This window comes from Oncorhynchus gorbuscha, linkage group LG05 (genome assembly GCF_021184085.1).
Source record: "Oncorhynchus gorbuscha isolate QuinsamMale2020 ecotype Even-year linkage group LG05, OgorEven_v1.0, whole genome shotgun sequence".
NCBI classification, from domain to species: domain Eukaryota; kingdom Metazoa; phylum Chordata; class Actinopteri; order Salmoniformes; family Salmonidae; genus Oncorhynchus; species Oncorhynchus gorbuscha.
Window position 1 is genome coordinate 64,784,716 of NC_060177.1, and position 144,179 is coordinate 64,928,894.

At 40.8% G+C, this 144,179-nt stretch overlaps 7 protein-coding genes across 19 annotated transcripts; 1 reads left to right on the forward strand and 6 right to left on the reverse strand.

Annotated features, from left to right (window-relative positions):
- Nucleotides 1–297: 297 nt before the first annotated feature.
- Nucleotides 298–8,543, reverse strand: LOC124036303 (DNA-directed RNA polymerase III subunit RPC4-like). 2 transcript variants are annotated; one of them, XM_046350714.1, is made up of 9 exons: nt 8,273–8,543; nt 4,882–5,050; nt 4,736–4,779; nt 4,461–4,618; nt 4,230–4,354; nt 3,965–4,127; nt 3,599–3,849; nt 3,346–3,498; nt 298–1,176 (listed from the first exon to the last, which is right to left on the reverse strand). In XM_046350714.1, the coding sequence occupies exons 2-9, from the start codon at nt 5,047–5,049 to the stop codon at nt 1,057–1,059; spliced, it is 1,182 nt and encodes a 393-aa protein (XP_046206670.1). In that variant the 5' UTR covers nt 5,050; nt 8,273–8,543; the 3' UTR covers nt 298–1,056. The 2 variants fall into 2 exon arrangements, with proteins under 2 accessions (XP_046206670.1, XP_046206669.1); XM_046350713.1 differs by having other exon boundaries at nt 8,218–8,542.
- Nucleotides 8,544–16,321: 7,778 nt separating this feature from the next.
- On the forward strand, nt 16,322–41,434 carry LOC124036304 (phytanoyl-CoA hydroxylase-interacting protein-like). 4 transcript variants are annotated; one of them, XM_046350719.1, is made up of 5 exons: nt 16,322–16,497; nt 29,128–29,304; nt 35,972–36,146; nt 40,147–40,264; nt 40,364–41,434. In XM_046350719.1, exons 2-5 carry the CDS (start codon nt 29,137–29,139, stop codon nt 40,905–40,907), a joined length of 1,005 nt encoding a protein of 334 aa, XP_046206675.1. In that variant the 5' UTR covers nt 16,322–16,497; nt 29,128–29,136; the 3' UTR covers nt 40,908–41,434. The 4 variants fall into 4 exon arrangements, with proteins under 4 accessions (XP_046206675.1, XP_046206671.1, XP_046206672.1 ...); XM_046350715.1 differs by having other exon boundaries at nt 16,354–16,585; nt 29,125–29,304; XM_046350716.1 differs by having other exon boundaries at nt 16,354–16,585.
- LOC124036305 (DNA replication complex GINS protein SLD5-like) lies at nt 35,157–56,814 on the reverse strand. 5 transcript variants are annotated; one of them, XM_046350722.1, is made up of 8 exons: nt 56,507–56,814; nt 56,259–56,345; nt 56,066–56,179; nt 55,864–55,961; nt 55,641–55,729; nt 55,398–55,488; nt 53,328–53,432; nt 35,157–35,204 (listed from the first exon to the last, which is right to left on the reverse strand). In XM_046350722.1, the coding sequence occupies exons 1-7, from the start codon at nt 56,612–56,614 to the stop codon at nt 53,336–53,338; spliced, it is 684 nt and encodes a 227-aa protein (XP_046206678.1). In that variant the 5' UTR covers nt 56,615–56,814; the 3' UTR covers nt 35,157–35,204; nt 53,328–53,335. The 5 variants fall into 5 exon arrangements, with proteins under 5 accessions (XP_046206678.1, XP_046206679.1, XP_046206680.1 ...); XM_046350723.1 differs by lacking the exon at nt 35,157–35,204 and adding an exon at nt 45,614–46,139; XM_046350724.1 differs by lacking the exon at nt 35,157–35,204 and adding an exon at nt 51,104–51,971.
- On the reverse strand, nt 44,357–45,547 carry LOC124036306 (protein phosphatase 1 regulatory subunit 3C-B-like). Its single transcript, XM_046350725.1, has one exon. It carries the CDS (start codon nt 45,019–45,021, stop codon nt 44,668–44,670), a length of 354 nt encoding a protein of 117 aa, XP_046206681.1. The 5' UTR covers nt 45,022–45,547; the 3' UTR covers nt 44,357–44,667.
- Nucleotides 56,815–57,151: 337 nt separating the features above from the next.
- On the reverse strand, nt 57,152–65,073 carry LOC124036307 (AT-rich interactive domain-containing protein 5A-like). Of its 2 annotated transcripts, none has more exons than XM_046350726.1 (7): nt 64,711–65,073; nt 63,147–63,229; nt 60,106–60,261; nt 59,829–59,881; nt 59,156–59,253; nt 58,900–59,059; nt 57,152–58,774 (listed from the first exon to the last, which is right to left on the reverse strand). In XM_046350726.1, the coding sequence occupies exons 3-7, from the start codon at nt 60,257–60,259 to the stop codon at nt 57,509–57,511; spliced, it is 1,731 nt and encodes a 576-aa protein (XP_046206682.1). In that variant the 5' UTR covers nt 60,260–60,261; nt 63,147–63,229; nt 64,711–65,073; the 3' UTR covers nt 57,152–57,508. The 2 variants fall into 2 exon arrangements, with proteins under 2 accessions (XP_046206682.1, XP_046206684.1); XM_046350728.1 differs by lacking the exon at nt 64,711–65,073 and adding an exon at nt 63,393–63,554.
- Nucleotides 65,074–81,052: 15,979 nt separating this feature from the next.
- LOC124036309 (drebrin-like protein B) lies at nt 81,053–96,865 on the reverse strand. 4 transcript variants are annotated; one of them, XM_046350729.1, is made up of 15 exons: nt 96,621–96,865; nt 93,520–93,575; nt 89,593–89,705; nt 89,413–89,487; nt 87,433–87,579; nt 86,826–86,903; nt 85,858–86,009; nt 85,692–85,746; nt 85,005–85,079; nt 84,518–84,653; nt 84,075–84,191; nt 83,545–83,661; nt 83,271–83,350; nt 82,990–83,071; nt 81,053–82,506 (listed from the first exon to the last, which is right to left on the reverse strand). In XM_046350729.1, the coding sequence occupies exons 1-15, from the start codon at nt 96,701–96,703 to the stop codon at nt 82,370–82,372; spliced, it is 1,503 nt and encodes a 500-aa protein (XP_046206685.1). In that variant the 5' UTR covers nt 96,704–96,865; the 3' UTR covers nt 81,053–82,369. The 4 variants fall into 4 exon arrangements, with proteins under 4 accessions (XP_046206685.1, XP_046206686.1, XP_046206687.1 ...); XM_046350730.1 differs by lacking the exon at nt 84,075–84,191; XM_046350731.1 differs by lacking the exons at nt 93,520–93,575; nt 96,621–96,865 and adding an exon at nt 91,983–92,548.
- Nucleotides 96,866–102,851: 5,986 nt separating this feature from the next.
- Nucleotides 102,852–110,914, reverse strand: LOC124036310 (ubiquitin-conjugating enzyme E2 D4). The gene is made up of 7 exons (XM_046350733.1): nt 110,651–110,914; nt 106,928–106,991; nt 106,664–106,695; nt 106,481–106,558; nt 106,277–106,382; nt 105,323–105,416; nt 102,852–104,257 (listed from the first exon to the last, which is right to left on the reverse strand). The coding sequence occupies exons 1-7, from the start codon at nt 110,672–110,674 to the stop codon at nt 104,212–104,214; spliced, it is 444 nt and encodes a 147-aa protein (XP_046206689.1). The 5' UTR covers nt 110,675–110,914; the 3' UTR covers nt 102,852–104,211.
- Nucleotides 110,915–144,179: the final 33,265 nt, after the last annotated feature.

The following is a 144,179-nucleotide window of genomic DNA, read 5'->3' on the forward strand; positions in this document are numbered from 1 at the left end:
AACGAGTACTTTTGGGTGTCAGGGAAAATGTAAGGAGTAAAAAGTATATTATTTTCTTTAGGATTGCAATGGAGTAAAAGTTGTCAGAAATATAAATAGTAAAGTACATATACCCCAAAAAAACACTTAAGTAAAAATACTTACGCAATCCACGCTAGACCCTGATAAATCCTCATCTCACATCATGTAAAGTTGAAAAAATATATATCACTATATCACAATGAAAATGTTTGAAGTATAACAAGTTACCTTAGAGCTTCAGTGCTAATATAAGTATATGAATACATAAAGCACACAGGAAATTTAGTTATTTTTATTCATCTTACATCCAGTCTTTTAGGTATGGGTTTACAGGATACCACATGGGAAATATTACTGCTCTACTTATCCCTCCCAAGCATAGACCTGATAGTGTGATCTGCTTACAAAACTGGAATAGGACCAGTGGTGTAGTGGATGGTAAACACAAGTAAATGCAGTTTACCCACCTTTGTGAGACAGTTTACCTACCTTTCATGTGACAGTTTACCAACCTTTTTTGTATGACAGTAAGAAAATTAAAATGGAAGCATAGATCCCGTTCATTTTTACAGCACGACCGGCAATCAGAGTTTACCCACCTATTTTCTTTATCACTACATCACTAAATAGGACATTTGGAATTTGGCACATTCATGTAGGCTAATCATTTTTAATGAGAGAATACTGTACCATCCCTTTATTAGAGTCATTTAGCACACATCTCAAACAAGGTAATGTTTCCCCATCACTTTCAGCAGAGAAAAATAAATAAAATGTTCTGTAAACAAGCCAGCTTTTCTTACGAACTAGTGGTAGGAAATCTGTTTACAAGACTTTCTATTTCGCATTCTGAAACTATCCAGGGCCAAGTTACAACAATGGAAAAAACATGTATAGGTTTTAGGTGCCATGTTTGCTTGTAGTACTACTGTCCTTATAGACCTTATACAGCGCTGCACGGTCCCCACTGTACTGTAGAAACCCTGGCCTAATGGTGGGTGCTTATATTTGTCCTGTTAGTCCTGTCCTGGTTTGTCATACTCTGTTCTCCAGCAGGGCTTCGAAGTCTGGCGAGCAGACCAATTTGTGTTTGATGTGACCCAGCACTGACAAGTCACCAGTCCGGCCCTCTCCTGTTCCAATTGACACCAGCTCCTAAGGGGGTGGGGGGAAGAGGCATTTATATTGGCACACTTGCACTTTGCTTTAATAATTCCTAATTTGTCTAAAATAAGTTTAATTTGAAAAGGCATCATGAAATCAGCAGAGTGTCAGGTGTTTTGTGGTCCAATGTTCAACCCAGTGTCCAAATATTGAGTCTCCTTTGAAGGTTGTGGGTCTTCCAGCATGACAAGGACCCCAAACACACACCAAGAAGCACACAGGAATTGTTAAGAGGATATGCTGGACTGTTCTTGAGTGGCCAGCGAAGATTCCAGATCTGAATCACATCAAAACCTATGGCGAGCTCTGAATACAGTAGTTGATGGAGGGCACCCATCAAATATTGAAGAATTAGAGCAGTTTGCTGCTGAAAAGTGGGCCAAATTGTCAGTAGAAAGGTGAAGCAAGCTTATTGATGGCTACGATAAGTGTATTTCTGCAGATATTTTGGCCAAAGGCTGTGCAACCAAGTATTAGCTCCGGGATGGCAATCATTTTGTCCATTCCCTTTGTCTTTATATTTTTTTATTCAAATTGTAAACTTAAGTTAAAAAAAATAATTGTTTCTGCAATGTTGAAAATCCGATAACATGTGTGACCAAGTGTTTTTCGATTTCAACTTATTTTAGAATAGGGAATTATTTAAGAAAAGTGCAAAGGAGCCCATATTAATTGGCCACATCTGTATGTTTACATACAACTACAGGGAAGTGAAGATTTGAAGGGAAATTCCACCCTTTTTCCAACATCAAATTCATCACCAACATCAACATACACTACATTACTAAAAGTATGTGGACACCTGCTTATTGAACATATAATTCCAAAATCATGGACATTAATATGGAGTTGGTCCCCACTTTGCTGCTATAACAGCCTCCACTCTTCTGGGAAGAATTTCCAGAAGATGTTGGAATTTTTCTGCGGGGACTTGCTTCTATATCAGCTCACAAGAGCATTAGTGAGGTCGGGCACTGATTAGGCCTGGCTCAGAGTAAGCGTTCCAATTCATCCTAAATGTGTTAGATGGGATTGAGGTCAGGACTCTGTGCAGGCCAGTCAAGTTTACATTTACATTTACATTTAAGTCATTTAGCAGACGCTCTTATCCAGAGCGACTTACAAATTGGTTCTTCCACACCGACCGCGACAAACCATTTCTGTATGGTCCTTGCTTTGTGCACAGGGGCATTGTCATGCTGAAACAGGAAAAGGCCTTACCCAAACTGTTGCCACAACATTGTAAGCACATAATCTAGAATGTCATTGTATGCTTTTGCGTTAAATGGGGCCCAGACCGAACCATGAAAAACAGCCCCAGACCATTATTCCTCCTCCATCAAACTTTACAGTTGGCACTATGCATTGGGGCAGGTAGAATTCTTCTGGCATCCGCCAAACCCTGATTAGTCCGTCGGGCTGCCAGATGGTAAAGCTTGATTCATCACTCCAAAGAACGCGTTTCCACTACTCCAGAGTCCAATGGCGGCGAGCTTTACACCATACCAGCCGACACTTGGCATTCTGCATGGTGATGTTAGGCTTGTGTGTGGCTGCTCTGCCATGGAAACCCATTTCATGAAGCTCCCGATGAACAGTTCTTGTGCTGACATTGCTTCCAGAGGCAGTTTGGAACTAGGTAGTGAGTGTTGCAACCGAGGACAGACGTTGTTTTGTTTTTTACACACTACATGCTTCAGCACTCGGCGGTCCCATTCTGTGAGCTTGTGTGGTACCACTGCGCGGCTGAGCCGTTGCTGCACCTAGACGTTTCCACTTCACAATACCAGCACTGACAGTTGACTGGGGCAGCTCTAGCATGGCAGAAATTTTTAAGAACTGACATGTTGGAAAGGTGGCATCCTATGACGGTGCAACGTTGAAAGTTACTGAGCTGTTAGTAAGGCCATTCTACTGCCAATGTTTGTCTATGGAGATTGCATGGCTGTGTGCTCTATTTTATACACCTGTCAGCAACGGGTGTGGCTGAAATAGCCGAATCCCCTATTTTACTTTTGTATATATAGTGTATATGAAAACATCAGATTTCCATGTTTTGTAGTAAAACAAAATAGAAAAAGATAAGTGTTTCCGGTGACATCATCCGTAGACACTAATTTCAACCAACTACGAGCTGCCAAAGGTTGTGTTTTCTCTGACCTGGAGGAAAGCGCATGAGGTTCCCAGAGCCACATCTAGTGTGACATGCCCCAGTATGAGCTGCACCCGACCAGACTTCCGAACCAACAGTCGTCCCACCAGACCCTCCTGCAGGTCTCTCAGATGACAACTGTTCTCCTCCTGCTGCTCCTCCTATTCCACAGAGGACACATACACAAACAAACTGATCGTATACAGAGTACACAGAAGCCTTGCTCTCTGAACCACATATTTAATACACCTGAATACCTACTTGAGATTCAGTTTTCAATAGCATGGACTGTCCATCCTCTGACTGCATCTCTGTCTTCACTGGCCTGACCTCTCGGGTGGGCGGCTGCCCTGGTAGAGAGTCGGGGAGCTGGATGAAGAACAGCTCCTCCACTTTGCTCTGACTCCAGGTGTCCAGCAGTTCAGGTAAAACTTCAGGCTCAGGGAGTGGAGGTCGTCTAAAAGTGGGTTCCATCTTCTTGACCTCTGGAGCATCTTCTGGCTCCTGCTTCACTGAAAAGAGGGAGGGAGGGAGACAAATTAGACAGTTATAGTAGATTGTTTTGCCATTCTGTTTCATTTGAACTGACATGAACATTGGCAATGTAAGATCTGTGATTATAGTTACCTTTGACTGCATTTGTTCCCTCAATGTCCTCCTCAGACTTGTCTGGTTTGAAGGCTAGATCAGTGACATCACTTTCCTCCTTGAATCCCCACCCTGACACAGCCAGGGGCAGCTGAACAGGGCAGCTCCTTACATCACTCCTTAGGTGAGGGTCATCCAGGAACTGGTGGAAATTAGTTGTAAATTACTCATAAGTGGACAACAAACTAGACAATTATTGTACAGACAGACAGTATGATGAGACATAGGTACATGGAGGACTCACATTGTCTCGTTCCAGATTGCGCAAAATTTCTTTGGTCTCTTCCTCTGTCTCCCTCTTCTCCTTCTTAATGTTGATGATGGGTGAGGGACCCACACTTGGTGCATCTCTCTCACCTTCATAGCCACCTGAATAGAGCACAGGAAGAAAGTTTAAATGAAATGATACATCATTATGGTAATGATAACATATAACAAATGTTATGGAATTACAGCTGAATGACCCTGATTCTACCTCTTTTCTTCATCATAATCTCTGCAGGCCCTTGTTCAAAGATAGAGTGGGACTGGATGACTTCTGGACGTCCCCGGCCCCGACCACCCCTACCACCTCGCTCACGACCCCGATCATTCTCTCTCCTTTCCCTCCTTTGCCCAGCCTCAACCTTCTGCCTATAGTTTAAGAAAGTAAAACTCTGTTAACAACATATGGTCCTTTAGTATGTGCTGGAAAACATTTAAGTATCATGCAATCACATATATTGTCACAGACAGAACAACTGAACTTACTCTTCTTTAGCTTTTCTGCCAATAATGTTAGGGGTGAAGGTTTTCTGAAATATAAAACATTGAAGTCAAGATGGACCTAGTTAAATAAATACACAAGTGCTGGTGATAGACCATTAAAAACACTCCATACAATTCACTGAGCCTACCTTCTTCACCCCTCCTAAGGTGAGGTCTTTGGTGCGCATGGAAGGGAAGCGGCCAGTGGAGAGGGTAGCTGGAAGCCGGCGTCCCATCACCAATCCCCTGCCACTCCCTCCAGGCGTTGCTGGAGTGCTAGAGGGGCCACCAGGGTCGCTTGAGCCTGGCTCCGCCATCCTGGACAAAGCAATTAGGGAGAAAATTGTATAGGAAAGCTAAATGGATAACTATCCACACGGCTTCATTCAATAAGTCTTCACAAGAACACCTACAGTATATATCTGCATGTAGCCCTTATCATGACTACAATTCCATTGGGTCATTCCACATATCTATATGCTGCCTGAGGTAAATGCCCTGATGTGACACTGCCCGATATCATGTAAAAAAGTTCACAGGGTGAAATACCGCGGGGAAAAAATCAGTTAATAAATCGCAGCACCCCGACCCCCGAACTACTTCCCGCGGCTATGGCTCACAATCAATGATTAGCTTTCTTTTTACGCTTGTGATTGGCAGTGATTGTAAAGTCGCAGCATGATAAAGCTCACAGATTGCAAATTCTCACTGGTCCTTTGCTCGTGCCAGATTCTCTTTTAGCCATTGAGGTATTAAAATAACAATCTTTGCGCAAGTGTCCACTAGATAACACAGCCAAAGTCAGATTCCACAGCCACAAGGTCCAAACTGCCTTCAAAAGGTGTATTTATTTATTTGTGTATCTGTGACATTTACTGCATTGTTAGGAGCTAGTAACATAAGCATTTCACTACACCTGCTATAACCGCTGCTAAACTGTGTATGCGAGCAATAAACATAAAGTTCCAAAAGGTTTCCAAAACCGTATCACTTGCAAGAATTAATAACGTTTCTAAACGTTAAAACAGAGCGTCAGGATTGTAGTTCACATGGAGCCAGCTGTGGTCCATACCTTCAGCTGAGAATCCAAGAGGGGGAACCCGCTGGCCTTCAAATCAAGTTGTATTTGTCATATGCGCCGTATACAACTGGTGTAAACTTTACTGTGAAATGCTTGCTTATGAGCCCTTCCCAACGATGCAGCGTTTAAAAATAATAACACAAGAGGAATAAAATACACAAGAATGGAGCTTTATACAGGGAGTATCAGTACCAGATCAATGTGCAGGGGTGCGGGGTATTTGAGGTAAATATGTACATAAAGGCAGGGTAAATTGACTGGTCATCAGGATAGAAAGGAGTAAAATAAAGAACAGAGTAGCAGCAGCTACTAATGAGTAAAAGTGGGAATGTGTGTGCGTCATTTGTATGTTTGTGTTGCATTGGTATATGTGTGTGTATGCGTATTAATGGCACCCAAACTATCTGCGCTGACTATCTTGCACTGACCCTACGCACACTCACTAGACTATATATACACACACTATATTGACACTCCCACACACATTCACATTTCCCACACACTAGGTACCATTAATTGACTATTTAGCAGTCTTATGGCTTGGGGGAGGTCGAAGCTGTTTCTGAGCTCGTAGGTCCGAGAGCCGATGCTCCGGTACTGTTTTCCAGACGGTAGCAGAGTGAATAGTCTATGGTTTGGGTGACTAGAATCATCGGCAATTGTTCAGGCATTCCTCTGACACCACCTGATATAGAGGTCCTGGATGGGAGGGAGCTCGGCCTCAGTGATGTACTGGGCTGTCAGCACCACCTTCTGTAGCACTTTGCAGTTGAAGGCGGTGCATTTGCCATACCACGATACAACGCTCGACAAACTCCACAACAGCCCTGTCGATGTGGTTGGGGGAGAGCTCTCCCTTTTCTCCTATAGTCCAGGATCAGCTCCTTGGTCTTACTGACGATGAGGGAGAGGTTTTTATCCTGGTACCACACGACTAAAATGCTGAGCCATCACGCGCATGTTGATTTTGTCCCCCCACACCAGGCGCAATCAGGACAAGCAGGTTGAAATATCAAACAAACTCTGAACCACCTATATTAATTTGTGGACTTGTCAAAAAGCATTAAACATTTATGGCAATTTAGCTAGCTTGCTTGCTGTTGCTAGCTAATTTGTCCTGGGATACAAACATTGGGTTGTTATTTTACCTGAAATGCACAAGGTTCTCTACTCCGACAATTAATCCACAGATAAAAGGGTAAAAGTTTGTTTTCTAGTAATCTCTCCTCCTTCAGGCTTCTTCTTTGGACTTTATATGGCAGTTGGCAACCAACTTTAAGGTGCATAACCACTACCAACTGGAGCATGCACCTCAGTTCATCTTTCAATCACCCACGTAGGTATAAACTCCTAAAAACCAATGAGGAGTTGGGAAAGGTGGGATTTGCAGAGCGTTAAGAGTCACAAATAGAACCAAGCTCTATTTTAGCACCTGGCTACGCAGACGCTTGCGAGCAATGTGGGTGCAATGACTGAATAACATGTGTATATTTATTTTGCAAAGCTCACCCACGCGACGCGAGCCGGTGTGGTCAGCATGTAAGTCTCTGACATCCTCCCTGTAGTCTCATTGCCAAAGGTGATCAGGCCTACCACGTCAACAAACTTGATGGTGTTGGAATCGTGGGTGACCAGGGAGGGACTAAGCACACACCCTTGAGGGGTCCCCGTGTTAAAAGCCCCCCTTGGGTTCTCAATAACACTCCCCAGTAGGAGCAGTCCTCCATAGGAATTAATGGAATTCTACAGTATTTCTATTAAATATTAAGGCCAAATATAATTTGTATTGTTTTTTTGGTAGTGGGGACAGTATCATTAGTCATTTCTAAAAACTTATACTTTAAGGAAAATTGTATATATTTTTTGTTTAGCTCATTATGTCATTTAAAAAGTATTACATGAAGACAGAGGTGTCAAAACTCATTCCACGGAGGGCCGAGTGTCTGCAGGTTGTTTTTACCTTTCAATTAAGACCTAGAAAACCTGGTGACGGGAGTTCTAATTAGTGACCTTCATTCATCAATCAAGTACAAGGGTGGAGCGAAAACCCGCAGACACTCGACCATCTGTGGAATTAGTTTGATGCATGTACATTATGGTGTCCGCGATAGAATAAACGTTCCAAAAACTATAATGGTAGGGGAGTGCCAAGATGGAGACTTCAACGTAGCGTCATCTATTGTATAACTTATATAAATAATTGGATGGAATGCGCATAGCTTTATATTTGTCTTTGAGACCATTCTTCAAGTTTTATAGAGCCTATGCTATTGGTAGTTAGACAAAGTTATACCTACCACAAATGAGAATCAAGAAGTTGTCAACACATGGCAACAATGCATGCTGGTTACATTAGTTAGCAAGGACTGACTGCGTTTAGATATTGTTGTCTTATTACAATTACCTGATTACTTCTATAGATGTTCACCAAACCAAGATTGCGTTTAAATGTACTGTACCCCTTCTATGAGTAAAACCGTGTCAATTTCTTCAGCCAGTGGTCTACTCAAAAAGTCAACATTGACTGCTGTACAGCGCCATGACAGGTAGACGTGACGTTGCATCTCGTGTATTTTTGCGGATCAAACATGCGCAGGATTTCTTCTATAGTATAAAGGTGCTATACAAACAACCTTTTAATGTGCATGCTGCCTTCTACTGTGCTGGATTGTGCGATCAATCTTCTTTTTTTAACCTTTATTTAACCAGGCAAGTCAGTTAAGAACAAATTCTTATTTTCAATGACGGCCTAGGAACAGTGGGTTAACTGCCCCACAGAACGACAGATTTGTACCTTGTCAGCTCGGGGGTTTGACATTGCAACCTTCCGGTTACTAGTCCAACGCTCTAACCACTAGGCTACCTTGCCGCCCCAATCATGGGTTGCCTAATTCTGTACAACAAAGACAATACACTGAACAAAAGTATATATGCAATATGCAACAATTTCAAAGATTTTACAGTTCAGATAAGGAAATCGTTCAATTGAAATAAATTCATTAGGACATAATCTATTGATTTCACATGACTGGGAATACAGATATGCAACTGTTGGTCACAGATAACAAACAAAAAAAGGTAGGGACGTGGATCAGAAAACCAGTCAGTATCTGATGTGACCACCATTTGCCAGATGCAGCTCTACACATCTTCTTCGCATAGAGTTCATCATGATGTTGATTGTGGAATGTTGTCCCACTCCTCTTCAATGGCTATACAAAGTTGCTGGATATTGGCGGGAACTGGAAGCTTCCAGGAATTGTGTTTGCAACATAGGGCCGTGCATTATCATGCTGAACATGAGGTAATGGCACGACAATGGGCCTCAGGATCTCGTCACGGTAGGTATCTCTGTGCATTCAAATTGCCATCGATAAAATGCAATTGTGTTCATTGTCTGTTGTGTTATGCCAGCCCATGCCATAACCCCACCGCCACCATGGGGCACTCTGTTCACAATGTTTACATCAGCAAGTGCTCGCCCACACAACGCTATACACATTGTCTGCCATCTGCTCCGGTACAGTTGAAACCGGGATTCATCCATGAAGAGCACACTTCTCCAGCATGCCAATGGCCATCAAAGGTGAGCATTTCCCCACTGAAGTCGGTTACGACGCCGACGCCAGGTCAAGACCCTGGTGAGGATGACGAGCCTGCAGATGAGCTTCCCTGAGACAGTTTCTGACAGTTTGTGCAGAAATTATTTGGTTGTGCAAACCAACAGTTTCATTAGCTTTCCAGGTGGCTGGTCTCAGACGATCCCACAGGTGAAGAAACCTGCTGTAGAGGTCTGCTGTTGTGAAGCCAGTTGGACGTGCAGCCAAATTCTCTGAAATTACATTGGAGGTGGCTTATGGTAGATAAATGAACATTAAATTATCTGGCAACAGCTCTGGTGGACCTTCATGCAGTCAGCATGCCAATTGCATGCTCCCTCAAAACTTGCGACATCTGTGGCATTGTGTTGTGTGACAAAACAACGCATTTTAGAGTGGCCTTGTATTGTCCCCAGCACAAGGTGCACCTGTGTAATGATCATGCTGTTTAATTCACTTCTTGATATGCCACACCTGTCAGGTGGCTGGATTATCTTGGCAAAGGAGAGATGCTCACTCACAGGGATGTAAACAAATGTGTGCACAACATTTGAGAGAAATAAGCTTTTTGTACTTATGGAACATTTCTAGGATCTTTTATTTCAGCTCATGAAACATGGGACCAACAATTTACATGTTGCGTTTATTTATTTTTCTTCAGTATAAATAAATAAATACTTAATAACTTCTAACAAACCTTCCCCCTCCACAAAACCCTCCCAACCTCATCAAACATTATCTCTATCATGCTGAGACTCATCCTTAGGATTATTCAGCATTTCAAAAATCATGTCAACCAATGACATCTGTTACCCTAATAACGCCTTTGACATATCTACAATCATCTTTAACCTGGCATTTCTGCTTTCCACAATCCAAGTTGTGTTGATAACCTTTCCAATGAATGCTATTAAGTCAATTTTATTTACAATCAGTGTCCTTTGACACAGCACAAATATGGGAGCAAGATTTCTGAACAGGCCTTAGTAGAAGCATCAGTTCTGACAGAAGGTCCATTTACTAGGAGAGCAGCCATGGTAGCTCCATTGTCCACCTAGTAGTTCCACCAATCGGTCTTACAGCCTCTGCATATGCAACATCATGATTGTTTCTATATCTCTGGGCCTCTCTCTGCACCTGGCATCCACCAAATGTAAATCAAAACTAGTAGTTGAATTGACCTCTGTACCCAGTGGGTTGGCACATTTTTCCCCCCTCAACTTAGCATAAGCTCCAGGGACATGGCTTTTGATCTTCTTCCCATTGAGAGTTTCCATTTGAAGAATCTTCCCTTGTTGAGCATGACTAACACAAAATATTAGCAGTCTACCATTTCCAATGAACCGGGCTAGTTTTACATCACCTCTTTCTTTACGTAAATTGTTAATCGGATAGCGTGAGGATGCGGCCCTGTGGTGACATCAAACACCATCACAACTTTCCACAATACATACATCATTACTCTTGTTCCCTACCATCACTCTCTTCACGCTCTCTGTACTAGAAGCACCAGTACTTTCAATAACATGGTGTAATGAATACTCAGGAAGAAAAAGGTGTAGATTCACACGCAAAGCTCAGCAGGTGTTTATTTTGCCTTCACAGAAGGCAGGAATAGTGGTCACATGCAGGCAATGGTCATACACAGGTAGACAAACAGGCAGGTGAATCAAAACTGGGAATTAAGTCTATAACTGTTTCTTACAAATGGGCTAGGCAAAGGCTTAGCAGAGTCAAAATGAACAATACCTCACAAAGCTACAAACAGAATGAACTGAACTAAATAAGGAGCTGATGAGACCAGGTGAGTAACTAACACAGGTGAAATCAATGAATAAAAATGAAAGACAGGGCTACGTTCAAGAACACAACGAAACACAACACAAAGTTGACTAAGAAAATAAATACATAACCTTACACATGGTCTCTCTTTTTGTGCGCAGGATTTGAGTTTGGTAAGACTATTTGAATACAGAAAACATATGTACATTTACAAAGCCATAGATCAACATACTATTTATAAACAAACAATTTGTTTGTTTTTGGGTGTTATTTTTATATAGTTCAGGAATTGCATGATGTAATAGTTTTTCTCCTCTTCGTCTGAAGAGGAGAGGCGAGAAGGATTGGAGGACCAATTTACGGCGTGGTAAGTGTCCATAGTTGTTTATTTAAACACATAAACTGAACACTCCATACAAAAACAATAAACGTAACGTGAATAACCGAAACCGAAAACAGTACCGTGTGGTGTAAAACACAGACACGGAAACAATCACCCACAAAACAACAGTGAAGCCCAGGCTACCTAAGTATGATTCTCAATCAGAGACAACTAACGACACCTGCCTCTGATTGAGAACCATACTAGGCCGAACACAGAAAAACAACCTAAACACACAAAACATAGAATGCCCACCCAACTCACGTCCTGACCAACTAAAACAAACAATTAACAAAATAACTAGGGTCAGAACGTGACAGTACCCCCCTCCCAAGGTGCGGACTCCGGCCGCAAAACATGAACCTATAGGGGAGGGTCTGGGTGGGCATCTGTCCGCGGTGGCGGCTCTGGCGCTGGACGTGGACCCCACTCCACCATAGTCTTAGTCCGCCTCTGGTCTCCTAGGAACGGCGACCCTTGCCGCCGACCCTGACCTGGGAACCCTAAACAACAGGCCCGCCGGACTGAGGGGTAACTCAGGACTGAGGGTAATTCAGGACTGAGAGGTAGCTCGGGTCTGAGGGGTAGTTTGGGCTGGGTGACGGCTCTGGCGGCTCCTGGCTGACTGGCGGCTCTGGACAGACGGGAGACTCTGGCAGCTCTGGACAGACGGGAGACTGGCGGTTCTGGACAGACGGGAGACTGGCGGCACTGGACAGACGGGAGACTCTGGCGGCTCTGGACAGACGGGAGAATCTGGCGGCTCTGGACAGACGGGAGGCTCTGTCGGCTCTGGACAGATGGGAGGCTCTGGTGCCTCTGGACTGAGGGGCTCTGGCGCCTCTGGACTGAGGGGCGGAAACTCTGGCAGCGCCGGACAGGCGGGAGACTCCGGCAGCGCTGGAAAGGAGGAAGGTTTTGGCAGCGCTGGACAGAGGGGCTCTGGCGCCTCTGGACTGAGAACGGAAACTCTGGCAGCACCGGACAGGCGGGAGACTCCGGCAGCACTGGAGAGGAGGAAGGCTCTGGCAGCGCTGGACAGAGGGGCTCTGGCGCCTCTGGACTGAGGGGCTCTCGCGGCTCTGGACTTGCGGGCAGAAGCTCTGGCAGCGCCGGACAAGCGGGAGACTCTGGCAGCGCCGGAGAGGAGGAAGGCTCTGGCAGCGCTGGACAGAGGAGCTCTGGCGCCTCTGGACTGAGGGGCTCTGGCGGCTCTGGACAGACGGGAGACTGGCGGCTCTGGACAGACGGGAGACTCTGGCGGCTCTGGACAGACAGGAGGCTCTGGCGGCTCTGGACAGACGGGAGGCTCTGGCGCCTCTGGACTGAGGGGCTCTGGCGCCTCTGGACTGAGGGGCTCTGGCGCCTCTGGCAGCGCAGGACAGGCGGGAGACTCCGGCAGCGCTGGAAAGGAGGAAGGCTCTGGCAGCGCTGGACAGAGGGGCTCTGGCACCTCTAGACTGAGGGGCTCTGGCGGCTCTGGACTTGCGGCCGGAAGCTCTGGCAGTGCCGGACAAGCGGGAGACTCTGGCAGCGCCGGAGAGGAGGAAGGCTCTGGCAGCGCTGGACAGAGGAGCTCTGGCGCCTCTGGACTGAGGGGCTCTGGCGCCTCTGGACTAAGGGGCGCTGGCGCCTCTGGACTTAGGGCCTCTGGCACCTCTGGACTGAGGGGCTCTGGCGCATCTGGACTGAGGGGCTCTGGCGCTTCTGGACTGAGGGGCGGAAACTCTGGTAGCGCCGGATAGGCGGGAGCACCTGTATTGATGGGACGGAGAGTCAGCCTGGTGCGGGGTGCCGGCACTGGTGGTACCGGGCTGGGGACACGCACCTCAGGGCGAATGCCTTGCATACTACGCCAAATCAACAGCTCTCTCTCTTCACTCTCCTCCAATTCTATTAACAACTCCTCGAGTGTCTCCTCATCTCCCATCCGTTCACTCTCCTCCAATCTGTCCAATAACTCCTCAACCCTTTCAGACTCAGCCCTCAGCTTCGCCGACAGCTCCAAGTGCCCCCCCAAGAAATTTTTGGTGCTGCCTCTCGGACTTCCTTGCCAGTCGCGTTCCCTCGTATCGATGGCTCCTCTCTCCGGCTGCCTCTGCTCTCCTCAATGCCTCCACCCTTTGCTGGTTATGCTGCTGCTGCTGCTTCTGCTGCTTCTGTTGCTTCTCCTGCTGCTGCTTTTGCTGCTGCTGCCGCTTCCTCTGCTGCTTCTGTTGCTTCTCCTGCTGCTGCTTTTGCTGTAGCTGCTGTTGCTCCTGCCGCTGCTGCTTCTCCTGCTGCACCTTGGGATGGCGACACTCCCCTGGAGTATATGCACAAACTCCCCCTCCTCCCACGTCCAGGAGTCTTGTGTCTTCGGCCGCTGTTGTTGCTCATTACCACACCGCTTGGTCCTTGTTTGGTGGGTGATTCTGTAATGGTTTTCCTCCTCTTCGTCTGAACAGGAGAGGCGAGAAGGATTGGAGGACCAATATGCGGCGTGGTAAGTGTCCATCGTTGTTTATTTAAACACATAAACTGAACACTCCATACAATACAATAAACGTAAGGTGAATAACCAAAAACGAAAACAGTACCGTGTGGTGTAAACCACAGACACGGAAACAATCACCCACAAAACAACAGTGAAGCCCAGGCTACCTAAGTATGATTCTCAATCAGAGACAACTAACGACACCTGTCTCTGATTGAGAACCATACTAGGCCGAACACAGAAAAACAACCTAGACACACAAAACATAGAATGCCCACCCAACTCACGTCCTGACCAACTAAAACAAACAATTAACACAATAACTAGGGTCAGAACGTGACACATGAAAACATAATAATAGTCTAACAAGCCTGCAACATTTGCAGTAGATGTCACGCCCTGACCATAGAGAGCCCTTGGGGTTCTCTATGGTGTAATAGGTCAGAGCGTGACTAGTGGGGGGTTTCTAGTCATTTTAGTCCTATGTTGGTGTGTGATTATGGTTCCCAATTGGAGGCAGCGGAATATCTTTGCCTCTAGTTGGGGATCATACTTAGGTTGTCATTTTTCCCACCTGTGATGTGGGATATTGTTTTTTTTTATCTATGTGAGCTACGTACTGCATGTTCGTGAAGTCTTTGTGGTAAAGATTCACTGTAATAAATATGTGGAACACTACTCACACTGGGCCTTGGTCCGATTATTTATATAATGATCGTGACAGTAGGCCTATGCCTCAACATGCTTCAGTTCTGTGAACCGAACAAGTGTGCTTACATACTCCCTTAAAACCTTTGCTTAGTAAAACTATAAAGAAGTGCAAAAGTAGGCCTACTGTTTGTCCATTTTGAGAAGCCGTAGCCTGTATACACGTCCTCAAAGGAGTCAGAATTAAGCTAAAATAACTCAAGAAACTGTATTCATTTTGACGTGCAAAATGTGCATGAAAATTAGTCAACAAAGACTTAATTGAAGAATCCCTAAGGTTGACCAATGACAGTCTTTGGCTCCTTTCTGCTAGCCTCAGAAGAAATGTGTGTCCGATCAGCCGGAAAAAAACTTTACCAAAGTCCAAACCAACAAACGTTACATGTCGTTACAATATATGCACAAACTCTTACAGTTTTGTCTGGGAAGCGTTTAAACGCCTTAATGCTGTGTCCATGTCCTTTTGGAATCTAGGAAACTCCAACTTGCTAACTGGTTGTAGTATACGTGCTGTGTTATGTTCAAGCAGTTAGCAAGTTGAATGTCAGTTTCCTAGTTCCGACTAGCATGTAAATGAGGCATATGTTGTGTTGTGACCCTGCTCCCTCCCCCTGCTGCTCCAGCCCCCTCCATCTTGCCCTTGCATGGCTGGAATGTCTAATGATGAATGATTGCATTTTGGTGGAATCAGTAAGTTGTGGCTGGCAAGCCTTATAAAAGAGCCTGGGTGCTGGGTGATAACTCACACAGCCCAGTCCTGGGAAATCACAGAGTGTATCTTTAAATGAAGACAATGCTGCAGCAAACAGAGTATTTAGTCAACAATGCCCTAGAGAGAATGAACAGCTTTTATGAATGTCCAATATGCACTTATTCACCTCACCGAAGGCTGTCTACACATATTTGTCCAGATTCCATTTAGTCCTACGCTGTCTTTATGATTCAATGATTATATGTGTTATTTCAGCCTCAAACGGCCACATAATATAGGCCTGTGGCAATATCAGCCTTTTCATTTGATTTCTTCAAAGGGTTAGGTTGCTCTTTCCACTTACAGCCGGACCAACAATTTTTTTTAAATATGCAAGCACATCTCTATTTTCAATAATATTTTTCTTTGCAAGCATCCAGTGCCAGTCTCTTCCTGTCCTATGGATTACCATGGGTGGAGGTACTGTGGAGGATGCCCATATGGTGTAACTCTGTGAGCTTAAGCACTGGACTACATGCATCCTCAGAACCCCCTCCATCCCCTCCTGGCATCATCGGATATACAGTATGAGTCTGTGTAGTCAGATGTAGGATGATTTCTCTGTCAGCTACTGTCAGCTATGTACAGCTGCTGTCCCTGTCCCATTAGAGGCATGCTCGTCAGTGATGTGTAATTGCGTTGCCATTTGTCAGCAAGTTGGTGCTGATGTCGGTGAATGGCTTATCCCAATTGCTCACGCACCTCAGTTGCAAATCTCTTGTTTGTGTTCTCAGCATCAGCAGTTGTTTCGCATTAGGCGATGCAGCTGTACAGCAGTCCAGTAAATATCCTTATCAGAGCCCAGCTAGAGGAGGAGAGAGTGGGAGGGAGTGTGTGTGATAGAGAGAGAGAATGAGAGGGAACGAGAGAGGGAGAGTAGAGGAAGATCAAGTGAGAATAAGAGTAAGAGAAAAGGAGTGTTCATTTTACTTCCTAGTCGGTTTTCCTGGGGGAATCTATCAACGACTGCAGAAGAAAATAAAGGGGTAAAATAGAATAGATTTCTGCAGTCATATTCTCTGGTTAAGGACCTATTGCATTTTGTTTGCATAGACACTCACCTACCGCACAGAGGTAAGGCTATATTTCCATCTGATTTCTCTTCAAGTCAGTCTCTTAATGCATCAAGTATTCAGAAGGTAAACAAAACCTATTGTAGAGCCACAGTAAATAGGATGACAGTTTGTTCATTTATATGCTGGAAATTGCATGCTCTTTTTTCCATGCTTATTACCAGGGCATTCTCCTTTTACTGTTCGACACTATGTACTGTAGATACATTGATCCACTGGTAATGTGAGTGTGCTTAGTGTTAGAATGCCTGTTTACATTTCTTATTATTGAGGTAGAAAGAATTCTTATATTATGCTATCGGACAGTCGGTGTTTTTGCAGTTAGTGCATTATGTCAAGCCAATTATCTTGTAATAAACTGTTTTGAGTCTCAGCTGTGGTACAGGCATTTAGAATTTGCCCCAATGCAGGTGTGATTATCATCAGCCCATGTGTAGAGATCTGTCTATGACTGACAGTCATTAATAACCTGGCTGAAATATGTATTAAACAGTCACAATCACAAACGAGCTTTGAGAGATTACAAGAACCACTGTGCAAATAGGATCCTTTTTGTTGACAGCATAATGATTACCACAATTATCACACAATGATTGCCACACAGTGATTACCACACAATGATTACCACACAGTGATTACCACACAATGATTACCACACAATGATTACCACACAGTGTTTACCACACAATGATTACCACATAATGATTACCACACAGTGATTACCACATGATGATTACCACACCGTGATTACCACACCGTGATTACCACACAATGATTACCACACTGTGATTACCACACAATGATTACCACACAGTAATTACCACACAATGATTACCACACAGTGTTTACCACACAATGATTACCACACAGTGATTACCACACAGTGATTACCACACTGTGATTACCACACAATGATTACCACACAGTAATTACCACACAATGATTACCACACAGTGTTTACCACACAATGATTACCACACAGTGATTACCACACAGTGATTCAGTGTAGAGCACACCATATGGTGTAGACAGAGGATACAGTTAATTGGAGATCACACAGTCCCTCTACCATGACCTGATGTGGAGCAGAAGGCACGCTAAACTTGCCTCTCTGTCGCTTCATTTCCTCAACCTCAGTCAACTGACTGTCACATATGTATGACCCTCCACCTTATAGGACACATCCCATGACTTGTATCTTATATGCACCTGATACCCACTATTCTAGTAGAAAAATGTCAAAGGCTGTGTTTACACAGGCAGACCAATTCTGATATTTTTTCCACTAACTGATCTTTTCCCCAATCCCGTCAGATCTTTTCACAGCAGATCTTTTTCAGAGCTGATCTGATTGGTCAAAAGACCAATTAGTGAAAAAATATCAGAATTGGTCTGCCTGTATGTATGCAGCCTTTGAGGCATGGAGCTGCTTACTGTGCGTACACTATTCATTTTTGGTGTATGCAGCAGCATTCATCACCACACTGTCACAGCACAGTGATAATGTATGCATCAGGGTTCTAGATCACTGGAGAATGAGAATGAGTAATATGCCCTTCACAGTTCCCACTGTGAACACATCACATATTTACATAACAAACAAATCTATGAGTCAAACTGTAAAAGTGTGTTACTATCAAAGACCAGAGGCAAGAAGAATAATAATAATAATTATTATATTCAATTGCTTTACCCAAGAGTGGAATTGATCTATGTAGTTCAATAGTCTGTTTTCTTGCAGATCTAATTAGCTGATTATGGACAATTAGATAGGGGAAAGACAGTGGAATGAAATATCTCTCTATTTAGCATACTGATATATAATTAAGAGCTTAGGGAGGACTATTTAAATGATGTGGGGGACTTGCGTTTGAACTGTGTTCAGACATATTCAGTCAGAAAGTGGAGCAAGCACAACTGGAAATTAGGAGGCTTTGATGGTTTTCTCTATGAGAATCTGCTCTTGCCCTAAATTCTGTGTGTGTGAAAAGAGGGAGAGGAGCAGACAGGCAGGCAGCAGCTGGGTAACACAGGAGACCCAGGGAGGGAATGTGTGTGGTGCCACAGCCAGCTCCCTCATCCCTGGTGTGAACAAGCTAGCTCACACATTTCACAGCTCTGTGGCTTTAATGAGCTGCCGCCATCATGAGGTGGACCAGAACACAATGGCTCTTCAGGCCACATACAGTGCATAGTAGAGGGGGCTGGTAGGAGGACAGGCACATTGTAAATAAGGGAATGGAATAAAAGGAACGGTATCAAACATATGGAAATCACATTTGACTCAGTTCTATTTATTCCATTCCAGCCATAACATTGAGTCCGTCCTCTTATAGCTCCTCCCACCAGCTCCCTCTGGTACACATAGGGCTGTTGCGGTGACCATATTACCGCCACACCGGCAGTCATGAGTCATAGGGTTCTATGTGACCATTTAGTCATGATAATCTCTTTGCACTCTGGACATGTGTAAGTAGTACCCAACTCACCAATGATAGTCAGGGTGCTAATGGTCTGGTACTAAGGGCTCTATTGTCCCTCTAACCACTCTGACATCAATACAAATACAATCTAAAATCACATTAAACACATCAAAATAGTAGGTGCTTTTAAAACATACCTCACCGTGATTGATCAATTTAAAAAAAGGTTGAAACTGAGTGGAAAACATGGAACTTGTGGATGTTGTTTCAAAGCCTAACACAACTAAATGGACAGTGCTTTCTAACCTGATGATTAATTAAAAACAACTATATGCATATTAGAGCTTATGCAAATACATAGGCCAAACAGTTGAAGCCGGAGGTTTACATGCACTTAGGTTGGAGTCATTAAAACTCGTTTTACAACCACTCCACAAATTTCTTGCGAACAAACTACAGTCTATTTAGTGCATGACAAGTAATTTTTCCAACAATTGTTTACAGACAGATTATTACACTTATAATTCACTGTATCACAATTCCAGTGGGTCAAAAGTTTATAGACACTAAGTTGACTGTGCCTTTACACAGCTTAGAAAATTCCAGAAAATGATGTCATGGCTTTAGACGCATCTCATAGGCTAATTGACGTAATTTGAGTCAATTGGAGGTGGATATATTTCAAGACCTACCTTCCAACTCAGTGCCTTTTTGCTTGACATCATGGGAAAATCAAAAGAACTCAGCCAAGACCCCAGGAAAAAATTGTAGACCTCCACAAGTCTGGTTCATCCTTGGGAGCAATTTCCAAATGCCTGAAGGTACCACGTTCATCTGTACAAACAATAGTACTCAAGTATAAACACTATGGGACCACACAGCCATCATACCGCTCAGGAAGGAGACGCGGTCTGTCTCCTAGAGATGAACGTACTTTGGTGCGAAAAGTGCAAATTAATCACAGAACAACAGCAAAGGACCTTGTGAAGATGGAGGAAACAGGTACAAAAGTATCTATATCCACAGTATAATGAGTCCTATATTGACATAACCTGAAAGGCCGCTCAGCAAGGAACTGGCCTTCATGGTCGGATTGCTGCAAAGAAACCACTACTAAAGGACACTAATAATAAGAAGGGACTTGCTTGGGCCAAGAAACATGAGCAATGGACATTAGTGTTATGCAGGTGAATGAGGACCCAAAAGCGACTTGGCGAAAACAGAGTCTTTATTCCAGTAAAGGAAATAGGCAATACTCCTGGACAATCAGAGCAGAAAACAAAACATAAAAAACTTAATTCCACTCGTAGTGACGAGGACAGACTGGAGACTCGACCATTAACTGTAGGTTGCCTCGGGAAGGCACCGACCGTAGCAGACTCAGACACCTGCTCACACGCAGCATCTGACACCTGCTCACATGCAGCATCTGAGGGAAACAAGACACGACAGGGCGAGACAAAGACACAGCACGGCGAACATAATACAAGGATCCGACAGGACAGAAACGGAAAACAAGGGGAGAAATAGGGACTCTAATCAGAGGGCAAGATAGGGAACAGGTGTGAAAAGACTAGATGATTGAGTAGGAGAATAGGAACAGCTGGGAGCAGGAACGGAACGATAGAGAGAGGAGAGAGAGGGAGGGAGAGAGAAAAAAGGGAACGAACCTAATAAGACCAGCAGGGGGAAACGAACAGAAGGGAAAGCAAAATGACAAGACAATATAAGACAAAACATGACAATTAGACCTGTGGAAATCTGTCCTTTGGTCTGATGAGTCCAAATTTGAGATTTTTGGTTCTAACCGCTCCTGAGTAGGCCACCAAAACCGCTGGCGAATAGAAGCAAGCGTACCTTACGCCGGGGTGGCCAGTTAACTTGGCAGAGTGCGCCCACTGAAGAACAGCCAGACGAGTAGAGACAGGAACGAAAAGAAGGTTACTAGGACAAGCGCGCGGCGACGGAGTGTGAGTGAGTGCTTGCTTAACCTGTCTCTCAATTCCCCAGACAGTCAACCCGACAACACGCCCAACAGGAAGGATCCCCTCGGGATCGGTAGAAGCCACAGAAGAACTAAAGAGACGGGATAAAGCATGAGGCTTGGTGTTCTTAGTACCCGGGCAATAAGAAATAACGAACTCGAAACGAGCGAAAAACAACGCCCAACGAGCATGACGCGCATTCAGTCGTTTGGCAGAACGGATGTACTCAAGGTTCCTTTGGTCAGTCCAAACGACAAAAGGAACGGTCGCCCCTCCAACCACTGTCGCCATTTGCCTAGGGCTAAACGGATGGCGAGCAGTTCACGGTTAGCCACATCATAGTTACGTTCCGACGGTGACAGGCGATGAGAAAAATACGCGCAAGGGTGGACCCCATCGTCAGTATCGGAGCGCTGGGACAGAATGGCTCCCACGCCCACCCCCGACGCGTCAACCTCGACAATAAACTGTTTAGTGACGTCAGGTGCAACAAGGATAGGAGCGGATGCAAAACGCTTCTTGAGGAGATCAGAACAACAATCATACGACCGGTGAGGAGGAAGGGAGTTGGTTCTGGACCGACTGAAGACCGTGCGCAGACCATGATATTCCTCCGGCACTCCTGTCAAATCACCAGGTTCCTCCTGTGAAGAGGGAGCAGAACAAACAGGAGGAATAGCAGACATTAAACACTTCACATGACAAGAAACGTTCCAGGAAAGGATAGAATTACTAGACCAATCAAAAGAAGGATTATGACACACTAGCCAGGGATGACCCAAAACAACAGGTGTAAAAGGTGAACAAAAAATCAAAAAGAAATGGTCTCACTATGGTTACCAGATACAGTGAGGGTTAAAGGTAGGGTTTCACATAATATACTGGGGAGAGGACTACCATCCAAGGCGAACATGACCGTGGGCTCCCCTAACTGTCTGAGAGGAATGTCATGTTCCCGAGCCCAGGCTTCGTCCATAAAACAGCCCTCCGCCCCAGAGTCTATTAATGCACTGCAGGAAGCTGCCGATCCGGTCCAGCATAGATGGACCGGTAAGGTAGTACAGGTACTTGACGGAGAGGACCGTCTAGTAGCGCTTATCAGTCGCCCTCCGCTTACTGATGAGCTCTGGCCTTTAACTGGACATGAAATGACAAAATGACCAGCGGAACCGCAATAGAGACAGAGGCGGTTGGTGATTCTCCGTTCCCTCTCCTTAGTCGAAATGCGAATACCCCCCAGCTGCATGGGCTCAACACCTGAGTCAGTGGGGAAAGATGGTAGTGTCGGAGAGAGGGGAGACACAGTTAACGCGAGCTCTCTTCTATGAGCTCGGTGACGAAGATCTACCCGTCGTTCAATGAGAATAGCGAGTTCAATCAAAGAATCCACGCTGGATGGAACCTCCCGAGAGAGAATCTCATCCTTAACCTTAGCGTGGAGTCCCTCCAGAAAACAAGCGAGCAACGCCTGCTCGTTCCAGTTACTGGAGGCAGCAAGAGTGCGAAACTCTATAGAGTAATCCGTTATGGATCGATTACCTTGACATAGGGAAGACAGGGACCAGGAAGCTTCTTTCCCAAAAACTGAACGATCAAAAACCCTTATCATCTCCTCTTTAAAGTTCAGATAATCGTTAGTACACTCAGCGCTTGCCTCCCAGATAGCTGTGCCCCACTGCCGAGCCCGACCAGTAAGGAGTGATATGACGTAGGCAATCCGAGCTCTCTCTCTTGAGTATGTGTTGGGTTGGAGAGAGAACACTATATCACACTGGGTGAGAAAGGAGCGGCACTCAGTGGGCTGCCCAGAGTAACATGGTGGGTTATTAACCCTAGGTTCCGGAGACTCGGAAGACCAGGAAGTAGCTGGTGGCACGAGACGAAGACTCTGATACTGTCCTGAGAGGTCGGAGACCTGAGCGGCCAGGGTCTCAACGGCATGCCGAGCAGCAGACAATTCCTGCTCGTGTCTGCCGAGCATCGCTCCCTGGAACTCGAGAGTAGAGTAGAGAGAATCCATAGTCGCTGGGTCCATTCTTGGTCGGATCCTTCTGTTATGCAGGTGAATGAGGACCCAAAAGCGATGGAGGAAACAGGTGGAGGAAACAGGTACAGATGGAGGAAACAGGTACAAAAGTATCTATATCCACAGTATAATGAGTCCTATATTGACATAACCTGAAAGGCCGCTCAGCAAGGAACTGGCCTTCATGGTCGGATTGCTGCAAAGAAACCACTACTAAAGGACACTAATAATAAGAAGGGACTTGCTTGGGCCAAGAAACATGAGCAATGGACATTAGTGTTATGCAGGTGAATGAGGACCCAAAAGCGACTTGGCGAAAACAGAGTCTTTATTCCAGTAAAGGAAATAGGCAATACTCCTGGACAATCAGAGCAGAAAACAAAACATAAAAAACTTAATTCCACTCGTAGTGACGAGGACAGACTGGAGACTCGACCATTAACTGTAGGTTGCCTCGGGAAGGCACCGACCGTAGCAGACTCAGACACCTGCTCACACGCAGCATCTGAGGGAAACAAGACACGACAGGGCGAGACAAAGACACAGCACGGCGAACATAATACAAGGATCCGACAGGACAGAAACGGAAAACAAGGGGAGAAATAGGGACTCTAATCAGAGGGCAAGATAGGGAACAGGTGTGAAAAGACTAGATGATTGAGTAGGAGAATAGGAACAGCTGGGAGCAGGAACGGAATGATAGAGAGAGGAGAGAGAGGGAGGGAGAGAGAAAAAAGGGAACGAACCTAATAAGACCAGCAGGGGGAAACGAACAGAAGGGAAAGCAAAATGACAAGACAATATAAGACAAAACATGACAATTAGACCTGTGGAAATCTGTCCTTTGGTCTGATGAGTCCAAATTTGAGATTTTTGGTTCTAACCGCAGTGTCTTTGTGAGACACAGAATAGGTGAACGGATGATCTCCGCATGTGTGGTTCCCACTGTGAAGCATGGCTGATGAGGTGTGATGATGTGGGAGTGGCTGGTGACACTTGTCAGTGATTTATTTAGAATTCAAGGCACACTTAACCAGCATGACTACCACAGCATTCTGCAGTGATACGCCATCCCTTCTGATTTGTGCTTAGGGGGGCTATCATTTTTTTTCAACAGGACAATGACCCAACAGACCTCCAGTCTGTGTAAGGGCTATTTGACCTAGAAGAAGAGTGATAGAGTGCTGCATCAGATGACCTGGCCTCCATAATCACCCGACCTCAACCCAATTGAAATGGTTTGGGATGAGTTAGACCGCAGAGTGAAGGAAAAGCAGCCAACACGTGCTCAGCATATGTGGGAACTCCTTCAAGACTGTTGGAAAAGCATTCCAGGTGAAGCTGGTTGAGAGAATGCCAAGAGTGTGCAAAGCTGTCATCAAGGCAAAATGTGGCTACTTTGAAGAATCTCAAATATAAAACGCACTTTTTTGGTTACTACATGTTTCCATATGTGTTATTTCATAGTTTTGATGTCTTCAATATTATTCGACAATGTAGAAAATTGTAAAATTAAAGAAAAACCCTTGAATGAGTAAGTGTGTCCAAACTTTTGACTTGTACTGTATTAGTAAAGACAAGATTAAATTGACAATAGTCTGATGGGTGAAAATATCATCACTTGAGAATAGTATGTGCACCCTGAGGCAAGGAACAGATGACAAGCTTTTTTTGCGACTTTCTCAAATCATCAATAGCCTAGTAGCTTCATGCAGGCCATTTATTTTTTGATTTCTAAAGCTTTCTATTGTATCATTCACAACTAAAGTTACCAAATAACTCTAAATCTAGTTTTTTGGTCCTGTTTCAAATGATCAGGTTTATTCTCACCATAGCGGCTTCATATGAGCACTCGCTCCAGAATGGGAAAAATATCCTTTCTATTTTATTCAGCTAAGTTCAACTAGATTCTTCTTCCTATAAAATCATATAATATACAGTATAATAATGGTACAGGACGTATAATTATATATTGTATGCTAAATGAACAAGCCTACGGCCTATGGCATGGCAGAATAACATGCAGTAGTCCAACTCATATTCTGTTCTTCTGAAATAGATTTATTGTGATGGTGTATATTCAATTGATTTATTAGACTATTTTCAAATGTAGATTTTTCAAAGGCGCACGACAGAGGCTTGTATGCGTGGAGGCCTGGAGACGCTATAGGTGTTTATGTTAATTACAGTAAATTACCGTGAAACCAGCAGTCTTTTGCATGACAATCACCGGCTGACAATATTTAATGACCGCCTCAGCCCTAGGTAAGCAGATGCACTACAGGACCAGGCAGTATGTACACCCATGTGTGACACAGTGAACCTCACATACTATAAACCACACACGCAGTCTCTCCACCATCCACTCACTGTAACATCCACTCTCACTAATAAACAAATATCACACAATATAACAGAGATGCTGTCTGTACTACTACTGTTTATTGCTAGCCGCATACTGCTGAGCATCAAACTGTTACAGCACATGTTACATGTGTCTGTTCTTATAATCAGGGAAATGGGCCATATGTCGTGTTGTACCAAGCTATTGGCATTATGAGACGGGAGAAAAATAGGACAAAGAAGGTAAAGAAGGATGACAGAGATACAAAAAAGATACATTATATTCTAAGTGTAAGGCATGGATATAAAGATGAGCCGAACAACTTCTCATTTCGATGATTAATATTTAATCCAACTGCTAAGTCTGCATACAACTTAATTACATCAAAGGCTAGTTCAAAGACAACTCGGGAACATACATGAAACCCAATAACCTTTCCCCAGGTCAAGGATCCTGGTGAGGAGACATTAACATTTATATAATTATATAATGATAAATCCTCTCAGAAATTACTGAGGGTGAAAACATGCAACTGAAAAGAAGCCAGTAAAGTGGAGTTCACAAGTTGATGCCTTCCCTGCCTGTCTTTCATACTCACAGCAGCCAGGACCGGAGAGGGAGATAATTGTTTTTACCCTGGAAGGCACACCAATGGCATCATCAATTCAGGAGAGGGAATGTGACAGCTAATCAAAAACAATAGGCTAACCCACAGATTAAACACACTCCAGTCTTCAAGGCTATGTTCACCAGCCTGAATCCCCTGGCTGTTATGGGCAAATAAATAAGACCATACATAGATAACCTTATCCTGTCAATTCACAGTTTTTCTATTTCTTCCAACACGTCACATGCCATATCCCCTGAGTTGCACTCGTTCTGCTTGCTCAGCTTTCATAGTGCTCTGAGCACCATAGGAAATACATTCAATCAGAGATGACATCCAACATAGAAAATACAAGTTTGATTCAATTTTACTCAGAAGTTCTGTTAAAGGCCCAGTGCAGTCAAAAACGTGATTTTCTTGTTTTATGCCGTGCATTCGGAAAGTATTCACACCCCTTGCCTTTATCCACATTTTGTTACATTACAGCCTTATTCTAAAATTGATTTTTTTTAAAGAAATGTCATCATGAACCTACACACAATACCCCATAGTCACAAAGCGAAAACAGGTTTATAGAAATGTTTGCAAATTTATGAAAATAAATAACAAAAATACCTTATTTACGTAAGTATACAGAGCCTTTGGTATAAGACTCGAAATTAAGCTCAGGTGCATCCTGTTTCCATTGATCATCCTTCAGATGTTTCTACAACTTGGAGTCCACCTGTAGTAAATTCAATTGATTGGACATGATTTAGAAAGGCACACACCTGTTTATATAAGGTCCCACAGTTGACAGGGCATGTCCGAGCAAAAACCAAGCCATGAGGTCTAAGAAATTGTCCGTAAAGCTCCGAGAGAGGATTGTGTCAGGGCAGAGATAGGGGGAAGGGTAACAACACATTTCTGCAGCACTGAACGTCCCCAAGAATACAGTGGCATCCATCATTCTTAAGTGGAAGAAGTTTGGAACGCCAAGACTCTTCCCCAGAGCTGCCTGAGCAATCGGGGGAGAAGGGCCTTGGTCAGGGAGGAGAACAAGAACCCGATGGTCACTTCCAGAAGGACAACCATCTCTGCAGCCCTCCACCAATCAGGCCTTTATAGTAGAGTGGCCAGATGGAAGCCATTCCTCAGTAAAAGGCACATGACAGCTCACTTGGAGATTGACAAAAGGCACCTAAAGAACTCTCAGACCATGATAAACAAGATTCTCTGGTCTGATGAAACCAAGATGGAACTCTTTGGCATGAATGCCAACCGTCACGTCAGGAAGAAACCTGGCACCATCCCTACGCTGGAGCATGGTGGTGGCAGCATCATGCTGTAGGGATGTTTTTCAGCGGCAGGGACTAGGAGACTAGTCAGGATGAGTGGAGCAAAGTACAGAGAGATCCTTGATGAAAATCTGTTCCAGAGTGCTCAGGACCTCAGTGTGGTGAAGGTTCACCTTCCAACAGGACAACGACCCTAAGCACACAGCCAAGTTAATGCAGGAGTGGCTTCGGGACAAGTCTCTGAATGTCCTTCAGTGGCCCAGCCAGAGCCCGGACTTGAACCAGATCGAACATCACTGGAGAGACCTGAAAATAGCTGTGCAGCAACGCTCCCATCCAACCTGACAGAGCTCGAGAGGATCTGTAGGGAAGAATGGGAGAAACTCCCTAAATACAGGTGTCAAGCTTGTAGCGTCATACCCAAGACCACTCAAGGCTATAATTGCTGCCAAAGGTGCTTCAACAAAGTATTGAGTAAAGGGTCTGAATGCTTATGTAAATGTGATATTTCCATTTTTTATTTTGAATAAATTAGCAAAACAATTAAATAAAAGTAACTGTTTTTGCTTTGTCATTATGGGGTATTGTGTGTAGATTGACTAGAGGAAAAATCTATTTGATCCATTTTAGAATAAAGCTGTAACCTAACAAAATGTGAAAGTCAAGGGGTCTGAATAATTTCGGAATGCACAGTATATATTTCCACACTATGAGGTTGGAATAAAATTGTGAAATTGTGAAAATTATGATAATGTCCTATTAGTGTAAGAGCTGTTGGAAAAGACCACCTGAAATGTCAGCCTGTTTTGATGGGATGGAGTTTTGGGCTGCCTGGTGACATCACCAGGAGGTAAATTAGTTAAATAGATCAATAAGAAAGAGAGTTTCAAACCTTTCTGCCAATAACAGCTAGTTTTCAGTTTTCCCCTCCCCACACCACTCCCAGACAGTCCTTGCAAAATCCTTGCTTGAGAAATTGCTCTTTACTAAGATGTTTTTTTTTTTACCATTTTGATTGAAAACAATCACAGGAGGGTACTTAATTGTTACCCAGAAATTACATTACATTACATTTAAATCATTTAGCAGACGCTCTTATCCAGAGCGACTTACAAATTGGTGCATTCACCTTATGACATCCAGTGGAACAGTCACTTTACAATAGTGCATCTAAATCTTTTGATATTGGACCTTTAAGCTCTGACTGTAGGACCATTTCCTTAGACTTGCAGATGAGGTAAATAAGGTAATGTAAAACTAGAGGGTTGAACATGGTGGCCGATGCTGCCTGGTTGCCAGGCGACTGCTGTTGGTGGATTATGAAATAAGGAGAACCTGCAGAGACCAGTCAATTGGCTGTGGGCGTAATATAGGGTTGTATATTGTGATGAAGGAAAAGCCAGTGGAGGGTGAAAGAGGGTGGGAGGAGAGAGAGAGAAGGGCAGCAAATACAGCAGAGGAGAGGAGATGTGGCCACAGACAGGTCCCCTAACTAAAGGGTCATTGAATTTGGTCTGAGGCATGTTCTGTAGCTGGCAGTGTCATTGTTGTCTAATCTTTCCATCTTGGTGTTTTAGCACAGTATTTGTCCCAGCCCTCTATGCATGATGAGGAAGTTGAGAAAGTGAAACTAATCTAACAGTCAATACATCCAATCGTGATTCATTGATTAGTATTACAAGTCACAATGGATTTAGAATGATCAAAAATAGCTTGAAAGGAAGGAATTAAAATTTGACAAAATTGGAAAATATTGCAACGTAGCTATTCCACTGGAGGTTTTTTTATTCTATAAAATGTTCTCAGTCCTGCACCTATAAGTCTTTATCACAGTGTTACAATCTGATCCCATCTGATCTCCTTTTTCTTCTTGTTCAGCAGCTAACAACCATGGAGACAGTCCTTTCCACCCCCCATAATATCCAGATCTGTGAGGTGACCTGCGACTCCTTCCGCATCGGCTGGGACATGACCCCTGAGGATACTGCCAAGGCCACACACTTCTTCATTGACCTCAGCCGCAAGGAGGGCGGGGATCCCAACCGCTTCAAGCACAGGGTCTGTCTGACAGACTGTCACTGCTTTTCTCCCTCATAAAACCTTCCCCGGCCCCCCCATCCTTCCCCCTTAACTTAATGACCATTACCATCATGACTCTGACTCCCACTGTCTAGAGCCATGTTTTTTACGTCATTCCATCCTGTTCTCCAATAAAAGACATTTCACTACAACATGGGATGTGATATATTTTGATATAACCAGAGATGGCCTTGCATGAGAGAGTGTCTGTGCAGTGTCTATTGTGTGCTGCAAAACAGCTTCGGGCAAGCAGCTCATTGTCACATTTCTTTCCTCTTCAATGGCTAAAAACTGACAAAGCCTAAAAACTGCAGCTCTGTTCACTTCGCTATGAACTGTGATTTTATTCCAGACCGATCGCTGAACTGAGCTACTCTACACTACCCATAATTTCCTTTTATTTTCTTAACAACATGTTGGGGGTAAAACATATTTAGGCTTAGCTAATTGCAATCATTATATAAAATAAAAGAATGTTTGAAATAGAAAATGAAGTGACTGTTATTTACAATGGGATCCTTCCTAACAGACAGAAATTATGCATTTGCAGCAGATTCAATTGCCTTACTGTTGGAAGGACCTTATGGCTATTATTTGAGGTAATCTCTTATCTTGTGACAGAGGGAGAATTTGAATGATTGAAATAAAAGATGTCATGCTCAGTCAACCCTAAATGGGTGCTTCTGAGCTTTACTTATCTCTACACCTACTCTATCCACACGTTAGATACTTGATTACCTACTTTGGTAAGGTTCTCTATTTATTGTCATTTCTATCTCATAAGGCCTTTCCGTATTTCACACATTTGAGTCAGCAATGCAAGGTATTCATTTTTCTTCATTTCTGATCAGTTAGTGTCCTGGATTTGTTCTTGTTATGCAGGTGAATGAGGACCCAAAAGCGACTTAGCGAAAACAGAGTCTTTAATCCAGTAAAGTTACTTTACAAACAAAAGGCATAATACTACTCGTAATGACGAGAACAGACTGGAGACTTGATCAAGAACTGCAGGTTGCCTCGGGAAGGCACTTGAACGTAGCAGACTCAGACACCTGCTCACCACGCAGCATCTGAGGGAAACACGACACGACAGGGCAATACATAGACACAGCACGGTGAATAATAGACAAGGATCCGACAGGGCAGGAACAGAAAACAAGGAGAGAAATAGGGACTCTAATCAGGGAAAAGGATCCGGAACAGGTGTGGGAAGACTAAATGATTGATTAGGGGAATAGGAACAGCTGGGAGCAGGAACGGAACGATAGAGAGAAGAGAGAGCGAGAGAGTGAGAGAGGGAGGGGGAGAGAGAGGGATAGAAAGAGGGAAAGAACCTAATAAGACCAGCAGAGGGAAACGAATAGAAGGGGAAGCACAGGGACAAGACATGATAATCAATGACAAAACATGACAGTACCCCCCACTCACCGAGCGCCTCCTGGCGCACTCGAGGAGGAACCCTGGCGGCAACGGAGGAAATCATCAATAAGCGAACGGTCCAGCACGTCCCGAGACGGAACCCAACTCCTCTCCTCAGGACCGTAACCCTCCCAATCCACTAAGTATTGGTGACCCCGTCCCCGAGAACGCATGTCCATGATCTTACGTACCTTGTAAATAGGTGCGCTCTCGACAAGGACGGGAGGGGGGAGGGAAGACGAACGGGGTGCGAAGAAAGGGCTTGACACAGAAGACATGGAAGACAGGATGGACGCGACGAAGATGTCGCGGAAGAAGCAGTCGCACAGCGACAGGATTGACGACCTGGGAGACACGGAACGGACCAATGAACCGCGGAGTCAACTTACGAGAAGCTGTCGTAAGAGGAAGGTTGCGAGTGGAAAGCCACACTCTCTGGCCGCAACAATACCTTGGACTCTTAATCCTGCGTTTATTGGCGGCTCTCACAGTCTGTGCCCTGTAACGGCAAAGTGCAGACCTCACCCTCCTCCAGGTGCGCTCACAACGTTGGACAAACGCTTGAGCGGAGGGAACGCTGGACTCGGCAAGCTGGGATGAGAACAGAGGAGGCTGGTAACCCAGACTACTCTGAAACGGAGATAACCCGGTAGCAGACGAAGGAAGCGAGTTGTGAGCGTATTCTGCCCAGGGGAGCTGTTCTGCCCAAGACGCAGGGTTTCTGAAAGAAAGGCTGCGTAGTATGCGACCAATCGTCTGATTGGCCCTCTCTGCTTGACCGTTAGACTGGGGATGAAACCCGGAAGAGAGACTGACGGACGCACCAATCAAACGACAGAACTCCCTCCAAAACTGTGACGTGAATTGCGGGCCTCTGTCTGAAACGGCGTCTAACGGGAGGCCATGAATTCTGAACACATTCTCGATGATGATTTGTGCCGTCTCCTTAGCGGAAGGAAGTTTAGCGAGGGGAATGAAATGTGCCGCCTTAGAGAACCTATCGACAACCGTAAGAATCACAGTCTTCCCCGCAGACAAAGGCAGACCGGTAATGAAGTCTAGGGCGATGTGAGACCATGGTCGAGAAGGAATGGGAGCGGTCTGAGACGACCGGCAGGAGGAGAGAGTTACCCGACTTAGTCTGCGCGCAGTCCGAACAAGCAGCCACGAAACGGCGCGTGTCACGCTCCTGAGTCGGCCACCAAAAGCGCTGGCGAATAGACGCAAGAGTGCCTCGAACACCGGGATGACCAGCTAACTTGGCAGAGTGAGCCCACTGAAGAACAGCCAGACGAGTGGAAACAGGAACGAAAAGGAGGTTACTAGGACAAGCGCGCGGCGACGCAGTGTGCGTGAGTGCTTGCTTAACCTGTCTTTCAATTCCCCAGACTGTCAACCCGACAACACGCCCATAAGGAAGAATCCCTCGGGATCAGTAGAAGCCACAGAAGAACTAAACAGACGGGATAAGGCATCAGGCTTGGTGTTTTTGCTACCCGGACGGTAAGAAATCACAAACTCGAAACGAGCGAAAAACAACGCCCAACGAGCTTGACGGGCATTAAGTCGTTTGGCAGAACGGATGTACTCAAGGTTCTTATGGTCTGTCCAAACGACAAAAGGAACGGTCGCCCCCTCCAACCACTGTCGCCATTCGCCTAGGGCTAAGCGGATGGCGAGCAGTTCACGGTTACCCACATCATAGTTGCGCTCAGATGGCGACAGGCGATGAGAAAAATAAGCGCAAGGATGAACCTTATCGTCAGACTGGAAGCGCTGGGATAGAATGGCTCCCACGCCTACCTCTGAAGCGTCAACCTCGACAATGAATTGTCTAGTGACGTCAGGAGTAACGAGGATAGGAGCGGACGTAAAACGTTCTTTTAGAAGATCAAAAGCTCCCTGGGCGGAACCGGACCACTTAAAACACGTCTTGACAGAAGTAAGAGCTGTGAGAGGGGCAGCAACTTGACCGAAATTACGAATGAAACGCCGATAGAAATTAGCGAAACCTAAAAAGCGCTGCAACTCGACACGTGACCTTGGAACGGGCCAATCACTGACAGCTTGGACCTTAGCGGAATCCATCTGAATGCCTTCAGCGGAAATAACGGAACCGAGAAAAGTAACGGAGGAGACATGAAAAGAGCACTTCTCAGCCTTTACGTAGAGACAATTCTCTAAAAGGCGCTGTAGAACACGTCGAACGTGCTGAACATGAATCTCGAGTGACGGTGAAAAAATCAGGATATCGTCAAGATAGACAAAAACAAAGATGTTCAGCATGTCTCTCAGAACATCATTAACTAATGCCTGAAAAACAGCTGGCGCATTGGCGAGACCAAACGGCAGAACCCGGTACTCAAAATGCCCTAACGGAGTGTTAAACGCCGTTTTCCACTCGTCCCCCTCTCTGATGCGCACGAGATGGTAAGCGTTACGAAGGTCCAACTTAGTAAAGCACCTGGCTCCCTGCAGAATCTCGAAGGCTGATGACATAAGGGGAAGCGGATAACGATTCTTAACCGTTATGTCATTCAGCCCTCGATAATCCACGCAGGGGCGCAGAGTACCGTCCTTCTTCTTAACAAAAAAGAACCCCGCCCCGGCCGGAGAGGAAGAAGGCACTATGGTACCGGCGTCAAGAGACACAGATAAATAATCCTCGAGAGCCTTACGTTCGGGAGCCGGCAGAGAGTATAGTCTACCCCGAGGAGGAGTGGTCCCCGGAAGGAGATCAATACTACAATCATACGACCGGTGAGGAGGAAGGGAGTTGGCTCGGGACCGACTGAAGACCGTGCGCAGATCATGATATTCCTCCGGCACTCCTGTCAAATCGCCAGGTTCCTCCTGAGAAGTGGGGACAGAAGAAATGGGAGGGATGGCAGACATTAAACACTTCACATGACAAGAAACGTTCCAGGATAGGATAGAATTACTAGACCAATTAATAGAAGGATTATGACATACTAGCCAGGGATGACCCAAAACAACAGGTGTAAAAGGTGAACGAAAAATCAAAAAAGAAATAGTCTCACTGTGGTTACCAGATACTGTGAGAGTTAAAGGTAGTGTCTCAAATCTGATACTGGGAAGATGACTACCATCTAAGGCAAACATGGGCGTAGGCTTGTCTAACTGTCTGAAAGGAATGTCATGTTTCCGAGCCCATGCTTCGTCCATGAAACAACCCTCAGCCCCAGAGTCAATCAAGGCACTGCATGTAGCACCCGAACCGGTCCAGCGTAGATGGACCGACATAGTAGTACAGGATCTAGATGAAGAGACCTGAGTAGTAGCGCTCACCAGTAGCCCTCCGCTTACTGATGAGCTCTGGCCTTTACTGGACATGAATTGACAAAATGTCCATCAAATCCGCAATAGAGGCACAGGCGGTTGGTGATCCTCCGTTCCCTCTCCTTGGTCGAGATGCGAATACCTCCCAGCTGCATGGGCTCAGTCTCTGAGCCAGAGGAGGGAGATGGTTGCGATGCGGAGCAGGGAAACACCGTTGACGCGAGCTCTCTTCCACGAGCTTGGTGACGAAGATCTACCCGTCGTTCTATGCGGATGGCGAGAGCAATCAAAGAGTCCACACTGGAAGGAACCTCCCGAGAGAGAATCTCATCTTTGACCACTGCGTGGAGTCCCTCCAGAAAACGAGCGAGCAGCGCCGGCTCGTTCCAGTCACTAGAGGCAGCAAGAGTGCGAAACTCTATAGAGTAATCCGTTATGGATCGATCACCTTGGCATAGGGAAGCCAGGGCCCTAGAAGCCTCCCTACCAAAAACTGAACGGTCAAAAACCCGAATCATCTCCTCTTTAAAGTTCTGGTAATTGTTAGAACAATCAGCCCTTGCCTCCCAGATAGCTGTGCCCCACTCTCGAGCCCGGCCAGTAAGGAGTGAAATGACGTAAGCAACCCGAGCTCTCTCGCTAGAGTATGTGTTGGGTTGGAGAGAGAACACAATATCACACTGGGTGAGAAAGGAGCGGCACTCCGTGGGCTGCCCGGAGTAGCAAGGTGGGTTATTAACCCTAGGTTCCGGAGACTCGGCAGGCCAGGAAGTAACAGGTGGCACGAGACGAAGACTCTGGAACTGTCCAGAGAGGTCGGAAACCTGAGCGGCCAGGTTCTCCACGGCATGGCGAGCAGCAGACAATTCCTGCTCGTGTCTGCCGAGCATGGCTCCTTGGATCTCGACGGCAGTGTTACGAGCATCTGTAGTCGCTGGGTCCATTCCTTGGTCGGATCCTTCTGTTATGCAGGTGAATGAGGACCCAAAAGCGACTTAGCGAAAACAGAGTCTTTAATCCAGTAAAGTTACTTTACAAACAAAAGGCATAATACTACTCGTAATGACGAGAACAGACTGGAGACTTGATCAAGAACTGCAGGTTGCCTCGGGAAGGCACTTGAACGTAGCAGACTCAGACACCTGCTCACCACGCAGCATCTGAGGGAAACACGACACGACAGGGCAATACATAGACACAGCACGGTGAATAATAGACAAGGATCCGACAGGGCAGGAACGGAAAACAAGGAGAGAAATAGGGACTCTAATCAGGGAAAAGGATCGGGAACAGGTGTGGGAAGACTAAATGATTGATTAGGGGAATAGGAACAGCTGGGAGCAGGAACGGAACGATAGAGAGAAGAGAGAGCGAGAGAGTGAGAGAGGGAGGGGGAGAGAGAGGGATAGAAAGAGGGAAAGAACCTAATAAGACCAGCAGAGGGAAACGAATAGAAGGGGAAGCACAGGGACAAGACATGATAATCAATGACAAAACATGACAGTTCTGTGCTGAATATACTCAGCCTTTACAAAAGCTCCTGACTTCCGTTGTTCAGAGCTGTGCCGAGTACTTGATTGGAAGCGTGTTTCTATCACTCAGGAATCAAAGTGACACAAACAAATTTGCACCAGGGTGGTTGCCATGGATATGTGGCCCCTCTGAGCTTGTTGCAATTAGTTCTGAGCTTGTTGCGTCTTAGAGCCCCTGGCCAAAACAAAGCCACTAAATTGGTTAGATATACAGCAGCTTAGCTAGACCAGTTTGTACCACAATATGTGGCAGAGATGTCAAATTCACGAGTATGATTACATAATAAGCATTTAGAAACTACCGAAAATGGCATTTGTATCAATGAATTGCTGTACTCTTGTAATTCAACTAGTGAGTCACTTGAATTAACATGTATCCTTGTTTCACCCATAAGGATGTTCCCACCAAATTGGTGGCCAAGGCGGTGCCCTTACCCATGGCAGTGAGAGGCCATTGGTTCCTGAGCCCGCGGACAGAGTACTGTGTTGCTGTGCAGACAGCAGTAAGACAGGCAGATGGAGAGTACCTGGTGTCTGACTGGAGCCAGGTGGTCGAGTTCTGCACAGGGGGTATGGCTGCCAGATCCCTACATTTGTTTAAGTTACGTTTCTTTGTTTTTAAAGTGGCTTTGAGATTGTACTTGGTATGAAAAGCACTATATAAAATAAATCTATTATTGTTTTTATAGCAGCACAAAGGCCCGGCTCTAGCCTATAAGCAAGATTTAGTTGGGGGGCACCTCACCTCGCGGCAAAACATTTTAGTGGCACCCCTCTTGACGGTGAAGAGAAAAAACTCTGTTTTATAAGTACATTTCCTGCAATTCTACACATTTTGCCAAGGGGCGTAGAGAAAATGTTGCAGATTTACAGAACGTTTTCTGCAATTCCACACATTTTGCCATGGAACGGAGAGAGAACTTTTGCCATTTTAAAGTAATGACTTTTGCCATGTTTATCCAGCAGCACACCACCATACGTCCCACTGCTGGTTTGCTTCTGAAGCTAAGCAGGGTTGGTCCTGGTTGGGAGACCAGATACTGCTGGAATTGATGTTCGAGGGCCAGTAGGAGGCACTCTAGCTCAATGATTGGGGACATTGCTCTGTGTAGGGTGCCGTCTTTTCAATAAGACGTTAAACAGGTGTTCTGACTCTCTGTGGTCAATAAAGATCCAATGGCACTTATTGTAGACTAGGGGTGTTAACCCCGGTGTCCTGGCTAAATTCCCAATGTCAATCATACCATCATGGTCAACTAATCATCCACAGCATCCAATTGGCTCATTAATCTCCCCTCCTCTGCCCTGTAACTATTCCCCAAGTTGTTTCTGTAAATGAGAATGTGTTCTCAGTCAAGTTACCTGGTAAAATAAGGGTTAAACAAATAAAAATATGATCCGAGTGAGAATGACTAACAAAATCAATGGGGGCCCCATGGAGGTCAGGGCCCGTGGACCCATGCCCTGCGTGACTAGTCAATATTTGACCATGATTACTACAAGTTTATTACTACAAGTCAAAACATTGTTAGCTGACATGGCTAATTAAGTGACTGTCAGTGACTGACTTAACAAGAGAAAAACTGCTGATCCACAACCAAATTTAGAAAATGCACATGGTGTATTCTACTATTCTTACTCTCAATAATAAGTTGAGACCCAGACTGGGGTCCATATACACTACCATTCAAAAGTTTGGAGTCACTTAGATATGTCCTTGTTTTTTGAAAGAAAAGCTCTTTTTTTTGTCCATTAAAATAATTTCAAAATGATCAGAAATACAATGTAGACATTGTAAATGTTGTAAATGGCTATTGTAGCTAGAAACAGCTGATATTTAATGGAATATCTACATAGGCATACAGAGGCCCATTATCAGCAACCATCACTCCTGTGTTCCAATGACACGTTGTGTTAGCTAATCCATGTTTAAAAGGCTAATTGGTCATTAGAAAACCCTTTTGCAATTATGTTAGCACAGCTGAAACTGCTGTTCTAACTAAAGAAGCAATAAAACTGACCTTCTTTAGACTAGTTGAGTATTCAGAGCATCAGCATTTGTTGGTTCGATTACAGGCTCAAAATGGCCAGAAACAAATAACTTTCTTCTGAAACTGGTCAGTCTATTCTTGTTCTGAGAAATGAAGGCTATTCCATGCAAGAAATTACCAACAAACTGAAGATCTTGTACAACGCTGTGTAGTACACCCTTCACAGAACAGCACTAACTGGCGCCAAACAGAATGGAAAGAGTGGGAGAATCTGAAGATCTGGTACGACTCTGTGTACTACTCCCTTCTCAGAACAGCGCACACTGGCTCTAACCAGAATAGAAAGAGGAGTGGAAGGCCCCGGTGCACAACTGAGCAACAGTGGAGTCGCCTCTTCACTGTTGACGTTGAGACTGGTGTTTTGTGGGTACTATTTAATGAAGCTGCCAGTTGAGGACTTGTGAGCCGTCTGTGCATATATATACCAGTTGAAGCTGGTTGAGAGAATGCCAAGAGTGTACAAAGCTTTCATCAAGGCAAAGGGTGGCTACTTTGAAGAATCTCAAATATAAAATATATTTTGTTTGTTTAACACTTTTTTGGTTACTACATGATTCCATATGTGTTATTTCATAGTTTTGATGTCTTCACTATTATTCTACAATGTAGAAAAACCCTTGAATGAGTAGGTGTGTCCAAACTTTTGACTGGTACTGTGTATATACACAATTGAAGCCGGAGGTTTACATACACCTTAGCCAAATACATATAAACTTAGTTTTTCACAATTCCTGACATTTAATCCCAGTAAAAATTCCCTGTTTTAGGTCAGCTAGGATCATCACCTTATTATAAGAATGTGAAATGTCAGAATAATAGTTGAGAGAATTATTTATTTCAGCTTTAATTTATTTCATTCTTACATCCACTCAATTAGTATTTGGTAGCATTGCCATTCAATTGTTAAACTTGGGTCAAATGTTTTGGGTAGCCTTCCACAAGCTTCCCACAATAAGTTGGGTGAATTTTGTCCCATTCCTCCTGACAAAGCTGGTGTAACTGAGTCAGGTTTGTTAGCCTCCTTGCTCACACACGCTTTTTCAGTTCTGCCCCCCAAATTTGCTATGGGATGGAGGTCAGTGCTTTGTGATGGCCACTCCATTATGTTGACTTTGTTGTCCTTAAGCCATTTTGCCACAACTTTGGAAGTATGCTTGGGGTCATTGTCCATTTGGAAGACCCATTTGCGACCAAGCTTTAACTTCCTGACTGATGTCTTGAGATGTTGCTTCAATATATCCACATTATTTTCATTCCTTATGAAGCCATCTATTTTGTGAAGTGCACCAGTCCCTCCTGCAGCAAAGCACCCCCACAACATGATGCTGCCAAACCCGTGCTTCACGGTTGGGATGGTGTTCTTCGGCTTGCAAGCCTCCCCCTTTTCTTTCCAAACATAATGATGGTCATTATGGGAAATAGTTCTATTTTTGTTTCATCAGACCAGAGGACATTTCTCTAAAAAGTACGATCTTTGTCCCCATGTGCAGTTGCAAACCATAGTCTGGCTTTTTTATGGCGGGTTTGGAGCAGTGGCTTCTTCCTTGCTGAGCGGCCTTTCAGGTTATGTCGATATAAGACTCGTTTTACTGTGGATATAGATACATTTGTATCTGTTTCCTCCAGCATCTTCACAAGGTTCTTTGCTGTTGTTCTGGGATTGATTTGCACTTTTCGCTCCAAAGTATGTTCATCTCTAGGAGACAGAACGCTTCTCCTTCCTGAGCGGTATGATGGCTGCATGGTCCCATGGTGTTTATACTTGCATACTATTGTTTGTACAGACGAACGTGGTACATTCAGGTGTGGAAATTGCTCCCAAAATTATGTATTGAAGCAACATCTCAAAACATCAGTCAGGAAGCTAAAGCTTGGTCGCAAATGGGTTTTCCAAATGGACAATGACCCCAAGCATACTTCCAAAGTTGTGGGAAAATGACTTAAGGACAACAAAGTCAACGTATTGGAGTGGCCATCACAAAGCCCTGACCTCAATCCCATAGAGAATTTGTGGGCAGAACTGAAAAAGCGTGTGTGAGCAAGGAGGCCTACAAAACTGACCAAAAATGTGCCAAAATTCACCCAACTTATTGTGGGAAGCTTGTGGAAGGCTACCTGAAACGTTTGACCCAAACGTTTGACCCAAGTTAAACAATTTAAAGGCAATGCTACCAAATACTGAGTGTATGTAAACTTCTGACCCACTGAGAATGTGATGAGAGAAACCAAATCTGAAATCAATTTCTCTCTCTACTGTTATTCTGACATTTCACATTCTTAAAATGAAGTGGTGATCCAAACTGACCTAAGACGGGGCATTATTACTAGGATTAAATGTCAGGAATTGTAAAAACTGAGTTTATATGTATTTGGCTAACGTATATGTAAACTTCCGACTTCAACTGTATATACAGTATTACATACAGTATAACCAGCTTTAGAGTATAGATTCAATTGAATTTGCCCAAAAAAGGATTTGAAGCAGGAACTTCATAACTGACAGTTGTTGTTTGACACAGATTATGCCATGGACCACCTCAAACAGCTCCTTGGCAAGGCGAAGGGTTCTGCTGGAAGATTGCTAAGGTTCTCTGTATTTTATCGCAACCAGCACCCTGATTATTTTCAATATGTCAGGTCAGTTCCACACAATTCTCTGTAAATACACACAGGTATATATGGATGTGCTGTGAAGTTCAATAACAAAACTTACAAATGTTTCTCCTTTTCTGTTAGAACTGAGTGTGGGGGGCTGATGCGCCCAGCCATGAAAGACAATAGTGGAAGCCATGGCTCTCCTATCAACAGCAAACTGCAGGGAGTCTTCCTCAGCTGCAACACTGAGTTTGACACAGGTCTTCCTCCAAACGACTCCCCCTACGGCCCCCTGCGTTTCCAGATCCCGGCCGGGAACCTGCTGAATCGCAACACTAATCTTTACTTTGCTGACTTCTACTGTATGTACACAGCCTATCACTATGTGGTGTTGGTACTGGCCCCTGCTGGCTCAGAGGGGGATAACTTCTGCCGTAGTAGTCTCCCACTGCTGGACTTGACTGCCAACCCCTTCCTGACATACATCCCCTCTCAGAGGCAAGAGGAAGAGTCCTTGTTCTGCCACGCCAGTGATGTCATCCTGGAGGTGCTGTACACAGAGCCGATACATCTGGAGCAGGGCAGTGTGGTGAAGATCAGTGGCCACCACCAGATGAGCCAGACGACGGCCAACGCCAAGAAGGACCCCAGCTGCAAGGTGTGCAACATCAGTGTGGGCCGCTGAGAGAACGGGCTGGACTGACAGGCTTTAGAGAACACTGAGGATTTGTGTAGGCATAGCTGCAGATGTAGAGAAATGTGCAGAGCGATTTCATCTATCTCATAGTGTAAGGTAAAGTAACACAACTGGGACAGCCCATCTCTTGGGGTATGTGCATGCTGGCTGCCCCATCCCTCTCCGTCGCTACTAGTATTCAAAATCTCCAAAATGATCAATCATCATGTGGACCCAAAGAAAGGCACAATAGATTCTGGGCTTAGGGTTTGATACAGAGGACCATATGTTTGAGATCCTCCATTGCTAGAGGAAGCTGTGATGTACACATTGTGTAACACTGTATTTGTCAAATAACATTTCGTATGATATGTATGATATTTCAATTTTTTCCTTACAGTACCTGTTGGTCTTAGATGATTCCAATATTTCTTGTACGTTAAAACACACTGTCAACTGAATTACTATTTGAAAATGTTCAAACATTGTTATTGAGTCACTGCTTATGATAAGTGAATAATAAAGATTTGAATTGACTGTAGGATGTCATTTGGTCAAAAAGAAAATGCCCCAAACCAATGCCCACAACAGAGGTGTCATGGGTCCTGTGATCAGACATTACTAAACCATTTTCAGAGTGACACAATAGCTGTGAATCATGTACAGTGGTGCAAAAAGTACTCAATACTCATAGTTGAGTAAAAGTAAAGATACTTCAATAGAAAATGACTTAAGTGAAAGTCCCCCAGTAAAATAATACTTGAGTAAAAGTCTTAAAGTATTTTGTTGAAACATATAGTGGGGCAAAAAAGTATTTAGTCAGCCACCAATTGTGCAAGTTCTCCCACTTAAAATGATGAGAGAGGCCTGTAATTTTCATCATAGGTACACTTCAACGATGACAGACAAAATGAGAAAAGAAATCTAGAAAGTCACATAGTAGGATTTTTAATTTATTTATTTGCAAATTATGGTGGAAAATAAGTATTTGGTCACCTACAAACAAGCAAGATTTCTGTCTCGCACAGACCTGTAACTTCTTCTTTAAGAGGCTCCTCTGTCCTCCACTCGTTACCTGTATTAATGGCACCTGTTTGAACTTGTTATCAGTATGAAAGACACCTGTCCACAACCTCAAACAGTCACACTCCAAACTCCACTATGGCCAAGACCAAAGAGCTGTCAAAGGACACCAGAAACAAAATTGTAGACCTGCACCAGGCTGGGAAGACTGAATCTGCAATAGGTAAGCAGCTTGGTTTGAAGAAATAAACTGTGGGAGCAATTATTAGGAAAATGAAGACATACAAGACCACTGATAATCTCCCTCGATCTGGGGCTCCACGCAAGATCTCACCCCGTGGGGCCAAAATGATCACAAGAACGGTGAGCAAAAATCCCAGAACCACAAGGGGGACCTAGTGAATGACCTGCAGAGAGCTGGGACCAAAGTAACAAAGCCTACCATCAGTAACACACTACGCCGCCAGGGACTCAAATCCTGCAGTGCCAGATGTGTCCCCCTGCTTAAACCAGTACATGTCCAGGCCCATCTGAAGTTTGCTAGAGAGCATTTGGATGATCCAGAAGAAGATTGGGAGAATGTCATATGGTCAGATGAAACCAAAATATAACTTTTTGGTAAAAACTCAACTCGTCGTGTTTGGAGGACAAAGAATGCTGAGTTGCATCCAAAGAACACCATACCTACTGTGAAGCATGGGGGTGGAAACATCATGCTTTGGGGCAGTTTGTCTGCAAAGGGACCAGGACGACTGATCCGTGTAAAGGAAAGAATGAATGGGGCCATGTATCGTGAGATTTTGAGTGAAAACCTCCTTCCATCAGCAAGGGCATTGAAGATGAAACGAGGCTGGGTCTTTCAGCATGACAATGATCCCAAACACACCGCCCGGGCAACGAAGGAGTGGCTTCGTAAGAAGCATTTCAAGGTCCTTGAGTGGCCTAGCCAGTCTCCAGATCTCAACCCCATAGAAAATCTTTGGAGGGAGTTGAAAGTCGTGTTGCCCAGCAACAGCCGCAAAACATCACTGCTCTAGAGAAGCTCTGCATGGAGGAATGGGCCAAAATACCAGCAACAGTGTGTGAAAACCTTGTGAAGACTTACAGAAAACGTTTGACCTCTGTCATTGCCAACAAAGGGTATATAACAAAGTATTGAGATAGACTTTTGTCATTGACCAAATACTTATTTTCCACCATAATTTGCAAATAAATTCATTAAAAATCCTACAATGTGATTTGCACAATTGGTGGCTGTACTGTACTTAAGTACCAAAAGTAAATGTAGTTGTTAAAATATACTTAAGTATAAAAAGTAATAGTAAGAATAATTAAAAATTCCTTATATTAAGCAAACCAGACGGCACAATTTTCTTTATTTTTTACGGATAGCCAGGGTCACACCAACACTCAGACATCATTTAAAAACAAAGCATTTGTGTTTAGTGAGTCCGCCAGATCAGAGGCAGTAGGGATGACTTGGGATATTCACTTGACAAGTGTGCAAATTGGACCATTTTCTGTCCTGCTAAGCATTCAAAATGTAACGAGTACTTTGGATGTCAGGGAGAATGTATGGAGTAAAAATTATATAATTTTCTTTAGGATTGTACTGAAATAAAAGTGAAAGTTGTCAAAAATATAAAAATTTAAGTAAAGTGCCGTTTACCTCAAAAAATGACTTAAGTAGTTCTTTAAAGTATTTTTTACTTAAGTACTTTAGAACACTGGTCATCATGTACACAGGGATCCATTCTGAGTGGGCAGCATGACCAGTCACAGCTTGCCTCTGCCATCATTCCTTTTGTCTTTTAGTCGATAAGTAACGATATTGTGTATCTGGCTGTCTAGATCTATGGAAGGATAATACCACAGGAACAATACCGGATCCCTATAGCGTATGATACCAGGCTTTGGTCATGTGGGCATTAGAGAGTACAATACTGGGATAAGATTATCTCACTCTCTCCTGAGAGGGATCAAATTGTTCCAAGTTTAAAGTTTTATTAGTAGTATGTACACATGGTATACACCGTCCAACTAAATGCTTACTTGCTGGTTCCTTGTCGACAATGCAATAATAAGAAATAATAAAATATAAGAATACAAACATAAAGTACATGGCTCAGTAGAATAGAATAAACATTTGAGCTTAAGTATAATACAGGAACGCACAATTTATATATAGTCCAATATTCACAAGTGTTTTGGGGAAGGGGGGATTGAATTGCATTGCACACTGACAGAAGTATAGAAGACTAGAAAATAGCAGGCTTTCCCCCCAGCCATGTTGGAAATATTGCAAATAAAAAAGTTTTCAATGATTGTTTAAAACGGAATAAGCAGAGAGCCATCTCCAATACTATTCTATTCAAATTACTTTTATTCCAGAAAACAAGCAGCACACCCTGTGAAAAATATGAAAATCCACATAATTCAAACATAAATAGTTTATTTAATAAGCTGATAAGATGTAGTGCAGTAGCCAGGTCTTTTTCACATTTTAGCATATTAAAGTTCACCTTGGGGTCTAAACAGAAATATTACTGTGAGGTTCAGAGTAATCTAGTGCAGTCTTTCTGTTGTCCAGATTATGCCCCAGTGTGCCTTAGACTTGTCAGAGACAAAGATGCTGTAATTCTGTCCATTGTTATTTTCCCAGAATGGGGTGCTGTACCTATCAGGTAGATAAGACACACATCATTCTATATTTTCATCTAGGAGCTTGGGCAGGGTGATGTCAAATTCAAATGTCTGTGTCAGGTACACCATAGCTTTCCTTCAGGAAATCACAGGGCACTTCTTGGTGGCTGTGCCAAGAGTCAAAGGTGATTGGGATGCACACAGCACTCTGAAAGCTCAGGTTCTTCATACGGACTGTTCCGTGTAGGGCCAGTGCAATCACACTGCAGTTCTCCAGGAGAACCATGCCCTCCTTCAGCCTGGCACGGAAACACAGGAAGTCTGCAGAGGGCTGTGGGAAGCCCATATGCAGCCTGCTCTCTTCACTGAAATTCCTGACGGTGCAGTTCGAACCACCCTCTGTCGTTTCCTGGTCCCTTTCTGGACGTGATGGCTGTGGGTACATCCAGTGCTCCATCTCAGAGAAGACATTGACTGCTGTTAGGGACAACCCTTTTGAGTCTTAGCCTTGACTTCATCCTCACCAGTCTCCTGTGTGTGTAGGGCTTAGGCTGCTCTGGGAGAGTTGCTCTGGCACAGGGGCTCTGATGCAGGGTCTCAGGTGGTTCAGAGAGGATGCACAAAAGAGCTGACACAGGGGTGAACACTGGCTCCAGCACAGCCTTACGGCAATGTCCAGAGGTCCCACAGCCTTTCAGCAATGTCCTGAGGTCCCCCAGCCTTACGGCAATGTCCGTAGTGTCAGGTTCATCATAATGATTGGGTCAAGGAGCAGCGTGCTCCTAATAAATAAACTCACCAAACAAAAACAGAAGAAAAACTAAATGTGACGTTCTGGTCTGCTCACAGTCAGCGACACAAGAACAAAATCTATTCCTTTTTTATGTCTCTATTTTGGTTTGGTCAGGGCATGAGTTGGGGTGGGCATTCTATGTTTTTCATTCTATGTTTTGGTCTGTGTGTTGTATTTCTGTGTTTGGCCTGGTATGGTTCCCAATCAGAGGCAGCTGTCAATCATTGTCTCTGATTGAGAACCATACTTAGGTAGTCTGTTCCCACCTGTGTTTGTGGGTAGTTGTTTTATGTTTTTGTATTCTGTACCAGACAGAACTGTTTTGGTTTCGTTCATTGTCTTTTGTTGTTTTTTTCATTCAGTGTTCAATTCATAAATACAGATGACCATGTACCACGCTGCACCTTGGTCCTCACCTTCTTCAACCCACAACAGCCGTTACATCATCCCACAAAACACAAAGGGGAAATGGCTGCCTAAATATGATCCCCAATCAGAGACAACGAAAAACAGCTGCCTCTGATTGGGAAACATACCAGGCCAACATAGAAATATAAATCACCTAGATGACCCACCCTAGTTACACCCCGACCTAACCAGCATAGAGAATTAAAATCTTTCTATGGTCAGGATGTGACACAGAGATCCCACAGCCTGACAGCAATGTCCAGAGGTCCCGCAGCCTTACAGCAATGTCCAGAGGTCCCACCGCCTTACAGCAATATCCAGAGGTCCCACAGACTGAGGCATGGACTGATCACCAAACATTCATAATTAATACCCTATGAAGGATAAAGATGAAAGGCAATACAAAAGAACAATCTTCTACAGATTCATGATAAATCATTAACATCAAGATAATATAATAATTATTCTGTTGTTAGAATGACACTATAAAATACAGCAATTAGTGATTGACATTCCGATTTTAGAATTTGCTAAAAATATATATTTTTAAGACTTTTAATTAGAAAAAACATCAGACGTTTCATGAAGCAGCCTTGGACCTATATATGGTGAGTTAAAAACAGTAATTGCAACAGTCAATCTAAAAACACTGTAATTTAAGGTTTATTCAAAAAAGTCCAATCTCTCACTTCACTCCTTCCTGGTCCTGCACTGTGAACCTAGTTTCAGTAGTGCCTGCCACTATATACCTCCTTAATCATCATGACATCTCATGTATCCAATGTTCTTGACTCTCCTGACCAATGAAATTAACTTCCTTATCATTCTTAGCCAATAGTGATGAGTTTTATGACTAATTTACAGAACAGCAGCTTAGGTTTCCAATTAGTGACAGATTTTCAGGTGAATATTCTAGAATCCGCATAAATAAAATATGAAAGTTTTCCCACCAGTGGTGTGTTTTCACCAAATGGACATATCGTGGATAAAAATCAGTGTGTGACAACATAGTGCACACAAAATGTACCTTTTCTCTTAAGTTTTCATGTACCGACTAAAAATCTAAAGTTCAATGTGTTTCCATCGCATCAATTCTAACGATAGTTTGTCCCGAAACCTGTTGCGTTAAATAACAAATATGACTACTCTGGACTTGGCATTTTGCGTTCTAGCCAACAGTTTGCAGATACCGTGCGAGTAGGCTAGTGTACATGAAATTATTATCGATAAGAGTGAGAATATTTGTATTTGTCAAATGCAGTCAAGCATCCATGTCACCAGAATAAGACCTTTGATATTTATTGGAAAGGAGTATCAAGACCACTGTGCACTTTCACCACCCTGTGAAGTTCATCCTCATTTATTTCATCCACAGCCTAATAAACTGCATGGTTTCCCAAATTGTAGTGGGAAGACCACACACCATATCAAATCAAATCAAATTTTATTTGTCACATGCCGAATACAACAGGTGTAGGCATTACAGTGAAATGCTTACTTACAAGCCCTTAACCAACAATGCAGTTTTAAGAAAAACAAGTGTTAAGTAAAACATTTATAAGTAAAAGTAAAACATTTATAAGTAAAACATAAAAAATGTAAGTAACAAATAATTAAAGAGCAGCAGTAAAATAACAGTAGCGAGGCTATATACAGAGGGTACCGGTACAGAGTCACCGGTTAGTCGAGGTAATTGAGGTAACATGTACACTACCGTTCAAATGTTTGGGGTCATTTAGACATGTCCTTGTTTTTGAAAGAAAATGATTTTTTTTGTTCGTCAAAATAACATAAAATTGATCAGAAATACAGGGTAGACAGCAGCATAGCCTAGTGGTTAGAGCGTTGGACGAGTGACCCAAAGGTTGCAAAATCGAATCCCCGAACTGACATGGTAGAAGATCTGTCGTTCTGCCCATGAACAAGGCAGGTAACCCACTGTTCCTAGACCATCATTGAAAGTAAGAATTTGTTCTTAACTGACTTGCCTAATTAAATAAAGCTCAGAAAATATGTTGTAAATTACTATTGTAGCTGGAAACAGCTGATTTTCAATGGAATATCTACAGTGGGGCAAAAAAGTATTTAGTCAGCCACCAATTGTGCATGTTCTCCCACTTAAAAAGATGAGAGAGGCCTGTAATTTTCATCATAGGTACACTTCAACTATGACGGACAAAATGAGAAAAAGAAATCCAGAAAATCACATTGTAGGATTTTTAATGAATTTATTTGCAAATTATGGTGGAAAATAGGTATTTGGTCACCTACGAACAAGCAAGATTTCTGGCTCTCACAGACCTGTAACTTCTTCTTTAAGAGGCCACTCGTTAGCTGTATTAATGGCACCTGTTTGAACTTGTTATCAGTATGAAAGACACCTGTCCACAACCTCAAACAGTCACACTCCAAACTCCACTATGGCCAAGACCAAAGAGCTGTCAAAGGACACCAGAAACAAAATTGTAGACCTGCACCAGGCTGGGAAGACTGAATGTGCAATAGGTAAGCAGCTTGGTTTGAAGAAATAAACTGTGGGAGCAATTATTAGGAAAATGAAGACATACAAGACCACTGATAATCTCCCTCGATCTGGGGCTCCACACAAGATCTCACCCCGTGGGGCCAAAATGATCACAAGAACGTTGAGCAAAAATCCCAGAACCACAAGGGGGACCTAGTGAATGACCTGCAGAGAGCTGGGACCAAAGTAACAAAGCCTACCATCAGTAACACACTACGCCGCCAGGGACTCAAATCCTGCAGTGCCAGATGTGTCCCCCTGCTTAAACCAGTACATGTCCAGGCCCATCTGAAGTTTGCTAGAGAGCATTTGGATGATCCAGAAGATTGGGAGAATGTCATATGGTCAGATGAAACCAAAATATAACTTTTTGGTAAAAACTCAACTCGTCGTGTTTGGAGGACAAAGAATGCTGAGTTGCATCCAAAGAACACCATACCTACTGTGAAGCATGGGGGTGGAAACATCATGCTTTGGGGCTGTTTGTCTGCAAAGGGACCAGGACGACTGATCCGTGTAAAGGAAAGAATGAATGGGGCCATGTATCGTGAGATTTTGAGTGAAAACCTCCTTCCATAAGCAAGGGCATTGAAGATGAAACGTGGCTGGGTCTTTCAGCATGACAATGATCCCAAACACACCGCCCGGGCAACGAAGGAGTGGCTTCGTAAGAAGCATTTCAAGGTCCTTGAGTGGCCTAGCCAGTCTCCAGATCTCAGCCCCATAGAAAATCTTTGGAGGGAGTTGAAAGTCGTGTTGCCCAGCAACAGCCCCAAAACATCACTGCTCTAGAGGAGCTCTGCATGGAGGAATGGGCCAAAATACCAGCAACAGTGTGTGAAAACCTTGTGAAGACTTACAGAAATCGTTTGACCTCTGTCATTGCCAACAAAGGGTATATAACATAAGTATTGAGATAGACTTTTGTCATTGACCAAATACTTATTTTCCACCATAATTTGCAAATAAATTCATTATAAATCCTACAATGTGATTTTCTGGACTTTTTTCTTCTCATTTTGTCTGTCATAGTTGAAGTGTACCTGTGGAAATTACAGGCCTCTCTCATCTTTTTAAGTGGGAGAACTTACACAATTGGTGGCTGACTAAATACTTTTTGCCCCACTGTATATGCAACTGCACAGGTCAGGTTTCCAGATGAGATGTTGTGGCATATACTACACCAGGTAGCTAAAATCTGTCTGGAAGACCATGAGCTCACTGATTTGGCAATGTGTGTGAGCCCTTCTCTTTCAGCTGTTAAACTTGGTAACTCAAGTCAACCTATCATTATTATGATCAAATTATTCAGTATTTTAAGGACATCATTCCAGCCACGCCACCCTGGTATGACTTATAGCAAGGTTCCCCAACTGAATTTGGCCTGCGAGTGGTTTTATTTGGCCACCTAAGTCTTCTGGGGAAAAAAATAAAATAAATGCATTTTTTGTGGAATTTGTATTGTTGGACATAAGACTGTAAAACCCACAGGAAAATTTTAACTTAAGAAATCTGTTACCAAGTATTCCCATGTATAACAGAGAGACGTGATTGTATGCAAACGTAAGCAAGGTTAGAAATTATTCTGTTTTAGTCAAACATATCTGATTTGGCTTCTTGCAGTCAATTTGCAGTCTACAAATGATTTGTAATTAGGTTTTCCGGTTCCCCGACCATCCTGTCATGAAAAAAACGGACCGCGGCTGAATCTATTTGATGATCCCTGGCTCATAGTATTAAAGTTTAATAGTTCAACTGGTGATGTAATGAAAATATTACTTTTGAAATGCTTCAGAAAAAACAAATGATGCAACACACTACCTTCCTATAAAAAAACACTATGTCTATCTCTTCAGAAGGTTTTGCTTAGGGACATATCATTTCCCCAACAAAACTCTCACGCACACAGTATTACTCAATGACCTAGTTATTTAGAAGAGGATGAGCTGCAGTTCTCCATACTGTGACGCTGATGCAATTACAACCCTTGGTTGATTATCTTTCCAATGAGCCATAAAGAACCCTGAGCTGATGATATTGAGTCAACCAGATGTAGCCTAATAACCGGAAAAACCATGACTACTAAAAACTGAGATATTAAACCTGACCCATTCTAACTTGCATCACCTTCAGTTCATATTTAATCACAAGCATTTAAGCCCTGCAATATCAGCATTAATGGCAACGTATGATTCAATATTTGTCCAAATATAGTGGGTGAAACTACAGTGCCTTTTAGAAAGTATTCACACCCCTTGAATTTTTCCATATTTTGTTGTGCTACAGCCTGCATTTAAAATGGATTAAATTTAGCTTTTGGTCACTGGCCTACACACAATAATACCCCATAATCTCAAAGTGAAATTATGTTTTTGGAAAAGCTGAAATTGAGTCAATAAATATTAAACCCTTTGTTATGACAAGCATAAATAATCTCAATTTAAAAAATTATGAAACATGCAACAATTTCAAAGATGTTACTGAGTTTCAGTTCATATTAGGAACTCAGTCCATTTAAATAAATAAATTAGGCCTTGATCTATGGATTTGATATGACTGGGAATACAGATATGCATCTGTTGGTCACAGATACCTTAAAAAAATAGGTATGGGCGTGAATCAGAAAATCAGTCAGTATCTGGTGTGACCACCTTTTGCCTCATGCAGCGCGACACATCTCCTTTGCATAGAGTTGATCAGGCTGTTGATTGTGGCCTGTGGAATGTTGTTTCACTCATCTTCAATGACTGTGCGAAGTTGCTGGATATTGGCGGGAACTGGAACACGCTGTCGTACACGTTGATCCACAGCATCCCAAACATGCTCAATTGGTGATATGTCTGATGAGTATGCAGGCCATGGAAGAACTAGGACATTTTCAGCTTTCAGGAATTGTGTACAGATCCTTGAGACATGGGGCTGTGCATTATCATGCTGAGGCATGAGGTGATGGCTGCAGATGAATGGCACATTCCTGCAGTCCGCATGCCAATTGTACACTCCCTCAAATTTTTAGTTCCTGAAGGTACTGTACAGTACATAATTTGTATGTGCATGACCTTTCATAAATGATCACACAACAGATGTTTTTACTGATGCATAGAAAGAGAGGGATTCTGGGTGTCATTGGATGTGTGTAAGATTAATGCATATAATGATGCAGGCGTGTTCTTCTCACCTACAAACAGCTTGTGTCTTTGTGGACCGTTGGTGCACAGCTTATGGCTGATCAACCATTAGGGGGCAACGTGAGACAAGGTCCTATTCCTAAAGACTTAACCTCTTAAATGCAGCTGAAAATGTATTCTACGTAATCCCCAAAAGTAATGATTTATCATGAGAGGGCCATACACAATAACACTGCATACTCCAAGAAAGGTTCAAATCTCACCTTTCTGGTAAAAATAGTTAGGTGTAGTCAGTTGAGGGCACAAGCTCAAATACACAGTACAAATATGATACATTTCCTATTCCACAAAACTGTATGCATAAGACTTGAAATGACTTGTACTTTTTCTAACTATAGTATAACTGTAAAAGACATATTTATATATTTAGTGTTAGAGAAAGTGTACATATTTTCTAAACGTCTGACCCCATCATTGTGAACATCGCAGAGCTCTAGCTTGGCTTCCAGAACTTGTTAGGAACTCACCTTTCATCTCATATTAATCTTGTCCATCTATGACAAACAGAAATCTATGAATTACTTTAGATTGCTGGCAATAAATCGACTTCTGAATGTGCTACAGAGACTAATCCACTCTCCTGCTGCGTTACGATGTAAGGATTCCAGGAATATGCATTGTTAGTGGCTGTGACTTAGGGTTCAGGCAGGAGTTGACAGTCGGAAGACCAAATTAAATGTTAAGAGGGATATCCTAGCTTCAAGTGGTGTCAGATTTCTTATCATGCTTCACAAAGGCAGAAGAGACACTCCTATGCGTGAGAATCAGGGCTACCGCTCAATGCAAGCCATTTTGTGTCCACATTGTGATTTAAGCGATCGGAACCGGCACCAGAAACACACAGGTCCCCAAAACAGGGGACTTGACATCGTACCATGGAGTCAAAGTATTAATATCAGTCTGTCTACAAACATAAATCTACATCTTCATTTCTATTGGTCTAAGCAATTCACACACCCAGATTTGAAATAGACCAGATCATAAGACCAAGGCAGCAACAGCACGCTAAATACAAATTCATGTATGGCAATGGCATGCTTGCACCGTGGTTGGAAAGCAAGAGTATTCTCACATATAATTGCAAATGGCAATTATATGTGTACACTGTACATGACCACTGAGATATTCTCTACACCATTCAAATCACATTTATTGTACAAGCAACAAACACACTCCCTATATTTGTTTGTGCCACTCAACCTTATAATGTACATGTAGATAACATGATTGTATTCCTGTCATCCTCAAGTCTCTCTCACTTATAGCCTCCTATATATCCAATGATCACCATTACAACTCAAAGCAGGCTTCATGTGAGAGATATGAGTGTCCTCAGGTACGTAAATCAGTAACATATTTAAAAGACATTCCAGTTTATGCCCGGCCTCTGAAGAGTTAGTAGTCCACAAATAACACCCATATAGCCCTCCTCAATGTACTTCAATCAATATAGGCAATGTTCAATGAAGGGAGTCAGTGTTCCTCTGGTCATCAGCCATCACAAGTGGGACTGAACAAAGGACAGAGGGACCTAAAACTGACCAAATAGAGTATGCCTATGTTGTTACAGAGACAGATCTGCAAACGTGCTAACATAATATACTGCCTGTTGTGTTGCAGTTCAGAGGCAAATTGCCTCATTGTTGTGTTGGTAATGCTGCCAAGAGACCATGTTCAGGGCAAAAAGCAAAGGCTAAAAATTAAAATGATGACAGTACAAAGCAGTCTATTACATAAGATTTGGATTGGAATCATGCACACTCCAACATATTTTAAAAACACAGTATGGATGTGTGTGTGTGTCATAGATTAGATATGAGGGAAATCAGTGTGGCCTATTAGTTGAGTACCTTGACAGTTAAATTAGCTGTACTGCTCCACTTGAAACCAGAGGTGCTATAGTGCGATACCGCATCAGATGCTGAGAACCCTCGTCAAGATCCACAACATACTCTCTGAAAGAAAATGGACAAAAAAATGTCAAATAGTGAAAGACCAGGAATATAAATAAATAACAAAACAATGTCTGTGGAGTACGCTGGTATATTCTTGCAGATAGTAACAGTAAATAGAAAACACATATACAGTTGCTTGCAAAAGTATTCACCCCCCTTTTGCATTTTTCCTATTTATTGCCTTACAACCTGGAATTAAAATAGATTTTTGGGGGGTATGTATCATTTGATTTACACAACATGCCTACCACTTTGAAGTATTTGTTATTGTGAAACAGAAAACTTGAGCGTACAGAAAGTCAATACTTTGTAGACACCTTTTGTAGCAATTACAGCTGCAAGTGTCTTGGGGTATGTCTTTATAAGCTAGCTACTGGGATTTTTGCCCATTCTTCAAGGCAAAACTGCTCCAGCTCCTTCAAGTTAGATGGGTTCCACTGGGATTTTGCCCATTCTTCAAGGCAAAACTGCTCCAGCTCCTACAAGTTAGATGGGTTCCACTGGTGTACAGCAATCTTTAAGTCATACCACAGATTCTCAATTGAATTGAGGTCTGGGCTTTGACTAGGCTATTCCAAGACATTTAAACATTTCCCCTTAAATCACTCACATGTTGCATTAGCAGTATACTTAGGATCATTGTCCTGCTAGAAGGTGAACCTCCGTCCCAGTCTCAAATCTCTGGAAGACTGAAACAGGTTCCCCTCAAGAATTTCCCTGTATTTAGCACCATCCATCATTCCTTCAATTCTGACCAGTTTCCCAGACCCTGCCGATGAAAAACATCCCCACAGCATGATGCTGCCACCACCATGCTTCACCGTGTGGATGGTATTCTTGGGGTGATGAGAGGTGTTGGGTTTGCACCAGACATAGCATTTTCTTTGATGGCCATATGATTAGGGAGTCTCCCACATGCCTTTTGGCGAACACCAAACGTGTTGGCTTATTTTTTTTCTTTAAACAATGGCTGTTTTTCTGGCCACTCTTCCATAAAGCCCAGCTCTGCGGAGTGTACGGCTTAAAGTGGTCCTATGGACAGATACTCCAATCTCTGCTGTGGAGCTTTGCAGCTCCTTCAGGGTTATCTTTGGTCTCTTTGTTGACACTGATTAATACCCTCCTTGCCTGGTCTTTGAGTTTTGGTGGGACGGCCCTCTCTTGGTAGGTTTGTTGTGGTACCATATTCTTAAAAAATAATCATATTTGATTTAAAAATGGTGCTCCGTGGGATGTTCAAAGTTTCAGATTGTTTTTATAACCCAACACTGATCTGTACTTCTCCACAACCTTGTCTATGACCTGTGTGGAGAGCTCCGTGGTCTTCATGGTGCCGCTTCCTTGGTGGTGCCCCTTGCTTAGTGGTGTTGCAGACTCTGGGGCCATTCAGAACAGGTGTGTATATATATATATATATATATATATATATATATATACTGAGATCATGTGACAGATCATGTGACACTTAAATAAATTCCACCTGTGTGCAATCTAACTAATTATGTGAGTTCTGAAGGTAATTGGTTGCACCAGATCTTATTTAGGGGTTACATAGCAAAGGGAGTGAATACATATGCATGCACCACTTCAGTTGTTTATTTTATTAATTTAAAATTATATATTTTTTCTGAAACAAGTAATTTTTTCATTTCACTTCACCAATTGACTACTTTGTGTATGTCCAGTAAATTAAATCCAAATAAAAATCTATTTAAATTACAGGTTGTAATGCAACAAAATAGGAAAAATGCCAAGGGGGATGCATACTTTGGCAAGGCACTGAATACAGACATATTCTGCCACATATGCTGCATAAATAACATCCAAATCATGACTTTATTCTTGAATCTTGATAGTTTGTCATCAAAATGAGATAGTAGTAAGCCTTTCCAAATGAAAATGGAGCTGCTCTCGTGAAGCTGTAGCACCCATCAATCAGTCCAATGCTCATATGTGATACTGTACCTCTGGTCGTCTGTCTCAGGTTCCACCAAGATGTTTTCCTGCCTCTCCCTCACACGCAGGAACACAAAGGAGTCCAGACAGGGCTCTGGTACTGGGTACACACCATTACACATGGGAGTTAATCATGTGGCATGTGAATACAATGCTTCCATCCATGCACATTAAACATTATGCCACTGATATTTTTTACAAGCAGCCCATCAGAATATTGTTTATAGTAAATAATACCTTGCCAGGCCTCACCTGCTTTTAGCATATCCACTGTCTGTAGATTTGGGGGCATGTGTTTCAGAGCTACAGCCTTCAGATAGGTCTCTGTGTTGGCCAAATATCTGAATGGAAGAGATGGAACACAGCACATACGATAGTAATAATGGAAGTAAATAAGACATTCAAAACAACGCACAGACTTTCGTCCAGCTACAGTCATGATAACCACAAACGGCAACGTCAACAAAACACTCACTCTTTGGCAAAGGCAAACTCCTCTGGAGACAGGAACGAAGCATCTCCCTCCGCTCGAGATTTCTCTTTCTCCAGGACATGAGGGAAAAACTTCTCAATCTACATAGGTAACAAAGGACCAGAGAGAACGGTGTCAGTCCGAGCGTTGATTTATAGTCCCTCTCATAAGAACATCATCAAACACCATGCTGGGATGTTGTTACCTTTTGGAGGCGAGAGCGGAGGTAGCTGCTGAGGACATAGCGAATCCTGTCAATCTCCATGCGGTGGACACTGGCTTTCATATCACCCTTCCTAACCCGCTGCAGATTGGCCTCCTGTCAACAGAATCACACAAGGTAGTAGTCCTGTTATTATTACTGGAACCTTCATGCTCACAGAGACACCACCATTTACCATGTGAGTCAGCTGCTCCATCACACACTCCACCCTCTCTGACTTGTTCTCCAGAAGCTCAGGAGAGAACTTCTCATTCAGCCAAGCCTGGGGACAGAGGAGCACACACACACGCACACACACACTTTATGATAGAGTAGCAGCAGTGACAAGGTCTTTTTTTGTATTGACAGGATCTGTGCATTGCAAACCATGTGTGTCTGGCTACAGTATAGTGAACATTGCTAGCTAGCTAGTTAGTTATCTACCTCTTCCAGTTTCCTAATCAGTTCCGATGGAGTCATCACATCTTCTTGGCCGTCATCTCCTCCGCTCATGTCGCTGGCATCATGATCATCAGACATCGCATCCGACATAATTGCTCTTCAGCCGACTAGCTTAGTCTACAATAATTATTCAACGGCAGACTAGAAAACGTCGGTACTCTGCTGAACTACGCAGAATGTTAACATTCTACATTACAACTACAAATAACAATACTGTAAAGCTCGATTTCGACAGCACAACACAGAAACAACAAACAAAACCACAAACTTCCGGTTAAAGTTCGCGCCAACGGAATACAACGCGTGAAGGCGTCGGAGACATTCAAACGTGCGCAACAAACGCGCAGTGTTTGGTTTACGCCTACAGTAAATACAATACACGTATTATTTGCAAAACTATGTTTATTTCAGCTCTGGCATTGCCCTGTGCTAGGGACATTTATGAAATATTTAATTTAATGAACAGTAGTTTACTTTCCATGGATCAAGTGCTTATGTCCCATTTCTCAAACATTTATCATGGAGCATGTTAATTTGAAGTTTAATTTGGCTCCAATGTCATTAAAATATTGTAGAAAAAAAGACCATGGTTACTTACCAAAGAATGCAGGCTAGGATGAGACAGGAATAGTTTTAGATTTTATTCAGAAATAGTCAAATAAATCTGTGTTGTTTCATATATTATATCAATGTAAAATGATTGTATTATACCGTAAAAGCACATGTGCATTGCAGTAAACCTCAAAGTTATTGTTACAAATACAGATAGTATAGTCCTTTTTATCACTGCAATTCTGTCAGTTGCCATGGAGGGGAGCACATCTCAGCATAACAATCACAACAATGTTTCCCTGTTGATCACTCACATAGAATGCAGCAGTGTTCGAGGCAAGTTTTGAAAATGTCTAGAACGAAGCAGTACTGTCATTATCTCTGTTTGACTTGTCACATTGTCAATAGGCCTTGAGTCTGAGAGTGGGGCTATCAAAGCCTGGTGTGAGGATAATGCACACCAGTGATGCTGTATCCAGTATGGGGATTACATATAGGAATGTGAAAGGGATAGGAGTAGAGAGCGGGCTCATAAGAGGAAGTATGTGTGTGTCCCGTTGGGACATGGCGGTACATAGGGCTGGTCTGGGACTGGGACAGTCTGACGTGGGTAGGTATAAAGAGAGGGTGTACAGGTGGCTTCTGCCCAGAGTCTCCCCTTGTCCTGTCATAGGCTGGGATGAGGTAGGACACTGGGATGCTGGCATTAGGGTGGAACACAGGCTGTTGAGTTGGAAGTGGCTTGGGCAACATTGTCCTGGACTTCTGCTTCTTCTCCGTCTGATAATGTCGAGGGACCATCTGTAGTTTCTTTTTATAGATCAGACGGTCATCATGCAACATGGGCCTATTTGGGTTCTGATGGAATGTGTAACCTGGCTGAAAGGGTATAGGCCGCAAAGACTCCATAGACTTGGGATAAACCTTGGTGAAACTGGAGGTGGATGGAACCAAGCAAGATCTAACAGTATATGTACAAGACGTTGGTGGGGGTATTTGGTGAGCTGGATGTCTGTTACTCCCATTGCAGACAGGGCTCCATACAGAGTTTTTAATTCGACCTTTGATAGAGACAGTTTCAACTGGTAGGGGGCTGACCGGAGGGAAATCTCTTTGTCCTCCAGGGAAGCCAACATATTCCTTGACATCAGGGCTGCAGGTCTGAGGCTTGTGGACCCCACTGTGGGCAGATAAAGGGTTGCTGGAAAAATGAAGGGGTACTTCTGGTTTTGGTACTGGGGGCCTGTCTTCAGTTAGTGCTGGACAGTCCTCAGAAGAGATGGAGTAGGGGGACGGGCTACGGGAGGAGGAGGAGGACGCAGGGAGAGGAGAGCCCTCAGAGGTAGTGCGTGTCCGGCTGGGAAGGAACAGCCCTGGGGACTGGGAGCAGTGGATCACAGAGGGCCTGCCCTTACAGTCCCCCTGACTGGCGCTCTGTGAGTCCTGGGACTCGCTCAGGCTGGCCTGGGCCATACGCTTCTTCTTCTCCAGAGGAGAGATGATATCTGCAGCAGCAGACTGGAGCTGACTTCCTCTCCAGGGGCATGAGGTAGGGCCCTGGGCTGGGTGGGATAGGGTGCATGCTGAGGAAGAGAGGTCATCACACACGGTAGTCTCACTGATTGGTGGAGGATGGTCTGGGTGGAGACTTTCAGATGGAGTAGTCCATGGAGACAATGGAGTAGAATGTACCTGGCCCTGTAACAAGACAACATGTAGAGGTCATTTCCACTCATACAGGTGGGGTACATAGGCAGGAGTAATAAAGAACAGGAAGTGACTTTGTTATGACAATGGCCATTAACAGGTAAAAGGTGAGGTACCTCAGAGTCTGTCTCCTTTTCCAGATGGGGTCTCTTCCTCTTGCCCTCAGACTTGCTCCCCTTGCCGTCTGGACTCCTCTTATACTGTTTGCGCGGTTTACTTGGAGGCAGAGGTTTGTCCTCCTCCCCCCTCAACTGTCTCTCAAAGGGTAAAACAAGCCTGTATTTAACACAAACAGATGACACCATGAAAACAGGTAGAGATGGAGTGATTTGACTGACAGGTTAGCGGGAGCAAAGCAGTATCTGTCCTCACCTCTCATAGTGTCTGCGGGTGCAGGTAGCAGCGCTGGTGCTGCCTGGGCTGCCGCCCAGCTCATCATACACATTCTTCCACAGCCGCCGCGATGTCACCTGTTGGATCATACACCATAGTGAGCAAACATGCACCTTTAAGACACTCATCCAGAATCACTATTCCTATATTTGACGTACAGTATAAGACAATGCTTAATCTGTCTTTTGGAACTAATTAAGAATATATGGAGGGATCTTAAATGAATGGCCCATTACTAAAATAGAGAACCAGGTCCTATTGGCCAAGCTCCTGTGAAATCTGACTCAAGTGGCATTTCAGAGAAACCCTTCCTCTCTCAGCGCATTGGGCGTGTACACATGCCACAGAGTGGAAACTTCATTCAGCCAAAGAGAACAAAGCAGTAGAACGGTAGGCTACATGGCCAGGTTAATGTTGGCAGCCTAGTGTGGACTCAGCTCTTAATGTGGTAGGAACAATCATGTTAACATCCTGTCAACTAAAGCTAATGTGCCACACAAGATGCTAAGCTGCGTGGTCTCTTTGACAACATAACAAATGTATACAAGGAGAGTAGCTGCCACTGCCATCTCTGTATGTATGATCAACAGCAACAACCTATGTCTGGTGAAGATATTGAATGATTCTGTACTATATATATGGGTGTACTCACAGAGTTGTAACCGCTAAGCTTCTCGACAGCTTTGTAGATTTTCCACAGGTTAACTGCAAGTAGAAATTTGAACTCCATGGGGACATTGCACAATGATATAATTAATAATGTTCGTATGAAGCTACAGTATGATGAGATGGTCTTAACACATGCATTTACTTCAAACTACGCTCGAGATTGAGGTGCTCTGAGCAGAGGAAATTAATCTATATAATAATGTATGCAGATAGAGATTGGGTGATAAAGCTATGGCTATATGCTTTGAACATGGACTCACTCTGCTTAAATCCCAGGTGTGGTAACCTCTCGATGGGTGTGCCACGGTCCTTCATGAAACAGTGCAAACCTGCCATGAAGGACCTCTCCTCTGTCTCCATTGGGCTAGAACTGGGCCTCTCCTCACAGTCACTGGCCGAGTCAGAAATCTCCATCGCTGCAGTAGAGACCACCAGATCGACAAAAGAGGGAGAGAAATTATAGAAATGCAAATCCAATTCCAGGAATGCATACTATTACTTTACATGTAATTATTCAAAACAGAACTGCAATGAGCAAATAAACCAATCTTAAAATAGGAAATCATTTTTATGTTGTTGATTGCAACAAAGTCTGTTCTCAGACTACTTGTCCTTTATTGGACAACTAGGATTTGAGTTGGCTTTTACCACCCTTTTCAATAAGTAACCATACATCCTGTACAAAAGGGAAACCAACAGACATATGGTCTAGACCTGGTAATAACAAATATGAAGGTATGAATATTATTTTTTACACAGTATGAAAGGCCTCTTTCCCCCACAAAGCCTTTACTCACAAGCCCTTTGTTATACATATATTTTCCACTGACATGAAAGTGAATGGGATGAATGTCATTTAGAAATGACAAAGACTGAGTAGCGTAGGAAGTAGTTCACATGATTAGAATCTGTTCCATGCAAAAAAAAGTGAAGTAAGAACATTTTGTTTGCAGTTATCAGTAGTGCTACTAGTGTAGCATAGAGTTGTTTTCAGAGGCATATTTCAGGAATTGATTATTATGAACTCTGTTTAAGCTTTGTGTGAGCAAATACTAACGAGTAGAAAAGTCACAACATGCGGTGGATACCAAATGAGAAATGAAACAGTAGAGGCAAGCAGAAATTAACCCCAGTGCTCACCAATAAATGTCCTCAAATTCACTGCACTCGTCAGGATGAGAAGTGTATATGACACGTTAAACTGATCAAACTAACACTTACTAACATAACAAAAGTATAGGAAGCTGAAATTCCCAAAAACTTGTAAAAATATCATTTTTGGCAACAGTCCAAATTATGAAAGGGAAAATATTGGTTTTGTATACAGATTCATTCATACAGGTTCAATTTGTACAGGGTTATGGACAGATAGTGTAGAAGTTTGATATTTTTTATTGCATTTACATCAAATGAGAGTAGAAAATGAAAACATATGTTAAATACAATATCCCAGTCTGAATCACTAAATACAGAGACTATTTTTTTCGGTGGTGTATGCTGCACTGTAGGCAAAAGTCAACCAGAGTTTCATATTGAATCAGGTTCCTATCTGTGGTTACTGGTTCCGAGAAGCGGGACCCAGTGGTGAGTCATAGTGAAGATGTAGGCCCCTATTTGGGATAGCACTGACTGACTCACAGCTCTTTACAGCTGTCCCATAGATACAGTTCCTAGCTACAACAGCCCATCGTTCATCCATAAGCTTCTCCACTAACACCATGCAATGCTCTCTCACTTTCTTCTTCCTGCCTTGACAAATTGGTGCATTCACCTTATGACATCCAGTGGGACAGTCACTTAACAATAGTGCATCTAAAACTCTTTTCTAGGTATTCTTAAAGAGGTGGGGTTTCAGGTGTCTCCGGAAGGTGGTGGATAGATGAGTTACGTTGCGTTTTAGGTCATTTTCAACTAAATATATATTTTTAAATGGTTAAGTACTTTACAGAGTTGTAGAATAATTGTTAATGACATGCAAAGCCATCTTCACATCTAATCTGTTAGTCAATGAGTTACAATGCACATTTCATAAGAACAAAGACAAAGCATGTATGACTGGAATATGGATTAGTCATATAGGGCAATACATTTCCAGAAAATATTCAATAGTATTTTTCTAAAAACGTAATGCATTAGTTGCACATGTCTATTGAACAGGTTTACAGTAAGTACTATAAGATAAGCAAGCCAGTTGTTAATTTATTTGTGTCCTATATTGAATAAATTCATTCTATTCATGGCTGGACCACAAAACAGAGAGATGTCAGTCAGCTCCATGTGACATTGGTTTCATACAGGAAACAACTGCAGTCCGAATCATGAAGCCCAGCATACAATATACATCACAGTAAACCACACACTAAAATAAGCATGAATATCGCTGTGAAAGACTGTCAGTAAACAGCCTCTACATTTCCCCCACATTCACATTTTGGAAAAGGGCGTAGGAGATGTTGATGTCAATGTATCAACAAGAATCACGTTGATTGGTGCCAGGTTGATGATATCAACAGTCCACTTGTCACCACAGAAACCACAGTCTTTCATCTCAGATCAGTGTCTTGGAAATTTGATGCTTCTCTGCTCTAACTTTTATTTTCAAATCTTCAATTACCAGAACTGTGTCTGAGTGGAACTCCTGCAGTTTCTGTATATGTAGATAGATTACAGGGAAATGTGTACATATATTCTTTCACACTCCATAATACACCACCCACTTAACTCCCACATAAAATAATCACCTTCCTCCTATTACTCATTTGTGAATAAGCTGAAACGTTCAGACTTGTGACATTGCAACATGACACTTAGCAATATTATTTTCCTATGATGATGACAAAAAATTGTGAATTTATGCCACAATGAACATACGCAAACCATAAACATAAAATACACTCATCAATAACAAACACGCGACTTTCGGTAGCCTCTGTACTTCACATTCCATTTCATTTTCTAATTGTAGAAATCATTCCCTTTCGATATATTTGTGTTTTTAAATTGTATGGCCACACATGAATTCAGACATATCAGAGAAGACATGCATGTGATTTCAGGTGACTTGTGGTTTTGTTATTTTACAACTTCTGTAAAGAAGAAGAAAACATACCATTTTTCAGAGAAAATTCACCCCTTACACAAGCTTAATATTTGATATGCTTATTTGATTTTTGAAGAAATAGAGAACTGAAAGCAGTGGGGAAATGAAACACAAATAAGAAACGAAGGATGTGAGCGTACTGAAAGTGTCTTAAGCTGCCTGGAGTCCTTATGAGTGATAAATGACAGTGTCCCATCTCACCTGGTCCAGTGTCCCCTCCACACCTCTGCCCTCCTCCCTGACTGGTCTCTTACTGGTGTCTCACTCCCCTTCAGGATCTAATACTGCCACAGAACACAGGGGGAAAAAACAGTCACAACTAGGCGAGGGCACACATCCTCCACTCCATACAGGGCATGTGTGAACTGTAAGCAAAGAATGGTGTATGTCCCATATTCATCATCAGGCAGACCAGGTGATCCAGAACAAGACACAATAAAACCCTACCTATGTGAAAGTCTGATTCTGTAGTTCCCCTATGGTTGCATTTCCAGTCCTGTGCCAGCAGCAAGAAAGAGTGGACTTGTGATCTATTACTGAGTATTTTGTAAACTAACACACACTCCAGTACCGACAAAAGAAAATTCAGTTCTAATATAAAACCACATGGTTACAAAACCACTTCCTGCTTATGAGTCTAACCGCAGTTATGTGGTACCCTTCCTGATATGAAAGCATTACAATATGAATGAAAATGAGAAATGTAATGTAAAAGGCATACAGTTTTATTTTGGATTTCAGTTTTTATATGCATGTGTTGGTGAATAAATGAAAACAAATGATCATACACCAAACCCAAGACCAAACCCCTCCATCATTTGTAGGTACAACATGTCTTTGTTAGCTGCCAGAGAAAAACCGTATTACTGATCCGAATGTATAAGGCATAAAAAGGTTGAAAGTGAATCGGTCCATGTTCCATCCTGACAACTGTCAAACGGATTTGTCATTGTCCATGAACTGTGAACAACCACATTCTTATCTCTTCCTCACCCAATATATGCTTCTCTTTCGAGATCAGCCATTTCCTGAGCTGTGGTTTACAGCATGAATCATGCTTTCTATAGAACTTCTCTATTTCATCTGTTCAAATATGTACTTTGGTCAATGTATGAAGGACTTTTTTTTAAGAAAAAGATATGTAATTGAGGTACTTCCAATGAATCACAAGTATTTTTCTATCTCATTCAAATGAATCTACAGTTTAAAGTAACCTGCTTAAGTCTTGATAAATTGCAATTGACCATATCTGGGTTGTATTCCAGTGTTATGAGCTCCAAACCAGTAATTAGGAATGCTACTAATATTTCTATATTGCTTGAATAAGGCATTTCAAATGTTTCTGCTTGGTGCTTTTCTTAAACGAAAAAGTTAATTTAGTATACAAATTATAACATTTGCATAAACTTCCCTTGTCATGTATGAACGTACGTACATGCATGTAATTTATGTCTCTATTTAAAAAGACTTTTGTCAGTTAACTTGCATTCTTACAATATCCTACCTGCCCCAGGCAATGTAGCCTACCTTAAGCACAATTTCACAACCTCCCATCACATTTTATTTCGTATTATTAAAATTTGAATGTGTGATCGACGTTACTAAAAACAATAGGCTGTTGTCTGATTGCAAATGTTATTAAACAGTGCCACAATTTCCAGCCTACATTATCATTATAACTACGTGTATTTTCCAAAACATTTAGATTCTTCTCCAACTAAAACAATGAAAGCTGACGGTACTTAACATTTAAAAAAAAACTTACTCATTACAAAACAATACGTTGAATCCCGAAGATCGTTTACTTTGTTTCAGCACAACTTATTCAAGAAGCGCCTCTAATTCAGCACACCTCGAAATAAGACGTCTTCAGTGGATCATCATTGGTTCGTCATGTCTCGGGGGACAGCAAGTGAGTCTGGGAGTTAGAGTTTTTGATAGAAGCTTTCTGAACACCTAATAATAGGCTCAAGGCACATTGAAGCACCGTTTTAATCATTGTTTACTCTCATGTAGCCTTTCTCAGATTGATTACCTGAGGCAATATTTTATGTGTTTTACTAGACTAGTCTACACAGATGAAAAAACAAAAACAGATTATATATTTGATCATTGTAGTCAAATCATTAAAAATCCAGACAGAAAATATTTACACATGAAGCAATCTAAAATCACACAGTCAAACTCTCAGTCATTTAGTAAGTTCACCATTCTGCGATTCTCACTGTTAATAAACATCGCACGGCGTTTCAACACAACAGCTCTTTATGTCATCATTTGATGTGATTTCCGGTCACAACTTGCAGGCTTGTTTTCAAATTGCTGTGCGTTTTGTTGCCAACCTATTTTGCTACCTGACAACTTTACGGGTTTCACTTTTTAATTACCGTTCATATATTTATTTTTTCCTCGACTTTTTCACTCCGGACGCTTTATCTGGACACGATTCGTCAGGACCTCCAACAGCCGAAGCTAAGTAGTAACATTAACATGATGCCTTCTAATTGCAGCCGCTGTGCTCGCCTTACGGCGAGGATAGCTGTACTGCAAGCCCAGCTTCAGACGCAATCGTTAGGCAAGGGTAATTTCAGTGTAGGAAAGGATGAAACAGCGTCTGTGCCACCAGTAAGTACAGATAGTAGTATAAATCCCCTGGCACAGTCCCCGCAGCCGGACAACTTTCTCACGGTTTCTGGTAGGAAATGCTGTAGGAACGCTCAACCGGTGTCGCTCATTCAGCAGACAGAAACTTTCAACCGGTTCTCCCCATTAAGCAGCGGGTCGGTGTCAGAGGCCGAGTCTTCTCTGGTCTCTACTCCTCCCGTTACGGGGTCTGAGACGCCGAAGCTTCCCACCATTAGCTCTGACAAATTGAAAACTCTAGTCATTGGCGACTCCATTACCCGCAGTATTAGACTTAAAGCGAATCATCCAGCGATCATACACTGTTTACCCGGGGGCAGGGCTACCGACGTTAAGGCTAATCTGAAGATGGTGCTGGCTAAAGCTAAAACTGGCGAGTGTAGAGAGTATAGAGATATTGTTATCCACGTCGGCACCAACGATGTTAGGATGAAACAGTCAGAGATCACCAAGCGCAACATAGCTTCTGCGTGCATATCAGCTAGAAAGATGTGTCGGCATCGAGTAATTGTCTCTGGCCCCCTCCCAGTTAGGGGGAGTGATGAGCTCTACAGCAGAGTCTCACAACTCAATCGCTGGTTGAAAACTGTTTTCTGCCCCTCCCAAAAGATAGAATTTGTAGATAATTGGCCCTCTTTCTGGGACTCGCCCACAAACAGGACCAAGCCTGACCTGCTGAGGAGTGACGGACTCCATCCTAGCTGGAGGGGTGCTCTCATCTTATCTGCCAACATAGACAGGGCTCTAACTCCTCTAGCTCCACAATGAAATAGGGTGCAGGCCAGGCAGCAGGCTATTAGCCAGCCTGCCAGCATAGTGGAGTCTGCCACTAGCATAGTTAGTGTAGTCAGCTTAGCTATCACCATTGAGACCGTGTCTGTGCCTCGACCTGGGTTGGGCAAAACTAAACATGGCGGTGTTTGCCTTAGCAATCTCACTAGGATAAAGACCACCTCCATTCCTGTCATTACTGAAAGAGATCATGATACCTCACATCTCAAAATAGGGCTACTTAATGTTAGATCCCTTACTTCAAAGGCAATTATAGTCAATGAACTAATCACTGATCATAATCTTGATGTGATTGGCCTGACTGAAACATGGCTTAAGCCTGATGAATTTACTGTGTTAAATGAGGCCTCACCTCCTGGCTACACTAGTGACCATATCCCCGTGCATCCCGCAAAGGCGGAGGTGTTGCTAACATTTACGATAGCAAATTTCAATTTACAAAAAGAAAATGACGTTTTCGTCTTTTGAGCTTCTAGTCATGAAATCTATGCAGCCTACTCAATCACTTTTTATAGCTACTGTTTACAGGCCTCCTGGGCCATATACAGCGTTTCTCACTGAGTTCCCTGAATTCCTATCAGACCTTGTAGTCATTGCAGATAATATTCTAATCTTTGGTGACTTTAATATTCACATGGAAAAGTCCACAGACCCACTCCAAAAGGCTTTTGGAGCCATCATCGACTCAGTGGGTTTTGTCCAACATGTCTCTGGACCCACTCACTCTCACAGTCATACGCTGGACCTAGTTTTGTCCCATGGAATAAATGTTGTGGATCTTAATGTTTTTCCTCATAATCCTGGACTATCAGACCACCATTTTATTACGTTTGCAATTGCAACAAATAATCTGCTCAGACCCCAACCAAGGAACATCAAAAGTCGTGCTATAAATTCACAGACAACACAAAGATTCCTTGATGCCCTTCCAGACTCCCTCTGCCTACCCAAGGACGCCAGAGGACAAAAATCCGTTAACCACCTAACTGAGGATCTCAATTTAACCTTGCGCAATACCCTAGATGCAGTTGCACCCCTAAAAACTAAAAAAATGTCTCATAAGAAACTAGCTCCATGGTACACAGAAAATACCCGAGCTCTGAAGCAAGCTTCCAGAAAATTGGAACGGAAATGGCGCCACACCAAACTGGAAGTCTTCCGACTAGCTTGGAAGGATGGTACCGTGCAGTACCGAAGAGCCCTTACTGCTGCTCGATCGTCCTATTTTTCTAACTTAATTGAGGAAAATAAGAACAATCCGAAATTCCTTTTTGATACTGTGGCAAAGCTAACTAAAAAGCAGCATTCCCCAAGAGAGGATGACTTGCACTTTAGCAGTGATAAATTCATGAACTTCTTTGAGGAAAAGATTATGATTATTAGAAAGCAAATTACGGACTCCTCTTTAAACCTGCGTATTCCTCCAAACCTCAGTTGTCCTGAGTCTGCACAACTCTGCCAGGACCTAGGATCAAGAGAGACGCTCAAGTGTTTTAGTACTATATCTCTTGACACAATGATGAAAATAATCATGGCCTCTAAACCTTCAAGCTGTATACTGGACCCTATTCCAACTAAACTACTGAAAGAGCTGCTTCCTGTGCTTGGCCCTCCTATGTTGAACATAATAAACGGCTCTCTATCCACTGGATGTGTACCAAACTCACTAAAAGTGGCAGTAATAAAGCCTCTCTTGAAAAAGCCAAACCTTGACCCAGAAAATATAAAAACTATCGGCCTATATCAAATCTTCCATTCCTCTCAAAGATTTTAGAGAAGGCTGTTGCGCAGCAACTCACTGCCTTCCTGAAGACAAACAATGTATACGAAATGCTTCAGTCTGGTTTTAGACCCCATCATAGCACTGAGACGGCACTTGTGAAGGTGGTAAATGACATTTTGATGGCATCGGACCGAGGCTCTGCATCTGTCCTCGTGCTCCTAGACCTTAGTGCTGCTTTTGATACCATCGATCACCACATTCTTTTGGAGAGATTGGAAACCCAAATTGGTCTACACGGACATGTTCTGGCCTGGTTTAGGTCTTATCTGTCGGAAAGATATCAGTTTGTCTCTGTGAATGGTTTGTCCTCTGACAAATCAACTGTACATTTCGGTGTTCCTCAAGGTTCTGTTTTAGGACCACTATTGTTTTCACTATATATTTTACCTCTTGGGGATGTTATTCGAAAACATAATGTAAACTTTCACTGCTATGCGGATGACACACAGCTGTACATTTCAATGAAACACGGTGAAGCACCAAAATTGCCCTCGCTAGAAGCATGTGTTTCAGACATAAGGAAGTGGATGGCTGCAAACTTTCTACTATTAAACTCGGACAAAACAGAGATGCTTGTTCTAGGTCCCAAGAAACAAAGAGATCTTCTGTTGAATCTGACAATTAATCTTAATGGTTGTACAGTCGTCTCAAATAAAACTGTGAAGGACCTCGGCGTTACTCTGGACCCTGATCTCTCTTTTGAAGAACATATCAAGACCATTTCGAGGACAGCTTTTTTCCATCTACGTAACATTGCAAAAATCAGAAACTTTCTGTCCAAAAATGATGCAGAAAAATTAATCCATGCTTTTGTCACTTCTAGGTTAGACTACTGCAATGCTCTATTTTCCGGCTACCCGGATAAAGCACTAAATAAACTTCAGTTAGTGCTAAATACGGCTGCTAGAATCCTGACTAGAACCAAAAAATTTGATCATATTACTCCAGTGCTAGCCTCTCTACACTGGCTTCCTGTCAAAGCAAGGGCTGATTTCAAGGTTTTACTGCTAACCTACAAAGCATTACATGGGCTTGCTCCTACCTACCTCTCTGATTTGGTCCTGCCGTACATACCTATACGTACGCTACGGTCACAAGACGCAGGCCTCCTAATTGTCCCTAGAATTTCTAAGCAAACAGCTGGAGGCAGGGCTTTCTCCTATAGAGCTCCATTTTTATGGAACGGTCTGCCTACCCATGTCAGAGACGCAAACTCGGTCTCAACCTTTAAGTCTTTACTGAAGACTCATCTCTTCAGTGGGTCATATGATTGAGTGTAGTCTGGCCCAGGAGTGGGAAGGTGAACGGAAAGGCTCTGGAGCAACGAACCGCCCTTGCTGTCTCTGCCTGGCCGGTTCCCCTTTTTCCACTGGGATTCTCTGCCTCTAACCCTGTTACGGGGGCTGAGTCACTGGCTTGCTGGGGCTCTCTCGTGCCGTCCCTGGGGGTGCGTCACCTGGGTGGGTTGATTCACTGTTGTGGTCGGCCTGTCTGGGTTTCCCCCCTTTGGGTTGTACCGTGTCGGAGATCTTTGTGGGCTATACTCGGCCTTGTCTCAGGATGGTAAGTTGGTGGTTGTAGATTTCCCTCTAGTGGTGTGGGGGCTGTGCTTTGGCAAAGTGGGTGGGGTTATATCCTTCCTGTTTGGCCCTGTCCGGGGTGTCCTCGGATGGGGCCACAGTGTCTCCTGACCCCTCCTGTCTCAGCCTCCAGTATTTATGCTGCAGTAGTTTATGTGTCGGGGGCTAGGGTCAGTTTGTTTATCTGGAGTACTTCTCCTGTCCTATTCGGTGTCCTGTGTAAATCTAAGTGTGCGTTCTCTAATTCTCTCCTTCTCTCCTTCTTTCTCTCTCTCGGAGGACCTGAGCCCTAGAACCATGCCCCAGGACTACCTGACATGATGACTCCTTGCTGTCCCCAGTCCACCTGGCCATGCTGCTGCTCCAGTTTCAACTGGCCTGGGCCCTAGGACCATGTCCCAGGACTACCTGACATGAGGACTCCTTGCTGTCCCCAGTCCACCTGGCCATGCTCCTGCTCCAGTTTCAACTGTTCTGCCTTACTATTATTCAACCATGCTGGTCATTTATGAACATTTGAACATCTTGGCCACGTTCTGTTATAATCTCCACCCGGCACAGCCAGAAGAGGACTGGCCACCCCACATATGCTCTCTCTAATTCTCTCTTTCTTTCTCTCTCTCGGAGGACCTGAGCCCTAGGACCGTGCCCCAGGACTACCTGACATGATGGCTCCTTGCTGTCCCCAGTCCACCTGACTGTGCTGCTGCTCCAGTTTCAACTGTTCTGCCTTATTATTATTTGACCATGCTGGTCATTTATGAACATTTGAACATCTTGGTCATTTTCTGTTATAATCTCTACCCGGCACAGCCAGAAGAGGACTGGCCACCCCACATAGCCCGGTTCCTCTCTAGGTTTCTTCCTAGGTTTTGGCCTTTCTAGGGAGTTTTTCCTAGCCACCGTGCTTTTACACCTGCATTGTTTGCTGTTTGGGGTTTTAGGCTGGGTTTCTGTACAGCACTTTGAGATATCAGCTGATGTACGAAGGGCTATATAAATAAATTTGATTTGATTTGATTTGATCTGTGAACGCCAAAAAAAATCTAAAGTAATCTAGTATCATTTCATTTCAATCCACATGTTGACCTAATAGCAATAAAAACATTTTGTCTAGATAGTCATTGAAATGAGCTAAGATTAGGCCTACATATAAGCCTAAACAAAATCTGATATTTTGATCTTTTCAACAAAACTGTCTCTACCACACTGAAATGTGCATTTCACCCATGGGAATGGTTTGCTGAATCATAATGTATCTATAAACTTAGGAGGTATTCAATAAAAACCTAGCAAATCAAATACAGCCGTCAATATTGGTGCAGGATACTATTTATCCAGCTTTGCTCTGGAGACGTTTCAAATCTCAGTGAAATGCATAGGCCGTAGTCTTCCACTTGTTGCAGATAGAGTATGACATTTGGATATATGTTCAACCTTTAAATGTCAAAATAACAAACCTATCAGTTGGCTGGCCAGATCTCACAGGGAGTTTTTTGAGACAAAACACATGTTTCACTGCCGTTGAAAAATAATTACCTTTATTCAACCTGCTACATTAATTCTTCCATTTGATATACTAATGACTTGGGCAGGTGCTGAGCGCTCTCACAGAACTTAGCTTTTGTCACATCAAATAGTTAAGTAATATGTAATAACAGGTTCGTGCAATTGTGATATTGATGTCAGTTGATTAAATATTTAATTTGACTCACAATTTACTTTTATTAAGCTGATGAAAACATGGACATTTTTTTATACACAAAATACATTGTGTACAAATCATTAGGAACACATGACATAGACTGACCAGGTGAATCCTTTGATCCCTTACTGATGTCTGGTTAAATCCACTTCAAATCAGTGTAGATTAAGAGGAGCAGACAGGCTAAAGAAGGATTTTTAAGCCTTGACAATTGACACATGGTTTTTGTATGTGTGCCATTCAGAAAGGTGAATGGCAAGACAATGTATTTAAGTGCCTTTGAACAGGGTATGGTAGTAGGTGACAGGCACACCAGCATGAGTGTTTCAAGAACTGCAAGCTGCTGGGCCAGCAACCCTGTGGAATCCTTTTGACACCTTGTAGAGTCATGCCCCAACAAATTGAGGTTGTTCTGAGGGCAAAAGGGGGTGCAACTCAATATTAAGAAGGTGTTCCTAATGTTTTGTACAGAGTGTATATACAGTTGAAGTCGGAAGTTTGCATACACTTAGGTTGGATTCATTAAAACTTGTCTTTCAACCAATCCACACATTTCTTGTTAACAAACTATATTTTTGGAAATTCGGTTAGGACATCTACTTTGTGCATGACACAATTAATTTTTCCAACAATCGTTTACAGTCAGATTACTTAATTTATAATTCACTGTATCACAATTCCAGTGGGTCAGAAGTTTACATTCACTAAGTTGACTGTGCCTTTAAACAGCTTGGAAAATTCCAGAAAATTATGTCATGGCTTTAGAAGCTTCTGATAAGTTAAGTTACATAATTTGAGTAAATTGGAGGTGTACCTGTGGAGGTATTTCAAGGCCTACCCTCAAACTCATTTCCTCTTTGCTTCACATTATGGGAAAATCAAAATAAATCCCTCAGAAAAAAAAAGTAAACCTCCACAAGTCTGGATCAGCCTTGGGAGCCATTTCCAAACACCTGAAGGTACCACATTCATCTGTACAAACAATAGTATACAAGTATTAACACCATGGAACCACGCAGCCGTCATACCACGCTGGAAAGAGACACATTCTGTCTCCTAGAAATTAATGTGCTTTGGTGCGAAAATCTGCTGCTCCAAAACCGCCGTAAAAAAAAGCCAGACTACGGTTTGCAACTGCACATGGGGACAAGATCGTACTTTTTGGAGAAAAGTCCTCTGGTCTGATGAAACAAAACTAGATCTGTTTGGCCATAATGACCATGGTTTTGTTTGGAGGAAAAGGGGAGGCTTGCCAGTCGAAGAACACCATCCCAACCGTGAAGCACGGGGGTGGCAGCATCATGTTGTGGGGGTGCTTTGCTGCAGGAGGGACTGGTGCACTTCAGAAACTATATGACATCATGAGGGAAAAAATGATGTGGATAAATTGAAGCAACATCTCAAGACATCATTCAGGAAGTTAAAGTTTTGTCGCAAATGGGTCTTCCAAATGGACAATGACTTCCGAAGTTTTGGCAAAACAGCTTATGGACAACGAAGTCAAGGTATTGGAGTGGCCATCACAAAGCCCTGACCGCAATCCTATAGAAAAGTTGTGGGCAGAACTGAAAAGGCGTGTGCAAGCAAGGAAGCCTACAAACCTGACTCAGTTACACCAGCTCAGTCAGGAGGAATGGGCCAAGATTCACACAACTTATTGCAGGAAGCTTATGGAAGGATACCCTAAAGGTTTGACCCAAGTTAAACAATTTAAAGGCAATGCTACCAAATACTAATTGAGTGTATGTAAACTTCTGACCCACTGGGAATGTGATGAAAGAACTAAATGCTGAAACAAATCCTTCTCTCTACTATTATTCTGACATTTCACATTCTTAAAATATAGTGGTGATCCTAACTGATCGAAGACAGGAAATTTTTACCGTGATTAAATGACAGGAATTGTGAAAAAATGAGTTTAAATGTATTTGGCTAAGGTGTATGTAAACTTCCGACTTCAACTGTACATACATGATAGCGTTCAAATAGATACAATGCATTGGGAAAGTATTCATACCGCTTGACTTTTTCCACATTTTGTTACGTCACAGCCTAATTCTAAAATTGATTAAATCGTTTTTTCCCTCATCCATCTACACAGAATACCCCATAATGACAAAGAAAAAACTGGTTTTTAGATTTTTTTGCAAAGGTATAAAAAAAAAAAAAAAAATGAAATATCACATTTACATAAGAATTCAGACCCTTTAGTCAGTACTTTGTTGAAGCACATTTGGCAGCGATAACAGCCTCGAGTCTTCTTGGGCATGACACTGCAAGCTTGGCACACCTGTATTTGGGGAGTTTCAATGGTTCAATTCCAGGCTCTGGCTGGGCCACTCAAGGACATTCAGTGACTTATCCTGAAGCCACTCCTTGCGTTGTCTTGGCTGTGTGCTAAGGGTCATTGTCCTGTTGGAAGGTGAACCTTCGCCGCAGTCTGAGTTCATGAGTGCTCTAGAGCAGGTTTTCATCAAGGATCTCTCTGTACTTTGCTCTGTTCATCTTTCCCACGATCCTGACTAGTCTCCCCACAGTATGATGCTGTCACCACCATGCTTCACCGTAGGGATGGTGCAAGGTTTCCTCCAGACGTGACGCTTGGCATTCAGGCCAAAGAGTTTCATCTTGGTTACATCAGACCAGTGAATTTTGAGAGTCTTTTAGGTGCCTTTTGGCAAACTCCAAGCGGGCTGTCATGTGCCTTTTACTGAGGAGTGGCTTCCAACTGGCCACTCTACCATAAAGGCCTGATTGATGAAGTGCTGCAGAGATGGTTGTCCTTCTGGAAGGTTCTCCCATCTCCAAAGAGGAACTGGAGCTCTGTCAGAGTAGTTCTTGGTCACCTCCCTGACCAAGGCCCTTCTCCCCCGATTGCTGTTTGGCCAGGCAGCCAGCTCTAGGAAGAGTCTTGGTGGTTCTAAACTTCTTCCATTTAAGAATGATGCCATTGTGTTCTTGGGGACCTTCAATGCTGCAGACAATTTTGTTACCCTTCCCCAGATCTGTGCCCTGACACAATCCTGTCTCGGATCTCCTTCGACCTCATGGTTTGGTTTTTGCTCTGACATGCACTGTCAACTGAGGGACCTTATATAGACAGATGTGTGCCTTTCCAAATCATGTCCAATCAATTTAATTTACCACAGGTGGACTGCAATTAAGTTGTAGATACATCTCAAGGATGATCCATGGAAATAGGATGCACTTGAGCTCTTTCTCAAGTCTTATAGCAGAGAGTCTAAATACTTACTGTCAGGTCTATAAATATTTGGACATTGACCAAGTTATTATTATTTTAGCTGTCTACAACATCATATACCAAAGCATATTGGAGTTGAATGAATATGAGCTGGAAGTGCAGACTTTGAGCTTTAATTTGAGGGTATTTACATCCAAATCGGGTGAGCAGCGTAGCAATTACAACACTTTTTATACGTGTCCCCCCCTTTTTAAGGGACCAAAAGTAAATGGACATTTGGCTGCTGGTGAGACAAAGATCAACTTGTATCAGAATGACGTGAAGAGAAGAGTATGGAGAAGGGAAGGAACTGCTCATGATCCGAAGCATACCACCTCATCTGTGAAGCATACCACCTCATCTGTGAAGCATGGTGGAGGTGGTGTTATGGCGTGGGCATGTATGGCAGCCAATGGAACTGGTTCCCTTGTATTTATTAATGGGGACTATTGACAAAAGCAGCAGGATGAATTCTGAAGTGTTTAGGGTTATGTTATCTGCTCAGATTCAGCCAAATGCTTCAAAACTCATTGGACGGCACTTCACAGTGCAATACCCAATACTTTTTTTAAGGCAAAGAAGTGGAATGTTCTGCAATGGCCAAGTCATTCACCTGACCTGAATCCAATTGAGCATGCTTTTCACTTGCTGATGGCAAAACTGAAAGCAAAACACCCCAAGAACAAGCAGGTACTGAAGACAGCTCCAGTAAAGGCCTGGCAGAGCATCACCGGAGGAGAAACCCAGCATCTAGTGATGTCTATTTTGATTTTTGATTGGTTTCTCTTTTTGTCCCCATTTGGACTAATCTTCCAAAAGTCCTTAAACATTAAAATACAATTTATAATACAAACACATTTTCACATATAACACACTATTACAAACATACATAACATACTAACACAATTCCCAAAAAATACTCAATCTAAAAAAATATTGATTCTTCATCTACTATAGTCCCACAACATTTCTATGAGTTATATATAAGTTGTTTTAAAATAATATTTAAATATATATTTTGAAAGGTTTCTAGTTTGCTCAGTTAATTTATTCCATTTCTTTATTGCTCTAAATCAAAATGTTATTTTGCCTATTTCTCTTTTCTGTCTGGATAACGCATAGATGGTGGACAATCTATTCCTAGTATTTACGGAATGTCTGTCTCTTACCAACTGAATACCGTTGTGAACTTGGCCGTTTTAAATGATGTATATTATGAAATAAAATAAGCATGTTTTTTTCAATTATCCTGTCGATTGATGACCAACCAAGAATACTGCGCATGACTGCAACAGAATAACCATATCTCCACCTTAAAACAATCCTTGGGTTCCAAGTCTATGGGTTCTAGACTTCAGGCAGTCCTTGACTGCAAAGGATTTGCAACCAAATATGTTATGCAGGTGAATGAGGACCCAAAAGCGACTTGGCGAAAACAGAGTCTTTAATCCAGTAAAGGAAATCTGCAATACTCCTAGACAAATCGGAGCGGTAAATAAAGCATAAAAAACAATTCCACTCGTAATGACGAGAACAGACTGGAGACTCGATCATAAACTGTAGGTTGCCTCGGGAAGGCACTTGACCGTAGCAGACTCAGACACCTGCTCACCACGCAGCATCTGAGGGAAACACGACACGACAGGGCGATACAAAGACACAGCACGGTGAACAATATACAAGGATCCGACAGGACAGAAACGGAAAACAAGGGGAGAAATAGGGACTCTAATCAGGGGAAAAAATAGGGAACAGGAGTGGAAAGACTAAATGATTGATTAGGGGAATAGGAACAGCTGGGAGCAGGAACGGAACGATAGAGAGAAGAGAGAGAGGGAGGGAGAGAGAAAAAAGGGAACGAACCTAAAAAGACCAGCAGGGGGAAAACGAACAGAAGGAAAAGAAAAATGACAAGACAATATAAGACAAAACATGACAAAATATTAAAACTGACCATTTAATTTATGATTGTTAGTTTGTCCAATTACTTTATAGCCCCTAAAATTGCAGGCTATGTATAAAAATGGTTGTAATTCCTACACGGTTCATACAATCATTTTGACAAAACTCAATTAAAGACAAAACTTCAATTAAAGATGAAATTCTACACTTAAAGCACAACTTGCAAATTGTGTCACTATCCAAATACATATTCTTCCATTTGTAAAAATGTCATAAGATAATATGTTATTCGCTTTGTCATTATAGGGTATTGTGTGTAGATTGATGAGCGAATTTAAAAAAAAAATACATTTTAGAATAAGGCTGTATGTAACATAACAATGTGGAAAAAGTCAAGGGGTCTGAATACTTTCTGAATGCACTGTACATGTAAATCTTAGAGACATAATGCATGCCACATGAAATATTCATGTTAATACCAAGTTAAACTGTTTACAGTGAGAAATTCGATGTAAAAGATTAGTGTAGTGTCAACAACGCACCCACTGCCAGCTAGCCTACTTCAGCAGTACTGTATCATTTTAATCATTTTAGTCAATAAGATTCTTGCTACGTAAGCTTAACTTTCTGAACATTCGAGACGTGTAGTCCACTTGTCATTCCAATCTCCTTTGCTTTAGCGTAGCCTCATCTGTAGCCTGTCAACTATGTGTCTGTCTATCCCTGTTCTCTCCTCTGCACAGACCATACAAACGCTCCACACCGCGTGGCCGCGGCCACCCTAATCTGGTGGTCCCAGCGAGCACGACCCACGTGGAGTTCCAGGTCTACGGTAGCCTCTGGAACTGCCGATCTGCGGCCAACAAGGCAGAGTTCATCTCAGCCTATGCCTCCCTCCAGTCCCTCGACTTCTTGGCACTGACGGAAACATGGATCACCACAGACAACACTGCTATTCGTCCGCCCACGTGTTCTCGCACACCCCGAGAGCTTCTGGTCAGCGGGGTGGTGGCACCGGGATCCTCATCTCTCCCAAGTGGTTATTCTCTCTTTCTCCCCTTACCCATCTGTCTATCGCCTCCTTTGAATTCCATGCTGTCACAGTTACCAGCCCTTTCAAGCTTAACATCCTTATCATTTATCGCCCTCCAGGTTCCCTCGGAGAGTTCATCAATGAGCTTGATGCCTTGATAAGCTCCTTTCTTGAGGACGGCTCACCTCTCACAGTTCTGGGCGACTTTAACCTTCCCACGTCTACCTTTGACTCATTCCTCTCTGCCTCCTTCTTTCCACTCCTCTCCTCTTTTGACCTCACCCTCTCACCTTCCCCCCCTACTCACAAGGCAGGCAATACGCTCGACCTCATCTTTACTAGATGCTGTTTTTCCACTAACCTCATTGCAACTCCCCTCCAAGTCTCCGACCACTACCTTGTATCGCTTTCCCTCTCGCTCTCATCCAACACCTCCCACACTGCCCCTACTCGGATGGTATCGCGCCGTCCCAACCTTCGCTCTCTCTCCCCCGCTACTCTCTCCTCTTCCATCCTATCATCTCTTCCCTCTGCTCAAACCTTCTCCAACCTATCTCCTGATTCTGCCTCCTCAACCCTCCTCTCCTCCCTCTCTGCATCCTTTGACTCTCTATGTCCCCTATCCTCCAGGCCGGCTCGGTCCTCCCCTCCCGCTCCGTGGCTCGATGACTCATTGCGAGCTCACAGAACAGGGCTCCGAGCAGCCGAGCGGAAATGGAGGAAAACTCGCCTCCCTGCGGACCTGGCATCCTTTCACTCCCTCCTCTCTACATTTTCCTCCTCTCTCTCTGCTGCTAAAGCCACTTTCTACCACTCTAAATTCCAAGCATCTGCCTCTAACCCTAGGAAGCTCTTTGCCACCTTCTCCTCCCTCCTGAATCCTCCTCCCCCTCCCCCCTCCTCCCTCTCTGCAGATGACTTCGTCAACCATTTTGAAAAGAAGGTCGACGACATCCGATCCTCGTTTGCTAAGTCAAACGACACCGCTGGTTCTGCTCACACTGCCCTACCCTGTGCTCTGACCTCTTTCTCCCCTCTCTCTCCAGATGAAATCTCGCGTCTTGTGACGGCCGGCCGCCCAACAACCTGCCCGCTTGACCCTATCCCCTCCTCTCTTCTCCAGACCATTTCCGGAGACCTTCTCCCTTACCTCACCTCGCTCATCAACTCATCCCTGACCGCTGGCTACGTCCCTTCCGTCTTCAAGAGAGCGAGAGTTGCACCCCTTCTGAAAAAACCTACCCTCGATCCCTCCGATGTCAACAACTACAGACCAGTATCCCTTCTTTCTTTTCTCTCCAAAACTCTTGAACGTGCCGTCCTTGGCCAGCTCTCCCGCTATCTCTCTCTGAATGACCTTCTTGATCCAAATCAGTCAGGTTTCAAGACTAGTCATTCAACTGAGACTGCTCTCCTCTGTATCACGGAGGTGCTCCGCACCGCTAAAGCTAACTCTCTCTCCTCTGCTCTCATCCTTCTAGATCTATCGGCTGCCTTCGATACTGTGAACCATCAGATCCCCCTCTCCACCCTCTCCGAGTTGGGCATCTCCGGCGCGGCCCACGCTTGGATTGCGTCCTACCTGACAGGTCGCTCCTACCAGGTGGCGTGGCGAGAATCTGTCTCCTCACCACGCGCTCTCACCACTGGTGTCCCCCAGGGCTCTGTTCTAGGCCCTCTCCTATTCTCGCTATACACCAAGTCACTTGGCTCTGTCATAACCTCACATGGTCTCTCCTATCATTGCTATGCAGACGACACACAATTAATCTTCTCCTTTCCCCCTTCTGATGACCAGGTGGCGAATCGCATCTCTGCATGTCTGGCAGACATATCAGTGTGGATGACGGATCACCACCTCAAGCTGAACCTCGGCAAGACGGAGCTGCTCTTCCTCCCGGGGAAGGACTGCCCGTTCCATGATCTCGCCATCACGGTTGACAACTCCATTGTGTCCTCCTCCCAGAGTGCTAAGAACCTTGGCGTGATCCTGGACAACACCCTGTCGTTCTCAACTAACATCAAGGCGGTGGCCCGTTCCTGTAGGTTCATGCTCTACAACATCCGCAGAGTACGACCCTGCCTCACACAGGAAGCGGCGCAGGTCCTAATCCAGGCACTTGTCATCTCCCGTCTGGATTACTGCAACTCGCTGTTGGCTGGGCTCCCTGCCTGTGCCATTAAACCCCTACAACTCATCCAGAACGCCGCAGCCCGTCTGGTGTTCAACCTTCCCAAGTTCTCTCACGTCACCCCGCTCCTCCGCTCTCTCCACTGGCTTCCAGTTGAAGCTCGCATCCGCCACAAGACCATGGTGCTTGCCTACGGAGCTGTGAGGGGAACGGCACCTCAGTACCTCCAGGCTCTGATCAGGCCCTTCACCCAAACAAGGGCACTGCGTTCATCCACCTCTGGCCTGCTCGCCTCCCTACCACTGAGGAAGTACAGCTCCCGCTCAGCCCAGTCAAAACTGTTCGCTGCTCTGGCCCCCCCAATGGTGGAACAAACTCCCTCACGACGCCAGGACAGCGGAGTCAATCACCACCTTCCGGAGACACCTGAAACCCCACCTCTTTAAGGAATACCTAGGATAGGATAAGTAATCCCTCTCACCCCCCCCCCTTTAAGATTTAGATGCACTATTGTAAAGTGACTGTTCCACTGGATGTCTTAAGGTGAATGCACCAATTTGTAAGTCGCTCTGGATAAGAGCGTCTGCTAAATGACTTAAATGTAATATAAATGTAAATGTAAGATCCCATGACAGTTCTCAGCTTTTCAGTGAAGAGGGTCAGTAAACTGTTAAAAGAAACAGTTGAGAATTGTTTTTGCCATTCCTATCAGCAGTCTCTGGGTTTGACTCACAGAACAGTCTCTAGGTTTGGAACCCATCAAATGGCCTTTCTAGTTACACTTTGTATTCTACCGTTAGAAAACAAATATAGGCCTATGCTTTCAGTTCTTCATTTTTCGTGTGACTTTAGGTTTCTTGTAAGTTTCAGCCATTTTCAGGAACATGAACTAATAATTTTAGAAAGTGCACTTTGTGAGGCTAAGGCATGTCTTTTCAGTTGAGGGAAAAAAAGTGAGATCTTATCTTAAACGATGGGGAAAAAAAACATTAACTTAAAACTGGCCGTTCATGTGAAACTGAAACTGAGGTAATAACAAAAATCCCCGGCAGTTACCTTTATGTTCTCATTCCAGGAAACTGCTTATAGAATGAATATATATATATCACAGCTAAGGTTTATGTATGAGACTAAAAGTGATACTCCTAACTGTAGCAACAATATCAAACAGCTCCTTGAATGTCCAATGCTTTCACACCATTCTATTCTATCAGCTAGCTACTACTGCCCTCCCATGTTTTAATCAACTTACTGCCGCCACAACCAACATTTACAAAAGATTCCGTAAGAATTGTACACATTTTACTTGAACTCTTTTATTATGACGAAAGTATTTGCATTACAATATACTCTTGAAAAACAAGGACAATGGATACATCATGCACCTTGAAATTACAGTGACCCTTTTTAATATTTTTTTACATCTTTATTTAAAGTGACAATGTCCCACAAACTTTTTATTGCAATGATTTCATTAAGTTTTTAAAAAAGCAGGGAAGTTGCATGACAGTTATGAGGTTTCCACACAGATTAGAATGAGAGAAAGCACTTTCCAGAGGACAGCATCATCACCCCACTCCTTTACCCTCATTTGGCACTCTCACATGATAACAGCATCTGATCATTGCCCTCTTAAGCCTGCTAAATTAAGCCATTCACAGACCTGTATTTGGATGAAAGCTGGACTGTGAAAGACAGGTTAAGCAGAGACAAATTGTACCCAAGACACAGATAATGACAAGACGATTCAACAGCACGACAGGAAAGATTACTCATGCTTTGTTCCGTGTAACTGGTCCCTGAAAACAGTCATTCATTCAAATTCTCTAGGGGCAAGAGGGCAGAGGGAGGGAGGGTATGGGGACAAGCTCTGTAGCATAATCGTTACATATTTTAAAAAAATAATACTTTTGCACAAGGATATGATGATTGTGTCCTTTTCACCCCCATCTTTTCTTGAATTCAGCCACACAGGAGAGCACAGCAAATATATAACATTTTGGTTTTCTAATATTCAACTGCAATACCAAACTATGGTTTGAAATTCACACAGGATTATTTAAGCAAACTCACATAAAATGTCAGTCTGAGGAAAAGGCAAAAAATATATATTTGGTACCGTTATGTGAGCTATGAAATGTTATTATCCTGAACATGACATGAGTGAATGATACAAATAACACAAAAAAAGTACACCTGGAACAAAACTGGCTTCACTTTTTAAGATATGTGATGTACAAGTGCTATTAAATGTTCAATGGAATCTTGAATTGAAACATTAAAAAAGGCTGACAATTTACTGCATCACAGGAGGAAAGAGATTCAGTTTGGGATTTCATCAAAACCTAAACAATGCCACCTAAGTTCTCACAACATAAATGAAATTTCTCTCATCAACAGGGATAGATTTGAGCACCCCCGGTCACTGTTCATACATTGGTCCATAATGTGAAGGATACAGTTCAGCAATTGACTCTGAAAAGTTCACTGTTGAGTTACTTCTGACATGCTGTGTTCTGGAGCTAGCAGTTTTCCTACTGCCGAATTCTTCTGGGGGGGGGGGTTCTCTTCTGCCTCCTATATGCTGGTCCAGTGAGCGGGCAAGGTACGGATTTAGACCAGCTCCACGTAATTGGCTGGGAACATTCCAAAATGACCGTCTGGGCCATAGCCCCGCCACCAGCCCTCGTCAATCATCTCGATGCCATTGAGGATGTCATCAGGATCGAAGGAAATCTCTGTCTCATCAGCTGTGGAATGAAAAGAGCAATACCTTAGATCACCATGTCCATTCGGATATCTGTTACTGTATTATTGTAAGGTGTCTATTCCATCGCCAATGTTTCCCTGATTTCGTGAACCCCACTTAAACAAGGCATAAGCCATTGCAAAGTGTAGAATTGCAGGAAATTCATTTTGAACTGCAGTTTCTCTCAGCCCCATGAAAAAATGTGTAGAATTTCAGGAAATTAGCTTTAAAACAGAAACATTGTCTATGGGGCCAAGATGAGTGCCTCTAAAACCATTCCCCCCACAAATTTGCCACAGTTGTTGAAAAAAAAAAATCCTAGGGTAACTACTGCTCACTGACTGCCAGTTTCCATCTAGCAGTTTCACTCACATTCTCCATAAGGGAAATACAGCACGGTTACACATTGTTCACACAGAGAACCAGTTCAGTGGGTAGAGTGTCTACTGTAAATTGTCAGTAGGCCGTGACTAACAATGCTTACCAGCTTGGTAGTCGTATAGAGCCCTGGCACAGACGCCTCGGTCGGTCTTCTTTGCAGCCACCTCATTCGTGTTCTCTTCCACCTGAGCGAACAACAAGGGGTGCTATACCTCTGAGAATGCTCTTCACATTTATGTCCAAGTGCAAATTTTTACCAAAGCCCTCTGGACTTAAATGGTATTTCAATAATGATTGTGATAAGGGATTTTCTGATTTAAAAAAGTATACTATTGCTGTTTACAAATAATGAATCTCACTGCTCATGTGCTGACAAATATTTACCTCTGGGGGCTCCTCATAGAGGTTGTTTTGGGCTGGCTCTGTGGCATGGTTGTGCTCAGTGGGAGCTGCTGTTGCCTTTACTGAAACAGAAAAAGTACATCGTCTTTATCTGAAAAGGAATACCTCTCTACCAACAGGTGGCAGCAGCAACACCAGGGATCCAGAGTACAAAGTAATTATGAAATGTGTCCAGAGAAAGGTTCATGATGAAACAGATGAGATGAATGAGACTGTTGTGTGATCAGACTGAGGTGTGTGGGGGAGCAGGGCCCACCTTCATCTTGCCACTGATCCTCAGGGGTTGCATCCTGCTCATCCAAGCACTCAGATTGGGATGGCTCACCCACACTGGGAGTGGATTCATCCACAACGGGCTCATCCACACTGGGTTCTTATTATGACACAATTATGACACACAAATGATATACGAGCACAGATACACACAGTGTACAAACATACTAAAGCACAAACTCAAATATTCAGACACTGAATAATTATAAAACCATCTGTCAAGTCTCATGGAAAACAACAAGACACTGAATGAGATTGATGATGTACAGTGATCTAATGATGGACATGGCCTATGAGCCATGAGGGTGATGTTAAACTGAAATAACAAGAGATGAAAGGGAGTAGCATCAGGTCAATCATTTAGATTGATGGATTTAAAGCGAGTAGCATCAGGTAGGTATTTGTCCAAAACACAAACATAGCAATTGTATGTCACTCAGTCACCTACGTGTGAAGTATGTGTGTGTGTTGGGAAAGGGTCAGTTTGTGTCAGCAGTATGAGTGAACTCAGACCTGCAGCAGGGACAGGAGAGGCGGAGCCTGTGGGCAGAGGGGAGGCTTGGCGCAGGGGCAAGCGGGACGGCTCGGGCTCGCATGGTTGCTTAGAGAGAAAAGGGCTGTTCAAACGCCCTGAGAAACACACACCAGAGCAGACAGACAGGTTGGCCGGGAAGGTTACCCAGCAGAGCAGAGACAACACAAAGCATATGTGGACTAGAGACAAGATGTGATACGAGACAATGAGTTAAAGTTGATGAAGGCAGAGTAATGCGACAAGATTGGCCTCCTGCATGTTTCAACATGCCCCAGACAATCCCCTGATCTCGCTGCAAGACCACATCCCCACCTGACAGAGCTAGAAAGCCCAGCTAGGAAACACTCATGGGAAAAAAACATTTTAAGAACTACACTATGTATATAAAACAGCAAACAGTTGTATTGAATTGGTGGCATACCCGGCTGGGGGCTGGCAGGGGTGTGGGCAGCAGCAGGGGTGTCGGTGTCTGCAGTGCTGGGGGCCATGCCCTTCTCTCTCTGCTTGAACATCTCTCTGGGGTTCATAGAGCGCTGAGAGATCAGGGAGGCCGCCTCCTGAAACACACCAGGTGGTCAGACTGACACACTGGGTATTGTATAGCCATAGCAACATTCCAGATGTGTTCTTTATTAAAAGGGAACAATACCATCTACTGTATGCATAAAGGTGTTCTGAATGATGTTCAACGATGAGAAGTCATGACCACAGTAAATGGTAGTAGAGCAGAAAGAATGTACAAACAGGAAAATGAAGGTAAGTGACGCTATGGGGAGATCAGATTCAAGCAAGGAGCAGATTTGGTTGTGTCAATGGAAAGGGAAGCAGGAAACAGAGGGTTCTGAGTCACAGGGTATAGGGAACCTTTAAACAATTATTAAACCTACAGGGGGGCACAGTTAACTCACATTGGCTTTCTCTACAGATTCACCACGCTTCATCCCTTTCTTCTGAGCTGCCTGGAAGTCCTTCTCCTGCTCCTCCTGATGATGATGCACCACACATAATTCAACACTACCCACGAGGCTACACCTACCGGTTCTGTATAGTTTGTTCTTGTGTTATACCTACGTCCTAAATGTGTGCCTTGACATTTAAAACAGATCATTTAGGTGGGGTGCAGACCTGAGTTCAAATATCGCAATTACTTTTATATACATTTCAAAGAAAGTGTTCAGATATTTTTTTTGGGAAAAAAAACTAATAGTTGAATATTTGAATGCATTTGGAAATACAATTGGAAAGTATTGACATGTATTTTAAAATATACCGACTCAATTACACTCCCATGCTTTTAACCCAGGTATTTAAATAGTATTTGAAGATGCATTTAAATAGTAGGCTATTTATAGGAAATTATTTGAAAATCATTCCAATATAATTAATTGAGTAAGGCTACATTATTTGAAAATATGTAGGCCTATTTAAATAACAAATACACATGTATTTGAACCCAGTTCTGGCAGGGTGCATGTTGCATAAACGGATCTGCTGCCCCCTACATGAGGATGAAACACCAGTTAAACATAGCGGATTTGATTTGAATTCTCCTCAGTCAGCCGGCCTGTCCTGCTGTGAGTCAGCAGACAACTCACCCATTGTTGTTTTTCATTGTCTCTGCTCTCAGCTTCCTGCTGCTGCTGGTACTTCCTGTTAAACAAATGGGAAAAGCAGACTTAATGGAAACCTGGCTGTCTTAATAAGGTCAACTCAATAAGATAACCACCTCCAGCTAAGTTTACTAACCACCATTTTACTCACTTCTGCTGGTCAATCATAGAGGCCCTCTCCTTGTCTCTCTTCTCTCTGAGAGTTGCCTCCTTGGCCTCTCGATCCTTCCGATCTTTCTCCAGCTTGTGGCGCTCTTCATCTGCCTTGCTGCGCTCCTCCTGCTGCCGCTTCTCCTCATCTTTCTGAGACACACAGAACACGAGACCAGGTTAGGGTATTCACTGTTATAAAGGACTATTTCATCAGAACAAGCGGAGCAACACAAGCAAATCTAACCAGTATTTACATTTAAATGTAAATTTTTGTAATTCAGCAGACGCTCTTATCCAGAGCGACTCACAAATAGTTCATTCATCTTAAGATAACTAGGTGAGACAACATCACAATCGTATCAAGTACATTTTCCCTCATGAGCAAAGTCAGTGCAAGTAGAAAAGGGTAGGTTTTCAAACATTTTTAAAAGATGGGCAGGGACTCCGCTGTCCTTAGTTTAGGGGGAAGCTTGTTCCACCATTGGGATGCCAGGACGGAGAAGAGTTTTGACTGGCTGAGTGGGAGCTGCCCTCCTGTAGGGGTGGGAGGGCCAAGAGACCAGAGGTGGCGTGCTCGTTTTGGGATATAGAGTTTGAGCATAGCTTGAAGGTAAGGAGGGGCTTCACATTGCTGCTCTGTAGGCAAGTACCAGGGTCTGGAAGATGATGCAAGCGTCGACTGGACACCAGTGGCGTGTGTGGAGGAGCGTGGCGACATGGAGAACATAGGAAGGTTGATGGCACAAGCAGGGAGCCCAGCCAACAGAGAGTTAGTTGCAGTATTCTACATGGGATATGACAAGTGCCTGGATTAGGACCTGCACCATTCTTGTGTGAGGTAGGGTCATACTCTACGGATGTTGTAGAGCATTAACCTGCTGGAGCCACGCCAAGGTTCTTTGCACTCTGGGAGGGGGAACACCATGGAGTCCCTGTAGTGGCAGTAAGGTGTTGGGGCCGACTCACCTCTGCCTGCGCCCAGAAGTTGTCTTTATTGGTCCGTTTGATTTCAGACATGGCGTTGGTCTTCTGATACACAGAGCCCTGTCACAACAAAATACAAGCGTTAGCTAAACACAACAAAAATCTAATTGGCACTCCTAGACACCAACCCCCCACCTAGATCCAGTACTGACACAGCATGTCAGTTAATTATGCAGAGTTAACAGGCTTTAAACAGCCTGTCCTGACCTGGCCTCTCTGACTCCAGCCCTGGCCAACAATCATGAGCTCAACTAAGCCCCTGGATTCTACTGCACATGAGTCATTGTAAACAACCAGCTCTGCACGTCACAACATCCAACATGTTGGAAACTAGCCCACACTGACAATCTCTCATCCGCAGCCTTGTGCAATGAATCTTACCAAAAATGTCCACAGGCAGACAACTTATTAACCGAAACAAATTAGCTATGAGAGTATCTGACCACAAAGCAACTTGCCTAACAGTGCAACCTGCCTGTACAAAACATCTCTACAGACACTTAACATCTGATGAAACAAACTCAATGCATAACTAAAAATGTTCTGATTTTAATTTCCAAAAGGATAAGATTATGTATTTGGTACGTACCACAGGTCCTTGGGGACCAGCGTCTCGGAATTTGTTGGACTCTTTGTGGAAGCTGTAGTTGGCCCCTGAGGCCTTGGCCACCTTTTGCATAATAGCCTCAGGTTCCACATCCTCCTCTGCACGGGCATTTATTGTGACATGGGCTCCCTGGAGTTACAGCAGACATTTTAGCTACAAACACGCATCACACATTACAGACAGATAAGGCCATGAAAAAGCTGTCCATGAAAAAGCTGTCCATAGGAGGGATATTTGATATCTGACAGCCACCACCCATAGGATTTGTTGACATGCAGTTAGCAAGGTGACTTTCATGATAACAACTGATAACAGACCACTTCAAGAGCTGATTCAGAAACCACAACCAATAATTTACCATGAGTAGCATCCAACTTCTGCTGAACTCTTAAACACTCAAAAGCTATTACTGGCACTAACAGGGGTGTCTACTCAGTCATTCCTGCAATTGTTCTTAATTTCATGTCCTGTTGAGGTTAGTATTGCAAGTGTACACATAAATACACTATATATGCACAAATGTATGTTGACGCCCCTTCAAATTAGTGGATTAGACTATTTCAGCCACACCCATTGCTGACAGGTGTATAAAATCGAGGACACAGCCATGAATACTGCCAATGTTTGACAATGGAGTTGAATGGCTTTACTGAAGAGCTCAGACTTTCTACGTGGCACCGTCGCAGGATGCCACCTTTCCAACTAGTCAGTTCGTCAAATTTCTGCCCTGCTAGAGCTGACCCACTCAACTGTAAGTGCTGTTGTGAAGTGGAAATGTCTAGGAGCAACAATGGTTCATCCACGAGGTGGTAGGCCACACAATTTCACATAAGTGACAGCCAAGTGCTGAAGCTCGTAAAAATCCTCTGTCCTCGGTGGAAACACTCACTACAGAGTTCCAAACTGCCTCTAGGAGCAACGTCAGCAAAATAACTGTTCGTTGAGGAGCTTCATGAAATGAGTTTCCAAGGCCGAGCAGCCGCACACAAGCCTAAGATCACCATGCGCAATCCCAAGCGTCGGCTAGAGTGGTGTAAAGCTCGCCACCATTGGACTCTGGAGCAGTGGAAATGCATTCTTTGGAGTGATGAATCATGCTTCACCATCTGGCAGTTCGACGGACAAATCTGGGTTTGGCAGATACCAGGAGAATGCTACCTGCCCCAAAGCATAGTGCCAACTGTAAAGTTTGATGGATGGGGAATAATGGTCTGGGGCTGTTTGTCATGGTTTGTGCTAGGCCCCTTCGTTCCAGTGAACGGAAATCATAACGCTACAGCATACAATGACATTCTAGATGATTCTGTGCTTCCAACTTTGTGGCAAAAGTTTGGGGAAGGCCCTTTCCTGTTTCAGCATGACAATCAGTGCACAAAGCGATGTCCATACAGAAATTATTTGTTGAGGTCAGTGTGGAAGAACTTGACTGGCCTGCAGAGCCCTGACCTCAACCCGATTGAACACCTTTGGGATGAATTGGAACACCAACTGCGAGCTAGGCCCAATCGTCCAACATCAGTAACCGGCCTCACTAATGCTCGTGGTTGAATGGAAGCAAGTGTTCAGCAATGTTCCAACATCTAGTGGAAATCCTTCCGTGAAGAGTGGAGGCTGATATAGCATGAAAGGAGAGACCAACTCCATCAATGATTTGGGAATGAGATGTTCAATGAGCAGGTGTCCACATACTACAGAATTACACTACATGACCAAAAGTAGTTGATTTTGATCATTAACTAAACATAAGCAGTCTGTATGGAGAAAATGCCTAGACCAGGGTACTCAACTATTAGCCTATGAGGTCCGGAGCCTGCTGGTTCGGTTCTACCTGATAATGAATTGCACACACCTGGTGTCCCAGGTCTAAATCAATCCCTAATTTCAAGGGAATCATTTAAAAATGCTTTGGAACTGGCGTCGAGGTCCAGAGTTAGTGGTCTAAACCATGCCAAATTATATTACCTTGAGAAAATTAGCTATGGAGCTGACATGATTGGCACATAGTCCTTTCCTGGCGTCTTTCACACCTTCTCCAGTCTGAAACACAAATACTCATAGGATTCATTCAACTTGACAACATGATTTACAAAATACAGAGGAGTGCCACCTTTAGAAGAAAAGGGAGTGTAGTGCAGCACTCACCCAGTTGATCAGGACGTATTTGCACAGGCCAGAGTTTGGGTCCTCGACACGACAGAAAGCGTACATTATTTTACCGCTGCTAAGTTCCTCCACCAGTTCCTCCAGTCCACCATCTGAAAACACCAGTATCAGGAACATTGTAGAATTTATGTTCTATGAAAAGTCTCTCACGTACATGACTGTGTATAGCCTACATTATGTACACAATACATGGCAAATGACTCCCTTTTTCAACATGCTCTATTTTTGACAGTGTGTGTTGTAAGTAGGGTTGCAGATTTTGTGGAATATTCAGAGATTGAAACTTTCCATGGGAATTAATACCATTTAAATGTATGTGTTTTTTTGCGTTGGATATATTTACCATATGGCAACAGAAACAAACATTTGACCTTAATCATAAGTAGACATAATTGCAAATTATTAAATCCTTCCAATAGGGAAAGAAATTGTTACAATTTTTACTTTTAATTAAATGAGTTGACTATTCACATGGGATGATTTCACTGAACAACAAAAGAAAGGGAATATTGAATGATCAATCACATCTCCCAAAAACGTTTTCAACATACACTACCATTCAAAAGTTTGGGGTCACTTAGAAATTCAAGTCTTTTAAAGAAAAACACATTTGTTGTCCATTAAAATAACACAATTAATCAGAAATACAGTATAGACATTGTTAATGTATTGTATTGTAGCTGGAAACTGCTGATTTTTATTGGAATAGCGACGTAGGCCCATTATCAGCGACCATCACTCCTTTGTTCCAATAGCACGTTGTGTTAGCTAATCCAAGTTGATCATTTTAAAAAGGCTAATTAATCATTAGAAAACCCTTTTGCAATTATGTCAGCAAAGCTGAAAACTGTTGTTCTGATTAAAGAAGCAATAAAACGGTCCTTCTTAAGACTAGTTGAGTATCTGGAGCATCAGCATTTATGGGTTCGATTACAGGCTCAAAATGGCCAGAAACAAAGACCTTTCTTCTGAAACTCATTAGTCTATTCTTGTTCTGAGAAATGAAGGCTATTCCATGCAAGAAATTACCAACAAACTGAAGATCTTGTACAACGCTGTGTAGTACTCCCTTCACAGAACAGCACTAACTGGCGCCAAACAGAATGGAAAGAGTGGGAGGCCCCGGTGCACAACTGAGCAAGAGAACAAGTACATTAGTGTCTAGTTTGAGAAACAGACATCTCAAGTCCTCAACTAGCAGCTTCATGAAATGAAGTGACACCATAGGCCTTGTTGATCTCTGCACACGACAGGATGCTCTTGCCAGCATACTTGGGGTCCAACATGTACGCTGCGGCGTGTATGGGCTTCAGGCAGAAGTCTTCACGCTTTTTGATGTATTTCAGAACTGCAGTTTCCTGCTTGGAGCAACAGTGAAGTGGGCAGGGCAGTACGCATTTCTTCTCTTACATCTGCAAGCAGATTTTGAACATCACACAGGATGGCATTGTCTCCCTCAATCCATGCAATGGCTACTGCTATAGGTTTCAGGAGTTTCAGGCCGCTTACCACTCTCTCCCAAAATACATCATCTATCTTGATGGGCCTGTCCATATCGGAAGACTATAATATGACCATTTCTTGGAGACGCCTTCCCCTCCAGGACTGTCAAACATGATGACAACACCACTCCAATGGGTGTTGCTGGGCAGCTTCAATGTGGTGCTCTTATTCTTCTCACTTTGCTTGGTGAGGTACATTGCTGCTATAACTTGATGACCCTTCACATACCTAACCATTCCCTTGGCTCTCTTGTAGAGTGTATCCATTGTTTTCAGTGCCATGATGTCCTAGAGGAGCAGATTCAATGGGTGTGATGTGAGGGTAGGACTCCTCCACTTTAGACCAAGCAGCCTTCTTGTTCACAGCATTGTCTGTCACCAGTGGAAATACCTTCTGTGGTCCAAGGTTATTGATAACTGCCTTCAGCTCATCTGCAATGTAGAGACTGGTGTGTCTATTGTCCCTTGTGTCTGTGCGCTTGTAGAATACTGGTTAGGTGTGGAGATGATGTAGTTAATTATTCCTTGTCCATGACCATTTGACCACCCACCAGAGATGATTGCAATAGTCTGCTTTCTCTATGATTTGCTTGACCTTCACTTGAACTCTGTTGAACTCTGCATCCAGAAAATGAGTAGATAACGCATGTCTGGTTTGAGGGGTGTATGCTGGGCAAAGAACATTCAGAAATCTCTTCCAATACACCATGCCTGTGAGCATCAGAGGTGAACCAGTTGCATACACGGCTCAAGCAAGACATTCATCTGCATTTCTGACTACGTTCCTCCATTGAGTGAAAAAAACCTTCTGATTCTAGGAGAACCATGAGCTGTTGCTATCGATAGTGTCTGATTCATCCTTTTCACCTCGAATAGGAGTAGAGGGACTTTTGTCAGAGGTCGCTTGTTGTGAGAACTGAGGGATTTGATGCACTTGGCCAGATGATGCAGCATCTTTCTTGCATTCTTCACATACGAGTTGGCACAGTTTTTGCAAATGTACACAGCTTTTCCTTCTACATTAGCTGTAGTGAAATGTCTCCACACATCAGATGGTGCCGCAGCATTTTCCTGTAAAGATTATGAAAATAATGAGTTAAAATACCCTGAATACAATTCCATATGCAGATAAATAGTTAAGCAGTTAGATTAAACAACTCCTTTGCAAATTTTAAAAAAAATGAAACATGTATGGAAACAGGTGAATTAACACTCCTCAATTAGCAGGCTCAAGCAATCTAAAACCTACATGGTAGCAAAAACTAACCATCAGAAATTGTTAAGTTAGAAATTATTTAAACACACTTTGCTGTAGGCTACTATTTATGACATGCAAAGAAAATCATGCATGTCATATAAAATATATATTCACCCCACCCAGTATTGTAATCAAAACTTACCAGAAAGCATGCAGTCCTTGGCTCAGACAGTGTAGTAGTGTGGGCTCAATAGCATCTCAGTGTGCAAGATCTTGAGAATCAGCTGTACATGTGATGGAAGAATGCACTGTGCATGCAGAGGGTTGCAATTCCATTGAATTGGGGATAGTTTAACCGAAATATGCCATAAGACCTAGAATTGCCTTGTGTATCCCAAAAAAGGTTCACTGTTGTTATAAGCTAACTTTTTTTAAATTAATTTTTGCAAAATTCCACAAATTCCAGGCCGGAATTTTACTGCAAAGTTTCCAACCCTTTGCCACCATAGTTGTAAGTATCTTGATTAATCCCCCTGCCCCCCGAAATGCGAATACACCAGCGTAAGCCTTTTTGTATACCACATCAATTAATTATCAGATCTATGCAGAAACAGAGTGCTCATTTTCTTTATATTCCTGTAGTCACCTGTTGAAGTGTCCTGGGGCAAGGATTATTTTGGGGATTTTCATGTACCTCAGTCAAGCAGCTGATTTTCTTATTTTTCAATCTTGGCTAAAGCGCGATTGGGTACACTTTCTACTTAATGATAGCTAATTTGAGGACATTTTTTGCCAACTTACTATGACTGACATGTGGTCATCTCACCTTGCTACCTTAAAATAAATGCACTAACTCTAATCTAAGTCGCTCATGATAAGAGCACCTGCTAAATGACTAAAATGTAAATGTTTTCCCCTACTACATTACACATGCTTGGTTATCTTTCTTTTCACATATGCAAATAGTTATCTTCTGAAAGAAAACTGTCTGGGAGACTTACCCAAACAATTAAAATGTGTCACTACGGCAAAAGATTAACATTTACCTTTGCTTGCATCTTTTAAATTGCCTTACTGTGCTTTGAGAGCAATTCAGTGGCACACCTTAAGTGAGGGTGATGATCTCAGACAACATTGCAGACTCGATACCAGACAGAATACATTTACATGTTGGAGCCTTTCTTGGATTCTGTCTACCACACTCACCTCCCTTCTCTGCCAATCGTATATCATTAGTGTTCCCCTCGTAGGTGAACAAGGCCCTGAAGAGAAGAACGCCAGGTTACAGGATCACACAACCATTGCAAAATTGTACATTGGAAGCCTAATAAGCAGTTTAAATAGACCGTCAGCATCAGTATTCACAACCAAACTTAGCAAGCTATTGCAGAATAGCATCCTGAAGCAACCTGGCTAAGTGATGTGCCTTACTCAAAACATGACACTTGATTGAACTGCATAACTTCGGATCGGAACCATTAAAGCTGCAATATGTAACTTTTTGGGTGACCCACCAAATTCACATTGAAAAGTGAGATAGATCCATCATCCTCATTGAAAGCAAGTCAAAGAAGCGGTAGATCTGTTCCATTTCATGATAGCCAAATTGGTAGTTACAGTCTTGTCCCATCGCGGCAACTCCCGTACGGAGGCGAAGGTCGAGAGCCATACATCCTCTGAAACACAACCCTGCCAAGCCGCACTGATTCTTGACACTGATCTCTTAACCTGGAAGCCAGCCGCACCAATGTGTTAGAGGACACCATACAACTGGCAACCGAAATCAGCGCGCATGTGCCAGGCCCTCCACAGGAGTTGCTAGAGCGCAATGGGACAAGTACATCCCAGCCAGCCAAACCCTCCCCTAACCCGGGTGATGCGGGGCCAATTGTGCACCACCTCATTGGTCTCCTGGTCTCGACACAGCCCGGGATCAAACCGGTTCTTTAAAGATGCCTCAAGCACCGCAATGCCGTGCCTTAGACCACTGCGCCACTATGGAGTCTATGTGAGCCATTTCTATGCTTCCCGTTCTTAAGTTTCATTTTTGCATCTTTTACTTTCGGTTTTGTACATCAGCTTCAAAGAGCTGAAAATACTATATTTTCGGTTTAGATGGTACACTATACTTGCTTGTATTGTCACATATACTGAAATTAGGCAAACTATTAGAATTTGAACAAACAGGAAATGGCGGAGCGATTTCAGCTTAGTGAAACTTAGTGTGCAAAATGTAGAGCTTTTGTAGAGCTATGTATACCAAACAAAAATATGTAAAGTGTTGGTCCCATGTTTCATGAGCTGAAATATCTCAGAAATGTTCCATACTCACAAAATGCTTATTGCTTTAAAAGTTGTGCACAATTTTCTTTACATCCCTGTTAGTGAGCATTTCTCCTTTGCCAAGATAATCCATCTACCTAACAGGTGTAGCATATCAAGAAGCTGATTAAATGGCATGATCATTACAAGTGCACTTTGTGCTGGGGACAATAAAATATAACTTTAAAAAAAATGTGCAGTTGTATCACAATACCACAGATGCCTAAAGCTGAGGGAGTGTGCAATTGGCATACTGACTGCAGGAATGTCCACCAGAGCTGTTGCCAGAGAATTTAATGTTCATTTCTCTACCATAAGTCACCTCCAACATCATTTTAGAGAATTTGGCATACATCCAACCGGCCTCACAACATGTAACCATGCCAGCTCAGGACCTCCACATTCAGCTTCTTCACCTGCGTCATCATCTGAGACCAACCATTCGGACAGCTGATGAAACTTTGGGTTTGCACAACCAAATTATTTCTGCACAAACCGTCAAACCGTCTCAGGGAAGCTCATCTGTGTGCTTGTCGTCCTCGCCAGTGTCATAACCGACTTCAGTGGACAAATGCTCACCTTCGACAGCCACTGACAAGCTGGAGAAGTGTGCTCTATACAGATGAATCTCGGTTTCAACTGTACCGGGCAGATGGCAGACAGCATGCATGTATGGCGACATGTGGGCAAGCAGTTTGCTGATGTCAATGTTGTGAACAGAATGACCCATGGTGGCTTTATAGTATGGGCAGGCATAAGCTATGGACAATGAACACAATTGCATTTTAATTCGATGGAAACTTAAATGCATAGATACCATGAGATCCTGAAGCCCATTGTCATGCCAGTCATCCTCTCATGTTTCAGCATGATAATGCACAGCCCTGTACACAATTCCTGGAAGCTGAAAATGTCCCCATTGTTTCATAGTCTGCATACTCACTAGACATGTCAACCATTGAGCATGTTTGGCATGCTCTGCATCGACGTGTACAACAGCATGTTCAAGTTCCAGCCAATATCAGCAACTTCACACAGCCATTGAAGAGGAATGGAACAACATTCCACAATCAACAGCCTTATCAACTCTATGCAAATGAGATGTGTCACGCTGCATGAGACAAATAGTGGTCACACCTGGTTCTGATCCATGCCCCTACATTTTTTTTAAAGGTATCTGTGACTAACAGATGCATACCTATATTCCCAGGCATGTGAAATTCATAGCTTAGGGCTGAATGAGTTCATTTTAATTATTTTTGAACTGAGACTCAGTCAAATCTTTGAAATTGTTGCGTTTATTTTTTGTTCGGTGGAATTATATGGTGAGAAATGTCTAAAAACACTTATGCGAGCTTCCTCTTTTAGTTAGCCAAGTCTGGTCCCTATGCCATGGTTGAGCTAAATAACTTTTAATTCAGCAACAGGATGTGTGCGAAGACTAAAACCCTCTGGGTTTGATAAACCGTCTTGACAACTAAAGCAGGTCAATTAAGGTCATCTTTAAACACCTACACCAACAGGTTTTATTTGAAGTGACACAGAAAATTAACTTGATGCTCCAGCAACGTATTTTCTCTAGTACAAATTCGAACTAACTAGCTACTGTAGCTAGCTAACATTAGCCAAATGAGTTCGCTGCATACAAGTTTAGGCATTGCAATGTGAATGAATCCAATAAAATAACAGGTAACTCAAATAGGCTAAGTCATGTTATATAGCACCATCATTAACTAGTTAGCTAACGTTAGATAGCTACTCAACGAGCTAAGGAAATTGCCAGACTACAAGGTCATCAGATTTACCTCGACGAAACATGGCAATAATCATCATACTGCTTCGTTGTAACACAATTCATTTTCATTGCACAACTAGCGAGCTAGTTAACTGATATGATAGCTAAGTTAGCTAGGGAGCTAGCTACTTAAAACATAGCGGATGCAACATGTTATGTAGAGGCAATTAAAGCTTGCTACCGTCCTTACCAGTTGGTGTTGGATTTCTCATCTACAACCTCTTTGTAAGCATTTGTCAGGGAAATTCCGTTTTTACTTAAGTTCACTGCCATTTTTCTTTCGCTCAAACACTTGTGCTAGCTGTGAAACGCCCGTCGTAGCTACTTTATGGAGGAAGTAGAATATAATCACTTCTGAATGAGCGCTCAGCACACAGGAAACTCGTCTCATAACATGAACAGAACCAGAGACATCTCTGACAGAACATTCCACCTCATCCACTCTGACTAGGCGCCCTCTGATGGAACATTGACGTGAAACTGGTCATGTTTACAGTACTCTTTCTGTACCATTTATGCAAGTAATGTATATACTGTTTTTCTTTTCCATACACTGACTAGACTACATGCAACCCCAATTTTTGTCTTAAAGTAGACTTTGTTAACTTTTCTGCTTGTAAAATAAACTTGACATGTTGAGTTCTATTGGACAGCTACAGTTAGCAGGATGTAGAATGGGGCCAAGCGTTCTAGATAAGCGTATTATTATTTATGTTCCTAAAAATGGTTTTACAGACCCAAAGTAGAAACATCCCTCATCTCTGATATTAGTAACAAAGTTGATCTAACCCTGATAACACAGCCTGTTAGACCAGACATGGAAAACTACACAGACAAGGGAATATATATATATATATATATATATATATATATATATATATATATAGTTGAAGTATGAAGTTTACATACACTTAGGTTGGAGTCATTAAAACTCGATTTTCAACCACTCCACAAAAGTCTTGTTAACAAACTATCGTTTTGGCAATTCGGTTAAAACATCTACTTTGCGCATGACACAAGTAATTTTTCCAACAATTGTTTACAGACAGATTATTTCACTTATTCACTGCATCACAATTCCAGTGGGTCAGAAGTTTACTTTAAACAGCTTGGAAAAATCCAGAAAATTATGTCATGGCTTTAGAAGCTTCTAATAGGCTAATTGACATCATTTGAATCAATTTGAGGTGTACCTGTGGATGTATTTCAAGGCCTACCTTCAAACTCAGTGCCTCTTTGCTTGACACCATGGGAAAATCAAAAGAAAATCTGTAAGGCCTCAGATTATATTTTTTTGACCTCCACAAGTCTGGTTCATCCTTGGGATCAATTTCCAAACGCCTGAAGGGAACACGTTCATTTGTACTAATAATAGTACGCAAGTATAAACACCATGGGACCAAGCAGCAGTCATACCGCTCAGGAAGGAGACGCGTTTTGTCACCTAGAGATTAATGTACTTTGGTGCAAAAAGTGCAAATCAATCCCAGAACAGCAAAGTATCTTGTGAAGATGCTGGAGGAAACAGGTACAAAAGTATTAATATCCACAGTAAAATGAGTCCTATATCGACATAACCTGAAAGGCTGCTCAGCAAGGAAGAAGCCACTGCTCCAAAACCGCCATTTAAAAAAGCCAGACAATGGTTTGCAACTGCACATGGGGACAAAAAATGTCCTCTGGTCTGATGACACAAAAATAGAACTGTTTGACCATAATGGCCATCGTTTTCTTTGGAGAAAAAAGGGGGAGGCTTGCAAGCTGAAGAACACCATCCCAACCGTAAAGCACAGGGGTGGCAGCATCATGTTGTGGGGGTGCGTTGTCGGAGGAGGGAATGGTGCACTTCACAAAATAGATGGAATCATGAGATATGAAAATTGTGGATATATTGAAGCAACATCTCATGACATCAGTTAGGAAGTTAAAGCTTGGCCACAAATGGGTCTTCAAATAGACAATGATCCCAAGCATACTTCCAAGGTTGTAGCAAAATGGCTTAAGGACAACAAAGTCAAGGTATTGGAGTGGCCATCACAAACCCCTGACCTCAATCCTATAGAACATTATTTTGTTGGCAGAACTGAAAAAGCGTGTGCGAGTAAGGAGGCCTACAAACCTGACTCGGTTACACCAGCTCTGTCAGGGGGAAAGGGCCAAAATTCACCCAACTTATTGTGGGAAGACTACCCAAAACATTTGACCCAAGTTAAACAATTTAAAGACAATGCTACCAAGTAATAATTGCGTGGATGTAAACTTCTGACCCATTGGGAACATGATGAACAAGTTGAAATAACTCACTCTACAATTATTCTGACATTTCACATTCTTAAAATAAAGTGGTGATCCTAACTGACCTAAAACAGGGAATTTTTACTAGGATTAAATGTCAGGAATTGTGAAAAACTGAGTTTAAATGTATTTTGCTAAGGTGTATGTGAACTTCTGACTTCAACTGTGCATACATACACTACCATTCAAAAGTTTGGGGTATTTAGAAATGCCTTGTTTTTGAAAGAAAGCATATTTGTCGTCCATTAAAATAACAAAATGTGTCAGAAATACAGTGTAGACTGTTGTAAATGACTATTGTAGCTGGGAACTGCTGATTTAATGGAATATCTACATAGGCGTACAGAGGCCCATTATCAGCAACCATCACTCCTGTGTTCCAATGACACGTTGTGTAAGCTAATCCAAGTTGATCATTTAAAAAAGGCTAATTGATAACTAGAAAACCCTTTTGCAATTATGTTAGCACAGCTGAAAACTATTGTTCTGATTAAAGCAATAAAACTGGTCTTCTTTAGACTAGTTGAGTATCTGGAGCAACAGTATTTGTGGGTTCAATTACAGGCTCAAAATGTCCAGATACAAAGACCTTTCTTCTGACACTCGTCAGTCTATTCTTGTTCTGAGAAATTAAGGCTATTTCATGCGAGAAATTGCCAAGAATCTGAAGATCTCGTACAACGCTATGTACTACTCCCTTCACAGAACAGCGCAAACTGTCTAACCAGTATAGAAAGAGTGGGAGACCCTGGTGCACAACTGAGCAAGAGGACAAGTACATTAGGGTGTCAAGTTTGAGAAACGGATGCCTCACAAGTCCTCAACTGGCAGCTTCATTAAATAGTACTCACAAAACACCAGTCTCAACGTTAACCGTGAAGAGGCGACTCCGGGATGCTGGGCTGCTAGGCAGAGTTGTTAAGAAAAAGCCATATCTCAGGCTGGCCAATAAAAATAAAATATTAAGATTGGGGAAAAGAACCGAGCCTCCCGGAGTCGCATCTTCACTGTTGACTTCGAGACTGGTGTTTTGCGGGTACTATTTAATGAAGCTGCCAGTTGATGTGTGAGGCGCCCGTTTCTCAAACTAGACACGAATGTACTTGTCCTCCTGCTCAGTTGTGCACCGGTCAGACAAGTGAAAATTATGGTCAGTAAAGAAAACGTTTCAATACTTTGCCCCTTGATAACCAGCTCACTTCTGTATGTTGTGAAAGCGTTACATGGTCGCTGCCTATATCATTGCATAGTGCAGAAAATACATGAGTTCAGGGGCCTTGCTTTAACAAAGTTAACCACATTTACTGTAGTGTCCAAAACAACTGGCTTGGATAGACGACCAACCAAGCAGGAAGACAGACAGCAGGTCCATGCTAGGGATGGAGGATTGTCGTCTACCTGGTGCAGCCCGGTATGGCCAGCACCGAGCTACCTCAACTCTGGGTCCTTCTGTAGCTCAGTTGGTAGAGCATGGCGCTTGTAACGCCAGGGTAGTGGGTTCGATCCCCGGGACCACCCATACGTAGAATGTATGCACACATGACTGTAAGTCGCTTTGGATAAAAGCGTCTGCTAAATGGCATATATTATTATTATTATTATTATTATCTTTCAAACTGTCAGCAAGAGCCTCTCGGGTGGATGATGCAGTGTACCCAAGTGGCGTTGGGAGTAACTGCTTGCACACGCGTTACCACTCGTCTCCCGTCATGGCTTTTGCGCCATCAGTACAGATTCCAACATGAGCAGCCTGCCGCCCCAATTATTTGACATTGTGTTGTTACTTCGCTGAACACGAGATGGTTTAATTTTATTTTTGGCAGTGAAACGAGTCTACTAAAGGTGAGAGAAAAAACTCACCCAAATGTATAGCCCCGTTCGAAAAATATAAATGGACTGTTTGAAAATGGTTTATTTAAAAAAAATATATTTTTGAATGTGAATCACATTTTTATTTGGCGTACCCCAGTTTGGGAATACCTAGTGTAGATGAAGGGGGGGGGGGTTAAAGAAGGATTTATTTTCCTCTGAACAGGGTATTGTAGTAGATACCAGGGCCACCCGTTTGTGTCAAGAACTCCAACGCTGCTGGGTTTTTCACAGTCAACAGTTTGTGTATCAAGAATGGTCTTTGATTTGATTAAATAATTTTAGTCAATAAAAGAGTTATGGTGTTGGAAAGTCTTAATCACATACAGATACTACATTTGAGATGCATTTATTTTAAAAGGCTGGTCCTGAATTTCAAGTTAGCAAGTCTGTACATTTAAAAAATTAAAATTGTAGATTTATTTAAATTTACATGGCAAGTATCTACTGATCAAATGAAATAAATGTCGCCTTTGGGGAAAACAAGCCCTGATAGGAATTTACATTATCTATACACAAAATGGTAAAGGCTAAGATTTTAATTAAAGGTGTCAGGCAAATTAATTGTAAAGAAATAAATCCTTGATATCTGGCAAATGGCTGTGAAAAGGTTCTCCATTTTGCAAAGCATGCCAAGCTGCCTATCATGATCTCCATTGAGATCATTCTAGTCTGTATCTCTTTAGATCAAACCAAGATGTTATTCTGAAAGGAACATTTGATAGATCGATGCTGATTGCACTAAAAAATGACAACTGGAAGACAGATTACAAATAAATAAATAACCAGACAAATATAAAGAGCGAAATCAGCAACCAAGTTTTGTCCAGTGGCATTACTGACTGCCTGCCTTTTTAAGAATTGGTTTTACAGCCAGATGATTCTGATGTATTCAGAGTCGATATTCAATCCATTGCAGCTAAATTGTACAACGATTTTGAAAAGGCATGTTGTGCCAAAATCATAGCCTTATGCCCTATTCTAGATGTCATAATGAGAACTTATGCATTGAGCTCCATAGTAAGTAAAAACCAGTCTATAGTCTAGAACATGTTTTTCCAGCCCAGTCAACCTAACTGATCCTTCATTAAATCTATGGAAAGACAGTCACTGCGACAATATCAAGCGTTTCACAAGTTTGGCTTCTCGCCACCTGACAAACATTTCAGAAGGAATAGTAGTTGATCGAGTTTGGTATGAGGGTTTTGTAGTGGATTGTTGACAGGAAGGCCAGCCCCTGGTCATGATCAGGGTTAGTACCTGGCTTCCCGAAAGAATCAACCCCTAGTTGTGAACTGTGGTTGTGCTGAGCCTGATGGCAGGGCCAGCACCCCATCATGGACCAGGGTTGAGCTGGCCCACCATTGTGCATTGTTCTCATTGGCGTGCCAATGGCTCATCACAAACTTGCAGTACAGCCTGTTTGTTAGGCCAATGTAAAGGCATGACAATGGATGTCATTTAAATACTATGAGGGTGGTTGATTAAGCAAGGGGATTCAGGTTGTGGCTAATGAAAATTGGCATGGTCACAGCTCTATGTCCATATATGGAGTTTTGGTAATGGCCTCATTCCAATGTGTGTCTGGGCCCATACGGTGTTCCTGCTTCAGGGGGTGCATTGCAATATTAATGTTGGCGCCGATATGTGGCATTCCTGTTCAGGGCCACATTTCAATATGAGCTCTGTACCCATATATGGAGTTCCTGCTCGAAGTCTCCATTCCAATACAGAAGACAATGCCCATATATGGAAGTTCCTGAAGTTTCTTCTGAATCTTAAAACTCCTCTTGAAATCGATTTATTAACACGTCAACGGCCAAATGTCTTATACTCCCTCCCCCCATTACTTTCTTTCCCCTTTCCACGGCAAGACAGTTATACTTTATTTTTAACCAATCTATGGCGCAACACAGATGCAATCTAAATAATCCAGCACCTGCACAGGATTATGTTGACGTTGATATTACTAATGGCAGATTAATCACTAATGGCATAACTACAATCAAGCTTGCAGAATACTAGATTACTAATGCATTGCACACGTACACTGTTGCAGACCATCTGGAAAAATAAAGCAAAAATGAGGTTCCAATGATAACAAAATCTCAAGACATCTGCTAAAACAAATATGCAGCTGCCAAGATCCAGGTTAGGGCTCATGTTACAGTTTGTTACAATGTAAGATGTAAAAGGCACGGGAAACGTGTGAAACACCTTGTGAAACTTCACAATAAACCATGATGACAAATACATCTGGATTTAGTCAAACTAAAAACAAAACTAAATGTTTATTCATAAATCTGCAACAGTTTCATTAAAGGAAGTCTTAAACTCCCATCTAATGGAGATTAAAAAAAAAAAAAGTTTATTTAACCAATGGCATATCCAAAACATTAGCATGTGCACTCTCTCCAAGCATTAACAAAACCTGTTTGAAAACATTCACATCAGTGTTGTACAGTAAAACAATTTGATAAATTGAGAAGGGGAAAGCTAATGAATGACCCATGTCAGACATCCAAAAACACAACTTCTGGATTAAAGCAGTAACTCACTGTGCAAAACAGGTCTGATCATTTCTCTCACTACAGTGCCATTTCAGACAGGTGAGTTGGATATATACCTGAGCTACTGTATTTAGAAAGTGGCATTGTATGGCTGGGAGGAGTTAATCTCAGAGATGAGTTTTACCAGGGTTTAAGTGTCTTTACAGTTGGATGTTATATGTCAAGATGCTAGCTCTGGATGGATCTAGGAAAGAAAAGGGGACATAGATGACAAGTGATAAAAGTAGTGGCAGTTTCAGAACTTTTTCCCTGGTCGCTTTCCCATGAGCACAGATACCAGTCCAGCTCACCTTGATTGCACCTCTCTCCAGGCTCTTCAAAGACCACCTGTCACTGCATTTGGGACCTTTCCAAATGCATTGAGTGAAAACAAAATTGGCTCAGGGGGAAGCAAAATTACTTATCTTACATTATGTCTGGGTTTGAGACCAACCCGAGACCGTATTTCAAGACTGTGGGCAATAGAACCACGCTGCTGGATATAGCCATGCACCATTGTGCTGAGCACTCCACCTCAATTTCATAGCCAACATCCGAGAAGAGGTTATTACAATAATACAGCAAGGCCACTGAATACATGAACAAGACATCCAGAGGGACAAAGAAAGTACCTTTGAAAGGAGGGAGAACCAAGCCGCTAACTAGTCCCCTCCAAATTCAAACCCAATGTTTCAGCATTCAGTAGAACACAATCATTATGATAATAACAACAGTGATCATAATAAGAGTATGAATAGTAACACTGATAATAGTCACAATAGAAGTAGTAATAGTTAAAGTCTGGGTGTGGTGGTTTGGAACATGAGGAGGTTCCAGTATTCCATAAGGGAGTGCTTTCAAGAGTTCCTCAGCAGATCCATACAAGTCATGAAGAACAGCAAATGGCAGCAGCTCAGCACTTAGCAGCCAGGTTGTACTGTCCCTTATTTTATCGCTTCCATCTCCAACCCGAGTGTCTAGTTATGTTTCCCCTCTTGTTCCTTTGCCTTGGGTTAATATTAAACATGTTTATTTTCTTCTTTTAGTGTTTTAATTTAACAGGCATTTTCACATTGCATACTTCTGTGTCCATTCTCTTGCTAGTCTGTTGTACCTGTAAAAAAAAATAGAAGGTTTGCACGATACCAGAAAAAAGTAGCAAACCTGTATTCTTGAATATTCCACAAATAATTTAATGCATCATTAACCAGGTTTCCATACAACCTTTTTTTGGAAAGTACAGATTTAAAAAAAACTTGAACTCAAGACAGGCCTGATGGAACAGCCCCCAAAAATAAAACACATTCCAAATGTCAAAACACGAGACAAAGAGAGATCTTACTGTCTAAAATTAATTATGCGAGAAGACGATGGTAATGCCTTTATGTGCAAATATTGATATAATAACCATCATCTTGAAGTAAACTTGGGAGTCACAATATGTGTGGTCCTCCCACTACAACTCAGAAAAGCATGCAGTTTATGACGCTACAGATTAAATAAATTATAATGAACTTCACAGGGTGGTGAAAGTGCACGGTAATGAGTGATAAACTCCTTTACAAAAATATAGAGGGTCTTATTCTGGTGACATGATGATCAATGCTTGGCTGCTGTTTGACAAAAGAAATAATAATAATCTTTCTCTTTTGTCCATAATCTCATCATGAAGGCTATCCTACCCACACCGTATCTGCGAATTGTTGGCTAGAGCGCACGTGCCAAGACCAGCGTGGGCACACTCGCAATGTAACAACATTTTCTGACAACAAAAAAAAATCAGTGGAGTTGAAAATGCAATGGAAACCCATTTAACTTGTTTTTTTATTTAGTACATTATTCAGGTAATTTAACCACAAAAGTTAATTTTATCTATCCACAACAGGTCAATTTGATGGAAACATCTTTGGTGGGAAAATTCACATTGTTTTTATGCAGATTTTAAAATATTCATATGATAATCTGTCACAAGTTGGATGGAAACCTATCTACTAATACCAATGTTACGGTGAAAAGATCTTCACCAGGGTTGACTGAAACGTTGGGAAGAAATTAATGTCTATTGACCAAAACTTTGAAATTAAAGATATTTAATTGTTTGTGGACTAGGCCCTATTCAAGAATACCAGTATGCTGGAGTTTCAAAGCAAGGGAATCAAATACTGTATGGCACACTCACTTTTCCCTGTCAGCTTTGTAGGTGTGTGCAATCTCCGGTACAAGTGGGTCATCTGGGTTCGGATCGCAAAGCAGAGAGCAGATTGACAAGAGAACTAATAAGGAATGGAAAATAAAAACAATCAACTTCAGATAGCTGCATCTAAACCCCCTCCAGCTGCAGACATACATGACAACAGTCAACAAAAAATATCCAATATATTTTATTATCCAAAAAGTAAACCAATTAACCAAGCATGTTCTTTAAGGGGAATGATAAGCCTTTAATACACCTACCAACAGCTCAAATCCATATTGCTATGACAACCATTACTGTTGACCACCTCTATCTGAGAGCCACAAAGTGGCACATGATGATTGCCCTTTTCAAGTAAAAAAATGATACATTTATTATTCTGACAACTATTTGAAGTAGAAAATAAAACAATGGATTGCTGAATTTGATCCCTAGTAGTCTTGTACATTATTACCAGGAGAGACATTGACTAGGTCAAACAATTGTTTCTTTAAAATGTTAGGCCAAATCTTAAAAATATAAAATGACTGCTTTTTAACAAACCACCTAAATTTGTATGCTTGGTTTTAAAATAAGACAAGAGGGATAATATTCTGTCTGGCTGTCATATGAAAACCAATGGTCCTCTGCATTATATTTAAATGTATTGTCCATGAATAATATGACTATATAGTTATACTGCATGTAATGACAGGAAATATTAAAATCAATCAAATTTTATTTCTCACATACACATGGTTAGCAGATGTTAATGCGAGAATAGCGAAATGCTTGTGCTTCTAGTTCCGGCAATGCAGTAATAACCAACGAGTAATCTAACCTAACAATTCCACAATTACTACCTTATACACACACAAGTGTAAAGGGATAAAGAAAATGTACATAAAGATACATTCCAACCCCATGTCAGATCTTATACCAATATTCACAGTGGCTTACCTTTTGATACAGTGAGTGCAGGCGACCATTGCGATCTCAATATATCCAGACAAATACTTCCATTGCTGTTGATATTAGGGTGGTAGATCTTTGTCGTGAACGCAACCTGCAATTTAATTAAGTATTTTATAAACCAGCACTTACTTCTAGCACTATGAATTATGTTTCCTAATGTCAACTGATCTTATGTGACTTTTTATTCACCTTTGGTGGTTTGAAGGGGTAATCTGTAGGGAAGTGAATAGTCAAGAAGAACACTCCTCCCTGATAAGGACTGTCATTCTAAAATAAAATAAAAACATGTTTAGAAAGAGGATAAGAATACCCTTAAAGTTTATTGATGCTAAGCTATGTGCTAATGAGAGAAAGGGAAGTTAAATTACATACCGGACCCATTATTGTTGCCTGCCAGTGAAACACTAAATAAAATTACAAATGGGTTACAATTAATACCGAACAATGCAATGTCACAGCCTCGCCCATCACGTTGCTGCCCATCAAAAGTTGCCTAAAATGTATGTATTGTGTATCTGTGCAAATCACAATACTGAATGTCTGACAGACTGGAACTAACTGTTCTAAAAAAACATTCCGACATGGCAAATATGACATTAATATAAAGCATTTATTCCCTAGCTCATCCCTACTTACAATCATCTCCAACTGGTCCCGCTGAGCATTGTGCAGGTGGATCCCTCTGCAAATCTGTCAGTTCCTAAAGAGATATTAGAATAATAATAAATAAAAAGCAGTGTCTAAAATTCACCTTTGTATCTACTACTAAATGATGTGGCCAGGAAGTAGAAAATTCAGTCATGGATATCAAATCAAAGTTTGTCACGTGCGCCAAATACAACAGGTGTAGGTAGACCTTAGTGAAATGCTTACTTACAGGCTCTAACCAAGTGCAAAAAAAGGTATTAGGTGAACAATGGGTAAGTAAAGAAATAAAAAGTGAAAAACAGTAGCGAGGCTATATACAGTAGCGAGGCTATATACAGTAGCGAGGCTATATACAGTAGCGAGGCTATATACAGTAGCGAGGCTATATACAGTAGCGAGGCTATATACAGTAGCGAGGCTACATACAGACACCGCTTAGTCAGGCTGATTGAGGTAGCAAGTACATATGGTTAACGTGACTATGCATATATGATGAACAGAGAGTAGCAGTAGCGTAAGAGGGTATAACTGTCATTACTATACATTTTATAAAAAGATTGCATAGGTAGTCACATTTGGGTCATATTCACTAGTGCACACCGTTGCTTTGCAACAAATTCAAATTTCTTATTGCACAAGTTCAGGTAGTCCCTCCCAGTTCCAGTGTATTTGTAGTGAATATAACCCTGATTCAGACACTGAGCAACAATGTGACAAAACTGACATTCAGATAGGGAAAAATAAATAGGCTAACCCTACATCAATTTGATGACAGTTGTCTGGTTGAGCACGGAGTGAAGGGTGTCACTGCCAAATTAACAACCAAAGCCGCTCCTCAACTTTGACATTTAGGATTACATGACCAGTTTTACTCAGACTGGTCACAGACTAGACGTAATATAGTAAATGTAATTTGGGGACACTAATTAGTATAATACAGCGCAGTCGGAAAGTATTCATACCCCTGGACTTTCCACATTTTGGTACGTTACAGCCTCATTCTAAAAATGTATGTGTGTCCGCCCCTCCCATCAATCTACACACAATAGCCCACAACGACAAAGCAAAAACAGGTTTTTAGAATTGTGAAAAGAAATACAACTGAAATATCACATGTAAAGTATTCAGACCCTTCACTCAGCACTTTGTTGAAGCACCTTTGGCAGTGATTAAAGACTTGAGAATGACGCTACAAGCATGGCACACCTGTATTTGGGGAGTTTCTCCCACTCATCTCTGCAGATCCTCTCTAGCTCTGTCAGGTTGGATGGGGAGCGTTGCGGCACAACTATTTTCTGGTCTCTCCAGAGATGTTCGATCAGGTTCAAGCCTGGGCTCTAGCTGGGCCACTCCAAGGACATTCAGTGACTTGACCCGAAGCCACTCCTGCATTGTCTTGGCTGAGTGCTTAGGGTAGTTGTCTTGTTGGAAGGTGAACCTTCACCCCAGTCTGAGGTCCTGAGCACGTTTCTCTGTACTCTGTTCATCTTTGCCTTGATCCTGACTAGTCTACCAATCCCTTCCGCTGAAAAACATCCCCACGTCATGATGCTGCCACCATGATGTTTCACCCTAATGATGGTGCCAGGTTCTCTAGACGTGACGCTTGGCATTCTGGATAAAGTTTTCGATCTTGGTTTCGTCAGACCACAGAATCTTGTTTCTCATGGCCAGAGTCTTTAGGTGCCTTTAGGCAAACTTCAAGTGGGCTTTCATGTGCCTTTTACTGAGGACTGGCTTCGGTCTGGCCACTAACATAAAGGCCTGATTTGTGGAGTGCTGCAGAGACTGTTGTCCTTCTGGAAGGTCCTCCCATCTCCACAGAGGAAGTCTGACAGAGCGCCAGAGTGACCATCGGGTTCTTGGTCGCCTCCCGACCTAGGCCCTTCTCCCCAATTGCTCAGTTTGGCTGGGCGGCCAGCTCTAGGAAGAGTCTTGGTGGTTCCAAACCTCTTCCATTTAAGAATGATGGAGGCAACTGTGCAGACATTTTTTGGTATCCTCCCCCAGATCTGTCCCTCAACACAATCCTGTCTCTGAGCTCTACGGACAATTCCTTTGACATCATGGCTTGGTTTTTGCAGTGACATGCACTGTCAACTGTGGGACCTTATATAGACAGATGTGTGTGCCTTTTAGAATCATGTCAAATCAATTGAATTTACCACAGGTGGACTCCAATCAAGTTGTAGAAACATCTCAAGGCTGATCAATAGAAACAGGATGCACTTAAACTCAATTTCGAGCTTCATGGCAAAGGGTCTGAATAATTATGTAAATAAGGTATTTCTGTTCAATATTTTTAATAAATGTGCAAACACTTGGTCGCTTTGTCATTATGGGGTATTGTGTCTAGATTGCTGAGGATCTTTTTTAAAAGATGCAAATTTTAGAATAAGGCTGTAATGTAACAAAATGTGGAACAAAGGGTCTGAATACTTTCCGAAGGCACTGCATGTTACGTTTGATATGGCTACATAAGACAGAAGGTGGTTGGTTGGGGTGGATGGGTGAGCATATAACGCCAGCATCTAGCAACCGAAAGGTGTTCAAATCTCATCACGGAAAACATTAGCATTATAACTAATTAGCCACTAAACTTTTGGCTACTTTGCAACTACTTAACATGTTATGTAATCCTTCCCCTATAACCCCTAGCTAACACGAGCCACAACAAATTGGAATTCTTAACATTACATACGTTTTGCAAATTTGTACAAAATGGCTGGACATCCACAAATGAATACATACAATACAAACGGTAACATATACTAACTGGAGAGTCTCGGGCTTCATTTCACATCTATCCCCGAGTCCAGGTTGGTTTCACTACACAGGCCCTGACTTAATTGTACCATACTGTGAAGTTGTTACACCATGCCAAGTATCCCTACTCAACTTTTAATACATTGACAATACAGACAAAATACAAACAGACCACCGTTTCAACTGTTCGCCAAAATGACATATTTGAAATGTTATGGTCCACTAGCCGTGTACCATTTGAGGTAATATAGTATGACATCACTTGTTGTACATAAAGTAGTAAACTTTCTCAATATTCTAGTTAGCTAACATTTTATGAAAACGCTGTCCATTCTGTTATAAATACACTTGCTTGCCAGTGCCCCATTTGCTATTCCATATATGGCAACATTGGGGTTAAGCATTTGGCAACAAGCAAACAGCTGTCATATGTCACGCGTGCGCATTACCTTCCAGCACACTCATTCATTCAAGATGGCAAAAGATAGGTACCATTAGCAAGCTAACGTTAGCTTCAAAATTGTACTTTCTCACCCGGGTCGCCAGACACAAAAACATGACTAACTTGCTTATTTATTTTACACTCACAAGGTGGTCATATTACTTGCACCCCAACCAAATGCCGCTAGGTAGGTACAGGCCCGTTACATTAGTTAGCTGCTAACGTTAAGTGAGGACAGCTAACTAGTAAGAAAAAAAAATGTCATGTTAAGCTAACAGCTTAGCATAGGCAGCATGAAATGCGTCAATTGCAAAAGGCCACCATTGGTTTCTCGTCTTTGTCTGTCTATCTGCCAAGTATTTTCAAGGGGAGCACAAACAAGTGCTTGTTACATGAAATGTGGCAAACTATTTTGGAGAACCATACTTATTGTAAACATAGCTAACAATTTAGCGGACTAGTTGCAACGCAGGATGGCAGGAAGAAATAAGCAAACAACTCACCTTTTGAATTCTTTTCAACGCCATTGCTAGTTTAATTAGATATGGGTCTATAATACACTTGGCACAGATACCTTGGGTTAAATTACGATGTTTTTCAAACCAGTCACGTTGTGTGTATATAAATAATGTAACAATCGTGGTGTTTTCGAATAAAACTGCAGTTTCCACGGTAGAAGGTTGCGGTTTTGTTAGGTTTCTCACCCCCCTCTCTCCTTCCACTCACTGGCAGCATCTGCTGCTGGAGAGCATTTCCAGAATATCGCGAGACAAGGAATTAATTGGGCAGCTGACAATTTTTAGTTATTTTGATTGAAATTAATTGAGGCCTAAGTACCCTATCTCCTGACAATGAAGGCAGTTACACATGACCATCGATTAATTGATTGCAATACCTTTGTTAGAAAGAACATTTCTATCCTTTTGATAATTTTGTAATTATTGATTCGTAATTTATTTTGGTCAGGCGTGGTGCAGATTATTATTGTGCATAATTAGCTGGATAAGAAGAACCAAACATGAATTTAATTGTTTTCGAAGTTGTTATCCTGTTTGGACCACTATGCCAAAGACATTCAACATCAAGCCTATTCCAACAAGACTCTGATCCCCTTCCAACAAGACTCTGACTCTAAAATGTGGATGAGGTGGGTACAACATTTTCAAATTAATTTTAATGGAGGGCTCAAACAAAATAACCATACTAAGCATACATTTACAGGGGAAATCATTTAGCAAGCAGGCACACACACAACAACTTAATAAACCACACCTCTGTCCACAAGATGTCCCTGTTTACTTCAGGGATAATCAGGGCCAGCTGATTTAAGGGCCTTTTTTTATTTCACCTTTATTTAACCAGGTAGTCTAGTTGAGAATAAGTTCTCATTTACAACTGCAACTTGGCCAAGATAAAGCAAAGCAGTGCGACACAAACAACAACACAGAGTTACACATGGAATAAACAAACATACAGTCAATAATACAATAGAGAACATCTATATACAGTGTGTCCAAATGAGGTAGGATGAGGGAGGTAAGGCAATAAATAAACACTAGAGTGAAGGATGTGCAGAAAATGAGTGTGCCAGTAGAGATACTGGGGTGCAATGGAGCAAAATAAATAACAGTATGGCGATGAGGTAGTTGGATGGGCTATTGACAGATGGACTATGTACGGGTGCAGTGATCTGTGAGCTGCTCTGACAGCTGATGCTTAAAGCTAGTGAGGGAGATATGAGTCTCCAGCTTCAGTGATTTTTGCAGTTCGTTCCAGTCATTGGCAGCAGAGAACTGGAAGGAAAGACGGCCGAAGGAGGAATTGGCCAGTGAAATATACCTGCTGGAGCGCGTGCTACGGTGGGTGCTGCTATGGTGACCAGTGAGCTGAGATAAGACAGTGCTTTACCTAGCGAAGACTTATAGATAACCTTGGGCCAGTGTGTTTGGCGATGAATATGAAGTGAGGGCCAGCCAACGAGAGCATACAGGTCGCAGTGGTGGGTAGTATATGGAGCTTTGGTGACAAAACGGATGCCACTGTGATAGACTGCATCCAATTTTCTGAGTAGAGTGTTGCAGGCTATTTTGTAAATGACATTGCCGAAGTCAAGGATCGGTAGGATAGTCAGTTTTACGAGGGTATGTTTGGCAGCATGAGTGAAGGATGCTTTATTGCGAAATAGTTCAGCCGATTCTAGATTTAATTTTGGATTGGAGATGCTTAATGTGAGTCTGGAAGGAGAGTTTACAGTCTAACCAGACACCTAGGTATTTGTAGTTGTCCACATATTCTAAGTCAGAACCGTCCAGAGCATTGAAGCTGGACGGGCGGGCAGGTGTGGGCAGTGATCGGTTGAAGAGCATGCATTTAGTTTTACTTACATTTAAGAGCAGTTGAAGGCGATGGAACGAGAGCTGTGGCATTGAAGCTCATCTGGAAGTTAGTTAAGACAGTGTCCAAAGAAGGGCCAGACGTATACAGAGTAGAGGTGGATCAGAGAATCACCAGCAGCAAGAGCGACATTATTGATGTATACAGAGAAAAGAGTCGGCCCGAGAATTGAACCCTGTATAGACACCCCCATAGACTGTCAGAGGTCCAGACAACAGGCCCTCCGATTTGACACACTGAACTCTGTCTGAAAAGTAGTTGGTGAACCAGGCGAGGCAGTCATTTGAGAAACCAAGGCTGTTGAGTCTGCCGATAAGAAAGTGGTGATTGACAGAGTCGAAAACCTTGGCCATGTCGATGAATACAGCTGCACAGTATTGTCTCTTATCGATGGCAGTTATGATATCGTTTAGGACCTTGAGCGTGGCTGAGGTGCACCCATGACCAGCTCGGAAACCAGATTGTATAGCGGAGAAGGTACGGTGGGATTCGAAATGGTCTGTGATCTGTTTGTTAACTTGGCTTTTGAAGACCTTAGAAAGGCAGGGTAGGATAGATATAGGTCTATAGCAGTTTGGGTCTAGAGTCTCTCCCCCTTTGAAGAGGGAGGTTGCAACAATTGTGGCAGATAATTTTCGAAAGAGAGGGTCCAGATTGTCTAGTCCAGCTGATTTGTAGGCGTCCAGATTTTGCAGCTCATTCAGAATATCAGCTATCTGGATTAGGGGGAAGGAGAAATGGGGAGGCTTTGGCAAGTTGCTGTGGGGGGTAAAGGGCTGTTCACCGGGGTAGGGGTAGCCAGGTGGAAAGCAAGGCGAGCCGTAGAAAAATGCTTATTGAAATTCTCAATTATCGTGGATTTATCGGTGGTGACAGTGTTTCCTAGCCTCAGTGCAGGGCAGCTGGGAGGAGGTGATCTTATTCTCCAAGGAATTTACAGTGTCCCAGAACTTTTTGGAGTTTGTGCTACTGGATGCAAATTTCTGTTTGAAAAAGCTAGCTTTTGCTTTCCTAACTGCCTGTGTATATATAAAGTTACATATCGCGGGGGCTATTCTATGCTAATGCAGTACGCCACAGGATGTTTTTGTGCTGGTCAAGGGCAGTCAGGTCTGGAGTGAACCAAAGGCTATATCTGTTCCTGGTTCTATGTTTTTGAATGGGACATGCTTATTTAAGATGGTAAGGAAAGCACTACAGTTAACACACATCTGATGATTCATGCACACCAATAACATAACTGTACTCATAGCTTGAGCTTATCAGTTTGTCAACAATATTTGTTGGGGGAAAGAAACATATTTGTGGATCCAAAGTTTGTATGAATAAATAAAAAATGTATAAACACCTTGAATTTATAGTTTTTGGATATAGCTCCATTTCCTATTTTATGGTGGATCTATATTCGCCATGCATTCTTGAGTAGAATAGTGTCAGATGTGCATGCATTCTATACTGAACAAAAATATAAACGCAACATACAGCAAATTCAATGATTTTACCGGCTTACAGTTCATATAAGGAAATCAGTCAATTGAAATGGATTATCTTGGCAAAGGAGAAATGCTCACTAACAGGGATGTAAACAAATGTATGCAGAAAATGTGAGAGAAATAACCTTTGTGTGTATGGAACATTTCTGGGATCTTTTATTTCAACTCATGAAACATGGGACCAACACGTAACATGTTGTTTTTATATTTTTGTTCAGTGTATTATGTTTCTTCGGTATTATACAAAACAGCAGTTATGTAAGTTGTTAGGGTTTTGATGAAATGTTCAAATAATTTAGCCAATAGGCTACACTACATAGTCACGCACACTCAATTGCAGAAACCACATACATTTGCTTTATATTAGATTTTCTATATAGCTTTGTCAAGTACCATGGTGATAGACCAAGGGATTGTTCAGTCAATATCCAATCATTGTAAAGGCGTATTCATCTGTGAGTCAGCTGCATGCTCCAATTTCTGCACAGCCTTGTCTTGCAAAGCCCCATGAGTTTCCCTTTATATGTCTTAAACAAGGGTGAAAAAAGAGCTCTCATTATTTTAGTGAGTATCTATGAATGGGTGGTAGTGTTTATTCTTCTTAAATGACTGATTCAATGTCAGGTTGAGGATCCTATCGTCAATGTGACACTGAGAAGGACCATTTTCCTTTGGAAAGCTAGAGATTCCTTCAGATAATATCTTATTGTTTGCTCATCTCTGGGCACTCAATGACCCAACTGTCCCCAGGGCCTGCCTGTAATCAGATTCAGCCAGCCCCAGCAGTAGAGGTGGCAGTTCCGGGCCTTGTGCAGCAGGGGCCTCGTGCGCTGACTCTGCCTACTTGCAAAGGACATTTATCAGCATGGAGTGGATTCCCCAACATTCTCTGTTGGTCTCAAGCTTCAGCTTGAAAGCTTCCCACAGTCATTCCACCACTGTCTCCTTAAATTTCAATGTGCACTGTTTGGCTACTTTGGGCTTTTAAACCAAGATAATATGGGTGACTACCACTAGAGCAGGGGTATCGAACTCATTTTGCCTGGGGGCCGCACTCGTTCTTCAACGAGGTCCGGAGGGCTACACTGAAAATTGGTTATATTTCCTTGCTTTCAAAATTTGAACAAAATAATCCTCTATCAATTGTTTTGGGAATATTTGATGCTCCCTGACTGTCTAGTGATTATTAGCGAGCTGAATGCTCAAGAAACTGTATGAATATAGGTCCATTGGCTGTGCACAGAGATTATTAGTGAGATGGACAGTCAAGAAACTTTGTTTTTTGTCATTTTAAAGTATATTGATTTTTATTTTATTTATTTTAGAGCCATATGTTTGACACACCTGCACTAGAGAGCCCTAAGCTATCGTACCATCCAGCAATAATAGCCATCAAAGACTGTCTGTCATGGTGATATGGTAGAGAACTAACCTTCTAGACAGAGAACAAGATGTAGTTTCCTTGTTTCTTGGGTAACCCATTACCATCGGTTAGGGAAATCCCCACCTATCCCCTGCAGTGGGGAGTTTTTAGTTACACCACTGGCGTCCCCGGGATTTAAAGGGATGTATATGTCTTCCAGTGGATGCCCAGGGACAAGTATGATATGGGTGAGGTGTTGGGGTGGGGGGGTTGGCTGACCTCTCTCTCAACTGAAGACAATGGAGTATAGTGGTGTAATTAGAGATCATGGACAAGGCAGTGTGTTTCTTATGAGATGTCTCTCTCAAACCAAGAATCTTCATCAGAGGATGTCTGTCTCACTGTCAGAAACTAAGGGCTCTTGTCATTTCATAACTTATACCCAAGTTACATTTGAACATGTTCCTTTGTTGAGCTAGTCTCCACCATCAATCCTAGGCAAACCTGCTGTGACAAGCCACTGGACATAGACAGTCAGTTCAACGTCTAGTTTTGATTTACATTTGGTTGAGTTGTAAACTAAAGTGAATTCAACATGTAATCAACATAACATTTCAGCATGTCATTGGATTTAGGTTAAAAGTTTGGTGGAAAAAAAGACTAAATGCCCTTACGTTTTAGACTTTTTGCGAATCTAATTAGTTTTCCACCTAGATTTTTTTAGGTTGAAATGATGTGGAAACAACATTGATTCAATCCTTTTTTGCGCAGTGGGAATGCACATGTTCACAATCATTTTCACAATCATTTTAAATGGGTCCTGCTGATGTCTAAATTATCCAATAAAAACTAAAAAAGGTTAAATCTGAGCACAGCCTCTGAGAGCCCGTAGAGGTGCTCTACCTTCTCCCATTCCATGGCTGTTCTCAGTTTTTATATGGAACAAAGATCCAGTGTTCCAACTTACAGATAGATATGTGTACACTCCCTGTATCAATGTTCCTGATTTGATTATACACTCACGATTGTGTGGAGCCAATTGTCATGTTTGCAGTGAAGTCAGCATCTCTGGGCACAATCCCATGCTTCTTTAACTAGGCTATTGATAAAGGGGCATTATGTGCAGTGCAATCACTGTTTCATGGCCCATTTCCTTGACTCTGATTTGATTTTGTTTGTCAACGTTTAGGTTGCAGCCGATGGCTCTTTGACCCAGTCTAAAGAAGGTCTGAATCCGTCCACAACTATTCCTCATGACAGTGTGTGGGCCCTCATGTGGATGATGTTTACCATAACCTACCAATCTGACATACCAAATCCCTCTCAGACTGACTAAACCCCCTGCTCTATAAAGGTTCTGACAGCTAGACCAGACTGACTCGCAAGAGTTCCCTGGTAACTTACCACTCAAGCATTTATTTAGCCTGGTTCTGGCCTCAATAAGCCAATAGCCAGCTATGGAACCGCATGGAATCAGACCAACAGTCCATCCTACACAGTTTCTTTGACCAAGCAGGTATATTAATAAGACCATGGGATATGATACCACACATTAGTGTGAAGTATGGAAAATGAAAATTACAAAAAAAATGGTTCTACTACTAAGCTAACATATGGAATTGTTTTAAGATGGTCATACCAATGATCATTTAGCTATTTGATGTAGAATTTTAGGACCATTTTAGGTACAAATTAATTTGCCCTTACTGCTATTAGCCCATAGAAACACATTAAATAACAGATTCATACATGGAAAAACAGATCAAAATTGTTTGTTTTTAGGTGTCTGTCTTATCTCTGAAAGATATAAGAAAATCATGGAATGATAATTATACATTTTATTTACCCATATTTAACCAATTTTGTTTTTGGCACTAAACTACTTCCATATACTGTATATTTCCATTCATTTTTTAAACTGGTACCTGTGCTACCTTCAGATGAGTCTTGTGGAGCTTGTGGGCTTCCTAGAGCAAAACAACTGACATGTACAGTACCAGTAAAACGTTTGGACACAATCATTCAAGGGTTTAAAATTATTATTTTTTAAATACATTGTAGCATAATAGTGAAGACATCAAAACTATGAAATAATACATATGGAATCAAAAAAGTGTGAAACAAATAAAAATATATTTTTTGATTGTAGATTCTTTAAAGTAGCTATCCTGTGCCTTGATGACAGATTTGCACACTCTTGGCATTCTCTCAACCAGCATCATGAGGTAGTCACCTGGAATGCATTTCAATTAACAGGTGTGCCTTGTTAAAAGTACATTTGTGCCATTTCTTTCCTTCTTAATGCATTTGAGCCAAGCAGTAGTGTTGTGGCAAGTTAGGGGTGGTATACAGAAGATAGCCCTATTTGGTAAAAGACCAAGTCCATATTATGGCAAGAACAGCTCAAATACACAAAGAGAAACGACAGTCCATCAATACTCTAAGACATGAAGGTTAGTCAATCCAACCACCGTGTCTTTGTGAGATGCAGAGTAGGTGAACGGATGATCTCTGCATGTGTGGTTTCCACCGTGAAGCATGGAGGAGGAGGTGTGATGGTGACACTGTCAGTGAGTTATTTTGAATTCAAGACACACTTAACCAGCATGGCTACCACAGCATTCTGCATTGATACACCATCCCATCTGGTTTGCGCTTAGTGGCACTATGATTTTGTTTTTCAACAAGACAATGACCCAACACACCTCCAGGCTGTGTAAGGGCAATTTGACCAAGAAGGAGAGTGATGGAGTGCTGAATCCGATGACCTGACCACCACAATCACCTGACCTCAACCCAATGGAGATGGTTTGGGATGAGTTGGACCGCAGAGTGAAGGAAAAGAAGCCAACAACTGCTCAGCATATGTGGGAACTCCTTCAAGACTGTTGGAAGAGCATTCCAGGCATTCCACCTCATGATATAGATATATATATATATATATAACCATTCTTTTTGGATTTTGTGTGTATTCTTTTGTATTGCTAGGTATAATTATTTCACTGTTGGAGCTGGAAACACAAGCATTTCACTGCACCTGTGATAACATCTGTAAATCTGTATACATGACCAATAAACTTTGATTTGATTTATATTGTTTGTTGCCACATGCCATGCTACATAGCCACTGTTCATGTAGCCTGCTATAGCTTTTGCCTAACATGCCGTGTGCTATCACACCCCATCGTTCTGCCATTTGTTGTTAACTGCTGCTATACCTATTCATATGCTTATTGCATTTGCATATTGATATTTCCATTGCTACTCATCTGTTATACTAATCAACAGACAGTGAATTATGCCTGTTTGCTTTTATTACCTGTTATTATTTATATCCTTTGGTTCTCCTCTGTAGAAAAAACATACTTCATACAAACATACTCTACAGAGCTCTCGGCTGGTCCATCTGATTCAAGACAGTTTCATGTCAACTGTCTGTCAATCATTCCATGCCATATACAGTCCTGGCCAAAAATATTGGCACCCTTGCACTTTTTTCAAGTAACTCACATTTTTCCCCCAAAATAAGTTGAAATTAAACAAGATATTTGGTCTCCACAATTCTTTATTTCACTTTTAATATTAAAGAACCTTTGTTTTTGATCCAGATCTTAATATATTCATTTAAATCTGAAAATAAATAGAAATGGCATTGACAAAATTATTGACACCCTAAACTTAATATTTGGTAGCACCACCTTTGTTCAAAAGAACTAAAATCAAGCTCTTCCGATAGCCATCGATGAGCTTCCTGTACCTCTGTACTGGTAGTTTGGCCTGCTCCTTTTGTGCAAATTGCTCAAGTTCACTGAGATTTGAAGGGTGCCTTCTCCCAACTGCTGTATTCAGATCTCTCCACAAGTTTTCAATGGAATTTAGATCTGAACTCATTCCTGGTTGCTTTTTGAAGTGTGTTTAGGGTTATTGTCCTGCTGGAAGACCCATGACCTTCGACGGAGACCCATCTTTCTGACACTGGGTCCGACAATGCGCTCCAAAATGTCTTGGTATTCTTCTGATTTCATGATGCCATGCACACATTCAGTGCCAGAGTCAGCAAAGCAACCCAGAAACATCACTGAACCTCCTCCATGTTTGACTTTAGGGAAAGTGTTCTTTTCATTGAAGACTTCATTTTGTTTTCTGTTAACAGAGATGGTGTGCTTTACCAAAAAGCTGTAATTTGGCCTCATCTGTCCACATGACATTCTCCCAGAAGGATTTTGCATGTTCATGTATGTGTTGGCAAATTGCAGTCGGGCTTTCTTGTGTCTTTCTCTCAGCAGTGGGGTCCTCCTGGGTTTCCTGCCATGGCAGTTGACTGAGGTGCTTTCTCCACCGTTCAAACAATCCTTAGCTGCAATCTTCCATCAAGTTTTCTCTTGTGGCCACGTCCATGGAGGTTGGCTACAGTGGCATGGGCCTTAAACTTCTTGATAACATTACGTACGGAGGAGACAGAAACATCAAGGCCTCTGGAGATGGACATGTAGCCTTGAGGTGGTCCATGCTTGGCAACAATCTTGTGTCTGACTTTGACATCCTAAGATAATTCTCTGGTTTTCTTTCTTTTCGCCATGCTCAATTCGGTACACACAGTGACACAAAACTGGTTGAAGTAGTGATTTTTCTATGCTAGGCACCTGCATCTCACCGCAGGTGAGTTCAAATCGAAAGTAATGGAGAATCACCTGCTTGAAATTGAATTGTTTCTCACTACTTCTAGATGGTGCCAATAATATTATCTGGGCCATTTTAGGATTTCTTTGTCGAATAAGCTAAGATTCAGGATATTTTTTTAAACATTCTGTTTTGTTCCCCTGCACACCGAAGACATACATATGTGGATACCAAAATACATCTTTCAATTTCAACAGGTGTATGGAAGAAATGGTGCATTATTTGAAAAAAGTGCAAGGGTGCCAATATATTTGGACACAACTGTCATTTCCATTACCTGAAAAATGTATAAAGACTCTTAAACTGAAGTGCATTTCTGCCTCCCCCTGGTCTCTAATCAGATTCCCAGAGAAGATGGGCATCATGATAATCCTCACCTTAAACTTTCAGGTACGGGATATACGAGCTTTACATCACTTCAACGACGCTTGGCATTGCGTATGGTGATCTTAGGCTTGAGTACGGCTGCTTGGCTATGGAAACCCATTTCATGAAACTCCTGACAAACAATTATTGTGCTGATGTTGCTTCCAGAGGCAGTTTGCAACAGAGGACAGAATTTTTACACACTATGCGTTTCAGCATTTGGCGGTCCCGTTCTGGGAGCTTGTGTGGCCTACCACTTTGGGCTGAGCCCTTGTTGCTCCACTTCACAATAACATAACTTACAGTTGACCTGTGCAGCTCTAGCAGGGCAGACATTTGACAAACTGACTTGTTTGAAAAATGGCATCTGATGACGGTGTCACGTTGAAAGTCACTGAGCTCTTCAGTAAGGCCATTCTACTGCCAATGTTTGTCTATGGAGAATGCATGGCCGTGTGCTTGAATTTTAAAAAAAAGTGTTTACACCTGGCAGCAACAGGTGTGGCTGAAATAGCCAAATCCAATCATTTGAAGGGGTGTCCACATACTTTTGTATATATAGTGTATTTTCTTCTAAACATTTTCATGGTGCAGTATAAAGGTCTACAGTAGCTACTCCTTAACTTAGTCATTGGAAATTCCAACCAACTAGTGCAGGACTAAGCATTGGCCTGCATGGTTTTGTTGTGTGAGGGGCATGTTCAGATTTGCAAAACTTGCTATGATAAAGTGGTGTAAACATTTATTACCTTAGGGTTTCCCGAGTGGCGCAACTGCATCTCAGTGTTAGGCGTCACTACAGACCCTGGTGCAATTCCAGGCTATATCACAACCAGCTGTGATTAGGATTCCCATAGGGCGACGCACAATTGGCCCTGCGTTAGGGTTTGGCCGGGGTAGGCCGTCATTGTAAATAAGAATTTGTTCTTAACTGACTTGCCTAGTTAAATACATTTTAAAAATATATAAAAGGGACGTTCTCATTAAATGGCATTTGTAACGACGTTCGTCTGTTGTAAGAAGAGAGTCAGACCGAAATGCAGCGTGTAGGTTACTCATGACTTTAATGAAGGTATCGCGGTACATGGAATAACTGATATAAGAAAACAACAAACGAAACGTGAAACTAATCACAGCCTATCTGGTGACTACAACACAGAGACAGGAACAAACACCCACAAAATACAACTCGAACTCAGGCTACCTAAATACGGTTCCCAATCCGAGACAACAAGAATCACCTGACTCCAATTGAGAATCGCCTCAGGCAGCCAAGCCTAACTAGACACACCCCTAATCATACACAATCCCAATTAATACAAACCCCAATACGAAACTCAACCTATAAACCCATGTCACACCCTGGCCTACCCAAACATATACCAAAAACACAAAATACAATGACCAAGGCGTGACAGCATTATTGTCTTTAATAGTTACCAAAGTGAACTCTGTGTTCAATTGGCTTAATTGGTGAGGGGGCATCTAATTTAGAAGCAGGGATCCTTGCCCAATAACGCCTAATTTATTTATTTACATGATTAACAAAGTTAAAAGCTATCGACCACTGGTATTTTCAATTTCAGTGGGAGTGATCCACCAGTAGGAGATGGGGTAGATAATTTAGTTTGGGGATTCCAATATGGAAATATGTTAAAGGCCCAGTTCAGTCAAACATGTGATTTCCTGTGTTTTATATACACTGAGTGTACAAAACATTAAGAACCGCTCTTTCCATGGCAATGACTGACCAGGTGAAAGCTACAGTGCATTTGGAAAATATTTAGACTCCTTCACTTTTTTCACATTTTGTTACATTACAGCCTTGTAATCAATCTACACACAATACACAAATTTTAATCAATCTACACACAATACACACATTTTAATCAATCTACACACAATACACCATAATGACAAAGTGAATGCAGGTTTTTAGAAATGTTTTCAAATTTATAAAAAAAATGCAAAACAGAATTACCTTATTCACATAAGCATTCAGACCCTTTGCTATGAGACTCGAAATTGAGCTCCATTGCATTCTGTTTCCATTGATCATGCTTGAGATATTTCTAGAGTTTGATTGCAGTCCACCTGTGGTAAATTCAATTGATTGGACATGATTCGGAAATGCACACACCTGTCTATATAAAGTCCCACAGTTGGCAGTGCATGTCAATGCAGAAACCAAGCCATGAGGTTGAAGGAATTGTCCCTTGAGCTCTGAGACAGGATTGTGTCGAGCCACAGATGTGGGGAAGGGTACCAAAAAACGTCTGCAGCATTGAAGGTCCCCAAGAACACAAAGGCACCTAAAGGACACTCAAACCATGAGAAACAACATTCTCTGTTCTGATGAAACCAAGTTGGAACTTTTTGGCCTGAATGCCAATCGTCACGTTAGTAGGAAACCTGGTACCATCCCTATGGTGAAGCATAGTGGCGGCAGCATCATGCTGTTGCGAGTGCTCAGGACCTCAGACTGGGGCGAAGGTCCACCTTCCAAAAGGACAACGACCCTAAGCAGACAGGCAAGACAACGCAGGAGTGGCTTTGGGACAAGTCTCTGAATGTCCTTGAGTGGCCCAGCCAAAACCCGGACTTGAACCCGATCAAACATCTCTGGAGAGACCTAAAAATAGCTGTGCAGCGATGCTCCCCATCCAACCTGACAAAGATTGAGAGGATCTGCAGAGAAGAGTGGGAGAAACTCCCCAAATACAGGTGTGCCGTGCTTGTAGCGTCATACCCAAGAAGACTCGAGGCTGTAATCGCTGCCAAAGGTGCTTCAACAAAGTACTGAGTAAAGGGTCTGAATACTTATGTAAATTTGATAATCCAGTTTTGTATTTTTAATAGATTTACAAAAATGTCAACCTGTTTCTGCTTTGTTATTATGGGGTATTGCGTGTAGAACGATTAGGGGGGGGAAAGATTTAATCAATTTTAGCATAAGGCTGTAACAAAATGTAGGATAGGTGAAGGGGTCTGAATTTTTTCTCAATGCATTGTATGATGTCCATTGTTAAATCCACTTCAATCAGTGCAGATGAAGGGGAGGAGAAAGGTTAAAGAAGGATTTTTAAGCCTTGAGACATGAATTGTGTATGCGCCATTCAGAGGGTGAATGGGCAAGACAAAATATTTAAGTACCTTTTGAACAGGGTATGGTAGTAGATGCCAGGCACACCCATTTGTGTCAAGAATGCTGCTGGGTTGTTCACGCTCAACAGTTTCCCGTGTATATCAAGAATGGTCCACCACCCAATGTACATCCAGCCAACTTGACACAACAGTGGGAAGCATTGGAGTCAACATGGGCCAGCATCCTTTCGACACCTTGTAGAGTCCATGTCCTGACTAATTCAGGCTCTTCTGGGGGCAAAAGGGGGTGTACATGTCACACCCTGACCATAGTTTGCTTTGTATGTTTCTATGTTTTGTTTGGTCAGGGTGTGATCTGAGTGGGCATTCTATGTTACATGTCTAGTTTGTCTATTTCTATGTTTGGCCTGATATGGTTCTCAATCAGAGGCAGGTGTTAGTCATTGTCTCTGATTGGGAACCATATTTAGGTAGCCTGTTTGGTGTTGGGTTTTGTGGGTGATTGATCCTGTCTCTGTGTTTGCACCAAATAGGGCTGTTTTGGTTTGGGGATTCCCAAACCAAAACAGTAATAACCAACAAGTAATCTAACTAACAATTCCAAAACTACTGTTTTATACACACAAGTGTAAGGGAATAAAGAATATGTACATAAAGATATATGAATGAGTGATGGTACAGAGCGGCATAGGAAAGATGTTGTAGATGGTATCGAGTACAGTATATACATATGAGATGAGTATGTAAACAAAGTGGCATAGTTAAAGTGGCTAATGATACATGTATTACATAAAGATGCAGTAGATGATATAGAGTACAGTATATACGTATACATATGAGATGAATAATGTATGTAAAAATTATATTAGATAGCATTGTTTAAAGTGGCTAGTGATATATTTGACATCATTTCCCATCAATTCCCATTATTAAAGTGGCTGGAGTTGAGTCAGTGTGTTGGCAGCAGACACTCAATGTTAGTGGTGGCTGTTTGAGATAGAAGCTGTTTTTCAGTCTCTCGGTCCCAGCTTTGATGCACCTGTACTGACCTCGCCTTCTGGATGATTGCGGGGTGAACAGGCAGTGGCTCTGGTGGTTGTTGTCCTTGATGATCTTTATGGCCTTCCTGTAACATCGGGTGGTGTAGGTGTCCTGGAGGGCAGGTAGTTTGCCCCCGGTGATGCGTTGTGCAGACCTCACTACCCTCTGGAGAGCCTTACGGTTGTGGGCGGAGCAGTTGCCGTACCAGGCGGTGATACAGCCTGCCAGGATGCTCTCGATTGTGCATCTGTAGAAGTTTGAGAGTGCTTTTGGTGACAAGTATACTCAGTGTATATTACCACACTATGAAGTTGGAATATTGTTAAAATTATAATGCATTTGTATTGAATCTCAGCAAACCACAGCACAGCATCACCACATAAGTGCATTCCTACAGTTGAAGTTAGAAGTTTACATACACCTTAGCCAAATACTTTATTATATTATAATATTTTAAGAATGACTAATATAAAGTAAAAGTAAAGGTATTCTGTATAACACCTCTGTAACTGACTAATATAAAGTAAAGGTATAACACCTCTGTAACTGACTAATATAAAGTAAAGGTATAACACCTCTGTAACTGACTAATATAAAGTAAAGGTATAACACCTCTGTAACTGACTAATATAAAGTAAAGGTATAACACCTCTGTAACTGACTAATATAAAGTAAAGGTATAACACCTCTGTAACTGACTAATATAAAGTATAGGTATAACACCTCTGTAACTGACTAATATAAAGTAAAGGTATAACACCTCTGTAACTGACTCATATAAAGTAAAGGTATAACACCTCTGTAACTGACTAATATAAAGTAAAGGTATAACACCTCTGTAACTGACTAATATAAAGTAAAGGTATAACACCTCTGTAACTGACTAATATAAAGTAAAGGTATTCTGTATAACACCTCTGTAACTGACTAATATAAAGTAAAGGTATTCTGTATAACACCTCTGTAACTGACAAATATAAAGTAAAGGTATAACACCTCTGTAACTGACTAATATAAAGTAAAAGCTATAACACCTCTGTAACTGACTAATATAAAGTAAAGGTATAACACCTCTGTAACTGACTAATATAAAGTAAAGGTATTCTGTATAACACTGTATAACTCTGTAACTGACTAATATAAAAAGTAAACCTCTGTAACTGACTAATTCTGTATAACACCTCTGTAACTGACTAAATATAAAGTAAAGTATTCTGTATAACACCTCTGTAACTGACTAATATAAAGGTATAACACCTCTGTAACTGACTAATATAAAGTAAAGGTATAACACCTCTGTAACTGACTAATATAAAGTAAAGGTATAACACCTCTGTAACTGACTAATATAAAGTAAAGGTATTCTGTATAACACCTCTGTAACTGACTAATATAAAGTAAAGGTATTCTGTATAACACCTCTGTAACTGACTAATATAAAGTAAAGGTATAACACCTCTGTAACTGACTAATATAAAGTAAAGGTATAACACCTCTGTAACTGACTAATATAAAGTAAAGGTATAACACCTCTGTAACTGACTAATATAAAGTAAAGGTATTCTGTATAACACCTCTGCAAATGACTAATATAAAGGTATTCTGTACAACACCTCTGTAACTGACTAATATAAAGTAAAGGTATAACACCTCTGTAACTGAATAATATAAAGTAAAGGTATTCTGTATAACACCTCTGTAACTGACAAATATAAAGTAAAGGTATAACACCTCTGTAACTGACTAATATAAAGTAAAGGTATAACACCTCTGTAACTGACTAATATAAAGTAACACCTCTGGTATAACACCTCTGTAACTGACTAATATAAAGTAAAGGTATTCTGTATAACACCTCTGTAACTGACTAATATAAAGTAAAGTATAACACCTCTGTAACTGTATAACACCTCTGTAACTGACTAATATAAAGTAAAGGTATTCTGTATAACACCTCTGTAACTGACTAATATAAAGTAAAGGTATAACACCTCTGTAACTGACTAATATAAAATAAAGGTATAACACCTCTGTAACTGACTAATATAAAGTAAAGGTATTCTGTATAACACCTCTGTAACTGACTAATATAAAGTAAAGGTATAACACCTCTGTAACTGACTAATATAAAGTAAAGGTATTCTGTATAACACCTCTGTAACTGACTAATATAAAGTAAAGGTATAACACCTCTGTAACTGACTAATATAAAGTAAAGGTATTCTGTATAACACCTCTGTAACTGACTAATATAAAGTAAAGGTATAACACCTCTGTAACTGACTAATATAAAGTAAAGGTATTCTGTATAACACCTCTGTAACTGACTAATATAAAGTAAAGGTATTCTGTATAACACCTCTGTAACTGACTAATATAAAGTAAAGGTATAACACCTCTGTAACTGACTAATATAAAGTAAAGGTATAACACCTCTGTAACTGACTAATATAAAGTAAAGGTATAACACCTCTGTAACTGACTAATATAAAGTAAAGGTATAACACCTCTGTAACTGACTAATATAAAGTAAAGGTATTCTGTATAACACCTCTGTAACTGACTAATATATAAAGTAAAGGTATAACACCTCTGTAACTGACTAATATAAAGTAAAGGTATTCTGTATAACACCTCTGTAACTGACTAATATAAAGTAAAGGTATTCTGTATAACACCTCTGTAACTGACTAATATAAAAAGTATAACACCTCTGTAACTGACTAATATAAAGTAAAGGTATAACACCTCTGTAACTGACTAATATAATATAAAGTAAAGGTATTCTGTAACACCTCTGTAACTGACTAATATAAATAAAGTAAAGGTATAACACCTCTGTAACTGACTAATATAAAGTAAAGGTATTCTGTATAACACCTCTGTAACTGACTAATATAAAGTAAAGGTATAACACCTCTGTAACTGACTAATATAAAGTAAAGGTATTCTGTATAACACCTCTGTAACTGACTAATATAATATAACACCTCTGTAACTGACTAATATAAAGGTATTCTGTATAACACCTCTGTAACTGACTAATATAAAGTAAAGGTATTCTGTATAACACCTCTGTAACTGACTAATATAAAGTAAAGGTATAACACCTCTGTAACTGACTAATATAAAGTAAAGGTATAACACCTCTGTAACTGACTAATATAAAGTAAAGGTATAACACCTCTGTAACTGACTAATATAAAGTAAAGGTATTCTGTATAACACCTCTGTAACTGACTAATATAAAGTAAAGGTATAACACCTCTGTAACTGACTAATATAAAGTAAAGGTATTCTGTATAACACCTCTGTAACTGACTAATATAAAGTAAAGGTATTCTGTATAACACCTCTGTAACTGACTAATATAAAGTAAATGTATAACACCTCTGTAACTGACTAATATAAAGTAAAGGTATAACACCTCTGTAACTGACTAATATAAAGTAAAGGTATAACACCTCTGTAACTGACTAATATAAAGTAAAGGTATTCTGTATAACACCTCTGTAACTGACTAATATAAAGTAAAGGTATAACACCTCTGTAACTGACTAATATAAAGTAAAGGTATAACACCTCTGTAACTGACTAATATAAAGTAAAGGTATAACATTCTGTATAACACCTCTGTAACTGACTAATATAAAGTAAAAAGGTATTCTGTATAACACCTCTGTAACTGACTAATATAAAGTAAAGGTATAACACCTCTGTAACTGACTAATATAAAGACTAATATAAAGGTATTCTGTATAACACCTCTGTAACTGACTAATATAAAGTAAAGGTATAACACCTCTGTAACTGACTAATATAAAGTAAAGGTATAACACCTCTGTAACTGACTAATATAAAGTAAAGGTATAACACCTCTGTAACTGACTAATATAAAGTAAAGGTATAACACCTCTGTAACTGACTAATATAAAGTAAAGGTATTCTGTATAACACCTCTGTAACTGACTAATATAAAGTAAAGGTATAACACCTCTGTAACTGACTAATATAAAGTAAAGGTATAACACCTCTGTAACTGACTAATATAAAGTAAAGGTATAACACCTCTGTAACTGACTAATATAAAGTAAAGGTATTCTGTATAACACCTCTGTAACTGACTAATATAAAGTAAAGGTATTCTGTATAACACCTCTGTAACTGACTAATATAAAGTAAAGGTATAACACCTCTGTAACTGACTAATATAAAGTAAAGGTATTCTGTATAACACCTCTGTAACTGACTAATATAAAGTAAAGGTATACTGACTAATATGTAAAGGTATAACACCTCTGTAACTGACTAATATAAAGTAAAGGTATAACACCTCTGTAACTGACTAATATAAAGTAAAGGTATTCTGTATAACACCTCTGTAACTGACTAATATAAAGTAAAGGTATTCTGTATAACACCTCTGTAACTGACTAATATAAAGTAAAGGTATAACACCTCTGTAACTGACTAATATAAAGTAAAGGTATAACACCTCTGTAACTGACTAATATAAAGTAAAGGTATAACACCTCTGTAACTGACTAATATAAAGTAAAGGTATAACACCTCTGTAACTGACTAATATAAAGTAAAGGTATTCTGTATAACACCTCTGTAACTGACTAATATAAAGTAAAGGTATAACACCTCTGTAACTGACTAATATAAAGTAAAGGTATAACACCTCTGTAACTGACTAATATAAAGTAAAGGTATAACACCTCTGTAACTGACTAATATAAAGTAAAGGTATAACACCTCTGTAACTGACTAATATAAAGTAAAGGTATAACACCTCTGTATAACACCTCTGTAACTGACTAATATAAAGTAAAGGTATAACACCTCTGTAACTGACTAATATAAAGTAAAGGTATTCTGTATAACACCTCTGTAACTGACTAATATAAAGTAAAGGTATAACACCTAACACCTCTGTAACTGACTAATATAAAGTAAAGGTATAACACCTCTGTAACTGACTAATATAAAGTAAAGGTATTCTGTATAACACCTCTGTAACTGACTAATATAAAGTAAAGGTATAACACCTCTGTAACTGACTAATATAAACTGACTAATATAAAGTAAAGGTATTCTGTATAACACCTCTGTAACTGACTAATATAAAGTAAAGGTATAACACCTCTGTAACTGACTAATATAAAGTAAAGTATTCTGTATAACACCTCTGTAACTGACTAATATAAAGTAAAGGTATAACACCTCTGTAACTGACTAATATAAACTGTAAAGGTATTCTGTATAACACCTCTGTAACTGACTAATATAAAGTAAAGGTATAACACCTCTGTAACTGACTAATATAAAGTATTCTGTATAACACCTCTGTAACTGACTAATATAAAGTAAAGTATTCTGTATAACACCTCTGTAACTGACTAATATAAAGTAAAGTATTCTGTATAACACCTCTGTAACTGACTAATATAAAGTAAAGGTATAACACCTCTGTAACTGACTAATATAAAGTAAAGGTATAACACCTCTGTAACTGACTAATATAAAGTAAAGGTATTCTGTAACACCTCTGTAACTGACTAATATAAAGTAAAGTATTCTGTATAACACCTCTGTAACTGACTAATATAAAGTAAAATTCTGTATAACACCTCTGTAACTGACTAATATAAAGTAATTCTGTATAACACCTCTGTAACTGACTAATATAAAGTAAAGGTATTCTGTATAACACCTCTGTAACTGACTAATATAAACCTCTGTAGACTAATATAAAGGTATTCTGTATAACACCTCTGTAACTGACTAATATAAAGTAAAGGTATAACACCTCTGTAACTGACTAATATAAAGTATAACACCTCTGTAACTGACTAATATAAAGTAAAGGTATTCTGTATAACACTAATATAAAGTAAAGGTATTATGTATAACACCTCTGTAACTGACTAATATAAAGTAAACCTCTGTAACTGACTAATATAAAGTAAAGGTATAACACCTCTGTAACTGACTAATATAAAGTAAAGGTATTCTGTATAACACCTCTGTAACTGACTAATATAAAGTAAAGGTATAACACCTCTGTATAACACCTCTGTAACTGTAACTAATAATAAAGTAAAGTATTCTGTATAACACCTCTGTAACTGACTAATATAAAGTAAAGGTATATTCTGTATAACACCTCTGTAACTGACTAATATAAAGTAAAGTATAACACCTCTGTAACTGACTAATATAAAGTAAAGGTATAACACCTCTGTAACTGACTAATATAAAGTAAAACTGACTAAGGTATAACACCTCTGTAACTGACTAATATAAATAAAGGTATTCTGTAACACCTCTGTAACTGACTAATATATTCTGTATAACACCTCTGTAACTGACTAATATAAAGTAAAGTACCTCTGTAACTGACTAATATAAAGTGTATAACACCTCTGTAACTGACTAATATAAAGTAAAGGTATTCTGTATAACACCTCTGTAACTGACTAATATAAAGTAAAGGTATAACACCTCTGTAACTGACTAATATAAAGTAAAGGTATTCTGTATAACACCTCTGTAACTGACTAATATAAAGTAAAGGTATAACACCTCTGTAACTGACTAATATAAAGTAAAGGTATTCTGTATAACACCTCTGTAACTGACTAATATAAAGTAAAGGTATAACACCTCTGTAACTGACTAATATAAAGTAAAGTATAAAACTGACTAATATCTGTATAACACCTCTGTAACTGACTAATATAAAGTAAAGGTATAACACCTCTGTAACTGACTAATATAAAGTAAAGGTATAACACCTCTGTAACTGACTAATATAAAGTAAAGGTATTCTGTATAACACCTCTGTAACTGACTAATATAAAGTAAAGGTATTCTGTATAACACCTCTGTAACTGACTAATATAAAGTAAACCTCTGTAACTGGTATAACACCTCTGTAACTGACTAATATAAAGTAAAGGTATTCTGTATAACACCTCTGTAACTGACTAATATAAAGACTAATATAAAAAGGTATAACACCTCTGTAACTGACTAATATAAAGTAAAGGTATAACACCTCTGTAACTGACTAATATAAAGTAAAGGACTAATATAAAGTAAAGGTATTCTGTATAACACCTCTGTAACTGACTAATATAAAGTAAAGGTATTCTGTATAACACCTCTGTAACTGACTAATATAAAGTAAAGGTATAACACCTCTGTAACTGACTAATATAAAGTAAAGGTATAACACCTCTGTAACTGACTAATATAAAGTAAAGGTATAACACCTCTGTAACTGACTAATATAAAGTAAAGGTATAACACCTCTGTAACTGACTAATATAAAGTAAAGTATTCTGTATAACACCTCTGTAACTGACTAATATAAAGTAAAATTCTGTATAACACCTCTGTAACTGACTAATATAAAGTAAAGGTATAACACCTCTGTAACTGACTAATATAAAGTAAAGGTATAACACCTCTGTAATAACACCTCTGTAACTGACTAATATAAAGTAAAGGTATAACACCTCTGTAACTGACCTAACACCTCTGTAACTGACTAATATAAAGTAAAGGTATAACACCTCTGTAACTGACTAATATAAAGTAAAGGTATTCTGTATAACACCTCTGTAACTGACTAATATAAAGTAAAGGTATAACACCTCTGTAACTGACTAATATAAAGTAAAGGTATAACACCTCTGTAAACTGTATAACACTGTAATATAATATAAAGTAAAGGTATAACACCTCTGTAACTGACTAATATAAAGTAAAATTCTGTATAACACCTCTGTAACTGACTAATATAAATAAAAAGTAACACCTCTGTAACTGACTAATATCTGTATAACACCTCTGTAACTGACTAATATAAAGTAAAGGTATTCTGTATAACACCTCTGTAACTGACTAATATAAAGTAAAGGTATTCTGTATAACACCTCTGTAACTGACTAATATAAAGTAAAGTATTCTGTATAACACCTCTGTAACTGACTAATATAAAGTAAAGGTATAACACCTCTGTAACTGACTAATATAAAGTAAAGGTATAACACCTCTGTAACTGACTATATCTGTATAACACCTCTGTAACTGACTAATATAAAGTAAAGGTATAACACCTCTGTAACTGACTAATATAAAGTAAAGTATTCTGTATAACACCTCTGTAACTGACTAATATAAAGTAAAGGTATTCTGTATAACACCTCTGTAACTGACTAATATAAAGTAAAGGTATAACACCTCTGTAACTGACTAATATAAAGTATAACACCTCTGTAACTGACTAATATAAAGTAAAGGTATAACACCTCTGTAACACCTCTGTAACTGACTAATATAAAGTAAAGTATTCTGTATAACACCTCTGTAACTGACTAATATAAAGTAAAGTATTCTGTATAACACCTCTGTAACTGACTAATATAAATAAAGTAACAAACTGGTATTCTGTATAACACCTCTGTAACTGACTAATATAAAGTAAAGTATTCTGTATAACACCTCTGTAACTGACTAATATAAAGTATTCTGTATAACACCTCTGTAACTGACTAATATAAAGTAAAGGTATTCTGTATAACACCTCTGTAACTGACTAATATAAAGTAAAGGTATAACACCTCTGTATAAACACCTCTGTAACTGACTAATATAAAGTAAAGGTATTCTGTATAACACCTCTGTAACTGACTAAATAAATAAAGTAAAGGTATAACACCTCTGTAACTGACTAATATAAAGTAAAGGTATAACACCTCTGTAAGTATTCTGTATAACACCTCTGTAACTGACTAATATAAAGTATTCTGTATAACACCTCTGTAACTGACTAATATAAAGTAAAGGTATTCTGTATAACACCTCTGTAACTGACTAATATAAAGTAAAGTATTCTGTATAACACCTCTGTAACTGACTAATATAAAGTAAAGCTATTCTGTATAACACCTCTGTAACTGACTAATATAAAGTAAAGGTATTCTGTATAACACCTCTGTAACTGACTAATATAAAGTAAAGGTATTCTGTATAACACCTCTGTAACTGACTAATATAAAGTAAAGGTATAACACCTCTGTAACTGACTAATAAATAAAGTAAAGTATTCTGTATAACACCTCTGTAACTGACTAATATAAAGTAAAAGGTATAACACCTCTGTAACTGACTAATATAAAGTAAAGGTATAACACCTCTGTAACTGACTAATATAAAGTAAACCTCTGGTATAACACCTCTGTAACTGACTAATATAAAGTAAAGGTATAACACCTCTGTAACTGACTAATATAAAGTAAAGCTATTCTGTATAACACCTCTGTAACTGACTAATATAAAATAAAGGTATAACACCTCTGTAACTGACTAATATAAAGTAAAGGTATAACACCTCTGTAACTGACTAATATAAAGTAAAAGGTATAACACCTCTGTAACTGACTAATATAAAGTAAAGGTATATTCTGTATAACACCTCTGTAACTGACTAATATAAAGTAAAGGTATTCTGTATAACACCTCTGTAACTGACTAATATAAAGTAAATGTATTCTGTATAACACCTCTGTAACTGACTAATATAAAGTAAAGGTATTCTGTATAACACCTCTGTAACTGACTAATATAAAGTAAAGGTATAACACCTCTGTAACTGACTAATATAAAGTAAAGTATTCTGTATAACACCTCTGTAACTGACTAATATAAAGTAAAGTATTCTGTATAACACCTCTGTAACTGACTAAAATATACCTCTGTAACTGACTAATATAAAGTAAAGGTATAACACCTCTGTAACTGACTAATATAAAGTAAAGCTATTCTGTATAACACCTCTGTAACTGACTAATATAAAGTAAAGCTATTCTGTATAACACCTCTGTAACTGACTAATATAAAGTAAAGCTATTCTGTATAACACCTCTGTAACTGACTAATATAAAGTAAAGTATTCTGTATAACACCTCTGTAACTGACTAATATAAAGTGTATAACACCTCTGTAACTGACTAATATAAAGTAAAGTATTCTGTATAACACCTCTGTAACTGACTAATATAAAGTAAAGGTATAACACCTCTGTAACTGACTAATATAAAGTAAAGTATTCTGTATAACACCTCTGTAACTGACTAATATAAAGTAAAGTATTCTGTATAACACCTCTGTAACTGACTAATATAAATAAAAATTCTGTATAACACCTCTGTAACTGACTAATATAAAGTAAAGGTATAACACCTCTGTAACTGACTAATATAAAGTAAATGTATTCTGTATAACACCTCTGTAACTGACTAATATAAAGTAAAGGTATTCTGTATAACACCTCTGTAACTGACTAATATAAAGTAAAGGTATAACACCTCTGTAACTGACTAATATAAAGTAAAGGTATAACACCTCTGTAACTGACTAATATAAAGTAAAGGTATAACACCTCTGTAACTGACTAATATAAAGTAAAGTATTCTGTATAACACCTCTGTAACTGACTAATATAAAGTAAAATTCTGTATAACACCTCTGTAACTGACTAATATAAAGTAAAGTATTCTGTATAACACCTCTGTAACTGACTAATATAAAGTAAAGGTATAACACCTCTGTAACTGACTAATATAAAGTAAAGTATTCTGTATAACACCTCTGTAACTGACTAATATAAAGTAAACTGACTAATATATTCTGTATAACACCTCTGTAACTGACTAATATAAAGTAAACACCTCTGTAACTGACTAATTCTGTATAACACCTCTGTAACTGACTAATATAAAGTAAAGGTATAACACCTCTGTAACTGACTAATATAAAGTAAAGGTATAACACCTCTGTAACTGACTAATATAAAGTAAAGGTATTCTGTATAACACCTCTGTAACTGACTAATATAAAGTAAAGGTATAACACCTCTGTAACTGACTAATATAAAGTAAAATTCTGTATAACACCTCTGTAACTGACTAATATAAAGTAAAGGTATAACACCTAACTGACTCTGTATAACACCTCCTAACACCTCTGTAACTGACTAATATAAAGTAAAGTATTCTGTATAACACCTCTGTAACTGACTAATATAAAGTAAAGGTATTCTGTATAACACCTCTGTAACTGACTAATATAAAGTAAAGTATTCTGTATAACACCTCTGTAACTGACTAATATAAAGTAAAGTATTCTGTATAACACCTCTGTAACTGACTAATATAAAGTAAAGTATTCTGTATAACACCTCTGTAACTGACTAATATAAAGTAAAGTATTCTGTATAACACCTCTGTAACTGACTAATATAAAGTAAAGGTATTCTGTATAACACCTCTGTAACTGACTAATATAAAGTAAAGTATTCTGTATAACACCTCTGTAACTGACTAATATAAAGTAAAGGTATAACACCTCTGTAACTGACTAATATAAAGTAACTGACTAATATCTGTATAACACCTCTGTAACTGACTAATATAAAGTAAAGGTATAACACCTCTGTAACTGACTAATATAAAGTAAAGGTATAACACCTCTGTAACTGACTAATATAAAGTAAACACTAATATAAAGTAAAGGTATTCTGTATAACACCTCTGTAACTGACTAATACTAATATAAAGTAAAGGTATAACACCTCTGTAACTGACTGTATAACACCTCTGTAACTGACTAATATAAAGTAAAGGTATTCTGTATAACACCTCTGTAACTGACTAATATAAAGTAAAGGTATTCTGTATAACACCTCTGTAACTGACTAATATAAAGTAAAATTCTGTATAACACCTCTGTAACTGACTAATATAAAGTAAAGGTATAACACCTCTGTAACTGACTGTATAACACCTCTGTAACTGACTAATATAAAGTAAAGGTATAACACCTCTGTAACTGACTGTATAACACCTCTGTAACTGACTAATATAAAACTGACTAATATAAATAAAGTATTCTGTATAACACCTCTGTAACTGACTAATATAAAGTAAAGGTATTCTGTATAACACCTCTGTAACTGACTAATATAAAGTAAAGGTATTCTGTATAACACCTCTGTAACTGACTAATATAAAGTAAAGGTATAACACCTCTGTAACTGACTAATATAAAGTAAAAAGGTATAACATTCTGTATAACACCTCTGTAACTGACTAATATAAAGTAAATTCTGTATAACACCTCTGTAACTGACTAATATAAAGTAAAGGTATTCTGTATAACACCTCTGTAACTGACTAATATAAAGTAAAGGTATATTCTGTATAACACCTCTGTAACTGACTAATATAAAGTAAAGGTATAACACCTCTGTAACTGACTAATATAAAGTAAATAAAGGTATTCTGTATAACACCTCTGTAACTGACTAATAACATCTGTAACTGACTAATATAAAGTAAAGTATTCTGTATAACACCTCTGTAACTGACTGTATAACACTGTAAATATAAAGTAAAGGTATAACACCTCTGTAACTGACTAATATAAAGTAAAGGTATTCTGTATAACACCTCTGTAACTGACTAATATAAAGTAAAGGTATAACACCTCTGTAACTGACTAATATAAAGTAAAGGTATAACACCTCTGTAACTGACTAATATAAAGTAAAAGGTATAACACCTCTGTAACTGACTAATATAAAGTAAAGGTATTCTGTATAACACCTCTGTAACTGACTAATATAAAGTAAAGTATTCTGTATAACACCTCTGTAACTGACTAATATAAGGTATAACACCTCTGTAACTGTAAAGTAAAATTCTGTATAACACCTCTGTAACTGACTAATATAAAGTAAAGGTATTCTGTATAACACCTCTGTAACTGACTAATATAAAGTAAAAATTCTGTATAACACCTCTGTAACTGACTAATATATAACACCTCTGTAACTGACTAATATAAAGTAAAGGTATAACACCTCTGTAACTGACTAATATAAAGTAAAGGTATTCTGTATAACACCTCTGTAACTGACTAATATAAAGTAAAGGTATAACACCTCTGTAACTGACTAATATAAAGTAAAGGTATAACACCTCTGTAACTGACTAATATAAAGTAAATGTATTCTGTATAACACCTCTGTAACTGACTAATATAAAGTAAAAGGTATAACACCTCTGTAACTGACTAATATAAAGTAAAGGTATTCTGTATAACACCTCTGTAACTGACTAATATAAAGTAAAGCTATTCTGTATAACACCTCTGTAACTGACTAATATAAAGTAAAGGTATAACACCTCTGTAACTGACTAATATAAAGTAAAGGTATAACACCTCTGTAACTGACTAATATAAAGTAAAGGTATTCTGTATAACACCTCTGTAACTGACTAATATAAAGTAAAGGTATTCTGTATAACACCTCTGTAACTGACTAATATAAAGTAAAGGTATAACACCTCTGTAACTGACTAATATAAAGTAAAGGTATTCTGTATAACACCTCTGTAACTGACTAATATAAAGTAAAGTATTCTGTATAACACCTCTGTAACTGACTAATATAAAGTAAAGGTATTCTGTATAACACCTCTGTAACTGACTAATATAAAGTAAAGGTATTCTGTATAACACCTCTGTAACTGACTAATATAAAGTAAAGGTATTCTGTATAACACCTCTGTAACTGACTAATATAAAGTAAAAGGTATAACACCTCTGTAACTGACTAATATAAAGTAAAGGTATTCTGTATAACACCTCTGTAACTGACTAATATAAAGTAAAGGTATTCTGTATAACACCTCTGTAACTGACTAATATAAAGTAAAGTATAACACCTCTGTATTCTGTATAACACCTCTGTAACTGACTAATATAAAGTAAAGGTATTCTGTAAAGGTATAACACCTCTGTAACTGACTAATATAATATAAACTGACTAATATAAAGGTATAACACCTCTGTAACTGACTAATATAAAGTAAAGTATTCTGTATAACACCTCTGTAACTGACTAATATAAAGTAAAGGTATTCTGTATAACACCTCTGTAACTGACTAATATAAAGTAAAGGTATTCTGTATAACACCTCTGTAACTGACTAATATAAAGTAAAGGTATTCTGTATAACACCTCTGTAACTGACTAATATAAAGTAAAGGTATTCTGTATAACACCTCTGTAACTGACTAATATAAAGTAAAGGTATAACACCTCTGTAACTGACTAATATAAAGTAAAGGTATTCTGTATAACACCTCTGTAACTGACTAATATAAAGTAAAGGTATTCTGTATAACACCTCTGTAACTGTAACTGACTAAATATAAAGTATAACACCTCTGTAACTGACTAATATAAAGTAAAGGTATTATAACACCTCTGTAACTGACTAATATAAAGTAAAGGTATTCTGTATAACACCTCTGTAACTGACTAAATATAAAGTAAAGTATTCTGTATAACACCTCTGTAACTGACTAATATAAAGTAAAGGTATAACACCTCTGTAACTGACTAATATAAAGTAAGGTATAACACCTCTGTAACTGACTAATATAAAGTAAAGTATTCTGTATAACACCTCTGTAACTGACTAATATAAAGTAAAGGTATTCTGTATAACACCTCTGTAACTGACTAATATAAAGTAAAAGGTATAACACCTCTGTAACTGACTAATATAAAGTAAAGGTATTCTGTATAACACCTCTGTAACTGACTAATATAATATAAAGGTACCTCTGTAACTGACTAATATAACACCTCTGTAACTGACTAATATAAAGTAAAGGTATAACACCTCTGTAACTGACTAATATAAAGTAAAGGTATAACACCTCTGTAACTGACTAATATAAAGTAAAGGTATAACACCTCTGTAACTGACTAATATAAAGTAAAGGTATTCTGTATAACACCTCTGTAACTGACTAATATAAAGTAAAGGTATTCTGTATAACACCTCTGTAACTGACTAATATAAAGTAAAGGTATTCTGTATAACACCTCTGTAACTGACTAATATAAAGTAAAGGTATAACACCTCTGTAACTGACTAATATAAAGTAAAGGTATTCTGTATAACACCTCTGTAACTGTATAACACCTCTGTAACTGACTAATATAAAGTAAAGGTATTCTGTATAACACCTCTGTAACTGACTAATATAACACCTCTGTAACTGACTAATATAAAAAGGTATTCTGTATAACACCTCTGTAACTGACTAATATAAAGTAAAGGTATAACACCTCTGTAACTGACTAATATAAAGTAAATGTATTCTGTATAACACCTCTGTAACTGACTAATATAAAGTAAAGGTATTCTGTATAACACCTCTGTAACTGACTAATATAAAGTAAAATTCTGTATAACACCTCTGTAACTGACTAATATAAAGTAAAGGTATAAACCTCTGTAACTGACTAATATAAAGTAAAGGTATAACACCTCTGTAACTGACTAATATAAACTGACTAATATAAAGTATTCTGTATAACACCTCTGTAACTGACTAATATAAAGTAAAGGTATTCTGTATAACACCTCTGTAACTGACTAATATAAAGTAAAGGTATTCTGTATAACACCTCTGTAACTGACTAATATAAAGTAAAGGTATTCTGTATAACACCTCTGTAACTGACTAATATAAAGTAAAGGTATAACACCTCTGTAACTGACTAATATAAAGTAAATGTATTCTGTATAACACCTCTGTAACTGACTAATATAAAGTAAAGGTATTCTGTATAACACCTCTGTAACTGACTAATATAAATAAAGTATAACACCTCTGTAACTGACTAATATAAAGTAAAGGTATTCTGTATAACACCTCTGTAACTGACTAATATAAAGTAAAGGTATTCTGTATAACACCTCTGTAACTGACTAATATAAAGTAAAGTATTCTGTATAACACCTCTGTAACTGACTAATATAAAGTAAAGTATAACATTCTGTATAACACCTCTGTAACTGACTAATATAAAGTAAAGGTATTCTGTATAACACCTCTGTAACTGACTAATATAAAGTAAAGGTATAACACCTCTGTAACTGACTAATATAAAGTAAAGGTATAACACCTCTGTAACTGACTAATATAAAGTAAAGGTATAACACCTCTGTAACTGACTAATGACTAATATAAAGTAAAGGTATTCTGTATAACACCTCTGTAACTGACTAATATATAACACCTCTGTAACTGACTAATATAAAGTAAAGGTATAACACCTCTGTAACTGACTAATATAAAGTAAAAGGTATAACACCTCTGTAACTGACTAATATAAAGTAAAGGTATACCTCTGTAACTGACTATAACACCTCTGTAACTGACTAATATAAAGTAAAGGTATAACACCTCTGTAACTGACTAATATAAAGTAAAGGTATTCTGTATAACACCTCTGTAACTGACTAATATAAAGTAAAGGTATTCTGTATAACACCTCTGTAACTGACTAATATAAAGTAAAGGTATTCTGTATAACACCTCTGTAACTGACTAATATAAAGTAAAGGTATTCTGTATAACACCTCTGTAACTGACTAATATAAAGTAAAGGTATAACACCTCTGTAACTGACTAATATAAAGTAAAGGTATAACACCTCTGTAACTGACTAATATAAAGTAAAGTATTCTGTATAACACCTCTGTAACTGACTAATATAAAGTAAAGGTATGTATAACACCTCTGTAACTGACTAATATAAAGTAAAAAGGTACCTCTGTAACTGACTAATATAAAGTAAAGGTATAACACCTCTGTAACTGACTAATATAAAGTAAAGTATTCTGTATAACACCTCTGTAACTGACTAATATAAAAAAGGTATTCTGTATAACACCTCTGTAACTGACTGACTAACTGACTAATATAAAGTAAAGGTATTCTGTATAACACCTCTGTAACTGACTAATATAAAGTAAAGCTATAACACCTCTGTAACTGACTAATATAAAGTAAAGCTATTCTGTATAACACCTCTGTAACTGACTAATATAAAGTAAAGGTATTCTGTATAACACCTCTGTAACTGACTAATATAAAGTAAAGTATTCTGTATAACACCTCTGTAACTGACTAATATAAAGTAAAGGTATTCTGTATAACACCTCTGTAACTGACTAATATAAAGGTATTCTGTATAACACCTCTGTAACTGACTAATATAAAGTAAAGGTATAACACCTCTGTAACTGACTAATATAAAGTAAAGGTATAACACCTCTGTAACTGACTAATATAAAGTAAAGGTATAACACCTCTGTAACTGACTAATATAAAGTAAAATTCTGTATAACACCTCTGTAACTGACTAATATAAAGTAAAGTATAACACCTCTGTAAGGTATAACACCTCTGTAACTGACTAATATAAAGTAAAGGTATTCTGTATAACACCTCTGTAACTGACTAATATAAAGTAAAGGTATTCTGTATAACACCTCTGTAACTGACTAATATAAAGTAAAACCTCTGTAACTGACTATTCTGTATAACACCTCTGTAACTGACTAATATAAAGTAAAGGTATTCTGTATAACACCTCTGTAACTGACTAATATAAAGTAAAGGTATTCTGTATAACACCTCTGTAACTGACTAATATAAAGTAAAGGTATAACACCTCTGTAACTGACTAATATAAAGTAAAGTATTCTGTATAACACCTCTGTAACTGACTAATATAAAGTAAAGGTATTCTGTATAACACCTCTGTAACTGACTAATATAAAGTAAAGTATAACACCTCTGTATTCTAAATATAAAGTGTATAACACCTCTGTAACTGACTAATATAAAGTAAAGGTATAACACCTCTGTAACTGACTAATATAAAGTAAAGGTATTCTGTATAACACCTCTGTAACTGACTAATATAAAGTAAAGGTATTCTGTATAACACCTCTGTAACTGACTAATATAAAGTAAAGGTATAACACCTCTGTAACTGACTAATATAAAGTAAAGGTATAACACCTCTGTAACTGACTAATATAAAGTAAAGGTATTCTGTATAACACCTCTGTAACTGACTAATATAAAGTAAAGGTATAACACCTCTGTAACTGACTAATATAAAGTAAATGTATTCTGTATAACACCTCTGTAACTGACTAATATAAAGTAAAGGTATTCTGTATAACACCTCTGTAACTGACTAATATAAAGTAAAGGTATTCTGTATAACACCTCTGTAACTGACTAATATAAAGTAAAGGTATTCTGTATAACACCTCTGTAACTGACTAATATAAAGTAAAGGTATAACACCTCTGTAACTGACTAATATAAAGTAAAGGTATAACACCTCTGTAACTGACTAATATAAAGTAAAGGTATTCTGTATAACACCTCTGTAACTGACTAATATAAAGTAAAGTATTCTGTATAACACCTCTGTAACTGACTAATATAAAGTAAAGGTATATAACACCTCTGTAACTGACTAATATAAAGTAAAGGTATAACACCTCTGTAACTGTAACTGACTAATATAAAGTATTCTGTATAACACCTCTGTAACTGACTAATATAAAGTAAAGGTATTCTGTATAACACCTCTGTAACTGACTAATATAAAGTATAAACCTCTGTAACTGTAATATCTGTATAACACCTCTGTAACTGACTAATATAAAGTAAAGGTATAACACCTCTGTAACTGACTAATATAAAGTAAAGGTATAACACCTCTGTAACTGACTAATATAAAGTAAAGGTATTCTGTATAACACCTCTGTAACTGACTAATATAAAGTAAAGGTATTCTGTATAACACCTCTGTAACTGACTAATATAAAGTAAAGGTATTCTGTATAACACCTCTGTAACTGACTAATATAAAGTAAAGGTATTCTGTATAACACCTCTGTAACTGACTAATATAAAGTAAAGGTATTCTGTATAACACCTCTGTAACTGACTAATATAAAGTAAAGGTATAACACCTCTGTAACTGACTAATATAAAGTAAAGGTATAACACCTCTGTAACTGACTAATATAAAGTAAAGTATTCTGTATAACACCTCTGTAACTGACTAATATAAAGTAAAATTCTGTATAACACTGTAACTGACTGTAACTGACTAATATAAAGTAAAGGTATAACACCTCTGTAACTGACTAATATAAAGTAAAATTCTGTATAACACCTCTGTAACTGACTAATATAAAGTAAACACCTCTGTAACTGACTAATATAAAGTAAAGGTATTCTGTATAACACCTCTGTAACTGACTAATATAAAGTAAAGTATTCTGTATAACACCTCTGTAACTGACTAATATAAAGTAAAGGTATAACACCTCTGTAACTGACTAATATAAAGTAAAGGTATTCTGTATAACACCTCTGTAACTGACTAATATAAAGTAAAGGTATTCTGTATAACACCTCTGTAACTGACTAATATAAAGTAAAGGTATAACACCTCTGTAACTGACTAATATAAAGTAACTAATATAAAGTAAACTAATATAAAGTATAACACCTCTGTAACTGACTAATATAAAGTAAAGGTATTCTGTATAACACCTCTGTAACTGACTAATATAAAGTAAAGGTATTCTGTATAACACCTCTGTAACTGAC

What these genes read in the sequence shown, in the direction of transcription:
- LOC124036305 (XM_046350722.1), bottom strand. Translation starts at nt 56,614, where the DNA reads ATGTCGGATGCGATGTCTGATGATCATGATGCCAGCGACATGAGCGGA. An exon ending in TGATTAGGAAACTGGAAGAG is followed by an intron (nt 56,346 to 56,506) that starts GTAGATAACTAA and finishes CTCTGTCCCCAG; the next exon opens with GCTTGGCTGAATGAGAAGTT. An exon ending in TGGAGCAGCTGACTCACATG is followed by an intron (nt 56,180 to 56,258) that starts GTAAATGGTGGT and finishes TTCTGTTGACAG; the next exon opens with GAGGCCAATCTGCAGCGGGT.
- LOC124036310 (XM_046350733.1), bottom strand. Translation starts at nt 110,674, where the DNA reads ATGGCGTTGAAAAGAATTCAAAAG. An exon ending in CGTTGAAAAGAATTCAAAAG is followed by an intron (nt 106,992 to 110,650) that starts GTGAGTTGTTTG and finishes ATATCTCTTTAG; the next exon opens with GAACTGACAGATTTGCAGAG. An exon ending in AGGCAACAATAATGGGTCCG is followed by an intron (nt 106,559 to 106,663) that starts GTATGTAATTTA and finishes ATTTTATTTTAG; the next exon opens with AATGACAGTCCTTATCAGGG.
- LOC124036307 (XM_046350726.1), bottom strand. Translation starts at nt 60,259, where the DNA reads ATGGAGATTTCTGACTCGGCCAGTGACTGTGAGGAGAGGCCCAGTTCT. An exon ending in ACACCTGGGATTTAAGCAGA is followed by an intron (nt 59,882 to 60,105) that starts GTGAGTCCATGT and finishes TTCTACTTGCAG; the next exon opens with TTAACCTGTGGAAAATCTAC. An exon ending in AGCTTAGCGGTTACAACTCT is followed by an intron (nt 59,254 to 59,828) that starts GTGAGTACACCC and finishes ATGATCCAACAG; the next exon opens with GTGACATCGCGGCGGCTGTG.
- LOC124036303 (XM_046350714.1), bottom strand. Translation starts at nt 5,049, where the DNA reads ATGGCGGAGCCAGGCTCAAGCGACCCTGGTGGCCCCTCTAGCACTCCA. An exon ending in GCAATCTGGAACGAGACAAT is followed by an intron (nt 4,128 to 4,229) that starts GTGAGTCCTCCA and finishes AATTTCCACCAG; the next exon opens with TTCCTGGATGACCCTCACCT. An exon ending in TATTGAAAACTGAATCTCAA is followed by an intron (nt 3,499 to 3,598) that starts GTAGGTATTCAG and finishes TCTGTGGAATAG; the next exon opens with GAGGAGCAGCAGGAGGAGAA.
- LOC124036309 (XM_046350729.1), bottom strand. Translation starts at nt 96,703, where the DNA reads ATGGCAGTGAACTTAAGTAAAAACGGAATTTCCCTGACAAATGCTTAC. An exon ending in CTGGTCCCCAAGGACCTGTG is followed by an intron (nt 86,904 to 87,432) that starts GTACGTACCAAA and finishes TTGTTGTGACAG; the next exon opens with GGCTCTGTGTATCAGAAGAC. An exon ending in GGATCAGTGGCAAGATGAAG is followed by an intron (nt 83,351 to 83,544) that starts GTGGGCCCTGCT and finishes TTTCTGTTTCAG; the next exon opens with TAAAGGCAACAGCAGCTCCC.
- LOC124036306 (XM_046350725.1), bottom strand. Translation starts at nt 45,021, where the DNA reads ATGGAGCACTGGATGTACCCACAGCCATCACGTCCAGAAAGGGACCAG.
- LOC124036304 (XM_046350719.1), top strand. Translation starts at nt 29,137, where the DNA reads ATGGAGACAGTCCTTTCCACCCCCCATAATATCCAGATCTGTGAGGTG. An exon ending in GGTCGAGTTCTGCACAGGGG is followed by an intron (nt 36,147 to 40,146) that starts GTATGGCTGCCA and finishes TGTTTGACACAG; the next exon opens with ATTATGCCATGGACCACCTC. An exon ending in GATTATTTTCAATATGTCAG is followed by an intron (nt 40,265 to 40,363) that starts GTCAGTTCCACA and finishes CTTTTCTGTTAG; the next exon opens with AACTGAGTGTGGGGGGCTGA.